Source organism: Lineus longissimus, chromosome 11 (genome assembly GCF_910592395.1).
Source record: "Lineus longissimus chromosome 11, tnLinLong1.2, whole genome shotgun sequence".
Classification (NCBI taxonomy): domain Eukaryota; kingdom Metazoa; phylum Nemertea; class Pilidiophora; order Heteronemertea; family Lineidae; genus Lineus; species Lineus longissimus.
In genome coordinates this window covers 6,415,025-6,536,920 of record NC_088318.1, presented here as the reverse complement: position 1 = coordinate 6,536,920, position 121,896 = coordinate 6,415,025, and the positions used below count along the sequence as shown (strand labels likewise).

The 121,896-nt window shown below is 41.0% G+C and overlaps 2 protein-coding genes across 3 annotated transcripts; both read right to left on the bottom strand.

Annotated features, from left to right (window-relative positions):
* Window positions 1-921: 921 nt before the first annotated feature.
* On the bottom strand, window positions 922-67,502 carry LOC135495485 (uncharacterized). Of its 2 annotated transcripts, none has more exons than XM_064784184.1 (6): window positions 67,302-67,502; window positions 12,453-12,776; window positions 11,011-11,144; window positions 9,711-9,900; window positions 8,701-8,831; window positions 922-4,779 (listed from the first exon to the last, which is right to left on the bottom strand). In XM_064784184.1, exons 1-6 carry the CDS (start codon window positions 67,411-67,413, stop codon window positions 4,663-4,665), a joined length of 1,008 nt encoding a protein of 335 aa, XP_064640254.1. In that variant the 5' UTR covers window positions 67,414-67,502; the 3' UTR covers window positions 922-4,662. The 2 variants fall into 2 exon arrangements, with proteins under 2 accessions (XP_064640254.1, XP_064640255.1); XM_064784185.1 differs by lacking the exon at window positions 67,302-67,502 and adding an exon at window positions 38,181-38,403.
* Window positions 67,503-71,200: 3,698 nt separating this feature from the next.
* On the bottom strand, window positions 71,201-94,104 carry LOC135495487 (hemicentin-1-like). The gene is made up of 6 exons (XM_064784186.1): window positions 93,991-94,104; window positions 81,000-81,323; window positions 79,561-79,694; window positions 78,385-78,586; window positions 77,816-77,949; window positions 71,201-74,607 (listed from the first exon to the last, which is right to left on the bottom strand). The coding sequence occupies exons 1-6, from the start codon at window positions 94,043-94,045 to the stop codon at window positions 74,530-74,532; spliced, it is 927 nt and encodes a 308-aa protein (XP_064640256.1). The 5' UTR covers window positions 94,046-94,104; the 3' UTR covers window positions 71,201-74,529.
* Between the last annotated feature and the right edge of the window lie 27,792 nt (window positions 94,105-121,896).

The window sequence follows — 121,896 nt, the reverse complement described above, 5'->3', positions numbered from 1 at the left end:
CAGACGGACAACTTGCCAGAAGGATTCAGAATAAGCCAGTCGGCTCACGAGACGGTCTATTAGCCGGTCAACTCATTAGACAGATTCACAACTAGCCAGTCAAGTCAAGCGACGGCCTTACAGCGGGTTAACACGTCAGACAGATTCAGAACCAGACAGTTAGCTTAAGAGACAGCCTTGCAATAGATCAACATATCATGCAGATTCGGAACCAGCCAGTCAACTCAATAGACGGCCTTACAGCCTGTCAACACAAAAAGCAGATTCACAACCAGCTAATCAACCGTGGAAACAGCCTTACAGACTGTCAATTCATCAGACATATTTACAACCAGCCAGTCAACTCAAGATACAGCCTTACAGCAAGTCATCTAATCAGACATGTTCACAACCAGACAGTCAACTCAAGATACAGCCTTACCGCCAGTCATCTAATCAGACATGTTCACAACCAGACAGTCAACTCAAGATACAGCTTTACAGCCTGTCAACCCATCAGACTGATTCACAACCAGCCAGTCAACTCGAGAGACAACCTTATACATTGTCAAGTCATCAGACGGATTCACAGCCAGCTAGTCAACTCAAGAGACAGCCATGTAGCCTGTCAATTCATCAGTCAGATTCACAACTAGTCAGTCAACTCGATCAAGAGACAGCCTTACAGACCTGTGAACGCCGCATAGACAGAATCACGAGCAGAAAGTCACATGAAGAGAAAACCTCATACAGCCGACGAACTCATCAGACAAGTTCACAATCAGCCAGTGAACTCAAGAGACAGCCGTCAGCCTTTCAACTCATCAGACAAATTCAAAGCCAGTCGGTCAAATGTGAAAACAAATGACTTTGCATAATATGCAATCTCAAGACATCCTTCATTTCCTCATGAAATTTAAATTCGAATTGATATTAAAGCTTAACACTTGTTTATTACAAAAACTTGGATATCATACATTCTACTAATATCAATAGCCAGGGGCCATTGTGCTCACTGTATGGATATTTGGTGGTCAGGAATTCATGCTGGTAAAGAAACATGCTACATGAATAGTATATTGGTAAGTTGGCGACCACCCCGGTAACGCGACCACCCCGCTAACGCGACCACGATTCTCCGGTCCCGAATGGTTTCCTCTCTAATTACCATTAAGAGTCCCCCGCTAAGACGACCACCCCGGTACCCCGACCGCGACCACTGGCTTGGCCGGTCCCAAACTGAAAATCAGCCCCGCTAACCCGACCACCAGGCCTAATTGCCGTAATCGGTCGCGACCGCGGCATAGTAATTAGCACCTCGCTGCCAAGCTTTGTTGAGACGGGGACAATGGCCATGGGAATACATATGAAAACAAAAAATACAATGTGATTTTGCAGGTATGATCAATTGTATAAGTGTAAATGAATAAATAAACTTTCCTTTTCTAACGTTTTCATGGTTTGTTTTCATTACTAAGCCAGTTCAGTACCAGACATGCGCACTCAGCAGCAGCAAAATCATGTGATTTGCGTGATTTGCATATGAACTTATAATAAACGGCGGGTAGTTTGAAGACCACACTTATGACAATAACAAGCTTGCGAGACGTTTGAATGTTTTATGATATGGACACTTGGTTGATTTACTACAGTATCATTTTTTATTTCTTTAAATATTTTGACTGAAAATAGATTTGAATAAAACTGTAGCATTACTCAACTCATCATTCACGTGGAATCATACGACAAGTTTACTTCAATCGTCACAAACAGTCGGGTACATGGAGGATGATTCACCAAATTGCCCGCAAATGCGTAACGTCGGGCAGATAATGAAACTTTGTGGATAAAATGAGTTACAAAATTACCTTTTCTAACTCATTCTGAGAATGTAACATGTAATTTTATCGACGAACTGTTCTTGCGAGGCATGATAACAAAACTTTGGAGCGTGCATCATCTCAATCAGGCAGCGTTGCTATGGTAGTACAGCGTACACACGCCATGCAGTCGGCAATTTTGGCGGGAAAAATAATCATCTATTTCGTCTGGGGATTCCCAACCTCGCTAACACGACCACCCCGGTAACACGACCACTCCGACCACGGTCCCATGAGTGGTCGTGTTACCGGGGTTCCACTGTATGTATGCTACGTGAAAGCTACCTATCCCAGGCTGTTACTGAAACTAGTTGGATTAGGTAACCTTACTGGAAGTATTGGTTGCCTCACCATAACCGCGAGGGTGGAGCTAAAATGTTGACAAAAACCGAGGCGAAGTGAGACAGATGTTTTAGAATAGCCCATCAAGTCGTGCACCACAACACGACAATTGTCGGAGAGTATCAGTCGCGAATTTCACGTGCCACGTTGTGTTTACTTTGAGTTTAGTGCATTTGCCAGGTTTAGGCATAAACGATACCAATAATTCGTTTTGGAACCAATACTACAGCATCTTAACTAGCACTACATGTAGGTTAAACATTTTGACGATAGGGGGCTTTGGCAAGATAATTCGTCTTCTATTCAATGACTATCACTACTGTTGGCTAGTTGTTGCTTAATTTTTGTCACAAAATACATGCCTCAAATAGTGTAACTCGTTTAGTAGCGATTATTAGGCTAAATAAGGAATTGGGATGGTGTTTTAACGAGGTTCTAAAACCCCTCTAAGACAATGAATGCCTTCCAACATGCCAAACCATGGGAAATTAGATAATCAACTTTGTCTCTTGGACGAAATGCTCTGTATCTCCCTTGTTTTCAAGAGTTTAGAGTTGAATAAGGTATCATTTTGTTTGTCTTGCTATCATCTTTACATTGAACCAATAACATTTAGTTTCTGAGTTCAGGAAAGTTTTACCCACCCTTTTGAAAAAAACTTGAGATTTTTAAATTTCTGAGATTCCAAATTATCAGTCTATATGAATTCTTGGTAATACTTACAACTAGCCTACGGTTATTTTGTGGAACGTATTGTCACTGTATATAATCTATTCATGATACAATGGAGAACTGCAAATTATCATAACTCCCACTAAATAAATGCACCACACAATATACATGTAGATCAAAAATGCTCCAGTTTTCAGAGGAAAAAGAAGATAGACACTTACCAAGAGGCATCGGAGAAAAGGGAGCGAGCGTTTGTAAGGCCAGGGACCATTGTGCTCACCGTATAGATATTTGGTGGTTAAAAATTCATCCTGGTTAAGAAACATGCGACATGTATAGGATATAGGTCAAACCAAAGTCGGTATGACATGTGATGTATCCTTGCTGGGAGAACATACCATAAAAATATCATCCAAAACAAGTTACTAACAAGCTAGATATTGCACTTTTTACCTTTTTTAGTTTTGGCTCCCTGGTGCCCAAGTCGAGAATAAGATCAGACCGAAATTCGGTGTCAGAGGTTTATATATGATAACATAGGGAGTCATGTGTATCAAATTTCAAGTTCATAGCTTGGTATTTGGTCGGCTACAAACGGTTTTTATCATGTTCACCCCGGAGAATCAAAATCCTGAACTCCGAGCAATTCGTACCAAGTCCAGATTCCGAGTCATCGGATATTCCTGAGTTCCGAGTGCCACGATTGGTCGTCTTGGAAAACAGCGCTCAGTTCCTTCAAATACGCGATAAAGTTTTAATTCAACTTTTGCATTCGGATCTTGGGATATTGGGGAACACGATAGTTGCAGTTTCATATTAAAGGTTGCTCTGATAGGCTGCAATAAGGGAAAAGCTTTTGTTTTTCTTGCTTGCTTATTGATCTTTTGCTTTGTCACGCCATCTAAGCAGAGATAAGGTACTTGAAATCAGTCCATAGCAGGCCAAGTATCTCTAGATCCGAATGTACGCATCAGTTAAATACTACTGAATTTAGGTATGCCATGAGAGAGCCATTTTTGCAAGGAATATACCGAGGGACTCGGAACTCAGGAATACGATGACTCGGAATCTGGCCTTGGCACGAATTGCCCGGAATTAGGATTTCGATTCTCCGGGGTGATGTTGAAACAGTCCTTACACATAGCGCCCGAATAGATGGGTCATATGTCAACGTTTTCTTGAGGGGGAAGAAGGTTTGAGACGGATGGCCATCATCGGCCCATCATGCCTATACTGTGTAATTGACCTTCTGAGAGGGTGGTATTTCAATCCTGAAACATGGTACACGAGAAGTTATTGGATCTATGATTGCTATATGAACTCATTGATGACATGTCTGCAATGCTGTGAATTCTATTCAATTTTTTTAAACACGTCAAAGTCGGCAATTGTCAGTCTTCATATTTGAACCTTAATAAGGTTGATTGCATTGACTCGGAATCAGGACTTGGCACGAATTGGCCGGAGTTAGGATTTCGACACAAATGTGAAGTTATTGGATATATGATTGACAAAATAATATTAGGATAAAACAATCATTGATCAATTCATCCATCGTCTGATATTTTCTATGAAAACTTAAGGGACAATAATGTATCACTTGGATATTAGAAGGATCCTACATGCTGCATCCTTGGTTTGTTGTATACATTCAATAGGATAACTATTGTGAAATAAACACTTTTTAAAACTTCCTAATTTCAATTAGTATTTCACAAAGTTGCACAAAACATACAATGATTTATCTGATTTATCTAACAAATATATCAGAATCATGAATTTATTCCCTTCATTCAATAATTATAATTTCCGGGGCGACATCACTGTCATCACTGCGATCTGTTCCTTTGTCTAGTGAATTTTGAGTAGTCCGAGTAGTCCGAGTAGTCGTAGTAGTCGGCGCAACCTGAAAGAGACAAGAGAGGTCAATAAGAAATAAGATAAGAAGATTAAACTGGAAATTGTTACACTGGCTTTTTCATGAGCAACTTCTCAAGTCGACAGGGGGCATTGGAAATAACGTCAATATCCAAGGTGTATCCGGTATGGAAGATGATGTAGACCGTACGGTTGTGTTGCAATAGCTTGGAACGAGTGTAACTCCAGTACAGCACGACTCAAAACGAGTGTGTGCTGTTATACTGAAGACGGTATTCTGCTAGTCAATGTTACACGCCAACTGGTTCTGGTGCGAGGGAAAGCGTATAACGTGTAGAATCTAATAGAGTATTATAAGAAGTTTCTGCCATTCTAGCTACAAATAGTGGCGAGATTATAATCGAGGGGGGGGAACCTGAATACCGACCTCGGTAGGCCGCAATCGGAGCAGACCAGTTCTGCAGAATGATTTCCTTGAACGGGAAAATCTTATTTGTGGTTACTCGCATTATTCATGTGACGTTAATTTTACCTTTGAATGTAAAATAACTGGTGAACTCAATCGTATTGGGACACCGATGGATGCTATACACAGTGATGATTATTTTTGTACAATTCATGGTGAGAAAATAGAACGATTTCATGATGAAACAATGGGTGATATGAATAAAGACTAGCAAATGCTTTTATCTAAAACTCCATGTACATTTACACTAGACCTTTCTGTACAAAATTGAAGTAAAAGCATTTGCTAGACTTTATTCATATCAGCCAATATCTGCTTGTATTTAGTGTCGCGGGAAAGGTGACCTCCTCGAATTGAGTCGAGTTTTCTTTAGTAGCTAGCATATGCTACTTGGATCCGACGGTATCTAAGAGACACCCATACAGTGCTGCAAGTGCAAGTCTGAGTCCTCCAACACATCAGAGAGGGATAGCCTAGGGAGACATTATCCATTCCACGTCGCAACCAGCTGAAGACAATCCATAACGAGACAAGTGTCTGAAGTAACACAATCACGAACAAGGACTACTCCGTCTGCTACACTGCCTTCGGCTTTAGTATCACACTTTTCTCCCTCTACACAAATGTAATAGTACAAGATCCTAGGTGTAAGACATAGTAAGATAAACATCCGTAACTCCACATGGATGCATTTTAGTACAAGAACCTGGGCAACTTCCGCCCACTTCAAACACGTGCGCTGCACTGTCAAAGGCTCGACTACGGTCTTTCTTCTGTGAAATTCGGCTTCGGACTCCCCTGCGAAGACCCCGTTGCGCCCTTTTATTGGGACGGGAAAGGAGCTTGTGAAAATGTGAATCAATCAGCCAATCACAGTGCTCGCCGGTTTCACATATTTGTAAAAAGAGGCAGCGCCTCTATCCTAAGATTACGGAATTATTTAAAATACGATAGGACCACGTTGACCCAGTTTAAATTGAAACGAGATAAATCTACTCCCCGACATTAGTGCTGGCGTTGAAGTTATTCCTGTGAACGAACGGGTTCATGGGAGAGCTGCGGGAAGAGCTGGGTGGAATGAGGAAATAACGGAGTGTAAGCAAAGGGCTATATTTCGGCACAATTTGTGGAAGGATAACGGAAGGCCACGCCAAGGGGTAGTGTAGCGGATATACGCCGTCATACAATGGCACAATATCATTAATAAGAAGAATCAGGATACGTGGCTGCCAATAAAGTAGCCGAGTCTCTGCGTAATAATAATAACACTGATTTTTGGAAAGGGGTAAAAAAAGTCAAAGCGTCAAACAATGTCCTTCCGAATAATATTGATGATAGAAAGGGCAGGGAATCTATAGTTGTGAACTGTTCGGTAATATATTTAAGAGGTCATATAATTCCGTTTCAAACGATGTTAATGAAATGAATGATTTGAAAGGAGATATCAATGTTGACATTGGTAGACACTGTATTGACGGAAAGTGTAGTGAAAGCCATAGTATATATCCGTGCTGGAAGTTGAGAATGGGGTACAGAGGTTAAAACGAGGAAAATATGATAGTAATCCGAATTTAGCGTCTGATCATTTTATAAATGGAGGGCATAATTATAAGGTTAAATGTATACATCTCGCTTTTGTTAAGCTGTATGATGAGTCATGGGTATTATCCGGGTGGCTTTGCTTAATATAGGGTAATACTTATTCTAAAAACAACAGAAAGTCGCCAAATGCATCAGATTACTATCGTGGAATCTCCTTAAAGGCCATAACTCCAGGTTTTTTGCCATTTTCTGCTGTAAGACGATTTCAAAAGTGTACCTAACACTTTATACAATACAGAAAACCAAATGCAATTAGCTCCACCCATTTTGAAGATATAGCCAATTATGTGTTTGACAACTTGATTACCTAATCAGGCTAGCAACTGGCTTGTTAGAGCCAGGCGACGGGTTCAGCAAAAGTTGTAATGTAGATCAGGCTATCTGTACATGTCATGCAATCATAAAAGCAGGAGGGCCTTAATTAATTATGCACACCTGGAAGTAATGTGTTTCATTCACTATGGTGTATTGTGTGGCTCCGAATTGTGTCAAGGATAGCACAAAGAACAATCGAATGACGGATGGGACCCATTTTCATGAATTTCCAAAGCCAGTTGAACGAGAGAGGAGGAAGCTGTGGATTCGGAAGTGCAAACGTTTGGAGTATTGGAAGCCTGGGCCTTCGGCCAAACTTTGCAGTGATCACTTTATCGATACGGATTATCACATGAAGCCGGATATCTGCATCCAACTGAATATTAAATGCCACTTGTTAAAAACAGCTGTTCCATCTGTATTCGATTTGACCAACCCCACTTACATGAGACAGCCTCCATTTTCTGTTGCCTGCACGTTCAGGGCGTTCATCCTCCACTTCCTCATCACTTTCGTCCGAATGATCACTCTCATTATGCTCTAGTGATATTAATGGCTCGAACATGTACGGCTCAACGTTTAAATATCCTTCTTTATCGACCAAAACATCCTCAAATTCACTGCTCTCACTCTCTGAACTGTATGCGAAAGCCATCTTGCTTTGTTCTGACTAGCCTGATCTACGTCATCAAAAAATCCCTAGCGGCCACATGTGAAACTAATCTAAAGTTGTGTGTGGTGGGAAATTCAAATAGTTTAAAATTGAAAATTGAAATAACTAAATAATGACTTTATTATTAGAATTTTTTTAATGTCTGGGATCTTGTTTTTTTAACCCTCAACATATTTCATGAGTATCAAGCATGTTTTCAAACCTAGATATATGGCCTTTAAGTAGCATTTCTGGTAAAGTTATGAAGAATATTCTGTAAATCTGTACAAACTGTTGTATGAAATAAACAAATATATATGAACGAACTATGGCCCCATGGTCTCTGATATTTTGTTTAATGAAATCAACTGAAGATCTACAGATCAACCCTAAATTACAGACCACTTTTTAAGGTTAACTTTAATGACAAACTTTGTTCTTTGGGTGTTCCCACCAATTGCATACGTCACAACAGAATTACTGAGTCTCTATTTGGAACCAACCATGTCAATCGGTCGCCAGTAACATTTCACATTTCTTTTTTTTCATTTTAAACAGGGATCACTCAGGAAAATAAGTTTTCAAGGTGGTTTTTGCCATATTCGCCATTTCCAAAATCGCCTAAATTTCAAAGTGTAGACAAATATGTGCAACGTTTCAGCAAAAATGCATGCACCGTGACTGCACTGCTTGTAGTGCATTGTGCATATAACCATGAATAAGTAACCATTGCCTCACCCACCAGTAAACACGAACGCCGTACCCCTTTAAGAGCCTATTCAATCGATCTTTCCAAATCAGGTATGATTAAGACTCAATGTGGACTCTACCAGGCAGCTACGAAGCAGATTATGCAACGGCAAATGAATAAGAAAATGCCAAGAAGCTGCAACTAAAATCATTGGAAAACTTACATTGTCCTGATATTTTTTCCTGATCAATACTATGCCGATTGTCAGTGGTATGACAAACAAAGCACATATTGCCACTATCATGCCTATCACGGCTGTATGAGTAATTAAAGACTGATGTGGACTGGGGGTTACTGGAAAGAAAAAAAACCTTAAACATATCATTGAAGCTGATAAGCATGCATAAAAAATCCTAGCGGCTATGTGAGAAAACACAATCACCCGTCCGCCATGTTTTGAACGACCGTCAGCCATGATTATGATAAACCAGCCACAGTCCCCAGTGGCGCTACTGTGTTCACTCTTGTGAAAACAAACCCGTAGAAGCGAAAATGAAAGAAGTGGTCTGAACACTGAAAAGAATGATGATAGGGAACCAAGTAGGTATAGGAAAGCTTGTCTCCAGTTTCTGAAACAAGGAAACTAACAGTTTTTAGGCATTCACCATGATTAGTGTTTCCACTAGCCTGACAGAACTGAAATAAGCAATGAGTGAGATCACGAAGCAAATATTACTATTGTCACTATCATGCCTATCATGGTTGGATGAGCAATTATGGGCTGATGTGGACAGGGGTTTACTGGAAAGAAAAAAAGCCTTAAACAATTTAAAACATCAATATCATTGAAGCTGATAAGCATGCTTAAAAATACCAGCTATGTGAAAAAAACACAATCACCCGTCCGCCATGTTTTAAACGACCGTCACCCATGGTTATAATATACCAGCAACAGTCCCAAGTGACGCTACTGTGTTCACTCTTGTGAACCCATACCCGTGGAGCAGCGAAAATGAAAGAAGTGGCCTGAACACTGAAAAGAATGATGATAGGGAACCAAGTAGGTATAGGAAAACTTGTCTCCAGTTACTGAAACTAGGACACTAACAATTTTTAGACATTCACCATGATTAGTGTTTCCACTGGCCTGACAGAACTGAAATAAACAATGAGTGAGATCACGAAAAATAAATAACGCTATATGAAAACGTAAAACAATTGAAAGATGCTTACCATCATTGAAATGTTGTGACATTGTGTTTGAAACGTTTGGCTCTCCATTAACGTTTTCTGCCGTGCACGAAATTTTATATTCCTTGTCATCCTCCTCCATGTCTGTCACTGTACTTTCAGTCCGGTACTGACCCTCCTTCGCGCCTTCGCAGCCCATTTCTGTGACCGTCGCGGTGCCATTAAACGGTTTCTGGAAAATAAGTATGGCAGTGGTAAAGTTGGCTTAGTGGACTACGCGCATCATTCTTGAGATGTAGCTGAAAGTTGTTTGTGAGAAAAAGGGACCGTTTTGGCTGATGAGCAAAAGTCCTAAAGTACATAATGGCACCATACGACCATCACATAACTCAATGATAAAAACATAAATATACATGTAACAGAGTACACTTCTTATAAAAATGACCGAAATATTGCAATATTTTAAGTGGTCTGATTATGCATGTAGTTCAAAAGTGCATCTGGAATCATTATTGCATAACATACAATCAACCCGATTAAGGTTCAAATATGAAGACTGTGTATGAGAAAATAAAAAAACTGCAACAATCTTTTTTCTAATATGTTTCGTGTTCTTGGCACTTTATCAATGAGTGACATAATAAATTGATCAACCTGGTTATATATTGCTGCGAAAAGAGATTGTAGTTTACGCTACGTCCTAAACAAAAGCCTATGAAAATATGAAGACTGACAATTGCCGACTTTGACGTGTTTAAAATATTTGAATAGAATTCATAGCATTGCAGATATGTCATCAATAAGTGCATATAGCATACAAAGGTTTGCCGATGTGACCGATATTAACACTTGTAGTTGTCTGTTTCTACTCATCTATGCAACCTCTGCCTTTTGAAAAATAATCGAGTCATCATGTTTTCATGAGGCCTTCCCAAGCTCGACATCATGATAACGACAGCTAATTCAGAGGCTGTATCGACCTCAGCTAAAAACTGCTGCACCTTTGGTTATTCGAGGAGTTTGACGATAATTTTCCACAGATGAACTCGTGAACGTTACATGTACATTTTTGAGTAAACGTGTTGTCGAAAGGCTGTGATAACCCCTTTTAAAGTGATTGCCCCGTAGTCAAACTTTTTGATCTGCCCTCATTCGTAACAGTGCTCCTGCCCCAGATGCCAGTAAAACTTGTGAATTCCTATCCCAGCCTTATACTATTATCTGAAATGGCTATACATGGTAGGCCAAGTTTCCATTGCCGACTCTCTCTTTTTGTCGTGTATTCATAAAAGCACTTATCAGAAACTTTGAGATTATGAACGTATTATTGCTCTCTACTTACATCATTTACAAACCATGAAATATTGGGTGCCGGATATGCACAATTTGTTGTGCAGGTCAGGTTCTTCGGCAAGTGCTGTTGCGCGTCATCTGTCTTCTCGGTGCAATATTTCAGTGTCACGTTTTTTACCGGAACTGGAAACGGACAATAGATAATCAACCGACAAAGACGAAGCAGAAGCACATTGGTTTACAAGAACACTTCGGGTGAAATGAAGGTAATTTGTGGTACAATTATAGATGTGTGCAGAAATATGTGCACTCCCAATTGCCAGCTGTTTTCTACAATGAACAGGTGATAATTGTACCATGCAGTATGACTGTATTGCTTCAATTCTCCCGAGGGCTAACTAATAATATAGATCAACTTTACAACGAATCGAATTAAAACTGATTAGTATTTATCGTCTACCTATTTCATCAATAAACTACTGTCAGTGTTATTACTGATCTGTTTTATATGCGTATATAAATGTTTTATCATTGTTAAGTGCTTAGAAAATGCATGTACATTATTACAGCACTCTAATCCAAACAAATTATCATTATTATGCCCCCGCCTTCGAGGGGGCATTATGTCGACACTATTACCGTCATCCGTCGTCGTCGTCGTCCGTCCATAAACTTTTCCATTTCCGGGTGAATTTTCACGATATCAAAATATCATGAAAAAACCTATCTTTTTCAATTCTACAGTTATTGATACTCGAATAGAACAGAATCATACTCTTGGCCATTCTTTAACTTTCTGTAAAGCAATATCTCAAAAAATTCTTTCTACTATGATAATATCGCGAATCTCAAAAGTGAAAAAGTGCCCAATTCGTTGGCAACTTGGAAGTTATCAGAAACCTCAAACGTTCCCACCATGTCAAACATCAATAAAAATAGTCATTGTCATTATAAAGGGCATCAAGAGGAACAGAAACTCATAGAAATTTTCGAAAATTGGAATTCTCATAAGTTTGATATTTTGTGATATCAACAAAGTGCACCGATTTTTTTCAAACTTTTTTTTCACAGAAAGTCAGAGACAGAGAATGGACGAGAGTACGATTCTGTTCTATTGCGGGATTAATTACTGCAGGATTTGAAAATATAGTTTTATCGTGGTATTTTGATATTGGGATATTTTGCACACAATGCCACTGATTTTTTGCATGTGGCCAAAGAAAAAATAGATATGGCTTGCAACATTTGAAGTAGTTTTGGTAAGAATAGTAGATTTTATTCAAAATTTTCAAGTGTATGTCAACTTTTTGGGCACGACTCTAGCTATTTAAAGACAGCACTTTTACATCATAACGGTAGATGTGGTTTGTTGTTGGAATAGCAACCATGTTGTCATTATACACAGAGCGTCCTTTTTATTGCATTAATTTTGTTTTATCAGTGTGCTTCTACGCCTTATGTTCGCATATATGTGTCCTATTCATAACTTACCCAAAACATGTAAATCCACAATGTCCATGACGTTGGCACGTAGACATCGATATTCTCCTTTATCGGCCCATTGGGCATCCATTATTGACAAATTATAAAATCTAAAACTGTCCTCAGTATCTGAACATGACATTTTGTATTTATCCTTTGCATAAGACTCACAATTGGTCGTTATTGTTTTGAAATTTGGTGGCGAATGCCAGTTTGCTGGTATATATTCATCAGCGCCATTTTTCAGTCGACACCACAGACTGACGTTATGTCCTTGCTTCACTTCGACTGGTCCTGGCTGTATTGCGATCTGAGAAAGAACACCGGTCGATGCTGAAAAGGAAATGAATCACTATGTTGATCTACAAGGCGACAAGCGGTGGAAATATTTTCACTCGAAATAGGTAGCTTACAAAATCCACAAGGCCCCTAGAAATTGTCCAAAATTGATCTAAGATATGCCCGGTAGCGAATACTGTATGTCCCAAACGACATACCCATTGCAATTGTTATTCGTACTACATGTACTATTATATAGAGGGTGCGCGCGCACGTATAATCGTTCTGTATAATCGACTTAATTCGCGCACTGGGTATGATGTACGGATATATCACCATCATCATCATCATATCATTACCGGTGTCATAACCCTATTGGATTGACGGAGGTATGGAGTCCACCAGAGGCTACGGTCTACCTATGTGGGATCTTTTACTTGCCCTGGCATAGACACTCAGGTTCAAGGGACCACGGCTTAGTCTCATCCGACAAACCCTCGAGTATTTCAAGCGTTGTACATGTACGTGTTGAGAAGGGCCATGAATTTTAGTTGCATGAAACCCACGCCGGTTTATCCAGAAAAAATTATTTTTAGAGCTGCCAAATCCTGTAGGACCCATTTCAGATTTTTTTCACCAGGAACTCCATATTTTTTAGATTTTGAGGGGTGAATTCGGAGTTTTTAGTTTTTTTGACAACAGGTGCAATTCACCTCGCTCCACTGGTAGCCCAGTTCTGGTCATTTCTCGGCATACTTTGCCAAGAACTACTGTACATGGCGAGATTTATTTGTTATATCAGCATTGTCATCATTTACTGCATTTCGTTTCGGCATTGTTAGCCGATGTCAATGGATTTTTTTTCACATAACAAACATGAAGAAATTTCAATAACAAAACCAAAGGTGCATTTGAAAAGTTTCCATGGATTCGCGGCATAGGCGTTCACTAGAAGGGCGTGTGTGTGTGTTCGGTGTGTTGGCCGGGAGGCCAGTTTGCTTGAAATGTTAGTAAGAATTTACCACTTGATCGTCAAGTGGCACCTGTTTTTGTTGCAGTCTTCCCAAAACATGGATACTGTTGCGGCACAAGACATGAATTGACTTGCCCAAGGCCTAATCAAATTATATTTCTATGTGATATATATTGAATCAATGATTATCTGGATTCTTTTGGGATGAGAAAATGTTCATTTACAGTATGTGTAAGGATGTAAACCCCGGGTCCAAGACGGGTGCCAACGCTAAGGAAATCAATATACCATATTTTTCTACCAACAATCAATAATAAATCCAGACTTCTAGGCGTTTCTAAAATTAGGTTCCTGGCAAAGTGTAAATCAATATATATCGTCCGCCTTCTTGGCCATCAACGATCAATGACGGGTCAATATTAATATCTAGCAAAATGTTTATTATTAAATCCATATTTCTCGGTGTATCTAATAATTATTAGGTTCCTGGCAAAATGCAAATCAACATCATCCGATATGTTGATTAATATCTTGAATTATTCTCGGTGTTTCTAATATATAGTTCCCAGCAAAATGTAGAAAATTGCCCAACATATGTAACGGAATTTCACATTAAGGTGCCTTTAAAGAGTTTCCGTGGATTAATCCGACTAGCCGTAGTTCCTTAAAAAAATGTTGGATTTCCTGCCGCCTATTATATCTAGCACTGGGGACTGGGAGATGGAACGAAAAAAATGGAGGGGTAATTGGCAGCTCGAAACCCTACATTTTCTACGTGACGCCACGACGTCGTAAAACGTTCGACCGCCCCTGGGTCGATCTAGACGACCTTATTGCAAGCAAAAGAGAAGAAATCGTGGCATTATATTATGAAACGATAACACTGCTGGTTTTGGCCCATGAACACCCTAGTCCAATGGGTCCTGAGCTTAATATTAGCTTGCAGGAATTGAGTGTGAATGCTGCTTTTAATTAGGAGCCTATTGTTTGTTTGCAGTCAACTAGCAACTTTAGCAAGAGGCTTTAGTTTTATTTCCAGGCTGCTGCAGTCACTACAGTCCCACAAATCGTCGCTGTTTTCACGAAATGACCAATCAAAAAATTTTCAATTTTGGGGGTTTGCCACCAAACCTAATCATATACTCTAATCTCCCACTTACCTGTCCCATTCCTGAACCCGGAAAATCATCAGAAAATCCTAAGTCCAATAAAATGGGGTGGGGTATGGTCGGAAACAGAATGCCCTGGATCAATGTTATAATTGTTCTGTCGACTTCCTTGTCACACCCCAGAGCCTGGCAAAGAATTACACTAGGCCTAATCGGGTGAGGTTACGGATGACCTCAGTGACATAACAATTACGTATTCTCCAAAACAGTATAAGAGAAGTTGGACAGTTCTTGTGTACTCATTGATGTTTTTGTCAGAGGTTCGATTTGTTAATCGACGAGATGCGTTTGTTTTGGATTTTTTGCTTTGCCATTGGATTTTGGGTCGTGAATTCGATGGATAACGGTGACGACGGTGATGGTGGCGGTAATGGTGGGCATGGTGATGGTGGTGACGACGGAGGTAATAATGGTGCGGCTAACGAAGGCCAAGAAAGGAGACATCTTCATGGCTACAGCTTGAATCAGCGTTTGGACTACGTGGATACTTTTAGGCTGCACCATGCGATGGGCATTGCGCATGCCCGGTCTTGTCGTTCTTTTGCCGTACATCACCGCATCCATCCAAGGACATTCTCAAGATGGCTAGACCAGTATGAAGAGATGTCGGAACGCCGCGACAGGTGCACCCAAATTGAGAGGAGACGGCGGAGGATTCGGCAGCATGGCAATGATGAACAAGGTAACTCATTTTTGTCAGGAATTTACGAAAGATGTACAATTTTAAGTGAAGTAGGCCCATAAGATTAAGGCCTGTACTCACTGACGCGTTTTTCCGCCGCATTTTCACCGCCGGGCGGGGAATCCTTTGTTCACCTAATGAATAACAATTGATTTCCGCGCCTCGGTGAAAACGCGGCGCAAAAGCGCGACAGTGAGTTCAGGCTTTCACTGTGAAATGAGGTTTTATCCATAGTTCGACATTATTCAGGGACTCTTCTTAGATTTCAGGCATACTCTACTCTTCTCCCCCTCCGATTCATCCCTTCACCGTCTGCTTGATAGGCCTACCGTTTGTCCTTTTCAGCGTTTTGGGCAGACATGGAAAATCAGCTCAACGACTGGTTTATTCAACGCCGCCAGCATGGAATTCCAGTATCCGGGATCGATCTCCAGTCACAAGCAGCCAGAGAATACAGACAATGGTGGACTAATCTGACGGAGGAACAAAGGCAGCAGACGAGAGCGCAAAGGCCTCGCAATCAGGATTTCCGAGCGTCAGATCACTGGCTGACCCGATTCAAAGAAAGGTAAAAACAACGAAGCCATTTCGTAAATTGGTATCTCACTTGGGTTGGGTTCTCTCACAACTTTTGTTCTGCCATAATGGAATAATGGGCCCAATGACCAAGAAATGGACAGTAATGGGGGAGTAAGCTACGTTTTTCAAAGCTAAAAGTGGTCTCCTTTTCCTTTCAGAAAAAGAATAAGCCATCGAAGAAAGAATAAGGACACGCGAACCCTCCCCGACAACGCTATGGAAATAGCGGCCGTCTATCGTAGGGAAACGTCTCAAATCATCCAAAATGGAAATTTCCATGTGATCATCAACATGGATGAAACATTTGTCAACTTTGACATGGTGCCGAAAACCACAATGGCTACAACAGGATCAAATTCGATCGACATCAGATCCTCAAGAGGGAACGGGAAGATTGGATGCACGGTAACCTTGGCCGTCTCCAGCGATGGACGAAAACTACCAGCTAGGGGCTTGGATGCTGAAGGCGAAGTTATTGCAGAACTGCGAGCCCATGCTCCCCAGAACGTGCGAGTAAGTAAACCTTTTCATTAACTAATCCTGGTTTATTAGCTGTTAGATGACCATATCATCTTCAACTGCCAATGGAGCTAGCTCTATGATCTGCCTGCTCCTCGTGTTTAATGGTCTTTTTACGAATCCTGTTCTATTTTTAGAATCATTGCAGTACGTTGATCTTTGAAACCATTTCCCAAAGCTATCAGCTGGCTGAGCAACAATACAATCGGAGAATGAGTCATACATTTTCATGAATTGCACCGATTTATTCTTTATTTCTAAACGAAACGTTTTAATCTTAGGTTACAGGTACTCCGAATGGCTGGGCAAGACATCAGTCATTGATCGAATGGTTGCAAGCCATTGTTGTGCCATTTATTGCCGGAGCAACCTTTCTCCTCATCTTGGATCGCTACCCTGCCCATAGACATCATCTGTTTACGGAGGCAATTCCGCGGCAAAATGGACAGGATTCGTTCATTCCAGGACGATGCACTTCAATTTTGCAACCTTTGGACTTAACTGTAAATCGCAGTTTTAAATGTCATCTCAGATTGGTGTGGAAAGCCTGGAAGATTGGACATACCCAAGATGATGGACACTGTGATCAGATTTCCCGCCAGGAAGTAGTACGTATGATCAGTCTCGCCTGGGAAAGAGTGGCATTCCAAGTGATAGTCAGTGGGTGGAGACTAAGTGGACTTCTTCCGGACGGGAATGACGACCCAGTGATCCCGCATCCAGCAGATGGGGAACTTGAAGAGGTTAATGATGAGCTTGAGTTTGACCCTGATGACGCTGATGTTGACTTTCATGATGAATAAAACCTTATCAGAATGTTAATCTTCTGTTCAATTTTTTCTTTAATGCCCATTATCAGGCAGTAGATCACCCTGTTCTTTCGTCCCAGTTCCAATCTAGTGACTTTACCCTTCCATGTCAAAGACGAGGCCACTCTTTTTAACTACAGGTGATGAAATCAACAATCAGGCCCGATCACAGTTTAAAGACTCCTTGTGGGTGTTCCTAGACCACTTCACTGCTTAACTGCAGAATAGCCAGGACTCTTCTATAATCACCCTTATTCCATTGGACAATTGATCGGTTGTAGTAGCTCCCATTGTGTAAATACAGTGTGTTAAATGGTGAACGAATCGCCACAGTGATCTTGAGCTGTTACGAAACCGTGACCCTAATTGCCCCGGTCGCCCAGCCGCAGTACACGTAAACGACTACGTGACAAGGCAAGATTGTCGTAAAGCCTAAAGCCCGCACCACACGGTGAAATTTGCGTGATGCAAGTGACACGCGTGCACGTTGCGACAGGCAAATTCTCACTGTGTGGGGTCGTTTTTTGCTGCGTATCTTCCTCGCGTGTCGAGACGCAGCCGATCTAGCATGTTTGATATTTTCTCGACACGCGAGGAAGTTAATCACCGTGTGGGGGCTAGCTGCAGCAATGTTGCGCGAGTTCGACGAATCACAACAAGCAGATCGGTCACATGATTTATAGGTCAGTCACATGATACCAAAATGGCAGCGCCCGGGAACTGTCAAATCCTATGAGAAGTATTATGGACCAAGAAGACCAAATTGCCCTTATTCTCCTGCTGTTACTCCGTCGGAGGCGGCGCCGCGTGGACCGTAGTCTTTGGACAAGGCCATGGATTCAGAAAAGAGAGGATAAGGGGGCCTATGCAAATCTAATTGCTGAATTGCGGGAGGAGGACCCCATGAAGTATCGCCAGTTCCACAGAGCTGCCATTTTGGTATCATGTGACTGACCTATAAATCATGTGACCGATCTGCTTGTTGTGATTCGTCGAACTCGCGCAACATTGCTGCAGGTAGCCCCCACACGGTGATTGACTTCCTCGCGTGTCGAGAAAATATCAAACATGCTAGATCGGCTGCGTCTCGACTCGCGAGGGAAGATACGCAGCAAAAAACAACCCCACACAGTGAGAATTTGCCTGTCGCAACATGCACGCGTGTCACTTGCATCACGCAAATTTTCACCGTGTGGTGCAGGCTTTACAGTGTCCATTGTCATGTCACTACTCCAGGCTGTTCCATAAATTGAGCTCTGCCCCAACCAAAATTAGCAATATTCGGACTTAGTCACTTGCGATAGGGTTTGGAAATGGGACAGGTAAGTGGGAGATTAGAGTACTGTAGGTCAATGGTATTTGCAGACCTGTACAAGTCGTTTAGAACACACAACCAATTGAGTTTTCTCGAATCATAAAAAATGTGATCACTTGAATATGGGCAGAGACATGTATTCACCACGACTGGAAGTCACACAGAACAACGATCCACACTGAATTTACACAGTGTTTAATAGAGTTTAATAGAGCGCTGGCCATATGCTGATTACTCAAAATCAAAAAAGTTTTGTGAAAGTGAAAACAGTGACGAAATGATCGTCCGCGCTGAATTATACAGTGTAGTCATTGGGCAATTGATTGTTTTTGTTTGGAATGGAAATCCTTTGTTTTGACAAATAAATGGGCATAGAAATGCATGGGTCGTTGCTGGTACACATATTTTGTATTGTCAAAGAATTTCTTGATCAAAACACAACATGCACGTATATGAGTTTCCAAGTAGTATTTTATGTGGAAATAAGAACAAATTGCACCATTCTAGATTGAAATTAGAAGATGTTTAATGTATATCTGCTGTTGGTACAAGCTAACATGTGGTAGCCCTATAATATGTACCCCCCCCCCCCCCCCCCACACACACACACACTAACTCGTCTTAGTTCAAGTGGTTAAGTTGTCCTACATTGCAGATTCTTCTGCGTCAAACCTTCAGGCAAAATAAACCTATGGCTATCATTTAACTTAAACTTTTATTATACATGTATAGCCATAATAAAATCATAAATATTGCGATTGCGTGATGAAACACAATGTTTACTCAGTATTCAAGCAGTGAAAACAAAGCATTGCTATCACAGCACTAAGATTATCTACCAATGAAGCAAGCGACCCATTACTGTCACACAGGCCTGGATCAACTGACGCTGAACCCCACTCTGCAAATTAAAAACTATTTAAATGTGAAAGGTTTATTATGGTACAGAGCTAAAAATTACTGCAAGCTGAAAGGTATTCATTGGTATCTATACTTTTCAAGGTCACTTGGCGATTTAAAATATTTTTAAGTGGCTTCTGCTAAGAGTCACTTAAAGTTGATACAATGCGACTTTAATTCATTAAATCCAATTTAATTCGCAAATCATGTTCTGTTTTAAAAATCGCTCTGTAGGCCTAAAGCATGGTAGCAAATGACTAAACACTCACGTATCCAACAAACAGAATTAAATTTCATCGAGAAATGGCGCTGTAATACCTGAAAATTTGTTTTTTCGTATCAATTTGGAGGCACCCAGGACGACATCCACCCTTTCAGCTTAACTGGAAGTATGACAAAATGTTAGCAAAATGTCAGTGAACATCTGATATTTCACGATGGTACTTCAAGCCTTTCCTTTGGTAAAATCCCTCTTGTGGGGCATCCGGAGACTTATGAAGCTGAGCGTTCATTTCCGCAATCCAAAAGGAGTCCTACTAAAAATATAAATTTCACATTAAGGTGCCCTTAAAGAGTTTCTGTGGATTAATCCGCCTTGCCGTAGTTCCTAAAAAATGCTGGATTTCCTGCTGCCTATTATATCTAGCACTGGGGATTTGGAGATGGAACAAAAAATTAACACTAATTTATTGCCAGAATGGTGTTTTTTTGGTAGGGAAATCGGAGTTTTTGACTTTTTTGGTGAAAAATCGGAGCAACTCCGCCAAAATCGGAGGGGTTGGCAGCTCTAAACCCAACACTTCATGACACCACGACAACGTAAAACGTGAGACCGCCCCGGGTCGATTTAGACGGTCTTATTGCAAGCAAAAGAGAAGAAATAGTGGCATTATATTATGAAACGATAACCGTACACTGCTGGTTTTGGCCCATGAACTCCCTGGTCTACTGAGTCCCGAGCTTAATCTTAGCTGGCAGGAGTTGAGTGTGAATGCTGTTTTAATTCGTAGCCAATTGTTTGTTTGCAGTCAACTAGCAACTTTAGCAAGAGGCTTTAGTTTTATTTCCATGCTGCTCAGGTTCGGATTATTGCAGTCACTACAGTCCCACAAATCGTCGCTGTTTTCACGAAATGACCAATCAACAAATTTTCAATTTTGGGGGTTTGCCATCAAACTCAACTCTTTCAGGCCCGGGCCCTTTTTTGGAGCGCAGTCGCCTATTCCCGGGCGATTTGGTAAAAAATGCCAATATTCAAAAGAATTTAAAAAAAATTCTACTCACTCTATTCAAAAAAACTTGACCAGCTATGCAAGCTCTTTCTATTGATGTATAATAAGTCTATATATATTTCAATGTCAGCCTGTATTTTTTTCCCCAGTTTCCTGTGAAATTGTGTAATTTGAATGTTCGCGAAAGATGTAGAAAACTGTTTTTAGCCAATAAAGTCACCAAATTATGAACAAAAATGTATTTTGTAACTCCTCACACAACTCCAAGGGACAGTAAACAATGTCTAAACGTATAAACAAAGTCTTTTTGGGTATTTGACCCAAAATTTCTCTCGTCAAAAAAAATCGGGACCGATTTGAACAGGCCATGTTGGTTTTGCCATGCGTCATTGACGAGAGTGTCCGTGCTTGGGCTTGAAAGAGCTGATCATATAGGTCAATGGTATTTGCATATATACACATCTATCCACGAGGATCGAGCTACACAAATTTGGCACAGAGGTGTGAGGTTGTTAGTATTATGGTATGCATTCCGAAGAATTGTGGCGCAATTCCAGCGTGACGGAATCACGGATTCCAGAAATGTTCAACTTTCAAACAAGCTTAGCAGACAGTTGCTGTTTATATCGATCTACAATTTGGCAATATATATCTAACTTGCAATACAGACGTTCGCAAAAGTTAGTCACGTGAGTCCTAAACATATACAGTTTGCAGTGAAGGGACTTTGAACAGATGTGACGGAATAGCAGGGTGTACACTAGTAAAATATTAGCAACATTTTACCAACATTTTACCAACATTTTACCAACATTTTACCAACATTTTTGCAACAAGCCCTTCAAGGCCCTGTGTACACTAGCAACAAAATTGCAACAAATTTGCAACATTTTTACAACATGTTGGTAAATTCTTGCAAACTTTTTAGCTGGAACAAAGGGAAAATAGGTATTTTGGAGGGGAAATTGATGATTCCAAGGAGAGAAGATGTGTTTTGAGTGCTTCTGCAGCAATTTTAGCTGTCATTGTTGAGATGCGGTTGAGGCGGCGAAATAAACCAAAGAGACCAGGCCCTGGATCAAAATGAGGGTGGATCATGGGGCATATCACTGATTGTTAAATGAGTTACGGCTGACTGCATGACAAGCCATCATACAAAAACTTCCTGCGAATGGATGAAACTGCATTCGAAGAACTTCTTGAAAAGGGTTCATCACCCATTACCATTACCCATTACCATTACCAATCATTACCAATCAAGATCGTTGTAGTATCTGGTCATCCTAAACAGCGTCCACCAGGTTTAAAGTCGGGTATAAAGTCTTCAAAATAAAAGTTAGTAGCCATAAACGTAATAAGTATACCATAAAACACATTTCCTGAAAATTTCATGACACTGGGTGTAAGATAAGGGATATGTTGTCTAAAATCATAGGGCTCCTGTAGTATTGGAAGCCCTATCATTTCCTCCAAGTCAAATCCAACATGGCCGCCGACTGGGTGGTGGATGCTAGTACATTTTAGACAACAACTCGCTAATCTAGCACAAAAATGTCATGAAACTATCAGGAAATGTGGAAAATGTTCTGCTTATTTCGTTTTTGACCAGCATATTTTATTGTGATGACTTGAAATATGCTTTTAAACCTGGTGGACGCTGTTTAGTATTACCCGTAGTATCAAACCTTTGGCGGCAGGCAACCTGTACGAATTCATTAAATTGAAAAAATAAATTGCTGTAGTTCTACGTCAAACCTTCAGGCAAAATAAACATAAGATATAAGAAACAAATGCCGTCTAACATATAGGGCATCATTGTATTCATTTCAATCAAAGAGAAGAGAAATGTTTAAGAAAATCATACAGTATTCTTTATGTCATTGACACAGCAACAATTGGAAATAAGGCTTGAAGCGTTCTTGTTAACATTCTATGTCTGTGAGGAGCTCTACTTCATGTATTCACTTATTCATACATTGTAGCTTATAACTTCATAAATTTGATATCAAGAAAACTAAATGGATGATATTTTAAAACCCTCCACCTTTTCCCAAGTGGTTACTCGTTACACTAGGTGCGGCATTATGACTTGTGTACATATGACTATCATTTAACTCAAACTTTTATTATACGTGTATAGCCAAAATAAAATCATAAAGAATTAAAGTATAGTCATTCATTGTGGCTAAAAAATATAGCAAAAAACTTCTTGTGACTTTAGTTCCGACTATGTACTTGACTATGTGACATCTAAACCGGTGTCGTAACCGAATTGGATTGGCGGAGGTATGGAGTCCACCAGAGGCTACGGTCTACCTATGTGGGATCTTTTACTTGCCCTGGCATAGACACTCAGGTCCAAGGGACCACGGCTTAGTCTCATCCGACAAACCGTTGTACATGTACGTGTTGAGAAGGGCCAGGAATTTTAGTTGCATGAAAGCCACGCCGGTTCATCCAGAAAAAAAATGATTTTTAGAGCTGCCAATCCCTGTAGGACCCATTTCAGATTTTTTTCACCAGAAACTCCATATTTTTCAGATTTTGAGGGGGTGAATTCGGTGCTTTTAGTTTTTTTGACAACAAGTGCAATTCACCTCGCTCCACTGGTAGTCCAGTCCTGGTCATTTCTCAGCATACTTTGCCAAGAACTTCTGTACATGGCGAGATTTCTTTGTTATATCAGCATTGTCATCATTCACTGCATTTCGTTTCGGCATTGTTAGCCGATGTCAATGGATTTTTATCACAGAATAAATATGAAGAAATTTCGATAACAAAACCAAAGGTGCCTATGAAGAGTTAAGAGTGGATTCGCGGCATAGGCGTTCACTGGAAGGGCGTGTGTGTGCTCGGTGTGTTGGCCGGGAGGCCAGCTTGCTTGAAATGTTAGTAAGAATTTACCACTTGATCGTCAAGGGGCACCTGTTTTTGTTGCAGTCTTCCCAAAACATGGATACTGTTGCGGCACAAGACATGAATTGCCTTGCCCAAGGCCTAATCAAATTATATTTCTATGTGATATATATTGAATCAATGATTATCTGGATGCTTTTGGGATGAGAAAATGTTCATTTACAGTATGTGTAAGGATGTAAACCCCGGGTCCAAGACAGGTGCCAACGCTAAGGAAATCAATATATCATACTTTTCTACCAACAATCAATAATAAATCCATACTTCTAGGCGTTTCTAAAATTAGGTTCCTGGCAAAGTGTAAATCAATATATATATCTCCTCCTTCTTGGCCATCAACGATCAATGACGGGTCAATATTAATATCTAGCAAAATGTTTATTATTAAATCCATATTTCTCGGCGTATCTTATAATTATTAGGTTCCTGGCAAAATGCAAATCAACATCATCTGATATGTTGATTAATATCTTGAATTATTCTCGGTATTTCTAACATATGGTTCCTAGCAAAATGTAGAAAATTGCCCAACATATGTAACGGACGTTGAGCGTGGTATTCTGCACAGTTGTGGCGTTCTATATATTTCGATTCATGGGATGCTGAGTATGACAAAATGTTAGCAAAATGTCAGTGAACGTCTGATATTTCACGATGGTAGTTCAAGCCTTTCCTTTGGTAAAAACCTTTCTTGTGGGGCATCCGGAGACTTATGAAGCTGAACTTTCATTTTCTATCCAAAAGGAGCCCTACTTAAAATATAAATTTTACATAAAGGTGCCTTTAAAGAGTTTCCGGGGATTAATCCGACTAGCCGTAGTTCCTAAACAATGTTGGATTTCCTGCTGCCTATTATATCTAGCACTGGGGATTTGGAGATGGAACGAAAAAAATGGAGGGGTAATTGGCAGCTTTCTACGTGACGCCACGACGTCGTAAAACGTTAGACCGCCCCCGGGTCGATCTAGACGCAAGGGCCCAACGCGCCGCGTAGCGGCAAAAAAGCGAAGCTGGCGAAACATTTATAACGGGTCACCGTCACTTATTATTGGACTTATAGCGCATTTACGGGGTTGCAACTATTTTGCTTTATAGTGTCACCAGGAAAGAAAAGCATGCGACCTAACGCCGATCTATTTGTATAAAGTGATAATTGGAAGGTATATAGTAGGAAATATCAATAAAATAATCATTCCATGTCGTCTTTTGAGGGCATTTTTGATTGTAAAAAATATATGTGTACGTCACCGTAGTCTCTGCAATGATAATTTTATCAGAGCAGTCTCGCGCAAGTAGAAGTTCTTTACCTACTAGTTCTTCACTTATTAGTCTCAACGTCTGGCGCAAAGCCAGACGTTTTCCATTACGATTTCACTACGATGTTTCACAATAAGGAGCAGTGCGCGAGATATGCTAATGAGCAGACTTCCCTCGCTTGAGTTTCTGAAGAATGTTCCATATCGCGCTAAGCTCATCACTGCTGATTATGGCAGGCGTGCTGCGGTAGGTATCTGCTCCCCAACTTCCACCCTAATACGGTACAATAAGTTACCATTTGATGAGAATGGGACAATGCCCTCACTGTGTGTGGAGTCATAGGGATAAGAAGACATTATTCACATATTCATTAGTGTTGGTACAAGTGATTTTGCCCAAAAAGCATGCGCATTCAAAAAAACAAAATATGCAAGGTATCACGTACATGACCATGACGACGTGCAGAAAGTGCACTGGCCAGTGCATACCCTATGGCTATGTATAGTAAACATGGTAAACATGAACAACATCATTATTCATCGGCAGTTCATTTTACTCCGAGCTTTTCCTGAAACATATTGCCATGATGATTAGGCCTACCATGTACCATGACCAATAACGGCACTAGATCATGTGGATGTCAACAAGTTCACATGAACCGTATAATCCCGCATAATCCCGCATGGCGCATGTGGGGCATGCGTCTAAACCAAAGCCCCAAAATCACTTGTTTTGGTCTATTTCACTTGTGTTTCCCCCGTCTCCCAGTCCATAATACATTTACAGTTTACAATCCCCGATCATGGCCCAACAAAAGGTCATCGGTTGACTAAAGCCAAGGAACACAACTGTTCAATGGATTTATAGTTGAATGCGATCAAACTACGTCTTTTCAATCGTGGATTGTAAATTTAACCCCATGGGCCTAGGGAAGGCCCTATAACAATACTTTCGACGCAGTTATTATCTCCGCTGCCTCCACCATGTTACACACAGTGCTCACTGCTGATTCTAAAATGCGCCACCTAGTCAATTGCACTATCGTCATCACCTCATCATACTTCATTGACATTACAGGCACACATTGACATAGACCACTGTTGCAATCAACGACACAGTCGCTATCCAAGTAGCATTATAGAGGTAATTATCATTATCATACCTCATTAGCATGTGAACCAATCGCGTCGCGTCCTTTGCGATCACGGCAAAGCCTCGTGGAATAATGTCTTTCAACGTTGAATAATTTTTCATATTCCATGCCTACAACTTCAATTTCTTCATAATCCATGGCTAGAAGTTCAATACTAATATAATATCCAAGATAAAGTTACAAGAAGTAGTCAATAGGGGTCTCTCACCTCTCACTGTATGTCCACACTATTCACGCTTGTACGAGGAATACATTCAATGCTGAATCTAACAACACCCAGTGCCCTTACTCTGTATATTAGTCACTGGAAGATGGCCCATTTCACTCCTTGCTTCTACTTCACCTATAGTCTCATTGCAAACGCCTCAGTTCTATGATATCACATTCACTTTCAGCTGTCATGCAACGCAACAACTGTGCTATCTGCCATCGCACATCAACGAAGAAGTGCAGCCGCCCACATTCCACCTCACGTCTGTCCGACCAGCTGCAATCCTCGAGGACGCCCCACTGTACTACGATTTCACTACGATGTTTGACAAGAAGGAGCAGTGCGCGAGATAGGCTAATGAGCAGACTTCCCTCTCTTGAGTTTCGGAAGAATGTTCCATATCGCGCTAAGCTGACCACTCCTGACCATGACAGGCGTGCATTGGACTGGTACAGGTTGGAACTGAACATTGAATATGCTGGTGGTGACGCTTTCTGATGAGAAGTTGGTCGTGACTGATGCAGTATCCTTGGACTTGTCCACAGCATCGTTCAATCATTGCTCTCTGAGCTGCCTTGATTCTGTACCCAAATACTAAGACCAAATGCCTGTTGACTGTGCTTTAAGAGAGACTGGCGCCATGCCTAGAGATATGACTGACCCCTATTGGCAAATTTGTATGACTTTATCTTGCCTACCTAGCTGCTGCCTATAGTCTCCCTTTAACTGCGGAACACTTCAAAGTCGATAAAATGCCATGTTCCACCTTTTAATGTGTTCAGACTGCCATTTTCAAAATAATCAAGTCAGGACACTGCCTTCTAGTCTCATAATAAATTTAGCTTTCCTCAATATATAATAACATTTCTTCTTCTTCAATGCTTTCATCATTCCAAACTTCTCCTCCTCTGACTTTTACAGGGGTACAGTCATGGCAATCAAAACCCAAATACTGAGACCAAATGCCTGTTGACTGTGCTTTAAGAGAGACTGGCGCCATGCCTAGTCTCTCTTAAAGCACAGTCAACAGACACCAACCCCCTCAGACTCAGAAACCACAAACGCCCAACCCTTCCTGCTACCCTAATACTTCTGGATGGCCTTATTGCAAGCAAGAGAAGAAATCGTGGCATTATATTATGAAACGATAACACTGCTGGTTTTGGCCCATGAACACCATAGTCCACTGAGTCCCGAGCTTAATCTTAGCTGGCAGGAGTTGAGTGTGAATGCTGCTTTAATTTGGAGCCTATTGTTTGTTTGCAGTCAACTAGCAACTTCAGCGAGAGGCTTTAGTTTTATTTCCATGCTGCTCAGGTTCTGATTATTGACGTCACTACAGTCCCACAAAATCGTCGTTGTTTTCATGAAGTGACCAATCAACAAATTTTCAATGTTGAGGTTTTGCCACCAAACCTAATCATATAGGTCAATGGTTCTTCTCTCAAATTTGTAGACCTGTACATGAAGTCGTTTAGAACATACAATCAATTAAGTTTGTCGAATCAACTTTGGACGTGATGGATCACGTCCAAAGTCCGCATGCGAATCGGGGCAAAAATTTGCCTGGTCGAAAATCGCCTCACTCACTCGCCTCGAAATAGCTGCCTGCTTCGGGGGACACCCTAAACTAAGAGCTAAGAGCCAATACTCTATTTAAGAGCCAAGTGCCGCCAGGAAAGCCACGAGCAAAGAGAAAATATAGGAAAATGAATATAATTATTATCTTTGGGAGCCCGAGGCCCACAGGTGCTGATGAATAAAGTTTTTTGTAACCGTTTATGACGTTGTAAGACATCGCCACCTGGACAGGGGTTGTCTGCAGCCTGGATTTTTTATCGTACTATCGTTACGCCGTCTGTACAATACGGTGAACATTGTGACTGCACTTCATACACCCTGTACAGTCACACGTCTGTTACGGAGCAACTCTGAAACAGTTTCATCTCTGAAAGACACCAACGCAACTTTGAAACCGCAACTCTGTAAGAAGATAACTTTGTTGTCGTCCGCGAGATGTCTCAGCCGGTGCATCAAGTAGTGATTAACTAATGAATGCCCAGTCCTCTGGTCTATGTATAGTGTATAGTGTATAGTATAGGCAAAGTTTGAGGAATCTAGCGCTGCTGTTCAAGGAGAATCAACCACACACATAATTAAGCCTTTGTTACACGTTGCATGAGCTACATGTACGAAGTCCGAACTGAACAGCCTTCCAGCCCCTTTCTCCGGAATTTAGTCAATGAAACCCACATCAGGATTTTCCACAGCTGCAATAGAAGGGGGGGGGGCGTTATAGTTATCAGTCATCATTAGTCATCGGGCTCTGTCATCAACTTTTGAAGTTGATGTTGGCTCAATATGTAGGCCATACCGGTAATTAAACAAAATGTACCTCCAAAATGGGGGGGGGGGGTTATCCTGGGACATCCTGGGCATTTTTTGCATCCTAATAGATTGAAAAGAAAACTTAAGTCACTAATCTACCGGCTATATGTATTTCTCACTTACATGCATGCTACATATGACATTATACATAAACTAATTATAAAAAAGTATATTCTCCGATACTGTACAGTCCACGAGAGCCGTCGCCATCACTACAAAAGCATTGGTATATCCTGGCCCAGATAACTTGAAATTTATCCTGTCAGCCTTATCAAGCTCAATGCATGCAGTGTAAATCACTACCTGATCATTTTTTCTCTTTGCTTTTTGGTCTGATAATTGTAAACGACTCTCACATGAACCATTAGTATACAAAGGCCTACTTCTTTCTCCCCATTTAACATTCCGACTCAAAAAGCAAAAGTATAATCCTGTCAAGAATGGGAAAGTACCGTGATTAGAAGTAAGCTATGATTTGTCTTTTAATTATTTGCTTAAATGAGAATTGGTTCGTACCTTCCGAATAACGGACAATTAAGTGAGCAGAAAAACGTAAGTGTAATGAACAAGACGTAGAATCAAAGTAGGCTACATTGTGTATAGAACGGCACGAAGTACAATATATTGTTCGTCACCCTTCAGGATTTTCACAAACTGCGCAGCCGTGCGTACACAGGGAGAATATGATGAAAAATCTATATAAAATATAAAGAAGTGGGAAGCCAATCTATAGAAGTCTGTCAGCCAAACGTTTGGCCAAAGTAGCCTTCCACATGTCAAAGTGTTTGGCTGAGGATACGTCTAAAACAATGAACTCTCCCTCATGTAAGTAGTTGGTGTCGTTGTTGCTGCTCTTTAATAACCAGGTCGAAAGAAGCCGGTCTTTAAATCTCTTGCGATGATCTTCTTGGGTCATACTGTCACAGAATGCATCAAAACTGCCAAAGTCCTCGACTGAAATGAGAAAATGTCCAGGCACTGTGCGAATTGAACGTCCGTTTCTTTCCTCAGATCTTACCCAGAGTCGTGTTTTATTGGAAATGCCCAAGAGGACCTCGCCCTCACCAGTGTTCATTTGTTCACCAATTTGAGCCTGATATTCACTCATGCTTTCATACGCCATTTGCTCCAGAGAATCGTCTGTTTCCCCAAGCAAGGCCTGATCAATGTCCACAGTCATCTCAGTATCAATCTCTAGTGGCAGGGTGTCAGACAAATTCGTTGGGCAGGCATGTGGCTTGCCCAATGAAATCGTACGTGTCAGTCAGGGTCTTCTGTAGATGGTGCGGCTTCATTTTCTGGGGTCAGACTCCTTTTAATAAAACACCCCTTTTAATGAAGAAATGATGAAATGAGACCCGAAGGTCGAAAATTTACCCAATATTTGTTGGTCGCCCCGCCCGCCACTCAGGGTGTGGAAACGACCCTTGCTAACGCGCCTTTTTTACCAACTAGCATGGTGTACCCGACCTCAGAATGCCTATTGAGTGAACCGAGCCCGGGTCGGACAAAAACACATTCAGCCATGCCTTAGTACTAGTAGCCTACATACCGGTACTACCAGTATATGGTATAATGATACTATAGATAGGGATAGTAGCCATTGGAGATGCCTGGTCATAGTTTTCAAAAAAAGGGACCCGCTATCGGTCGATCCACTAGCACTAAAAGGTATATCCTACAAACCTTATCTTCTGGCTCCGAGTCGGGCTCCGAGTCGAAGCTGTCATTACAAATGACATGAATGACGGTCGACAGTAAAAAAAACAGAATGAGTAGTAGCTTAAGCTTCTTCATCTTTGGGCCTCAAAATAACCTTAGAGGAAACTGACCAAATGTGTACATGTATTGAGATAACCTCATTGCTAAATATAGCCCCGGCATTATAGCACCATGATAGCGCTAACTGTGACCACACGTAGCGACTCGCACATGGTTGCAGGGTTGCAGCAAATGGCGTGCCATCTGGTGCCAATATGAGAAATCTAATGTTTCAGAGTTGCGGTTTCAAAGTTGCGTTGGTGTCTTTCAGAGATGAAACTGTTTCAGAGTTGCTCCGTAACACACGTCTTTGTCATTCGGGCCGTCAGAAATGGATCCGGATGGGGATGCCAGCTCCCCAGGAAAATCGCCTGGGGCCTACCGGCGATTTTACGTTGAAAACAAGTAAGTGTTCGATAGCATTAGGTAGGCCTACCGTCATCGGTAAAACATGAAACATTAATCTATCTATCTATATAATAATACTGGAAGGGGGACGAATAAAGTCACACTTAGAGGCGTTGGATTGCCTTGAAATTTTGCATGAATTGTGGTGACACCTTACCCTGATGCAACGTCTTGGTTTTGTTCAAAAATTTACTTCAGTGGAGCAGTAATGAGGGATTTTTAATCGGACACTGTCAATTCTCCTTACCACTTATTGCTGTTAAATTATGCAGGGGCTTAATCAATTATCTGCACTCCCTCTGGGGTGAATAACATTACCTTTTGAACAGCTGGCTGTGGGGGATGATTGGAACAGCCGGTATACCTGCTGACCTGCTGAACCCAGGTTAATGTTATTCTCAATCCACGATTTCGCGGGAAATGAAATTGTAAACAAACGCATGTGTGCAGTTCAAATGTAAACAAAAATGTATTTTTGGTACTTTGGTTGCTGGACTTGGGTTTTCCCGCAGTTAGGAGCTGGGGTCAAATTGATGGTCTATTGTTTATGGGTGCTGTTTTAGTCAGAGCTAGCCCTTGATTATGAAGGAATTTTCAAATGAAGGTTTCCATGGTCTGTTTATGTGCTCACCACAGCTTTCAATACTTGATGTATCTGAAGAGGCACGCTGAACCTGACATGGCCTTATCAAGGAGCTGCTCACGATGCTGAACTTCTAGCTTGCCTGTCGACGAAGTGCCTTGCCCGAGACATTTGGAAGCCGACATGTGAAGGCCTATCTGAGTTCTCCTTCTTCTCCGTATAAAAAGGGGCATATTGCTGACTAAGGAACGAGGCATATTGACATTGCCTCATCATCTCTATCGGACCAATTGATACACTTTTTATGCACACATACAGCACGCCACAGCTAGGTCCGAGTTTGTGGACAAATGGTTTGTTTAATTTGCCTCTTCAATATTGCTCCTTTGATATTGCATTAGATTTTTATTGCAATTCAATCTATTCAAGATATAGCCCATTTGAACCTGCCTGCGCCACGGGTATAATGCTATAATATCATAATACTATAAGGCGGCTCGATAAAGTGCCATTTGGGGGTAGTGTTTCGTCTCGAAATTTTGCACGTTTGCAGGTGATATGTTATCCTGATGCAACGTTATGTTTATTTTCGGAAATTTACTTCAGCGGAGCAGTAATGAGGGATTTTTTAATCGTACACTGTCAATTCTCATTACCACTCACAGAAGCCAAGTCATTGCTGTTTAGTTATGCAGGGGCTTAATCAATTACCTGCACTCCCTGTGGGGTGACTAACATTACCGGTTGAACAGCTGGCTGTTGGGGGATGATTGGAACAGCCTGTACCTGTTGACCTGCTGAACCAAGGTTAATGTTATTTTCAATCCACGATTGCAAGTCACCTGATCTTCGAGAATTACTGCCAAACCATAGATTCGAGATTTCGCGGGGAAATTGTGAACAAACGCATGTGTGCAGTTCAAATATAAACAAAAATGTATTTTTGGTACTTTTGGTTGCTGGACTTGGGTTTTCCAGTAAGGAGCTGGGGTCAAATTGGTGGTCTATTGTTTATGGATGCTGTGGTAGCCAATGCTAGCCCTTGATTATGAAGGGATTTTCAAATGAAGGTTACCATGGTACTTGATGTATCTGAAGAGGCACTCTGAACTTGGCATGGCATTATCAAGGAGCTGCTCACGGTGCTGAACTTCTAGCTTGCCTGTCGACTTAGTGCCTTGCCCGAGATCATGCTACATGTAGGAGGAGCACGCATTTTAAAGTCATAGTAGTGATAGTGAATAATTGGTTCGAGCCATTTGGAGGCCGACATGTGAAGGCCTATCTGGGTTCTCCTTCTCTGTATAAAAAGGCGCATATTGCTGACTAAGGAACGAGGCATATTCACATTGCCTCATCATCTCTATCAGACCAATTGATATACTTTCATGTGCACGCATACAGCACGCCACAGCTAGGTCCGAGTCTGTGGACAAATGGTTGGTTTAATTTGTCTCTTCGATATTGAAACCTTTGATATTGCATTAGATTTTCATTGCAATTCATCTATTCAAGGTATAGCCCATTTGAACCTGCCTGCGCCACGGGTACAATGCTAGTGTACTATATGGATGGTGGTTGCATGATACGGCTCTCGGTCGATCAGATCACCTAGTACAGCACATGATGTACAATGACGATGTACAGCTGGGCCGTGGGGAGGGGGTAGAATTAGACAAGTACGTACGCCTATCTGTCCTGTAAAAAAAGGTGATCGTGGCTCTTGGCTTTTGGCTCTTAGTTTAGGGTATCCCCTGCTTCGGTGATTCTATCATGATCAGGCAAAAATTCAGACTGAATGAAAATCACAGGCAAACATCTATCATTATCAATAATCGCGCCTAATTCGCTCACCGGCCATCGGAACGGAGCGAATATTACATGTGTTGCAGTATGCGAATTCCGACATCAGCTGATAGCAGACCAAACAAAAACACAAATTGGAATTCCCGGTCAACCTGACTCCAGTAATCAAACACATCTATCAACGAGGATCGAGCTACACAAATTTGGCACAGAGGTGTGAGGTTGTTAGTATTATGGTATGCATTCCGAAGAATTGTGGCGGAATGTACCGAATCATACAGCTAATCATAGTTAGGCTTTATGTTTCCGAGTCTCAGCCAACTAATCAAGATCGTTGTAGTATCTGGTCATCCTAAACAGCGTCTATCAGCGTCCACCAGGTTTAAAGTCGGGTATGAAGTCTTCAAAATAAAAGTTAGTAGCCATAAACGTAATAAGTACACCATAAAACACATTTCCTGAAAATTTCATGACATTTGGGTGTAAGATAAGGGAGATGTTGTCTAAAATCATAGGGCTCCTTGGAAGCCCTATCATTTCATCCAAGTCAAATCCAACATGGCCGCCGACTGGGTGGTGGATGCTGCTACATTTTAGACAACAACTCGCTAATCTAGCACAAAAATGTCATGAAACTACTAAGTATCAGGAAATGTGGAAAATGTTCTGCTTATTTCGTTTTTGACCAGCATATTTTATTTTGATGACTTGAAATATGCTTTTAAACCTGGTGGACGCTGTTTAGTATTACCCGTAGTATCAAACCTTTGGCGGCAGGCAACCTGTACGAATTCATTAAATTGAAAAAATAAATTGCTGTAGTTCTACGTCAAACCTTCAGGCAAAATAAACATATGACTATCATTTAACTCAAACTTTTATTATACGTGTATAGCCAAAATAAAATCATAAAGAATTAAAGTATAGTCATTCATTGTGGCTTAAAAATATAGCAAAAAACTTCTTGTGACTTTAGTTCCGACTAACTAGTCAAAACAATTGTACTCTAGCTATGATGATTATGGCCATAAGAATATGAAAATGTGTATACAGCATTTATCAGACTTTATCACAGACATACATGTGCTTGACTATGTGACATCTATAAAGGCAAATACAGGCCTGCGTACTGGAAGGAAACTTTGTTCTACTGACACGCAAAGCCCTTGATAGATCGACAGCATTTATCAGACTTTATCACTGACTTACATGTACTTACATGTAGGCCTAATTTGGATTTCGTTACCTTGTGATCCATCCACCCGATTGCGATTGCGTGACGAAACACAATGTTTACTCAGTATTCAAGCAGTAAAAACAAAGCATTGCTATCACAGCACTAAGATTATCCACCAGTGAAGCAAGCGACCCATTAGTGTCACACAGGCCTGGATCTGGGGCTCAACCGAAGCTGATCCCCACTCTGCAAATTGAAAACTAGTCAAATGTGAAAAGTTTATTATGGTACAGAGATAAAAAATACCGCAAGCTGAAAGGTATTCATTCTATACTTTTAAATTCAGGTCGCTTGGCGATTTAAATATTTTTAAGTGGCTTCTGCTTAATATCATTTAAAGTTGATATAATGCGACTTTAATTCTTTAAATCCAATTTAATTCTCAAATCATGTTTTGTTTTAAAAATCGCCATGTAGGCCTAAAAGCATGGTAGCAAATGATTAACACTGACGTATCCATCAAACAGAATTAAATTTAATCGAGAAATGGCGCTGTAATACCTGAAAATTTGTTTTTTCGTATCAATTTTGAAGTTTATATACAGGGAAATTTTGGTGGTAATATCATTGAGAATGGTCTAAACATCATAATGAGTTTACAGACTGATGAGGAATGCCTATATGCCACTTGATATGTCTTTGAATATCACAGCATAACCTGAAAGGCCAAAAATTATAAGCCACAAACACTTTGTGATACTTTCAATTACCTTTCGTGGCATAATAATATGTTCACGAGCAAACTAGTATAAACCTATACCCGCGAAAGACGTAAAACTTTCCTGCACAGGGATATTTTTCAGTTCTATGGCATTGTTTCCTCATAATCGGCTTTTATAGATGATTATACTACGTCAACCTTGTCTGTGTGTTTGCCCACCTCTGCTTGTTGCAAGTCAAGCTGAATCACAGTGAAAATGTAAAAGCCTACGCAACCACTTAATTTTGTAACGACATATAGGCCTATATTGTTGGTTGGGACGACCCATTGCCTGATGATCATGCAGAACACTGGTAACGGATATTCACCGATTTGAGGAAACTGGAAACTGTCAAATTCCCGAGAAGCGTGAAGCCAACGACAGCAAACGGAGTAGCAGAATTACGTGTTTTTGCAGATGCGAGCTTCAAGGCATACGGAGCAGTTGGATATATGCGTTGGAGCACAGACGACGGCCCTAGAGTTCGACTATTTACTGCGAAAGGGAGACTAGCCCCACTCCAACAGACTACAATCCCAAGACTTGAACTGATGGCAGCACTTGTAGCATCTAGACTAGCAAAAACAATTGTAACTGAACTCAAGGACAAACCGACCGTGACACTATGGACTGATTCGCAGATTGTTTTACACTGGTTGCAGTCAGAATCCTCAAAATGTACAAAGTATTCAAAACAATTGCAGTTAGAAGTGTGTAAATCATTACCCACCGGCCTGTGTAACAACCAGCTGCATCACCAAAAACATCACGAGTCCTGTATCCATGAGTATTGGTTCAGAAAAATGAGACAAAGACGAACGGCGAATTAATGGCGGGCGTTTTGGCTTCCAATGGCGCGCGTTTTAACGACGCAAAAATTATAATAGCAAAAATGCAGTTTGTTTCATATGAGTTGTCTGTTTCAGTCATGAAGTACACACATTTGATTGTTCGTATGGAAAAGCTGATTTAATTCAATAAAATATTCCATGTTGGAAAAAAAACGACCAACTTCTGGTATAAACGTTGTCCGCCTGCTCCCACCCGATGGCCAGTGTGTAGCGTAACCACTATTGGCCAGTTCCGGGCCATTCTCTGTAATGTATTCAAGAAAGTGTTTATATCGTAGTTATGGCGACGCGTTTCGTCCGTAGGTCTCGTTGTTGATTAAGGAGTTTTCCCCGAATGTACGCGATGATGAAGTGCCCATTAACAGGACGTGACACATATTTTAAGGTAGGTATATACTCCTAAAATATGGATTTTTTCAAAAAATATTTTTTTTGAGATTTTTGTATAAAATGATTTCTTTAATACATATGAATAATGTTTTGTGAGATTTTTCCTCCAAAACAAATTTTAAGTGGGTTAATGAGCCTAATTAAGAAGAAAAAAATTAATTGCTTAAACTCCCTAGCAACCACTTTCAGCCTTGGATACAGCCAGTTCTATCCAATCAAATTTAAAAACAATTGTGCCAATGATGAAGGGGATTTTTATGATGCTGGTGGACATTGATATCATTCTCAACTGTTTTAATAGCTGAAATGTTGTATTTGGAGTATAAGTAGGTCTGAAACACATTTTCTCACATTTTTTGGTGGTTCGATTGCGAACCACCATCTGTGCTTGGTTATTCGTTTTTACTCCTCTATAGTCCCATGTATGCATCTGTGTGAACAAATTAGTTCACATGTTTGTAACGTCCAAAAAGACGATGCTATTCTGCCTAGATCCCTCAGATTAATCTCAGCTTGATTCGCCCACTTGAATTTACTAATAGCCGCTATAACCTGCTGAATAAATAATTTTTTAACACCCATTTTGTTCCAAACATCGCCGTTAGCTCTGTTCACAATATTGCCAATTGGGCCGGACAATCACGGAAAAAAGCAAACATTTTACATTTCTTCCTGTATAATTCTTACAGTAACCATTCTCCCGTGAAAGAAAGTTACACAAAAATTCAAAAAAAATCGAGGGTCAACCATTCAACTTTTGAGATATATTGAATTTTGCACAAATCAGCGAAACACGCACCACTTGGCACTGGACGGCATTTCAACACGGGCCCGACGCACACCTCAAGTTCACTGTACACAAACGTCGGCAACAGCAGTAAAATGCGTAGTTTCTTGTTATCAGCCTATTGAGCAGCGCTCCAGGTTTCAGAAACTCCAAATAACGGAAACTCCAAATGTCTTTGTCAAAACAATTGATAAATCAACATTGGCATACACTGAGGACCAAGAAATCAACGATTTTTTAGGAACTATCGCACTGGGGACATTGTGCATGCATACATTGAAACTCCCTTATGAGACCTTAGGCGTGTTCTAGTGATAATGACAAATTAAACTGTTATGTAGTCCTACATCTAAGTTATCAATTAGCAAAAATTTCTCGACACTATCAGTCCATGTTTGCGTCGGGAACTACAATTTGAAAATCGTTAAATGACATCCACTGTTCAGTTACTGGTTAACGCAATGCGTTGAATAGCTGTTAACGAATCTAAATGCTGCAAATCCCATTCAACGGGAGAGAAATAGCGTTGAACGGGAATAGGGTAATTGTGACCGCCATACTAGAGCAAACAACGACGCCCGACATCGCTGACCCTAATGCTTTGATAAAGTCAAAGAGATCTCCATATCGATAAAATGTTCTGAAAGTTATCTAACTAGGCCAGTAACATAAATCAATCGAACATGAAGCTCAGTCTTCTGTATATACAGGAGTCGCATGAAAACAAGCTCCGCTATCACCATTCACTTTCCCAAATAGAGCTCTCACTTTGCCTATTCTCATTTTTCTCAATACCTGGTCGAGATGGTAACCGGAAAAACGCCGACTTACCGACTAACCACCACATTTACCATATCCCATTCGCTCCTCACAGTGCCCAGCGCCATAGAGTCCATCCTCTTGCCAACAGGGCCTACAACACGACTTTTCCTTAAGCAGGAGGGAGTAAGTATGTATCAAGTGAAATGGCTTGATATTGTCATGATGCATAGAGTCTGACAGCAGCACGATTTGGTGAAATCCGAAAAAACTAATAAAACGAGGGAGGTTTACTCATTTGCATGATGGGCGTTATCAAATGTAGGCCTAGGCCTACATCCGGGTTGGAGCGTATTACATGTATAGGTCTATATATACTTCACTTTATTTCGGTCGGTTCTAAACGCGGCATTGGCACTGACATTGGCATTGGCATTGGCAGTGGTAATCTGCCAAATGAGTACCAAATATGGAAGTTGAATACGATTGCAATAGGGGGCGTGTTTTGAGATTTTTCTGCCAGTTGGCTAACAACCGGGCTCAGGTGCCTACATATAAATGTAAGTGTCGAAAATCGTCGGAAATCCACTCAATATTAAAATTTGTGATATTTCTCCTATCTAAAGAATATTCATGAGCTATGGCCACTAATGAATGGTTTTATATAGGTCTCATTTTGGGAATTTTGCAGATTGCCAATGTCAATGCCAATGCCAATGCCAATGCCAATGCCAATACAGCGTTAAGAACCGACCCACTTTATTCGAAGTTGTACGTTTTTGATAAGAGAATATTAAGTTTACACATGAAAAACTTTCAAACAATCAACTATGGCTGGCGCGAGTGGACAAAATTCAGAATTATGCCACGGCATAAATAGAAATTGTGGTGCACCATGACCATAAATCAACCAATCAAAACATCGGATCTCGTGAATTATGCCGCGGTAGAATTCAAAATTATGCCACAGCATACATAAAAAACAAAAAAAAAGAGGAATTGTGGTGTGGCATAATTAGACCAATCAGAAGGTGGCAATCGTTTTATCTATGGTGCGGTATAAATCGCCCTTCCGTCCACAATTCCTGTTTATGCCGCGGCATAATTCGCGATATCCGATCGAGGCTTTGATTGGTCGATTTAATGGTGCACCACAATTCTGATGTAGGCCTATGCCGTGGCATAATTTTGAATTCTGTCCAATCGCGCCAGCCATAGACGATTGCCACCTTCTGATTGGTCTGATTATGCCACACCATAATTCCTATTTATGCCGTGGCATAATTCTGAATTCTGCGAGATCCGATGTTTTGATTGGTTGATTTATGGTGCATCACAATTCCTATTCATGCCGTGGCATAATTCTGAATTATGCGAGATCCGATGTTTTGATTGGTTGATTTATGGTGCACCACAATTCATAGTTATGCCGTGGCATAATTCTGAATTTCGTCCACTCGCGCCAGCCATAAATCAACAGCATTATAACAGGTTTTGCTGTGGTTATTTTAGACCGATATAATAATGGAATGAGCGGACAGCAACACTTATTAGGATCTAACAACGATAAAACCAACGGACTCGTGTCTTCAGATGTTTAGTTCAATGTTCTAAAGACAGGTGTCGCCTCTGTGTAATCAGTGTAACATTGTAGTGATGTCCTAAGTAATAAAGTCATCTGTTGCTACCCGCTCGTTCCATCATCGCTACGTAACCAACAAACAGAATTAAATTTCATCGAGAAATGGCGTTGTAATACCTGAAAATTTGTTTTTTCGTATCAATTTTGAAGTTTATATATAGGGAATTTTTTGTGGTAATATCATTGAGAATGGTCTAAACATCATAATGAAAGTACTGATGAGGAATGCCTATATGCCACTTGATATGTCTTTGATTATCACAGCATAACCTGAAAGGCCAAAAATTATGAGCCAGCAGTGAAACACTTTGTGATACTTTCAATAACATTTCGTGGCATAATATTTTCACGAGCATACTAGTATAAACCTATACCCGCGAAAGACGTAAACATTTCCAGCACACGGATTTTTTTCAGTTCTACGGCATTGTTTCGTCATAATCGGCTTTTATAGATGATTATACTACGTAAACTTTGTCTGCGTGTTTGTCCATCTCTGCTTGTTGCAAGTCAAGCTGAATCACAGTAAAAATGTAATTGCCTACGCAGCCTCTTAATTTTGTAATGACATATATATTGTAGCAAGGAGTGTGTAAATTATTACCCACCGGTCTGTGTAACAACCAGCTGCACCACCAAAAACGTCACGACTCTTGTCTCCATGAGTGAAATCGGTTCACAAAAAACGAGACGAAGATGAACGGGAAATGGCGCGCGTTTTGGCTTCCAAGGTCATTTGTGGGAAATCAGAATCTTCGGCTAGGAATAAGTTTTAGTGTTTTAACGACGCAACAACAGTTTGTTTCATATAAGTTGTCTGTTTTAGTCATAAATGACACATTTGATTGTTAGTATGGACAAGCAGATTTAATTCAATAAAATATTCCATGTTGGAAAATCAACGACCAACTTCTGTTATAAACGTTGTCCATATGCTCCCGCCCGCGAGTTTTTTTCACAGGTAGGTTCGTACCATATTGTACATTGACAGCCAATCAGAGCTCAGTAACTTCGCCTGACGAAACGCAGTTAGTCAGTAAACAAGATAAGCGATGCACATTGACAAATGGTGCGAGTTCGAATCTCGGAAGGACCCAAAAAATTATGCACTTTTTGTTTTTATTGTTTTTTTTCATTTACTTAATTATTTTAATAATAAATTTCTGGCTGTCAATGTACACAATTGTACGAACCTACCTGTAAAAAAAACTCGCCCGATGGCCAGTGTGTAGCGTAACCACTATTGCTCACTTCCACTATTGCCACTCTCTGTAATGTATTCAAGAAGTGGTTATCGCGTAGTTATCGCTACGCGTTTTGTCCGTAGGTCTCGTTGTTAATTAGGGAGTTTTTCTCGAATAATGTACGCGATGATGACGTGCCCCATTATCAACAGGACGTGACATCTATTTTAAAATGCGTTTCGAAAGTGATTGCATGAGGACAACTCATTTGCGTCGTGTATCACTGGAAACGCCTTATTCTGCAGGATGTTAAATCCCGCGTTTTATATCTTTAAATAACTCAGAGGCGTCGCATTTGCTCCTAGCTCTGTTCACCATCCCAAATGGCAATATTGCCAATTGGGCCGGACAATCACGGAAAAAAGCAAACAGTTTACATTTCTTCCTGGATAATTCTTACAGTAACCATTCTCCCGTGAAAGTAAGTTACACAAAAATTCAAAAAAATCGAGGGTCAACTATTGCGCTTTTGAGATATATTGAATTTGCACAAATCAGCGAAAAACGCACCACTGGCACTGGACGGCATTTCAACACGGGGCCGACGCACACCCCGAGTTCACTGTACACAAACGTCGGTGACAGCAGTAAAATGCGTAGTTTCTTGTTATCAGCCTATTGAGCAGCGCTCCAGGTTTCAGAAACTCCAAATAACATGTCTTTGTCAAAACAATCGCTAAATCAACACTGGCATACACTGAGGACCAAGAAATCAACGATTTTTTAGGAACTATCGTACTGGGGGACATTGCGCAAGAATACATTCAAACTCCCTTATCATACCTTAGGCGTGTTCTAGTGATAATGACAAATTAAACTGTTATGTAGTCCTACATATGAGTTATCAATTAGCAAATTTCTCGACACTATCAGCCCATAATTGCGTCGGCAACCACATTTCGCGGAAAACACCTTAGAGATTTTTGGCGAGTTCAAAATCCACGCCCGTGTTCGTATCCCTATCGAATTTAATGACATTTTCCCATCCTGTACAATGTTGAAAGGTGAAATGAATATGCATCTTCCAAATAACTTCTCAATCAAGTAGGCCTATGTATCATTTACATGGTAATCAGCTTATCACGCATCGGGAAAAACACCATATGTAAGAAACGATCGGATACGCAATACGGGCATGAATTTCGAACATGCGGAAAGTCCCTATACTATGGCGTACCAAAAAGGTCACAATAAAAACATATTCCCGTTCACCGTTATTGCTTTCCCGTTTTAAATAGATATTCCGTTAATATCTATTTAACGCTTATTTGACCTCTATATTGACCATCTGACAGCCGAGAGGAAGCTCCCGACCGACTATTAATGATTTAGGGTTCAAGTTATATTTGAATAGCCTTTAACAAGGATTATGTAGCGTTGTGGTACAATTTGAAAACCGTTTAATGACATCCACTGTTCAGTTACTGGTTAACGCAATGCGTTAAATATATAGCTTTTAACGAATCTAAATGCTGCAATTCCCGTTCAACGGGAAAGAAATAGCGTTGAATGGGAATAGGGTAATTGTGACCGCCATACTAGAACTATACACAGAGCAAACAACGACGCTCGACATCGCTGACCCTAATGCTTTGATAAAGTCAACGAGATGTCCATATCGATAAAATGTTCTGAAAGTTATCTAACCAATACGGTGGCCCATAGAGGACATGCGTTTTGTGTTTATTTTCAATATATTAGAATATTTTTCTCTTTACAATGCGATTTTTTTCTCTCGAATTACAACGCCGTCGGATTTATTTCTCACCGCCGAAAAAATAATTCCCACCGCCGGGTTAAAAATAATAATTCCCACCACCACGGTGGAAAATAATATCCACCGCGGTGGAAAATAATATCCAACGCGGTGGAAAATGATATCCACCGCGGTGGGAAATGATATCCACCCCGGTGGGAAATGATATCCACCGCGGTGGGAAATGATATCCACCGCGGTGGAAATGATACCCACCGCGGTGGGAAATGATACCCACCGCGGTGAAAATAATATCCACCGCGGTGGAAAATAATATCCACCCCGGTGGGAAATAATATCCACCGCGGTGGAAATAATACCCACCGCGGTGGGAAATGATACCCACCGCGGTGAAAATAATATCCACCACGGTGGAAAATAATATCCACCGCGGTGAGAAATGTGGACATTCTAGTAGTATAGGATACATCGAACACACAGCATGGATGCCCCCGGCCAGCTACTAGGCTAGGCTATGTCCTGAAGTGAAATGAAACGAAATGAAACGAAACGAAACGAAACGACACGACACGACACGACACGACACGACACGACACGACACGACACGACATGAAATTTATTGGCCAAAACACAATCTTTGCATATAAGGCACGAAACACAAATACAAATGTACATTACTATCAAAATATCAAAACAATAAATTTACAATATAACCACAATCCCACGTTGCTATCGTTACAGCACAGCTAATCAGAGGTCTAAAAGCGCTCTAGTTTTTTGAAGAAAACAGAGACATATGCGTTGTGAAGACACAGTGACAGTAAACACACAAATAATGCAGCAACTGCATGTACATGTAATTTCAAACCAACCAAAAAATTGTAGTAAGTGCTATGATTATTTACAGGACTAGAAATATTTAGGAACGTATTCAACATTTACGTTCCTAATTTTGAAAGCTTTGGTTATAAAATGTCCCAATGATGATACGACATGAAAATCTGTAGATGACATTGTTTTTATGAATTTTAAGTCATTGGGAAGATTGCAGTTAGGCAAGTTGAGTCGGGACCGTTGATAGTTGAAAAGATTACATTCAAACAGGAATTAATGAATCTCTGTTTCAACTTTATTGCAGTGGGGGCACAATCTTTCTGCAACCGGGGTGCCCGTGTGCCAGACTCAATTTTTAATTTGTGATTACTTATCCTAAATCTAGTTAATTGAATTCGATCAATGGTCGGTAGCATCATTGATAGATAACTTTCATATGTGAAAGATGATTTGAATTGTCTGTAAAGATGGAGTTTGTTTTTCTGTGCAGGGTTCCTACGTACATCATTATACAATATGGAATGCAATTCATGTTGGTACATATCCTTTAACCTCATATTAAACAGAGAAATATCAACATTTGACCCCTTGAAGTGGAGGAGTGACTGCCAAATGTTCCCAAGGCCAGAAAGATTTAAAGACTTTTTCAGAGAGCCAATCCATGAAGATTTAGGATACCGTTTGACATTATCTAACTGAGATTTGAAGGCGAGTTTTAGGAGAAGATTATTGTTATTAAAGTCAGTTACATGTTCACAAAAACGTAAAATTCTAGTAAGAATAACAACCTTCAAAGGATATCTCCCGAGTTCCCCAAGCACAGCAGCATTGGGAGCGTATTTAGAGACACCTAAAACCTCTTTGCAACATTTTAATTGCAGAGAATCAATACTGTTATTTGATTTTAACGACTCAAAACCCCATATCTCGCATCCATAAGATAATACTGGGAGAACCATTGCATCAAATAGCTTCATGGATAAATGCACATCTTGCGAGAGTGATACAGGTAGATCATGCTTCAATTTGAAAACTGCCTTCCTGGCTTTATGACATATATCCGTTGCAGAGAATGAACATTTGCCAGAGGCATGAAATTTAATACCGAGGTAAGTGTAACTGTCTGCTACCTCAATCTTTGAATTATTATATAGATACGTGTTTACCGCGTCACACCTTAAACGTGGACTTTTAAACTCAACTACCTTTGTTTTGGATCTGTTCACTGTCGGATTCGACATACCGCAGTACTGTTGAAGGCTGGCTAAAGTTTTATTCAAACCTTCAGCAGAGGAGGACAGTAAAACCAATTCATCAGCATATAGTAAACAACATAATTTATAATAATCAAGTTCAACACAATCATCACTATTTGATAACAAATGGCTTGGCAGATCTGACAAAAATAAATTAAAAAGAGTTGGACTCAACGAACAACCTTGCCGGACACCTCTAGACGTTCCAATTTTGGGAAGGAGACCGTCCGCCAGTTTAATTTGTGTCGAGCTATTTGCAAACATCGACTGAATAATATTGTACATTCCCTGTAACATTGCACTTTTGGAGCTTGTAGAGCAGACCAGGTCTCCAAACTGAGTCAAAAGCTTTGGAAAAGTCAACAAAACATGAGAAGAGACCTGTTTTTTCTTTAAATTTGTATTTGTCTTGAAGAGACGTTGTCCGAAGGCGTTGTCCGAGGTGCGAACATTTTTCCGAAACCCACCTTGCTCTGGCGGGATATGACCATTTGCATTTAAAAAACATGTCAGCCGAGTGTTGACTCATTTAGTGAATAATTTACCAAGACAACTCGAGAGGCTAATACCCCTATAATTATTCGGGTCTTTTTGGTACCTTTTTTATGTAAAACAGTCATATAGTCATTCGCCCAACTGGAGGGAAAATTTCCGGACTCAAGAATGGTATTGAACAGCTTACTGAGCGGTTTGACTAACTTTGATTTTCCACACTTGAGCATCTCATTGAGAATATTGTCTGGACCACCAGCCTTACCATTTTTTAGTTGTTTCAACTCCAGAAGTATTTCATCTGAAGTTATTGGATCATCAAGTGGTCCTGGACCACTATTGCTCCTTTCAAGAGCTTCAAGTTGAGCAACAATATTTTTCTGGAAGGGTTTTAGTTCCAGTTCCACCGTGGGATCAGAGAGTATACCTTTAAAGTGGGTAAACCATGTATCTGGAGAAACATCATCGAAACGCCATTGTAATTATGGCATGTTATCGGACCAAGGTAGTCACCAAGAGTTCTGCCATTCAGTATTCTAAGATTACTGCCAATGCACAGGTTCTGCAGATCTTTGAAATAAGCATTTGTCTTACAATCTAATGACATTCTCCGTGAAGCATTATCGTCCTCATACACATTACATGGTAAGAATTTGCCACAGTCATTGGAGATAAAATCATCATGCCTTCCAATTCGGGCATTAAAATTACCAGTAACCATTACGTAACCTTGCTTAGAGTATTCAACAACATCGTTTTCAAGATCTGGAAAATGAAGTTGACCACCAACACCTTTTAATCTCAGAGAATTATTTGGAGCAATGTACACCACACCGACAAATAGGTCTTGTTCTAATTGGAGTAGACCTTTGTCTATCTTGAAAAACAAGAAATCCTCATTTGATGATTCTAATTTACATACATAGTTGCTTCTTCACCAAGAGCGACACCACCACCGTTATGACCAGATGAAGAGCTTTGGCGACAGTTGTAATAGTGAACGAAATCGTTCGGAATATATAGGTTATTTACAGAGTCATATGTACACCAAGTCTCGGTGTGACAAATAATATCAGAACAAGTGAGATCAGAGACAAAATCGCTATCATAAAGTTTGGTATCTAAACCGCCCTGAATATTCCAGGTGGATAGATCTAAAGACGCCATAGTAACAAGCCAAATAAGCTGGACCCAAAATGGAGGGTCAGGAGAACAGAAACAGAAGTAAAAAGTTTAAAATAAAATGCATATTATAACGTAAAGTGGTGGGAAGACGCAAGGAGTTTGCTTCCCCATCCACCATACCAATCATGTAATAACAAATCAAGCAAAAAGAAAGTTATATACAGTTATTTACACGCTAAAGCATGTAACAAGCTCCACCAGCATTCACTTGCTCTCAGTTGAGCCAATTTTGTAAGTTCGCAATTCATTGCACGTGTCATACCACTTGTGCTGTGAAGATGCCGGCTCTTTGTAATGATAGGACCTGCTTTGATTTAGTAGCTTGTGGCAGTAGACCTGAATTATACAATGTCAATGACCTACCTCTTCAATTGTCTTCATCCTTGCGATGTCAATAACGAATTAGCTCCCGCTCCGATCTATACTCTCCTTGACCTGATACTAGTCCAGCCACAATCGTGGTTGTAAACATTTCTCACCGCGGTGGATATTATTTTCCACCGCGGTGGTGGGAATTATTATTTTTAACCCGGCGGTGGGAATTATTTTTTCGGCGGTGAGAAATACCGACGACGGTTGTAATTCGGGAGAAAAAAATCGCATTGTAAAAAGAAAAATATTCTAATATATTGAAAATAAACGCATGTCCTCTATGGGCCACCGTAGTCTTCTGTATATACAAGAGTCATGGAAACAAGCTCCGCTATCACAATTCACTTTCCAAAATATAGCTCTCACTTTGCCTATTCTCATTTTTCTCTATACCTGGTCGAGATGGTAACCGGAAAAATACCTGGTCGAGATGGTAACCGGAAAAACGCCGAGTTACCGACTGACTGTTACGCTCCAACTCTATAATAGTGCCAACTCTGATGGACATGATTCCAACTTAAATATGCCAACTCCAATGGAGATAGATAAGTATTCAGCCGCAAGATGTCTCTACCGGGTGAACGGTTTGTTCCAACTCTAATATGCCAACTATACGAGAGTTTGCAATCAGTCTGAATGATTTAAAAACGCCTAAGTAAAGCAGGATGATCGTTCGTCTTCTTATCCGCAAGGACGCAAAGATCTCCCATGGTCCATTCAGCTGACTTCCTGAACATCCTGAAGATATTGGGCACAAAAAGAGCAACAATTTGATTGTAGCCATTGGTATTTTGGTGTTTAATGAATGCGGGTTGTAAAATGACGACACAGGCATTTGACATGCCTCTACGTCGGCTGTGTGATTTTCATGTTGATTTTTCATGTTGATTTTTTCAGTGTAGAAAAAGTTCATGGTGTCCTCCAAAGATTGTTTGACCGCCCTGCATCAGGACTTGTCCCTGCTTATTCATGTCTATTGACATTTGCTCATCATCTTTAGACATAGGTTATTGTGACAGATATTAGTAAGGATAAAACAATCGTAGATGAAGGATATCTCAGTTGACAATTGGCATTGAGATCCAAAGATCTTAGGTCCAGCTACCCGTGACTAGTCAGATGATCGAGTCGTGGGGACACCCATCACCACTAATATTACCAAATGAGGCAGGTTTTGCATTTCTAAACCTTTTAGACAAAAAGAGGCCTAACTTTGGACAGAAATAAGTAATTAAGGTCTAATTGCACTTTAATTTGGCAAGCTAGCTTGTGAAAAAGACACGACATCCTTTTGTGTCTCAAGGAGTTGGCTAACAAATTAGACCCTTATTAGTCTTTTTCGAACAAAGCTATTGCCTAAAGTGTCTAGAAATGCAAAATTCGCCTCTTTTGGTGCTTTGACTGACGTAAAATGAATCTGTACAAATACATTAAAAAGCAAGAAAACCAAGTATAAAAACATTAAGATCAAGATCACTTACTATGTATTTTCTAATAGATACAGATAGTACAATTACTGACTACGATATATTTTTCTCAGAAAAATATCTGGAAGATAGCCTTTGAACGAAATTAAAGGTTCTCATCCAAATTATCATAAAGTGTATAATCATGGTTCATGTCATATTCAAGTATATGTTTAGTTGACTATTTACTAAACAAAACTAGACCTTTGTTCACGGTAAAGTAAAGTGAAGCTACACATGTTACGGTTGTTATTAACTATATCAGATAGGAGCACTTCCACTCATCAAATTCTCTAGCTGATGTTGAGTTCATTAGGAAAAAAAATCACCGTCTTCCGGAAAAGCTGTTGAAGGTCGAAATTTGGCAAGCCAAATTTTAAGAAGCTTGTCTTTGAAGCGTTTTCGAGAATCCTCTGCTGTCATTTTCCCCTGGAATGCGTCAAAATCGTCCATCAGTTCTTCATTCAAAACGTAATGCCCATTCACCTTTTCCAGTGTGATTCCTCTCGTCTGTGCATCTCTGGCCCACAGCACGCTCGCATTCGTTATGCCAAAGAGCCAGTGATTTTCTGGGACAGCATCCCATTCCGTTAAATGTTCACCCCTTTCCGCTCTTACAGCCTGTCTTATTTCATCATCATCCAAAGGCCATTCAGCATCCAGAGGTAAAGTATATGATGGGTCATCGGGTCCTTCATGGGGTTTTCCCATCGACACTGTTTGGGACTGCAAGTCTACGGAACCACGCACATCATCTGAGGTATTCTCGGTACTCTCAAGAACACTTTCGTTTGTAAATGCATCATTTGGGTCCAAGTGTGCAGCACCGATACTGGGACTGTCTGCGTGATGCTGGGCTTCTTCAAGGCTCGTGCAGTTCAAAGGGGTGTCCTAGTAGGAGTCTTGGGCACTGAGTGGTTTCAGCAGAAGTGTGGATGGTAACAGGACGATCAGATACGCTCGAAATTACCACAATTTGCATTTTCAACATCTCTGAAGCAGCGCGCAGAACTAAGTGGTCTCCCCATGTACCTTGGCGGCTCATTCGACTCAGGTACTCCTCCCAACTGTTGTCACCACTCACAAACGAGAATAATTCGGTGCCATCTGACATCCTTGGGTTGCGTCGTAAAAACTCTACGATGTTTAGTCTTAGCGTTCTCGGGTTAAAATCGTTTATGCCGACGCGTTCCAACTGGTCGACGAGAGTTGCGAACATGCGGTTCCCATCGCCTTCAATTTTTCGTCTAACCTGGAGACCATGGTTGGTGATGGTTGCGAAGAATCGCTCTTGCATGCTATTTCTTGACTGGTGTTCCAATCTTGAGCATTCAATTGCTTGGTTGAGTTCAATGAATTCCAACATTGCCTCCACAGATGAGAAAGACGCTGTATTCGTTAAATACTCCTCGAATAGATATTCCTCTGTTGTCTTTGCAGTTCTCGGTCGGCGTTTCGCTTCTTCTTTACGCGTCATAGACGTGATATCGCTCACCGAAAACCATCCTTCATTTTCGGCATCATCTAAGATGTATTTTACCCTGTAACAGTACTTTTGTTTCCGAGCCTTTGTAACGACCCCCTCGACTGCTTTTGGTGCCTTCACCTTCTTTCCACTTTTCCGCTGTTCTGTACCTTGAATCCGCACCAACACTTTATCCCCAACTGCGTATACACTTGGAGGTGATTTGCCTAGCTTTTTGTTAACCATCTTCTGTGCGTATTTCTTCGAAGTCTTTCTGACCTCTTCTCTAATTTCATCGGCAGCTGCTTTGAAAGCTTGAACATCATCCAGGGTTGCACTGTTCTCTTTTGTATCCACCTGAAAAAGACGTAGAAACATTGAGAGTATGAGGCAAACAACGGGAGAGATTTTACTTTCCATGTGGGTCATTCCATGCCAAAACAACACCCCCCCCCCCCCTTCCAATTTGGCTCATCTTCAGCACACATAGGGCCCATCGAAGAAAATATCACATGAGGACGAGGAATATTCGAACCTACCACCTTCGTTTTTTTCGGAGCATTAAGTCGTGATTTCTCGCTCAGGTGTTCAACTATCTTGGAAGCTCAACACAGAAATTTAAGCCAGAATCTCTTTACTGATTTGTCACATGAAAAAGGAGCAAGCAAAAATAAACCCGCTGGACGAAGGATGACTGCATCCCGCATCTAGGAATTATCTATAAAGGATAATCACCCCCATTTATTTTTCGTCCTCCTCCTCATGTTCGTCTTCGTCATCGGTTGTTGTTCCATCGTCTTTCTTATTCTTTTCTTTACTGCCAGGCAACCAAGGCACTCGGGCGAAGAACGACTCAAAAGGACAATATTTATCTGAAAAAAGGTACACATGAAAAGTCGTCGGTCAATTTTCCATTGCTTTGTGGAACATGTACCTGACTTCTGTCTTCCCCAAAATATTTTCTGTCCCTCTGATCACAGACGAAAACTTTCATGTCCTACTAGGAATTCCTAGGGGTATTAATTCAGAGGGGGGTATCAGGAGGGGGCAAAATTTGATGGCGATCTCCTGGAGATCTCCAAGTACTGTAGTCTCCTCGGATCATAAAAACCTTTAGGTGTGTACTTACTCTTAAAAGCTTCGTGCGGAGAGTTGTTATACAGTCTTGCGTAGGACGGCAATCCTTCAACCCAATAATGAGCCTTGCCCGTTTGCACAAATTGTGAAATGTCAAACGCGAGTTTCTCTTTTCACGTTCTTTGTACCCTTTCAACCTGAAAACAAAGAACAGGATTATTATTGTCCGTTAAGATTTATTCACAAGCACGAATTTCATATCTGCGGGACCTATAATTTCATGGAGGAGTTCATGGGTTGCAGTAACAACAGGCGATAAATGTAAAGTGACGATTTGGATATAAATTTATTCACTGACAGTCGGACCTACCAGTGGAACTAGATATGTCTCCAAGACCCGGAGTTAAATTCATTTTCCCGGGGGGGGGGTCCTTGCTCAGATTCATTGAAACAAATTCTAATCTATCCTACTGAACTTGCATTTTTTAAACATTTAAGCGCATTGAAACTAACCTTTCCTTGGGTCTGGGGATGATACGGCCGACCCTTGATGATTTTTACGTTTAACCTCTCTGCTGGTCTGCTAACCATCTTCTTGAGTTCTCCGCCGTTATCGCAATGGATTATTTTGGGTCAGCCGTGTTCAATCTTTTCAGCCACCCTAGGCGACCCTTTGTCGCAAAGTGGCCTCAGCCAAAGATATCTTGAGAAGATGTCGAGCACTGAAAGAACGTAACAGTACTTCATGTCCTCTATTTCTACGGGCATGTTTGAGAAGTTCACAAGGTCCATTTGGATCCGGGCCATCACTGATTTTGCCAGAACAGGCCGAAGCTTTGTTGGAAAAGAGAGGTTTTCGGTTTTCTGATATCCTCGGAAATATCCTATGTCCACCGACTTCCACAATTCTTTCCTCGTCGTTCCCATTTAGCGGATTGGTTTTTCTCATGATTCGGTACCTGCCAGAAATCTTCTTCTGGTCTGCTTTCATTTCCGCAGGCGTTGAAAGTTCGCGCCATCGTACGTCTCCCGACAGAAAACGATACAACTCCTTATAAACGTCATCATCGATCGGGTAAACCGACGATTTTTTTCAGGTGAATTTCAGCCCTCCCCCTTCCAGGCCGAGTTCTTTGATAGAATTTTTGAAAATACATGTAGGCCTATGTACCCTTTCCCGTGACAAGTGTTTGAAGATGTCTATCTTTTTTTCCAGGAGGCCGAACGTCCATTTATTAACATCAACCTCTAGCAGTAGTCCTAGGCCGGGGCTTGGACTGCTCCAACACTGCCTATCCAGCCTAGCATGGGATAGAGCATTTACCTTCGGCCCTATCTGCTATGAAAAAGCGTGTATTTTGTGCCACCTTGCACGAGCACAGACCCAAGCATATCAATGTGGCCATTGAGGGTATCATCAGCAACTCAGTTGTGTACGAACTTCTTAGAACAGACGCATGAGATTAATCAGTGAACCAATGCATGTACGTACCGTATCGGAACCGGCCAACCCCAATTCACAATGACAAAAGATAACCGAAGAAAGTATAAGGAATGATCGCAATATCTTGACTCGCACGTGTATCGAAACTGTATACACAGTTCCGCTTTCAAAGTTGGCATATTAGAGTTGGAACAAACCGTTCACCGGGTAGAGACATCTTATCTATCGCCATCAGAGCTGGCATATTGAAGTTGGAATCATGTCCATCAGAGTTGGCACTATTATAGAGTTGGAGCGTAACACTGACCACCACATTTACCGTATCCCATTCGCTCCTCGCAGTGCCCAGCGCCATTGAGTTCATCCTCTTGCCAACAGGGCCTACAACAGGACTTCTCCTTGAGCATGAGGGAGTATAAAGTATGTATCAAGTGAAATGGCCCAATATTGTCATGATGCATAGAGTCTGGCAGCAGCACGATTTGGTGAAATCCGAAAAAACTAATAAAACGGGAGACGTTTACTCATTTGCATGATGGGCGTTATCAAATGTAGGCCTAGGCCTACATCCGGGTTGGAGCGTATTACATGTATAGGTATATATATACTTCACTTTATTTCGGTCGGTTCTAAACGCGGCATTGGCACTGATATTGGCATTGGAATGGCGATGGTAATCTGCCGAATGAGTACCAAATATGGAAGTTGGATGCGCTGCAGACCACATGGGCAACATTCTTCGTAAGGCTAATTACAGGGTAGCCCAAAATAATTTAAAGGCGACTTGGCGGGCCTCTCCATTATGTTTTCCTCCATGTCCTCGGCCATGCATTTTGCAGATTGCCAATGTCAATGCCAATGCCAATGCCAATGTCAATGCCAATGCCAATGTCAATGTCAATGTCAATGCCAATGTCAATGTCAATGCCAATGCCAATGCCAATGTCAATGCCAATGCCAATGTCAATGCCAATGTCAATGTCAATGTCAATGCCAATGTCAATGTCAATGCCAAGGTCAATGTCAATGTCAATACCAATGTCAATGTCAATGCCAATGTCAATGTCAATGCCAATGCCAATGCCAATGTCAATGCCAATGCAAGTGCCAATGCCAATGTCAATGCCAATGCAGCGTTAAGGACCGATCCACTTTATTTGAAGTAGTACGTTTTTGATAAGAGAATAAGTTTACACATGAAAAACTTGATAATCAACTGTGGCTGGCGCGAGTGGACAAAATTCAGAATTATGCTACGGCATCAATAGGAAGTGTGGTGCATCATAAATCAACCAATCAAAACATCGGATCGCGTGAATTATGCCACGGTAGAATTCAAAATTATGCCACGGCATACATAGGAATTGTGGTGTGGCATAGTTAGATCAGAAGGTGGCAATCGTTTTATTTATGGTGCGGTATGAATCGCACTTCCGTCCACAGTTCCTATTTATGCCGCGGCATAATTCACGAGATCCGAGGTTTTGATTGGTCGATTTAATGGTGCACCACAATTCCTATTTATGCCGTGGCATAATTCTGAATTCTGTCCACTCGCGCCAGCCATAAATCAACAGCATTATAACAGGTTTTGCTGTGGGTATTTTAGACCGATAATGGAACGAGCGGATAGCAACACTTGATAGGATCTAACAACGATAAAACCAACGGACCGTGTCTTCAGATGTTTAATTCAATGTTCTAAAGACAGGTGTCGCCTCTGTGTAATCAGTGTAACATTGTAGTGATGTCCGGAGTAATAAAGTCATCTGTTGCTACCCGCTCGTTCCATCATCGTTACAGTATAAAAGAACCACAGCAAAACCTTCATAATCAACATTTGAATATGACCTGATCGCATATGAAATAAACGACAGTGATTTTGCTATCAATTGTGAGCACTGCTATTTGCACACACAAAGAGAGAGATAAGACGAATCGAGACTGACTGCAGTTGCGCCGCGGATTGGGGACAAGATGAAATAATCACAACCAGACCGAATCGGGCTTGGTAGCCCCGATTTGTGTTTCCAGCACGGTGACATACACCACGGTGAGAAAAATGAGACGGCTTAGAGTAACGGGAGCAAGTTCGCAGCCGACATCAAACGTTCAATCACACAACCCGCCACAGCATGATCTTCCGCTTATCCACAGCTGAGCGTCTTGTGTTACAACTTGTTATGGACCTTGGTATTTCCTAAATCGGGATCTCCCGGTATCTCTCGGTGGACACTGGCGAAACGTAGTATTCCAGTGACTGATTTATGACTTATTGAAATATCACCAAGGGTCATTGTACCTAACTGTGGTGGGTGTAACAGGGAAAAATGTCACGCAGACCCATGATCATTGTGCTCAACTACGACCAATGTAATAGGAACAAATGTATCCCAGTAGGGCCATTTGTGCCGAATTGTGGCCAGTGTAGCCTAACAGGGAGAAATGCCTCCAAGACTAGGAAAAAATGTCTCACAGGGTTGTTGTGACGGCCACTGTCTGAAGCAACATTTACAAATGTCTCTGTGGGTAATTAGTACATTCGAAATGATAATACCTCGAGACCTTATGGGTTAATTGTGGCGAGTGTAATAGTAAGAAATGTCACCAAGGGTCACTATACCTAATTGTGGCGGGTATAACAGGGGAAAATGTCTCCCAGGATCAGTGTGCTAAACTATGGCCAGTTTAATAGGAATACGTCTCCCAGGGTAATTGCGCCCAACTGTGGCCAGTGTGACAGGAAATGTACCTCAGGGTACCAAGTGGCCGGTGTAACAGGAAAAACTGCGGCGGGTGTAACAGGGAGAAATCTCCCTCAGGGTCATTGTGCTTTAAAATCGTGGCCTGTGTAATAGGAACAAATGTCTCCCAGGATTGTTGTGCCGGAGAGGGGGGCCGGTGTGAACAGTAACAATTGTCATGAGTACATTCGAAATAATGCTCCCTCGAGTTGTTATCGGTTAACAGTGGCGGGTGTAACAGTAACAAATGTCACCAAGGGTCATTGTACCTAATTGTGGTGGGTGTAACAGGGAAAATGTCACGCAGACCAACTATCATTGTGCTCAACTACGGCCAATGTAATAGGAACAAATGTCTCCAGGGTAATTGCAACCAACTGTGGCCGGTGTGACAGGAAGAAATGTACCTCAGGGTCATAGTGTCAATGTGGCCGGTGTAACAGGAGCAAATGTCTCCTAGGGTTATTGTGCCCAAATGAGCCCGACGTAATGGGATCAACTGATGTTCCTCAGGGTTATTGTGCTAAACTGTGGTAGGCGTATATAAACAGGGAGTCCTTAGGGTAATTGTGCTCAACTGTGGCCAGTGGAACAAATGTCTCTCAGGGTCATTGGGCCAGACTGTGGGCGGTGTAACAGGATCAAATGTCCCTCAGGGTTATTGTATCAATGTGGCCTGTGCAGCAGGAACAATTGCCTCCAAGGGTCATTGCAACTAACTGGCGTTTGTATTAAACATTTATTCATATCTTCAAAAAGTACCAATAGTTGATAACACCCAGAAAGAGAAAAGACAACAGAATCGCAGCAGATGCTATATTTCTTTTGTTTCAGAAATAACACTACACGATCCTTTACATACAAATATATTGCACGGTTTCAGAGTGACAGCAAGACTTAAAGGGACAACTTGGGCGTGGTAGTTACCTGGCCAGGAGGATGATGACCCTGCTTGACACCATGCGCCGCCACCAGTAGTATCACGGTTGCCGCGTGTTCAAATAATAACTTTTGACGGTGTTGCAAGGCAGTTTTGGACATGGCCAGTGATATCAGGCCGGCCTATGGTTACACCCCGTCCTAGTGCATTGTTTATTGCAGTTCAATAACTTTTCAATTATCCTGTTTGGAGAAGTCACGGTCCTGCAAGAAGCCATTTTTGTATGAAAAAAACAACATATCTCCTGCCTAAGTTGTCCCTTTAAATGCTTAAAAAGCAAATGAACACCGAGCACGGTCATAACCTTGAATTGGATGGCTGACCACCGCAAACATCACACATCCTGAAGGTGAGCTTAGACCCAGATACACAATCCACGTTAGCAGTACCGGCATCGACCGGTGTGCGAGGGGAGGACGGAGCAGGATACGACTGACTTTGGATTTTCGAGGATGCAGTACCGGTGACTTTGGGGTTAAATCCAATGTTAACATTGTAATTGAACTGAAGGGTAACGCGGGAACTAACGATGGTATTCTAATGCTGATTGAGCAACTTGGCCTGACACTCCACTCCAGGAAAAATGGGACTGCATGCAAAACAATTAGCCTAAGATGGCTGGGGAAATTGGTCATGGTTTTTCTGAATCTGGCTAACTAAGTATCATATTTTGGACGCTGAAGTATAGAATATGTAAAGAGCAAGCTCTAGTGAACTCGCACAACTGTATGTCCTAGCAGACGATTTTTGAATACATGATGTCCCACACCCGCACTTCAGTGGCGCCGGTGTGAATAAATCTACTTGTGTGAATGGTCAATGGCTCATGACGTCATGAAATAATTGCGTCACGAGGAAGGAAACAATGGGATTCACGTCCGACGTCGTAACTGTGGGTGCGGCGCGTCATGAATGCAGGATCGGCCAACGCGCGGCCCATATGGAATGCGACAAAACTGTACCGGAACCAGAATTGTCATGGGTCTGCACAAATTTTTTCAGATTCGATGGACATGATGTATATAATATGTAAAGTCAAGGACTTAGTGACCCCCCTTTAGGTCGGGGGAGCTCCCCCGAACCCCCCTACGAGCATATGTTAAGTGCAAGCTCTAACAACTACAGCTGTTAATATGTAAAGAGCAATCTCTAGTGAACTCACACAACTGTTTGACATGGGGGAGCCCCCCCAAACCCCCGTCCTTCTGACATATATAGCCAGTACATTGGGGGATGAGTCCCCCAAACCCCCTCCCCCGTTCTCTGAAAGTGACAGGTTTTAGTCAGTACATTGGGGGGAAGGCCCCCCCACCCCCCCCCCCCCCCCCCCCACCCCCTCCATTGGACTCTAAAAATAGAATTCCTTGGAGACGCTGAACAATAAGGCCCCATAAAGAAATAGTCCCCGCCCCGGTAGCTGTCTCATATCTGCTGGAAGAAGCAGCTATTTGTGGTGAAATAATAATTGAATGCATGTCATGACACCCAGGAGCTTTTTCTCATTTCTGAAACAGTTGCATGGTTGGAATGAATTTCCAAATCAGTCTGTCAAATCTCTATCCAAATGGAACATTATGACCACTCTATATTTGTGCAGTAGTGTTAAAACTGACTTTTTTGAAGTAAAGTACCTAATTCGAGAAGAAGAGGACGTTTACTTCGTCTGCAATGAAATGTCACAACTGTCTCCGCCGACGTTGTTGTCCTGTATGTTCTAGCAGACGATTTTTAGATACATGATGTCCCACACCCGCACTTCAGGACAGTGGCGCCGGTGTGAATAAATCTACTTGCGTGAATGGTCAATGGCTCATGACGTCATGAAATAATTGCGTCACGAGGAAGGAAACAATGGGAATCATGGTAACTGTGGTTGCGGTGCGTCGTGAAAGCAGGATCGGCAAGCGCGGCCCGTATGGAATGCGACAAACTGTACCGGAACCAGAATCGTCATGGGTCTGCACAAATTTTTTCAGATTCGATGGACATGATGGATATATGAATTTTGTTTACACTTTATACACATACGTAACCATTACACTCACTACGTTGTGTGAGTTAATATGTAAAGAGCAATCTCTAGTGAACTCACACAACTGTTTGACATGGGGAGCCCCCAAACCCCCGTCCTTCTGACATATATAGCCAGTACATTGAGGGATGAGTCCCCCAAACCCCCTCCCCGTTCTCTGAAAGTGACAGGTTTTAGTCAGTACATTGGGGGGAAGGCCCCCCCCCCCCATTGGACTCTAAAAATAGAATTCCTTGGAGACGCTGAACAATAAGGCCCCATAAAGAAATAGTCCCCGCCCCGGTAGCTGTCTCATATCTGCTGAAAGAAGCAGCTCTTTGTGGTGAAATAATAATTGAATGCATGTCATGACACCCAGGAGCTTTTTCTCATTTCTGAAACAGTTGCATGGTTGGATTGGAATGAATTGCCAAATCAGTCCGTCAAATCTCCATGCAATGAAAATTGAAATGTCACAACTGTCTCCACCGACGTTGTCCTGTATGTCCTAGCAGACGATTTTTAAATAAATGATGTGATTGATATACTTGTAGATTGGAATGAATTATTTCTTCAATGATATGAAAGTTGGAAACCCTCGAGTACGAAAATGCAGAGGCAAGACACATCATGCATGTCATGACACCCTGGAGCTTTTTCTCATTTCTGAAACAGTTGCATGGTTGGAATGAATTTCCAAATCAGTCTGTCAAATCTCTATCCAAATGGAACTTTAAGACCACTCTATATTTGTGAAGTAGTGTTAAAACTGACTTTTTGAAGTAAAGTACGTAAATCGAGAAGAAAAGGACGTTTACTTCGTCTGCAATGAAATGTCATAACTGTCTCCGCCGACGTTGTTGTCCTGTATGTTCTAGCAGACGATTTTTAGATACACTTCAGGACAGTGGCGCCGGTGTGAATAAATCTACTTGCGTGAATGGTCAATGGCTCATGACGTCATGAAATAATTGCGTCAACAACGGGAATCATGGTAACTGTGGTTGCGGTGCGTCGTGAAAGCAGGATCGGCAAGCGCGGCCCGTATGGAATGCAACAAACTGTACCGGAACCGGAACTGTCATGGGTCTGCAGAAATTTTTTCAGATTCGATGGACATGATGGATATATGAATTTTGTTTACACTTTATATACATACGTAACCATTACACTCACTACGTTGTGTGAGTTACAATGGGGGGGGGGGGGCCACCCCCCAAACCCCCCTCCGTCGACATAGGTTTTTACCAGTGCGTTGGGGGGAAGCTCCCCCAACCCCCCCCCCCCCCGGTGGACAGTCAACTAGCCCTTCTGTGTCATACTGCTGGGGGGGGGGTGCGATGGATGTCATGATATTATCCAGTGCAATGGGGAGCCCCCCAAATCCCCCCGGTGAACAGTGAACTAGCCCTTCCAATTCCATGTCATTTACCGCTGGGGGGGGGTGGATGTTATCTGTACTGCGCGAGTTTTGATTGAATTCCGCAAATAAACAGCACTTTTGTACAGGATTTAAGCTGTTAAGGCGGACATGCAAATGAAATTCTTTGATCTGTCCTGAAGTATGTGTTGGGGGGATAAATCCCCCGAACCCCCCTAAAATTGCTGGTATTATTAGGCCACGGTCGAGGTGGAAATGGTTCCGCTGGTGTATATATTGAAGAAAAAAAAGTCAATAACAATAACTTTTTCTCGCTAATTTGCACGCGCAGTGGGCAGTCAAGTGCATGTTAGATGGCACGAAAAGCGTATTTGCATTATTTGGATCATATTGTATTGTTGATTTAGTGTGATTTCGAGAAAACACTGAAGAAACACGTCTTGGCAACAGTTACCTGTACCAGGCGAGCGCACGCGTGTGTGGAATAAACTATATGTCACGTGACCTCGGCAAAATTGAAATAAAACGTCGGCATTTTTGTGAGTAATGCGTGATTTAGGCGGCAGTTTTTCTAATTAGAATACAAATAAATGTTTCCTGATTTTTTTAGGCATGTGTCGGGAGGAAAGGCCCCCCGAAACCCCTAAAATTGAAATTAATTCTTGAAAATTGAAAATCAGCCAATGGGCGCGCGACCCACCGACCCACTGGAGTGACGCACAGACACATGAAACAACCCCGCATATTTATCAGCGCCATTTTTGACCAAAAAAATTTGTTTCAAGCTATACATTGAATTTCTAATGGAAATGCACTAATTCCTTCACGCATGTATCTTAAGAGTACATGTTTGTATCATATTTTGGACGCTGAATTTAGTTTACACTTTACATACAGTGTATACATACGTTACCATTACACTCACTACGTTGTGTGAGTGAATATTTTCTCAAATAGTTCGTTTTCTCTGTGCAATCACCCAAAATCAGAATGTCATTTATTCAGCAATTTTTTGGTTGAAAAATCACTTTCACAAAATAGTTCCATGAGCAGTGTCATTGCCTGAGGAAAATGGCACTTGACTTATTAGTTAGATGGCAAATAAGTAGCATATTTTGAAATTAACACAGAGGAGCTTACATGTATTAAAAATAAACATAAATATGTATACAAACAAAGAGGTAAAGTAAACGGGTAATAAATATACATACAAACAATAAAGTAGTACATATATACAGGTAATAAATATGCATACAATAATAAAGGAGTAGGTATACATGTGTGAGGGCACTAACATTGGAATAACGCTAAAAGCAGTAGTTGGTTTTAGGGTTGGCCGTTAGGCGCCGCAGGCTCATGTGCGCGTGTTAGTTGCGGGCGCACTAGCTGCCCTGAGACTGTATTTTAATTGTAAATAAATGCACGTGTATAAACATAGACATGACATGTCAGCCGGCTTTTTCAAACGAGGGAGATTGAACATGAAAACAAGACAAAACATAGCATAAAATTTGCATCAATCGCTATTAAACCTTGACCAGAGCCTATATCATCGCAATGTCTTGGGCTAGCTAGTAGAAATCCGAGAATGTCTGATTTAACGAGCAGAAAATGTTAGAATCACGGTGCTGCCCTGATCACGCCCACTCCTGACTTTTCTGTGTATTGTGAATTGTGTGTGTTCCAACACTAACCCTGACCCTGATAACCCCACCAGTTGCTCAAAAACTGCATTGATGGTTCGGTAAAGGTAGGAAATATAATAATATTACATGAAACATGGCTTTATATTGAAATAAAAGTTTGTTCATATGATTTAAAGTCACTTGAGCTAAGGACACTTTCACTTTGTCACATCCTTCCTCCTTGTCTGTTTTAACACTTTCTCTAATTTCATTTGTGATTTATCCCAAGGTCTATTGTTTTTCTGTTACAAAGGAAATATGTAGTGTTCCTTTATGCATGTAAAACTGGTTTGAATGCAAAAACCACACTTGAGTTATTTTTTAACAAAAACAAATGATGTGGAAGACAAAATTGTGACTGTCCTTCAGAAAATGGCATTTTCAACTCGTTCGGCACCACCAACAACCGAGAAAAATGTAAAAGACCGTTGGTCTTGAATTTGATCAGTGCAGAATTGGGAATATATCAGGAAATTGTCCCAGTGGATGAGGTGATTTTAGGCAATTCTTAGGCGTATTGCATTAGGTCTTATTTTGGCCCTTTTTGACCGATCTGTTTCGCTGATAATGCGAATCTTGGACTTTCTTTTATTCTATTTACCAGGTTTAAATTTCGCGCACTTCGCACTTCGGGTTTGGCGGCACTTTTTACGTCACGAGCTAATTTTACCTTTTAGGCTTCTTTTACGCCCTTTTTGTCATTCACAATTTTTACTGCACTTGGTCTGGAAGTACATATAGTAAGGGCAGGTTCTTTGTCCCGGATAACCACACATTTCGGTTTCGGTAGTTTCGGATTTGTAAGTATTTATTTTTATGCATTTCATTTAGTTCCACGTTGTATTACTGTCTTGTAGGTTCCTTCTTTACATCTATTCTTAAAATACCAAAAATTATTCTTTTTCACTTTTGTATGTCACTGTTTGTAATTCATGTCTATTTTACTGTCCGGTGCTAAATGTAGTCCATATGTTTCAGGTTTCAAATAAAACTATAAATTGAACATCCGAGTATCCGAGTCTTCACGATCTAACCCTTATATTTTCTGTAATTCACACTGAACATCTTAGTTTTAGTGCGTTTCATCATTAGTAATCCCCTCATACCAAAAACAGATTAAAAAAACTATAATTCATAATTTTAGGTTTTTCGGTTAACTTTAACTGAAAATCCTCATAGACCCCAACCCTTTTAGTACCTGATTTGTCAGTCGAATATGGCAAATATACTTTTTTTTGGTGGAAATGATCTGGAACAATCATTTATTCATATAAAACTGGTATATATGTCCATCGCACGGTAAATTTGTTTTTTAATTGAAATTTTTTGAAAATAGCCCCAAAAAGTACCCCGCCCAATATTGAAAGGGTCCATTTGAACCCTCCAAACGTAGTCGATTTGCACCGAATGCTAAATAATGTTGAGATCTATGCCCTTCCAACAAAATATGATGAAATGGAAACATTCGTAATGATTTTAGCTGTAATTTCAGCCATTATCTAAAGAGCCCCTTCCGCCGCCTCTTTTCTGTTATATTCCTGATGGAGACAAGTCTTCAGTGTGCTGACCCAATCAATCAACAAGATAGTCTCATAGAGATGATATTTATAGAGACAAGTATTCAGTGTGCCCTCCCAATAAGTCAACAAAATGTCGCATGGAGGTGTCACTTATGGACACATGACTGTCTTGTCTCAATCAGACAAAAAGATTGTCATAAAGAGATTCCCTTTTGGAGGCAAGTCTTCGATGTGCTGTCCCAATCAGCAAGGTGTCCTCATATAGATGTCACTTATGGAAACATAGTCTTGTCTCAATCAGAATACAAGATGGTATCAACAAGATGTCCCTTTTGGAGGCAAGTTTTCAGTGTGCTCTCGAAGGGGTGCCACTAGAGACAGGTCTTCAATGTGCTGTCACAATCAGCCAACAAGGTGTCCTTATACATATGTCACTCATGAAGACATGTCTTGTCTCAACCAAACAACTAGATGGTATCAAAGACATGTCCCTTTTTGAGGCAAGTCTTTAGTGTGCTGTCGAAGGGATGCCGCTTATAGAGATAGGTCTTCAATGTGCTGTCACAATCAGCCAACAAGGTGTCCTCATACATATCTCACTTATGAAGACATGTCTTGTCTCAATCAGACAACTAGATGGTCTCAAAGACATGTCCCTTTTTGAGGCAAGTCTTCAGTGTGTTCTCGAATGGATGTCTTTTATGGAGACAAGTCTTCAATGTGCTGTCACAATCAGCCAACAAGGTGTCCTCATACATATGTCACTTATGGAGACATGTCTTGTCTCAATCAGACAACTAGATGGTCTCAAAGACGTATCCCTTTTTGAGGCAAGTCTTTAGTGAGCTGTCGAAGGGATTCCACTTATAGAGACAGTATTCAGTGTGCCCTCCCAATAAGTCAACAAAATGTCGCATGGAGGTGTCACTTATGGACACATGACTGTCTTGTCTCAATCAGACAAAAAGATTGTCATAAAGAGATTCCCTTTTGGAGGCAAGTCTTCGATGTGCTGTCCCAATCAGCAAGGTGTCCTCATATAGATGTCACTTATGGAAACATAGTCTTGTCTCAATCAGAATACAAGATGGTATCAACAAGATGTCCCTTTTGGAGGCAAGTTTTCAGTGTGCTCTCGAAGGGATGCCACTAGAGACAGGTCTTCAATGTGCTGTCACAATCAGCCAACAAGGTGTCCTCATACATATGTCACTTATGGAGACATGTCTTGTCTCAATCAGACAACTAGATGGTCTCAAAGACGTGTCCCTTTTTGAGGCAAGTCTTTAGTGTGCTGTCGAAGGGATGCCACTTAAATAGAGACAGGTCTTCAATCTGCTGTCACAATCAGCCAACAAGGTGTCCTCATACATATGTCACTTATGAAGACATGTCTTGTCCAATCAGACAACAAGATGGTCTCATAGAGATGTCCTTTATGGACGCATATATTCAGTGTGCGTGCTGCACCGAACAGACAACAAGGTGGTCTCATTGAGATGTCACTTATGGAGACTATGGTGTGCTGTCTTGATCAGACAAAAAGGAGGTCTCAAATGGATGTCCCTTATTGAGACATGTATTCGGTGTGGTCTCAGGTATGTAGGCACGTCTTCAGTGTGGTGTCCCAATCGGTCAACAATATTTTCTCGTAGAGTCTAGAGCGTTCCTTATGGAGGGAAGTCTTCGGTGTGCAGTCCTAATCAGACAACAAGATGTTTTCAAAGAGATATTGCTTATGGAGCCATGTCTTGGTGTGCAGTCTTTAACAGACAACAAGGTGGTCTCACAGAGATGTCACTGTGATACAAAGAAGAGTTGCAGAAATGAACTTTAGCCTAGTGAAAAAGATAAAAGACAAGGCGATAGATTTCAGGTCATTTCATTATTATTATCTGCTCTGCTCATTGCCCACACCAAACCATTATTCAAGACTTTAAAAGCATTAGAAGTAACAGATATACACACTCTACTACAAATGAAGTTTCTACACAAATTTTTCAATAATTGCGATCCGGGTTTCATGCATCAAAACAAATGACCAAATACATCCTCACAATACTAGAAACGGGCAGAAATCAATAGTCCCACGATCCCGACTTAACATTAGGAAAAAATACCATTTTTGTCACTATCTTCAATTTCCTTTCTGCCTTTAACTAGGTATCAGGATAAAATTCACACTCACAGTCTTCATGACTTCAATATGTATAAAAATCATTTACTGGGATTACACAGTTCTCGCTGTGTAATTCCACACTTTTAAATAATGTGTTCACACCTGAACTTTCAATATTCACCACACATTTAATTTTGCCAAACATGATTATCATTTGTACATATGTGGCTGGGGCACTTGAGATACATTATCACGGTGGCAATTGCAGGACAAGGGCTTTTAAAATTATGTCAGTCATTTCAAACAACTTGATCTGTCTACTACTCTCATATTTGATAAGGTCAAATAAGCTCAAAAGGCCCAAAAACGGTTGTTGTCAGACAAAAATATTACCGGTACAAGTACTTGCTGGAAATTCTTGCAGCCAATTAGTTCACTGTCACGCTGATTTCAACTTAACTCAATGAATATTATCTTGGGACTTGAAGAAATGTGTAATTACCCTACAACTTGGGCACTGTCACGTTTCCCAGGAAAGTCAAGTTTTTCAGATAAATGCCAGAAAAAGCCATTATCTCTCGTCAAAGGGCTCCAGTTGAGATGAGGCACGAGCGAAGAATGTAAATGTACTTATGGACGCCATTTTTCAAAAATTTCCCAGATTACTCAAACAAATTATTACAGAAGATGATTAACGAGTGTCGTTTAAATGAATACGCTCATGGCTTGATTACACGACACATCTCTTTGTATGAAGCAATTAAGCCGACAGCACATAAGATCAAGTCATTGATGAGTTGTGGAATTTGTGTTTGTTTGGTGTGACGTTAATTGTAAACGTGCTAATTACCAATTGCAATGGATATGCGCGGTCTCAAATCTATAATCTCTTTATGGTTATTAGTAAGCTTAGATCTATATAGGGCCTAGCTGGATGCAATGCCTGTGGAAGCATAACAACAATGACATGGAATTTTTGCTGGAATCGCGGCAGAATATTTTCGTGAGCATTACCTACTCTAGAAATTCGCGAAAATATCCTGGACGCGAAATTTTTGGGCAGTGTAGAGTGGCCAGTATTTACAGCTTAAGTGACCTCAATAGAATTAATCTTTTACCTGGAAGTGTTTCTTTAACGATGCCAAGATAAGATAAGATAAGATAAGATAAACTTTATTTTTCATCGGTACGGGAATACATAAAAAACGTGAGCTGTGGTGGGCTCTTCAACCGATATCTAACATGATTAAAATAACAAAAGAATAAATAATACAGAGTTATCACAAGATTAATTTACAAATAGTAAAACAATAGCCCTACAGGGTTATGTCTCTAAAAGGCAATAGTACAAACACAGTTTAAAAAGCGCACATAGCACATTTACATTTATCACCCTTCCAAGTTAATATAAGTTTACGAAAAATGGTAAAATTATTGGCCTCACGGATATGGTTTGGCAGGTCATTCCAAATCCGTGAGGCTTCATATATAAAACTATTTTTACCATATGATATACTGTTAAAATGATTGATCTGCACATTATTGCTACGAAGGTTGTGCGAGATTTCTTTTTCTTTTATGAGGTACAACAAGTAGGAGGGTCTTTGTTTTTCTAGGATTTTGTACACTTCTTCAGCAATAGTTCTCCGTCTGCGTAGATGTAGGGAGACCGAAGCGTCCTCTGCGAGAAGTGACTCGTATGAGCTAGTATGATCTTTATACACAAGTTTAAGGGCCCTATAATTTAATCTTTCCAGTTTTTTTGTGTTAGATACACTACAAAAATGCCAGATGCCTGTGGAGACAATCTCCGAGTCACCCCCCACCCTCCCTCCCCGCCGTACAATGCCTACGCCTATGGCTGGCGCGAGTGGACAAAATTCAGAATTATGCCGCGGCATAATTCACAAGATCCGATGTTTTGATTGGTCGATTTATAGTACACCATTCCGATTTACTTCCGTCCTCCATAAATGACACTTCCGTCCACAATTCCTATTTATGCCGCGGCACAACTCACGAGATCCGAGGTTTTGATTGGTCGATTTATGGTGCACCACAATTCCGATTTATTCCGTGGCATAATTGTGAATTCTGTCCACTCGTGCCAGCCATATACGCCAGGCACCTTTGGGTACCCTTATTGAAGACGTCATTCAGAAGGGTTTGGTTAACTTCAGGACTTGTCACATCCCCCCAAAATATACACCTGCCCTCGTGAAATAACCACTTGATGTTATTCAAATACATGTATGTTTAAGTTACATCAAGACTAGTCACACCATACCAGATACTGGGTGATATGAATAAAGACTAGCAAATGCTTTTACTTCAATTTTGTACAGAAAGGCCTAGTGTAAATGTACATGGCGTTTTAGATAAAAGCATTTGCTGGTCTTAGTTTGCTCAAGACTTGTCACGTCTAACCAGAATACCAACTATCATGGTTGGTGTAATTGTAATACCATATTTGAATACTTGTCAATGTCTCCATGATTAGTGTTTCCACTGGGCTGACAGAACTGAAATAAACAATGAGTGAGATCACAAAAAAGAAACAACGCTATTTGATAACGTAAAACAATTGTAAGATACTTACAATTATTGAAATATTGTGGGCAATTGACAGGCATTGCCTTTGAAACCTCTTGCTCTCCAATAACGCTTTCTGCCGTACGCGAATTGTTATATTCCTTTCCCTCCTCATCCATGTCTGTCACTGTGCTTTTAGTCCGTTTCTGGCCCTCCTTCGCCCCTGAGCAGCCCAACTCTGTGATCGTCGCGTTGTCATTAAAAGGGTTCCTTGAAAAAGAAGTATGGCAGATACGCATTCGGCGCGGTTCTGCATAGGGAAAGGAGAAGAGAGCAGTTTTGTTATCCCTCCCCTAACACTTGAATTCATCATCAAAATGACCGTTGCACACAGACCAAGCTATCAAGTGCAATAGGTTTTTTTCGTAATCATTGTAAGAACCAGACTAATGAGAGATGGCTTTCCACCGAACGACACTACGAGAATGTCGCAACCGGAGCAGAGAGGACATAGTCCGTGAGACAATCAACAACCAGACTAAAGGGGGCATGGCAGTTACAACCCTTGGAGACGATTAGGCTACATAATGTCATGGCTATACACCTTTCCAGAAATGGGGCGCTGAGTGTCCGAAATATTGATGCCATAAGGGGAAACTAGGCCTTATGGTGGAGGGACAAAGGAGATAGTCCTGGTTGACCAACACACTTGAATGCCTTTAATGACGGACAAGGGGGGAAAAGTTAGCTCCAATGGAAGACACCAATTTCGGAAAGCATGTATAGGAGACATTCATTGCTGCCTCTTAGTAAGATAGAGCTAGACTGTACTGCCACAAACAGCAGACCAAAGGCGGTATGACTGTTCGTTCGTGAGACATGGTGAGACTGTCACAACCAGACCTGGCAAATTGCCTGCATGGCCATGGCTATGACATCTATATAGAGACACGCCGAGCGACTTTAGATGTCGGGCTTACCAACTGTGTTCTATACACAGATCGATGTTACCTGGGATGCAACAAAGATGTCCTATGTATTTATGAAACCAGAGTCGTTCAAATAACAAAAACAAATAAATTGAAAAACATTGTTACGCGCTGGGATGTTACTTTTATAGGACGCTGTCTTTTTGACTTGCCAAACGACTCATCAAAAATGTACGGCACAATGGCGTTGAACCATTTGTGTAAAGAAAGCGGTTCATTTCGTTGTATCTGAAAAAGAACAAGGTCAAGTCCAATTACTGTATGGCCGGGTAAGAGCCGTCCTATCAGAATGTGACCATTGTATCGCCAGTAATGACGACATCTGTGAGGCTGACACGATGTGATAATCTTTATGTGGTATTCAGGAGTGAGAAATTGAACGCCAACGCAGTATCAAATTGGTCAAGCGCGGTGCAAGTTGGGAACCAATTTGACGAATTATGTCTTCTGGTGTTGGATTTCTATTCACGAGTTTGCGCTGACGACGTATACGGCTGACTCCGATCCGAAGGGGTATACATACTTTTTGCGTTTGACCATTGACCTCCGATTAGGGGTGCCATTCACTGCCGCAACCCCGTGAACAAGACCTATCCACAGATATAAAAACCGCCACACATTGGTAAATCGAGATCGCCTCTTTGAGTTGTCTCGACTCAAACGGATTCAAGTCATTCCGATTATTCAATGCAGTTACATTTCTGTTGTCAACAATTCTTTAATCTATTCAGTATTCAATAGTGAAAATAAAGACGTTGTGTGTGTACATTAGCGAAAAGTCTATTGAAATGAAAATTGAGACAAATATTTGCGTCGCCATTATATTACGAACGCAAGCAATGATATCGATTGCCCTGTCTCATTCACAGGTTAAGTATCCGGCTATTGTGAAATCCATTTTTGTGGGCTGTTACAGTAGCTAGGCCGACTGATCGTCTTGCCAGGAAGCTTAACTTTGAAGGGACAACTTGGGCGTGGATTCACCTAGCCAGGAGCTTGACGGCATGCGCCGCCATCCTTGTCGTATCAAACTAATGCTGACCTCTCATAAGGATTTTCGCCAGTGTTGCGAGGCAGTTTTGGACATGACTACTGTGAATTTCCAGCAGGCCTAAGGTTACATCCCGTTCTTTTGCATTGTTTATTGCAGTTTAATGATTTTTCAATGATCCTGTTTGGAGAAGGTGCGGTCCTGCTGGAAGCTGTTTTTGTGTGGAAAACCAACATATCTTGGGCCCAAGTTGGAAGTTTAATATTAAATTTCCTGCAGATCTCGTCGTGAAAAGATTCCTGGACCAATTCATCCCAAACAATCTCTTATTGACCAAATCAGTATTTTGTGAAGTCCCAACCAGTCTGCAGGTGTGAACGTGGATAAGCGCGTCCCGGCCCTCGGAGCTTCCTTAATACCCATCCTGACATAACCTATGATTTTCAATATTCTCCACCTCTCGATATTTGTACACGAGATAGGAGTATCAAAAACATGTATCTCAGGATGCCTTGAGACCATGCCAGGGACCTTCATCCTCCATCCTAAAGAATCTGGAGTATGCGGAGCCCATCATCAAGATACTGACTACGTTGCATCTCATGTCACGTTATTAGTATATCATAGACTGGCGGAACATGAAGCTTGTTGTTTCAGCAGAGACTTTCACAACATGAGAGTAGAGGACATGTTCCACTCGTCGAAGCGCTGATCACAATCAAAGACAATGTCACAACCTTAACCCTTAAATGTCCCATGAAACCCAATATCTGCGACATTGGACATACCCCCATTAATTCCAATTTCTAACAATACGCGGCAGCACCATGCAATCCAGTTGGTCTGATGTTGGAGATTATGGCCTTTTAAGAAAGATTGAACCCCAGGGACAGAGATACTCTCCCTACCAGCGCGAGTGTCTGTTTATCAATCATCAATTACACAGTCATCTCTCATACCTGAATGAGTGGTGTTCACCCGCTCAACACATCAGACAGACTCACAACCACCCAGTCAACTGAAGGGACATCCTTACCGCCGGTGAACTCATCAGACGGATTCACAGCCAGTCAACTGAAGAGACAGCCTTTCCGCCTATTTAACTCATCAGACAGATTCAAAACCAGTCAGTTAGCGGAAGAGCCAGCCTGATAGCCTGTCCACAGTCAGAAAATATCACAACCAGCTAGTCAACTGAAGAGACAGCCTTTCAGACGGACAACTTGCCAGAAAGATTCAGAATAAGCCAGTCGGCTCACGAGACGGTCTTTTTGCCGGTCAACTCATTAGACATATTCACAACTAGCCAGTCAAGTCAAGCGACGGCCTTACAGCGGGTCAACACGTCAGACAGATTCGGAACCAGTTAGTCAACTCAATAGACGGCCGTACAGCCTGTCAACACAACGAGCAGATTCACAACCAGCCAATCAACCATGGAAACAGCCTTACAGACTGTCAATTCATCAGACATGTTCACAACCACACAGTCAACACAAGAGACAGCCTTACAGCCGGTCATCCCATCAGATATATTTACATACAGCCAGTCAATTCAAGAGACAGCTTTACAGCCTGTCAACCCATCAGACGGATTCACAACCAGCCAGTCAACTCGAGAGACAACCTTACACCTTGTCAAGTCATCAGACGGATTCACAGCCAGCTAGTCAACTCTAGAGACAGCCATGTAGCCTGTCAAATCATCAGTCAGATTCACAACTACTCAGCCAACTCGATCAGGAGACAGCCTTACAGACCTGTCAACGCCGCACAGACAGAATCACCAGCAGCAAGTCACATGAAGAGAAAGCCTTAACAGCCGACGAACTCATCCGACAAGTTCACAATCAGCCAGTGAACTCAAGAGACAGCCGTCAGCCTTTCAACACATCAGACAAATTCAAAGCCAGTCGGTCAAATGTGAAAACAAATGACTTCGTATAATATGCAATTTCTAGACATCCTTCATTTCCTCATGAAATTCAAATTCGAATTGCTATTAAATTTAAAAACTTGTTTATGACAACAATCCTGGATATCATACATTCTATAGTATATACGAACAAACATGATACAATGAAAAAAATACAATTCACAAAACTTCAACTGAATAAAATAAATGCTGACCAAGAGATATCAGGGAAAAGGCAAGATTGAGTCTTTTTATGGTCATCTATTAAGAAAAGCGTGCATCTTATGCATGCAACGGGCAAAAGATGGCAAAGATTGCTGCCAAAGACATTGATGGCGTACAAGTTCACATAGAGGTTTAGGCATAAACGATACCAATAATTCGTTTTGGAACCAATACTACAGCATCTTAACTAGCACTACATGAAGGTTAAACATTTTGACGATAGGGGGCTTTGGCAAGATAATTCGTCTTCTATTCAATGACTATCACTACTGTTGGCTAGTTGTTGCTTAATATTTTTGTCACAAAATACATGCCTCAAATAGTGTTACTCGTTTAGTAGCGATTATTAGGCTAAATAAGGAATTGGGATGGTGTTTTAACGAGGTTCTAAGACCCATCTAAGACAACGAATGCCTTCCAACATGCCAAACCATTGGAAATTAGTTAATCAACTTTGTCTCTTGGACAAAATGCTCTGTATCTCCCTTGTTTTCAAGAGTTCAGAGTTGAATAAGGTATCATTTTGTTTGTCTTGCTATCATCTTTACATTGAATCAATAACATTTAGTTTCTGAGTTCAGGAAAGTTTTACCCACCCTTTTGAAAAAAACTTGAGATTTTTAAATTTCTGAGATTCCAAATTATCAGTCTATATGAATTCTTGGTAATACTAACAACTAGCCTACGGTTATTTTGTGGAACGTATTGACACTGTATATAATCTATTCATGATACAATGGAGAACTGCAAATTATCATAACTACCACTAAATAAATGCACCACACGATATACATGTAGATCAAAAATGCTCCGGTTTTCAGAAGAAAAAGAAGACAGACACTTACCAAGAGGCATCGGAGAAAAGGCAGGAGTGAGCGTTTGTAAAGTCATCTAAGATGAAAAGGCCAGGGACTATTGTGCTCACCGTATAGATATTTGGTGGTTAAAAAGAAACATGCGACATGTATAGGATATAGGTCAAACCAAAGTCGGTATGACATGTGATGTATCCTTGCTTGGAGTACCTACCATAAAAATATCATCGAAAACAAGTCACTAACAAGCTAGATATTGCACTTTTTACCTTTTTTAGTTTTGGCTTCCTGGTGCCCAAGTCGAGAATAAGATCAGACCGGAATTCGGTGTCCGAGGTTATATGACGTAGGGAGTCATTTGTTCCAAATTTCAAGTTCATAGCTTTAGCGGTTAAGAAACGTGCCATAGTTACACTCAAACGGCCAATTTACGCCATTTGACCTCTGTGACCTTGAAAATAAGGTCGAATCAAAAACCGTAGGATATGTGATGTATCCTTGCTTGGAGTACCTACCATAAAAATATGATCGAAAACAAGTCACTAATAAGCTAGATATTGCACTTTGCACTGGTATTTAGTCCTGAAAATACCCCAACATTGGACACAAATGAGAAGTTATTGGATCTATGATTGCTATATGTACTTATTGATGAGGCTTACTGGACTTTGCGCAATATTTCGCCAAAAAAGTATTCTACGCAACGGTCCCTAGGTGACGTTTCCTATTCAGGTCTCACTAGCCAGTGCAATGGCCGGGCCTACCTGGCTCCACAAATGGCGCGACGTCATTTCATGCATACCCCTGTTCAAGTGGCTGTCGACCTTGCAGTATATCACTCTCACACATAAACCTATACATTTCTGAATAGCTTGTCGCTTCTAGAATACATCTGGCCAGCTTTCATTGTTATCAAGTAATTCAGTCATGAGAACATGGGGGCAGCACAATACATGAGACACCCTGTACATCGATGAAAATTTTGAAAATTTCACCTTGCCGCCTTATAACTTGACAATTAACATGGATGGTGAAATAATATTTTTATAAACTTCTACTTATCACCTTGAGAAAGCCAAATAATAACAATTTTAAATTTTGGTACCAAAATAGGGTGTCGTTGCGGCTTTTCTTTGAGCATTTTGACCGCGAAGTCTCACCTTGAGAACATGTGCACTCTGACAGGAACCAGTTCATGTCAACATCCGATTGAGCTATAAAAAGCATGCGAGGCCTGGTCACTGCGGACGTGCATAGAAGAAGCTGATAATTTCCTCAAATAATCGTCAGAGCTACCTCTTCACAAAATACCCAGGACACCGACATTTGAACATGCAGCAATAGCGATATGATAGGCATATCTGTATCCATGGTAATCGCCTGAGATTGAAGAACTTTTTTTGACCTGATCACCACTGGCTAGTGAGACCTCATAATACACAGCCTGTCCGTCCTAGATCGTGGTTACATGGGGAGTAATCGTTGTAAAATGAGCCAAACGCAAAGACAGTTAACCAGGGTACCACTATGTTACGATGCGAACAAGCCGTGTAAGTCATTATCACCATTTTTTTCATTGAACATTTGCGGGTACATCGTCACAGGGAACAGCATTGAACGGTAAACAGGTTCACATCATATTCAGACAACGGCTTGTAACGGCCATACAGGAAACGATTCGTATCAAAAACCGACGATCACTATTCGCTAGGCTGAGAGTATACGTTACGCGCATACATTACATTCAGACATTTGAGCTTCCAAGCTTTGAGAAATAACAGGTCATGTGCGAATTTGGCATGTAATTTTGGTAATTTACGTGAGTACATTTTCAACCCCGGAAAGTGTGAAGTGAAGTTATGCTTTTATTTAGTAAAAATCGGTAGGCATGCCCAACAAGACATGTGTCTCAGCTGCCTGGGTGGGTGTGGGTCATCACTCATCCATACTGGTGACTGACACCATGTATCGAACTTGACGTACCGGGGTAAAACATAATGGTCGCTCCCCCATTTCGCTCGTTTCGTTTCGTTGCGCAAAGTCCAGTTAGCTATTGATGACATGTCTGCAATGCTGTGAATTCTATTAAATTTTTTTAAACACGTCAAAGTCGGCAATTGTCAGTCTTCATATTTGAACCTTAATCAGGTTGATTGCATTGACTCGGAATCTGGACTTGGCACGAATTGTCCGGAGTTAGAATTTCAACACAAATGAGAAGTTATTGGATCTATGATTGACAAAATAATATCAAGATAGAACTATCATTGATCAATTCATCCATCGTCTGATATCGTCCTAATTTCACAAAGATGCACATATCTCATAAGAAATATATCAGAATCATGAATTCCCCTCATTCAAGAATTATCATTTCCGCGGGGCATCAAAGGCATTTCTTTGTGGTTCTGGTGGATTTCGGGTTGTCGGGGTTGTCGCTGAAAGAGACAAGGGAGGTCAATGAGAAATAAGATGAGAAGATTAAACTGGAACTAAATTGTTACATAGGCCTCAATCGGAGCACACCAGAGCTCTGCAGAATTTCCTTGAATGGGAAAATCTTATTGGTGGTTTTTACTCGCATAAATTTTACCCTTGAAAGTAAAATAGCTGGTGACTACTTTATTATTTCACTTTATCTGAAGGTCCGTTTTTAAGATTGTAAATTACAATGTACTTCACAAGGGATATAATACATCGGATAACTACACATGGGTTTAGAAGTAAATGCAAGAGTGGATCATAATAGGATGAGATATGACAATGAGGCCAAAAAATAATTAGCCTGGGGCAGAGCTAAATCAGATGATATATTGAACTACGGGCAAAATCTTATCGAGAAACTAAATCGTATTGGGACAACGATGGATGCTATACACAGTGATGATTTTTTTTGTACAACTTATGGTGAGCAAATAGGACGATTTCATGATGAAATCATATCAGCTTGTATTAGTGCTGGCGTTGAAGCACTCCCTGTGAACGAACGGGTTCATGGGAGAGCTGCAGGAAGAGCTGGGTGGAATGAGGAAGTAACGGAGTGTAACCAAAGGGCTATTTTTCGGCACAATTTGTGGAAGTATAACGGAAGGCCTCGCCCAGGGGTAGTGTTGCGGACATACGCCGTCACAGTAGCTGCGCGTACACCACCTGAAAATGGACCACACATCTTGGTTCGCGAACCAATGCCGCACCATCGAAAATCCACCAAGCGCGTACACCACCGCTGCAGCTAGTAATAAAATCCGGCAACAGATGTCGCGCAAACAATAAATTGCTCTCTTTGTAATCGCGCCGCCATCTCTTCACTTTGGCCTGCACTTGCTCCTTATCAACGTGCACCCCTATGGCTGTGAGTTCTTTTGCAATTTTTAAATATGACCTTTGTATCCTTAACTGTGCCTTCAAAAAGCGCCTGAATATCTTCCCTTTCCCAAATCGTCCAAAGCGCGAGTGACTCCGCCGCTGGCCACGAATGATATTCAATCTTGTTGGCACTTTTGGGATCCATTTTCGATTGTTTACGAACGCGGTTGAATGTCAAAATTTCTTTCAAGATTTCCGCGCCAACTTTAGTTTGTTTACATTTTCTGAGCATGCGCAGAAAGCGCCATTTCGAAAGCGCCGCCTGTCGCCGAACCAACTAACTAGCTAATTGCCGATCAAGCTTGATGGGACAAATTCGCCCGGCAATTTGTACCGGCAATGGATTGCCGAACAAATTTGTCGCAGCAATGTGGTGGTGTACGTGCAATTGGTCCGCCAATATTTCGTGGTTGCGCGTACACCACGAAATATTAAAGGTACTGTGACGGCGTATATCCGCAACACTACCCCTGGGCGTGGCCTTCCGTTATACTTCCACAAATTGTGCCGAAAAATAGCCCTTTGGTAGTGTTGGGGACATACGCCGTCACAGTATCATTTAGCTGCTTAAAGAAATAAGAACAATCCGGATAGGGCTGCCTATAAAGAAGCTGATTCTCTGCGTAATAATAATAACACTGAATTTTGGAAAGGGGTAAAAAAAATTCAAAGAGTCAGACAATGTCCTTCCGAACAATGTTGATGAAAAAAAGGGCAGGGAAGCTAGTTGTGAACTGTTTGGTAATACATTTAAGAGGTTATATAATTCCGTTTCATTCGATGTTAATGAAATGAATGATTTTGAAAGGAAATTTCATCTTTACACTGCTAAACACTGTATAGACGGAAAGTGTAGTGAAAGCCATAGTATGTATATAACAGTGCTGGAAGTTGTGAGTGGGGTTCAGCGGTTAAAACGGGGAAAATATGATAGTAATCCGAAGTTAGCGTCTGATCATTTTATAAATGGAGGACATGCAAGGTTAAATATATACACCTCGCTTTTGCTAAGCTCTATGATGAGTCATGGGTATTGTCCGGCTGGCTTTAGGCTAATACATATTTCTAAAAACAACAGAAAGTCGCCGAATGCATCAGATAACTATCGTTGAATCTCCTTGAGTAGCATTATTGGTAAAGTTATGGAGAATATTCAATAAATCTGCAAAAAAACCAAATATATATGAACGAACTATGGTCCCATGGTCTCTGATATTTTGTTTAATGAAATCAACTGACTGAGATCTACAGATCAACCCTAAATTACAGACCACTTTTTAAGGTTAACTTTAATAACCAACTTTGTTCTTTGGGTGTTCCCACCAATTGCATACGTCACAAGAGAATTACTGAATGTCTATTTGGAACCAACCATGTCAATTGGTCGCCTGTAACATTTCACATCTCTTTTTTTCATTTCCAACAGGGATCAATCAGGAAAATAAGTTTTCCAGGTGGTTTATGCCATTTATCGCCATTTCCACATTCGCCTAGATTTCAAAGTGTAGACAGATATGTGCAAAGTTTCAGCAAAAATGCATCCACAGTGACTGCACTGAATGTAGTGCATTGTGCATCTAACCATGAAAAAGTATTCTAAAATACCTTGGTACCGTAAAGTCAACTTTTAAATGGAAAATGCATAAGCCTCGTTCTGAGAGCGGAGTGTTTTGGACACGCAACCAAGATGCTCTACCAAAGTTCCCTCGGGTTGCACTAAAATGTGGAACCATGCACACGTCACGTCAATGGAATTTCAGCTCACTTCAGAAGTTTGAGGCTCTCAAAACACTGCTTCAAACACAAATCAGTCAAGGAAGCATCAACCACCCTAAGTTTTTTAAATGAGCACTACACATATTTGCCGAGAAAAACGCTCCAAATAGCCCATTTGCGCGGATTTTAGCATCACTTGAGCGAGCCGATGCGGACTTCCTATGCGCGCTGTACAAAATGTACATGTCTCAATTTCTGTAACGTTGCCGTAACATAATGTAAACAATGGCGCTACCGGCGCTCCGGCCGGGCCGGCGATGGATGGAATTTGCCAAATTCGCACATATTCAAGTTATTTTCGTGGCCTATCTTTTTAAGTTTGAGGTATTTTAGAATAGAAATTGAACCCTCGGCTTCGGACCTTGGTTGAGTTACCAAGACACTCTCGGGTGGAGCTAAAATTTCAATATGGACTCTACTAGGCAGCTACTAAGCAGATTATGCAACGGTAAATGAATAAAAAAACTGCCAAGAAGCTGCAACAAAAATCATCGGAAAACTTACCCTGTTTTTTTGTTTTCCCCGCCATTTAAAAAAGACGATTAGTGCTATGAAAAACAAAGCACATAATACTACTGTCGCTATCATGCCTATCACGGTTGGATTAGCAATTATGGGCTGATTTGGACAGGGGGTTACTGGAAAGAAAACAAGTCATAAACAATTTAAGACATCAATATCATTGAAGCTGATAAGCATGCATAAAATTCCTAGCGGCTATGTGAGAAAAACACAATCACCCGTCCGCCATGTTTTAAACGACCGTCACCCATGGTTATAATATACCAGCCACAGTCCCAAGTGGCGCTACTGTGTTCACTCTTGTGAAGCCATACCCGTGGAGCAGCGAAAATGAAAGAAGTGGTCTGAACACTGAAAAGAATGATGATAGGGAACCAACTAGGTATAGGAAAACTTGTCTCCAGTTACTGAAACTAGGACACTAACAATTTTTAGACATTCACCATGATTAGTGTTTCCACTGGCCTGACAGAACTGAAATAAACAATGAGTGAGATCACGAAAAATAAATAACGCTATATGATAACGTAAAACAATTGAAAGATGCTTACCATCATTGAAACATTGTGGGCAATTGACGGGCATTGTTTTTGAAACGTTTGGCTCTCCATTAACGTTTTCTGCCGTGCACGAAATGTTATATTCCTTGTCATCCTCCTCCATGGGTGTCACTGTACTTTCAGTCCGGTACTGACCCTCCTTCGCGCCTTCGCAGCCCATTTCTGTGACCGTCGCGGTGCCATTAAACGGTTTCTGGAAAATAAGTATGGCAGTGGTAAAGTTGGCTTAGTGGACTACGCGCATCATTCTTGAGATGTAGCTGAAAGTTGTTTGTGAGAAAAAGGGACCGTTTTGGCTGATGAGCAAAAGTCCTAAAGTACATAATGGCACCATACGACCATCACATAACTCAATGATAAAAACATAAATATACATGTAGCAGAGTACACTTCTTATAAAAATGACCGAAATATTGCAATATTTTAAGTGTCTGATTATGCATGTAGTTCAAAAGTGCATCTGGAATCATTATTGCATAACATACAATCAACCCGATTAAGGTTCAAATATGAAGACTGTGTATGAGAAAATAAAACAACTGCAACAATCTTTTTTCTCATACGTTTCGTGTTCTTGGCACTTTCTCAATGAGTGACATAATAAATTGATCAACCTGGTTATATATTTTGCTGCGAACAGAGATTGTAGTTTACCCTACGTCCTAACAAACGCCTATGAAAATATGAAGACTGACAATTTACTTTGACGTGTTTGAAATATTTGAATAGAATTCACAGCATTGCAGATATGTCATCAATAAGTGCAAATAGCATACAAAGGTTTGCCGATGTGGCCGATATTAACACTTGTAGTTGCCTGTTTCTACTCACCTATGCAACCTCTGCCTTTTGAAAAATAATCGAGTCATCATGTTTTCATGAGGCCTTTCCAAGCTCGACATCATGATAACGACAGCGAATTCAGAGGCTGTATCGACCTCAGCTAAAATCTGCTGCACCATTCGTTATTCGAGGAGTTTGACGATAATTTTCCACAGATGAACTCGTGAAAGTTACATGTACATTTTTGAGTAAAGGGGTTGTCGAAAGGCTGTGATAACCCCTTTTGAAGTGATTGCCATGTTGTCAAACTTTTTGATCTGCTCTCATTCGTAACAGCACTCAAGCCTGAGCTTTGAGATTATGAACGTATTGCTCTCTACTTACATCATTTACAAACCATGAAATATTGGGAGCCGGATATGCACAATTTGTTGTGCAGGTCAGTTTCTTTTGCAAGTGCTGTGGCGCATCAACTGTCATCTCGACGATTTCTTTTAGTCTCACTTCTGTTACCGGAACTGGAAACGGACAATAGATAATCAACCGACAAAGACGAAACAGAAGCACATTGGTTTACAAGAACACCCCGGGTGAAATGAAGGTAATTTGTGGTACAATTATAGATGTGTGCAGAAATATGTGCACTCCCAATTGCCAGCTGTTTTCTACAATGGACAGGTGATAATTGTACAATGCAGTATGACTGTATTGTTTCAATTCTCCCGAGGGCTAACTAATAATTTAGATCGACTTTGAAAGGAATCGAATTAAAACTGATTAGCATTTATCGTGTACCTGTTTTATCAATAAACTATTGTCAGTGTTATTACTGATCTGTTTTATATGCGTATATAAATGTTTTATCATTGTTTAGTGCTTAGAAAATGCATGTACATTATTTTAGCACTCTAATCCAAACAAATCATCATTATTATGCCCCCGCTTTCGAGGGGGCATTATGTCGACACTATGTCCGTCATCCGTCGTCGTCGTCGTCCGTCCATAAACTTTTCAATTTCCGTGCGAGTTTTCACGATATCAAAATATCATGAAAAACCTATCTTTTTCAAACCTGTAGTTATTGATACTCGAATAGAACAGAATCATACTCTTGGCCATTCTTTAACTTTCTGTAAAAAAATTCTCAAAAAATTATTTCTACTATGATAATATCGCGAATCTCAAAAGTGAAAAAGTGCCCAATTCGTCGGCAACTTGGAAGTTATCCGAAACCTCAAAAGTTCCCACTATGTCAAACATCAATAAAAATAGTCATTGTCATTATAAAGGGCATCAAGAGGAACAGAAACTCATAGAAATTTTCGAAAATTGGAATTCTCATAAGTTTGATATTTTGTGATATCAACAAAGTGCACCGATTTTTTTCAAACTTTTTTTTCACAGAAAGTCAGAGACAGAGAATAGACCAGAGTACGATTCTGTTCTATTGCGGGATTAATTACTGCAGGATTTGAAAAGATAGTTTTATCGTGGTATTTTGATATTGGGATATTTTGCACACAATGCCACTGATTTTTTGCATGTGGCCAAAGAAAAAATAGATACGGCTTGCAACATTTGAAGTAGTTTTGGTAAGAATTGCAGATTTTATTCAAAATTATCAAGTGTATGTCAACTTTTGGGCACGACTCTAGCTATTTAAAGACAGCGCTTTTACATCATAACGGTAGATGTGGTTTGTTGTTGGAATAGCAACCATGTTGTCATTATACACAGAGCGTCCTTTTTATTGCATTAATTTTGTTTAATTAAAGTGCTCTTACGCCTTATGTTCGCATATATGTGGCCTGTTCATAACTTACCCAAAACATGTAAATCCACAATGTCCATGACGTTGGCACGTAGACATCGATATTCTCCTTTATCGGCCCATTGGGCATCCATGATTGACAAATTATGAAATCTAAGACTGTCCTCAGTATCTGAACATGACATTTTGTATTTATCCTTTGCATAAGACTCACAATTGGTCGTTATTGTTTTGAAATGTGGTGGCGAATGCCAGTTTACTGGTATATCTTTATCAGTGCCATTTTTCAGTCGACACCACAGACTGACGTTATGTCCTTGCTTCACTTCGACTGGTCCTGGCTGTATTGCGATCTGAGAAAGAACACCGGTCGATGCTGAAAAGAAAATGAATCACTATGTTGATCTACAAGGCGACAAGCGATGGAAATATTTTCACTCGAAATAGGTAGCTTACAAAATCTACAAGGCTCCTAGAAATTGTCCAAAATTGATCTAAGATATGCCCGGTAGCGAATACTGTATGTCCCAAACGACATACCCATCGCAATTGTTATTCGTACTACATGTACTATTATATAGAGGGTGTGCGCGCACGGATAATCGTTCTGTATAATCGACCTAATTCGCGCGCTGGGTATGGTATACGGATATATCATCATCATCATCATCATCATTACCGGTGTCGTAACCCTATTGGATTGGCGGAGGTATGAAGTCCACCAGAGGCTACTGTCTACCTATGTGGGATCTTTTACTAGCCCTGGCATAGACACTCGGGTCCAAGGGACCACGGCTTAGTCCCATCCGACAAACCCTCGAGTATTTAATGCGCTGTACATGTACGTGTTAAGAAGGGCCAGGAATTTTATTCGCTTGAAAGCCACGCTGGTTCATCAAGAAAAAATAATTTTTAGAGCTGCCAACCCCGGTAGGACCCATTTCAGATTTTTTCACCAGAAACTCCATATTTTTCAGATTTTGAGGGGGATCCCGGGAGAATTCGGCGTTTTTAGTTTTTCTTGACAACAAGTGCAATTCACCTCGCTCCACTGGTAGTCCAGTTCTGGCCATTTCTCAGCATACTTTGCCAAGAACTTCGGCACATAGCAAGATTTCTTTGTTGTCCAGCATTGTCATCATTCACTGCATTTCGTTTCGGCATTGTTAACCGATGTCAATGGATTTTTATCACAGAACAAACATGAAGAAATTTCAATAACAATACCGTTGCAGTCTTCCCAAAACATGGACACTGTTGCGGCACAAGACATGAATTGCCTTTCCAAAGATATGTGATATATTGAATGAATGATTATCCGGATGCTTTTGGGATGAGAAAATGTTCATTAACAGTATGTAATGGACGTTGAGGGTGGTATTCTGCGCAGTTGTGGCTTTCTATATATTTCGGTTTATGGGATGCTGAGTATGACAAAATGTTAGCAAAATGTGAGTGAACATCTGATATTTCACGATGGTAGTTCAAGCCTTTCCTTTTGTAAAAATCTTTCTTGTTGGGCATTAAGAGTCTTATGAAGCTGAACCTTCATTTTCTATCCAAAAGGACCCCTACTGAAAATATAAATTTCGCATTAAGGTGCTTTCCGTGGATTAATCCGACTAGCCGTAGTTCCTAAAAAATGCTGGATTTCCTGCTGCCTATTATATCTAGCACTGGGGAATTGAAGATGGAACAAAAAAATTAACCCTTATTTATTGCAAGAATTTTTTTTGGGCAGGGAAATCGGAGTTTTTGACTTTTTTGGTGAAAAATCGGAGGGGTTGGCAGCTCTAAACCCTACATTTTCTACATGACACCACGACGTCGTAAAACGTCAGACCGCCCCGGGTCGATATAGACGACCATATTGCAAGCAAAAGAGAAGAAATAGTGGCATTATATTATGAAACGATAACACTGCTGGTTTTGGCCCATGAACTCCCTGGTCTACTGAGTCCCGAGCATAATCTTAGCTGGCAGGAGTTGAGTGTGAATGCTGCTTTAATTTGGAGCCTATTGTTTGTTTGCAGTCAACTAGCAACTTCAGCAGGGAGTACCTAATCTGAGAGCCACGAGCCGAAGAGCCCAAGAGCCCAAGAGCCCAAGAGCCACGAGCCACCCAAGTAAAACCTAATGTGAGAGCCATGAGTTGTAAAAATGCTACGAGCACCGTCTGGAAAACCGTAATTGAGCCTTTTTTGAGTAGACTGGTTCCTACACCGAAATTTTGTTGAGTGTGTAAGGTGATGTTGTCCCAATGAAGCGGAGTCCCTCTACCAAAATGTTTGGTGTGTAAGGGGATGTAGTCCCTATGAAGCAGAGTCACTCTACCAAAATCTTTGCCTTTGATGTGTGAGAAGGATTAGAGAAAAATATTAGTAAGATTCGGCGGGACTCGAGCCAACACCAATGTCACCATGGACAGCTGGAACTCCAGTGCCCTGGCCTGCAGTTTTACTTGCGGTGTACTTGATTTTTAACCGGGGTAACCTCGGAGGGTCTGGGGTAGACAGGCATCTCTCCATTTTTCGTCCATTTCACCTCCAGCCAATTCAGTTGTGAGGAGAGGAATCTTATCAGGGCTGGGAATAGAGTGATGAGAACCGAAAGGGATTCAGGAAATCAAGACTTCCTATGCAAAGTGTATGGGTGGGAGAGGAGACCAGTCATAATTTCACATCTATTAATTGGTGGTGAAGAGCGATGACATATTACGTTGTGACTCGTGGCTCTTGGCTCTTGGGCTCTTGGGCTCTTGGCTCTCAGATTAGGCACTCCCACTTTAGCAAGATACTTTAGTTTTATTTCCATGCTGCTCAGGTTCTGATTATTGCAGTCACTACAGTCGCACAAATCGTCGCTGTTTTCATGAAGTGACCAATCAACAAATTTTCAATGTTGAGGTTTTGCCACCAAACCTAATCATATAGGTCAATGGTTCTTCTCTCAAATTTGTAGACCTGTATATGAAGTCGTTTAGAACATACAATCAATTAAGTTTGTCGAATGAACTTTGGACGTGATTGATCACGTCCAAAGTCCGCATGCGAATCGGGGCAAAAGATTGCCTGGTCGAATATCGCCTCAATCACTCGCCTCCAAATAGCTGCCTGCTTCGGGGGACACCCTAAACTAAGAGCCAAGAGCCAATACTCTATTTAAGAGCCAAGTGCCGCCAGGAAAGCCACGAGCAAAGGGAAAATATAGGAAAATGAATATAATTATTATCTTTGGGAGGCCGAGGCCCACAGGTGCTAATGAATAAAGTTTTTTTGTAACCGTTTATGACGTTGTAAGACATCGCCACCTGGACAGGGGTTGTAGATTCTGCTCATCAAAGGAATGAAAGTACGATAGAATCTCAACTGATCAGATTCTTTATTCCAGCCAAAACATGAGGCTGAGCCTCGGTTTGGACTGGAGTAACATCATTTACATACAATGTATATAGTATACTACAGTAAGTGTAGGTGGAGACACTGTTGTGAAGTCGTGGTAGCACCTAGCCTGCTTTACATCCTCCCCTCTTTAGAAGAACACATTGTTACTGATTAAAGTCCAATACCTGCTCAATGCTGTAGAGTCTAACTAATGAACTGTAAACTAAAAGATTATGCAAACTATTATAAACACACTTGACTGCAGATGCTTATTTCAGTAAGATCAACCTATTAATCCAAAATGTCCAAAGCATTGTCTTAAACCGCAGAAGTAAACAACTCTAACATAATTCAACACTAATTGTCTGAACAGTCTAACTATCCCTATATAGCGGGAGAATACCAAATGTCATTTTTGCCAATGATATCAGCAAAACCAACACCTAGGGTCGGATTAACCCTTCAAGTCATAATCAGTTAGCCTTGCCGGTGGCACAACAGACCTACCACTTCTGGTGGTATACGGAGTGTTATTAGTGTTATTAACCCCTGCTGCGGGCGCAGTTGCGGATTCAGGAGTTGGATTGGGTGCCTGCGGTGTGATTGGCGAGTGTCCTGAGTTCGTCTGGTTCACTGGTGGAGATTGCGGAGATAGCACTGGCGCAGATGGTGATGATTGTGTGCCAGTGGGAATATTGTCATTGGGCACTTTTAAAAGGTGTCTCCGATTCCTTCGATATTCAAATCCGCCAGGTGTTGCTTGGGCGTAGTAGGATCTGGGTTGGTCCGCCCTCCTGGTGATAACGGCTTCCTTGTCATAGCCCTTGCTGGTCTGTATGCGGACGCTGTCCCCTGGTGCTAGTGGTGTTAGTGGCCTTGATGACTTGTCCGCTGATTTCTTCTGAGTCTGCCGAAGTTCAGACAAACGGTTCTGAACAATCTTCGTGTCTAATGCTTGTGGTTCCAGCAGGGCCTCAGCTATGGGTAATGTTGACCGTGTGCGCCTGGACAGATTTCGCTGTGCCTGAGAGCCCAGTACCGAGTCTCTGGGAGTATTCCTCCAATTGAGCAAGTTCATGTAAAAGTCTGTACCATCCCTGTATGATTTCTCTAGGAGACGCTTTGCTGATTGTACAGCTTTCTCAGCTAAACCATTGCTAGATGGAAGTATGGGCTGCTCGTAGTATGTTTGAAGTTCCAAGCGCTAGCGAAGTCCTTGAATTCTTTGGACCTGTACTGCGGTCCCGGATCAGATACTACCAGGTCTGGTATACCAAACCTGGCAAAGTGAGATTTTAGCTTTCTCACAATTGTCTTCGTCAATGTATCGGTGAGTGTGTTTACCTCGAACCATCCTGAGTACGAGTCAACTGTCACGAGACATGAGTGGGCTTGCCATTCAAACATATCTGTGCCGATTATGGCCAAAGGTCGGCTAGGTACAGGTATAGCATCAGCGGTTCCCTCTGTTGGTGCATCTTCTGACTGAGACACACACTACATGCTTTGACCATTGTTTCAATGACCACCATGAGCTTGCTTCATGTAGTCCTGTTGAAGTTTGGTGGGAACGACTATTTTCTGTCCTTTGAACACGATACCTTCATCGATGATCATTTCATCGCGAAACGGGAAATACGACCTGATCTGAGGAGCAAGTTCCCTTTCATATGGCTTGGCCATCCCGCCATGATAACGTTGCTTAACTGCTGGAGGATGCTGTCATCTGCCGTAGCTCGTTTCAATTCCTCCAGCTTGTTATCGCTAATTGGGAGAACGGTGAGCACATCCAAGTCACTCAATTGCTCCTCAATGTTGGCGTCCGACTGATTTAGCGGTAGATAAGCGCGGGAAAGGGTGTCGGCGATGTACAGTTCCTTTCCTTTCTTGTATACGAGTTCAAACTGATAACGTTGCAGTCTTAACAGTAGCCGTTGCAATCTTGCCGGTGCTGCAGCGAGCGGTTTTTTCACAATGGCGACCAGCGGCATGTGGTCGGTCTCAATAGTTACATCTTTCTTTTCGTAGATATAATTGTGAAACTTTGAACAGGCGAAAACAACGGCCAACAACTCCTTTTCAATTTGCGCATAACGTGTCTCTGCGTCGGACATTGCTCTCGATGCAAAAGCCACAGGTTTTCCGTTTTGCAAACAAGCGGCTCCAATGCCACTTTTCGATGAGTCACAGGTCAGAGTTACCTCATCTTTGACATTGTAAAATGTCAACGCGGTTGCCTCAGCAATACACTGTTTGATCACCTGAAATGCAGTCTCTTGCTGGTGATCCCAGTGCCAATGTCTGTCTTTACGTAAGAGTTGAGCGATGCGGCTTTCTCACTAAGGTTGGGTATAAACTTTGTGAGATATTTCACCATTCCTAAGAATCTTAACAACGCGGTGGTGTCCTCTGGTTGCGGCATTTCTGTGATCACTTTCATTTTCTCGGGATCAGGTTTCAGCCCCTGATCTGACATCACATGCCCGATGTACGGTACTTCCGGTTTCTTATAGCGTAGCTTCCGGAGAGTTGCTTTCACGTTTAACTCAACCAAACGTTCACAAACTGATTCAAGGTTTGTGTCATGGTCCTGAGAGTCATCGCCAGGTACAAACATGTCATCCATGATTGACTCCACCGGATATCCCGTTAAGAGCTGATCGATTGTTTGTTGCCAAACCTCTGCTGCAGAGCAGATTCCCATAGGCAAACGGAGATAGCGAATTCTCCCGAACGGTGTCCCAAATGTTGTGAGATAGGACGATTCTTCATCGATCGGAATATGGTAGAAAGCCTGGCTCACATCTATAACTGTGAACAGCTTAGCATTAGGCATGTCTGCCACCACCTGGTCGATTGTTTTCATCAGATACCGCGGGCGCTTGATCGCTTTGTTCAAATCACCCGGGTCAATGCAGATACGAATGTCACCAGTACTCTTCTTAGTTGTGACAACCAATGGCCGAAACCCAGTCCGTAGGTTCCGTCACATGAGCTAAGATACCTTCATCAACCATTTCAAATAGCCTGTCGTAGACTTTGTCCTTAATGGCGACGGGCACACTACAGGGGGAACGTTAGGGTCCACAACTATCTTGTGTGGCTCGATAGGTAGTTTCCCTAGCTTACTGTCAAATAACTGAGGACACTTTTTCATGATACCCGGCAGCTCTGGCTGCTTTTGCTTGTCTAGTTCCAATACTTCAGAACTCAAAGTTACTAGCCCTAACCGAAGACTGTCTTTCAGTCCTAACAAGATCTTTACGTCCTGATCCACGATGTGAAACTCGATGTTGTACATCAAGTTACGATGTACACATGGCAGTGTTGCCATGCCGACGGACGATATCGCGTGTCCGCCAAACCCAATGAGCTTGACGGTTCTCGAAGTGACCAACTTTCCTTTGAGGCACCTTAGCTTTGTCAGGCTCATGACGTTACACTTTGCCCCAGTGTCAACTTTCATCTTGGTTTTAATGTTATTAACCTTTATGACAATGTGAATGTCGTCTTTTTGTCTACTGGGGTGGTCTACTGATTCAATGAAAAAGTGGTCCTCGAACTGTTCATCCGATACCTCCAGCTGACTCACATGTTTCCTGGGGTTGCCACGCGGGTTGTGGTTTCCCTCACGCGACGACCTACAAACTGCAGCAAAGTGATTCCACTTTGAACATTTAGCACATTGCTTTCCATGTGCTGGGCACGATTTTTCCTTCCCTGTGTGGGTGTATCCACAATTAGTGCATTTCGGGTCATGTCCTTGAGAGTCTTTCTTTCTGAAGTCAAACTGTTTCTTCCCAGTGTGACTGGGCGGCTTAAAAGGGCGTTTCCCTTTTTTCACGAAGTGAATTTGTTCCACCTTCTTTGCTGTATTTCCTTGAATGTCTTTCGCGTCCTGCTCAGATATTTCGTGTATCTGACATAGCTGTACAGCCTTTTCCAATGTCAACTCACGCTCCCTTAGGAGAATCTTACGAACGTTATCTTTTGTGATGCCGGTTACTAACCGATCACGTAGCAGTTGGTCTTTGAGGTCACCATAGTCACATGCGTTCGCCTTATTTCTAAGGTCTGATAGAAATGTCTGGAATGATTCCCCAGGCTGTTGGGACCTCGAATTAAATTTGTGTCTCTCCATGATCACATTTGTCCTAGGATTAGAATGTTCCTTGAATTTGGCTTTCAGAATTGCAGGGTCCTCCCTGGATTCCGCTGCAAGCTCCGGCTGTCCGCCAACAGGGTTAGGACGAGCGGGCAGGTACGTGAATGCACGTGCTCTTTCTATAGCTTCTGGGCCTGCCAAGTTCAAGAGAATGGCAGCTTTGGTGGCTGCATTCTTAGTTGAGTAGCCGGCCGCAATGAAAATGTCATACTCTTGTTCGAATATGCGCCAGTTTTCAGCGCAGTTTCCCTCGAAACTCAAGGGAGATGGCTTCCTCAAACCGAAATCGGCGGCCATTGTTTATGTGCAAATTTCTTTGTTTTCAACACGAATGTTGGTCACTGTTTCTGAGCCAAATTTCTCTGTCAATCTGGGTGGAATGTCACTTTTTTAGGGTCAAACCTGTTCTCTGTGAATTCCGCTTCTAATATTCATGGGCCTTCACTTCTGACACCATGTAGATTCTGCTCATCAAAGGAATGAAAGTACGATAGAATCTCAACTGATCACATTCTTTATTCCAGCCAAGACATGAGGCTGAGCCTCGGTTTGGAGTAACATCATTTACAGACAATGTATATAGTGTACTACAGTAAGTGTAGGTGGAGACACTGTTGTGAAGTCGTGGTAGCACCTAGCCTGCTTTACAGGGGTTGTCTGCAGCCTGGATTTTTTATCGTACTATCGTTACGCCGTCCGTACAATACGGTGAACATTGTTCCAGGAAAATCGCCTGGGGCCTACCGGCGATTTTACGTTGAAAACAAGTAAGTGTTCGATAGCATTAGGTAGGCCTACCGTCATCGGTAAAGCATGAAACATTAATCTATATCATAATACTATAAGGCGGCTCGATAAAGTGCCATTTGGGGGTAGTGTTTCGTCTCGAAATTTTGCACGTTTGCAGGTGACATGTTATCCTGATGCAACGTTATGTTTATTTTCGGAAATTTACTTCAGCGGAGCAGTAATGAGGGATTTTTTAATCGTACACTGTCAATTCTCATTACCACTCACAGAAGCCAAGTCATTGCTGTTTAGTTATGCAGGGGCTTAATCAATTACCTACACTCCCTGTTGGATGACTAACATTACCGGTTGAACAGCTGGCTGTAGGGGGATGATTGGAACAGCCTGTACCTGTTGACCTGCTGAACCAAGGTTAATGTTATTTTCAATCCACGATTGCAAGTCACCTGATCTTCGAGAATTACTGCCAAACCATAGGCCGACTTCGATTGCTTACTCGAGTTCTCCCCGAGTGACTCGGGGAGCAATCGAACATAGAATTTTGCTCGGGTGACTACCCGAGTGACGTCATATTTGACCTACTTAGTTCCTCGAGGACTACCCTGGACCGCACAGGAGTGGGTTTTGAATTACCCGCAGAACACGTGATTAACCATGGCTGCCAGCAACTTGTAAGCACGTTTTCTGATGAAAAAAAAGCCTGTTTTTGGCCGTATTTCTTCTGTTCGTTACCAAATATCCCTAAATGAAGTAGAACTAGAACAATAGAACAATTGAAAAGTCACGCAGGCCGAACATGGGCACAACATCTTCGCAGAATCCTTGGATCTTTGGGACTTTAGACCTTCGCATGCATAATGTCAGAGCAGCAGCGATCATGAACGATGTTTTGCCAAGAAATTGACCGTCTGGGGGCTGGAGTAACTCGTCAAATTGGAAAAAACTTATCACAAACTCACGATTTAAGTTCGGCGCCGCCATGATTATTCGCTACTCCATTCTCGCGGGCCGTTCGATTGTTCCCCTCACTCGACATGCGCAGAGCACGCATTACCTCATCGGTGACGTCACGCTCGGGCACTCGCACTCTACCCTAGAGTAAGCAATCGAAGTCGGCCATAGATTCGAGATTTCGCGGGGAAATTGTAAACAAACGCATGTGTGCAGTTCAAATGTAAACAAAAATGTATTTTTGGTACTTTTGTTTGCTGAACTTGGGTTTTCCAGTAAGGAGCTGGGGTCAAATTGGTGGTCTATTGTTTATGGATGCTGTGGTAGCCAATGCTAGCCCTTGATTATGAAGGGATTTTCAAATGAAGGTTACCATGGTACTTGATGTATCTGAAGAGGCACTCTGAACTTGGCATGGCATTATCAAGGAGCTGCTCACGGTGCTGAACTTCTAGCTTGCCTGTCGACTAAGTGCCTTGCCCGAGATCATGCTACATGTAGGAGGAGCACGCATTTTAAAGTCATAGTAGTGATAGTGAATAATTGGTTCGAGCCATTTGGAGGCCGACATGTGAAGGCCTATCTGGTTCTCCTTCTCTGTATAAAAAGGCGCATATTGCTGACTAAGGAACGAGGCATATTCACATTGCCTCATCATCTCTATCAGACCAATTGATATACTTTCATGTGGACGCATACAGCACGCCACAGCTAGGTCCGAGTCTGTGGACAAATGGTTGGTTTAATTTGTCTCTTCGATATTGAAACCTTTGATATTGCATTAGATTTTCATTGCAATTCATCTATTCAAGGTATAGCCCATTTGAACCTGCCTGCGCCACGGGTACAATGCTAGTATACTATATGGATGGTGGTTGCATGATACGGCTCTCGGTCGATCAGATCACCTAGTACAGCACATGATGTACAATGACGATGTACAGCTGGGCCGTGGGGAGGGGGTAGAATTAGACAAGTACGTACGCCTATCTGTCCTGTAAAAAAAGGTGATCGTGGCTCTTGGCTCTTGGCTCTTAGTTTAGGGTATCCCCTGCTTCGGTGATTCTATCATGATCAGGCAAAAATTCAGACTGAATGAAAATCACAGGCAAACATCTATCATTATCAATAATCGCGCCTAATTCGCTCACCGGCCATCGGAACGGAGCGAATATTACATGTGTTGCAGTATGCGAATTCCGACATCAGCTGATAGCAGACCAAACAAAAACACAAATTGGAATTCCCGGTCAACCTGACTCCAGTAATCAAACACATCTATCAACGAGGATCGAGCTACACAAATTTGGCACAGAGGTGTGAGGTTGTTAGTATTATGGTATGCATTCCGAAGAATTGTGGCGGAATGTACCGAATCATACAGCTAATCATAGTTAGGCTTTATGTTTCCGAGTCTCAGCCAACCAATCAAGATCGTTGTAGTATCTGGTCATCCTAAACAGCGTCCATCAGCGTCCACCAGGTTTAAAGTCGGGTATGAAGTCTTCAAAATAAAAGTTAGTAGCCATAAACGTAATAAGTACACCATAAAACACATTTCCTGAAAATTTCATGACATTTGGGTGTAAGATAAGGGAGATGTTGTCTAAAATCATAGGGCTCCTTGGAAGCCCTATCATTTCATCCAAGTCAAATCCAACATGGCCGCCGACTGGGTGGTGGATGCTGCTACATTTTAGACAACAACTCGCTAATCTAGCACAAAAATGTCATGAAACTACTAAGTATCAGGAAATGTGGAAAATGTTCTGCTTATTTCGTTTTTGACCAGCATATTTTATTTTGATGACTTGAAATATGCTTTTAAACCTGGTGGACGCTGTTTAGTATTACCCGTAGTATCAAACCTTTGGCGGCAGGCAACCTGTACGAATTCATTAAATTGAAAAAATAAATTGCTGTAGTTCTACGTCAAACCTTCAGGCAAAATAAACATATGACTATCATTTAACTCAAACTTTTATTATACGTGTATAGCCAAAATAAAATCATAAAGAATTAAAGTATAGTCATTCATTGTGGCTTAAAAATATAGCAAAAAACTTCTTGTGACTTTAGTTCCGACTAACTAGTCAAAACAATTGTACTCTAGCTATGATGATTATGGTCATAAGAATATGAAAATGTGTATACAGCATTTATCAGACTTTATCACAGACATACATGTACTTGACTATGTGACATCTATAAAGGCAAATACAGGCCTGCGTACTGGAAGGAAACTTTGCTCTACTGACACGCAAAGCCCATTGATAGATCGACAGCATTTATCAGACTTTATCACTGACTTACATGTACTTACATGTAGGCCTAATTTGGATTTCGTTACCTTGTGATCCATCCACCGGATTGCGATTGCGTGACGAAACACAATGTTTACTCAGTATTCAAGCAGTAAAAACAAAGCATTGCTATCACAGCACTAAGATTATCTACCAATGAAGCAAGCGACCCATTAGTGTCACACAGGCCTGGATCTGGGGCTCAACCGAAGCTGATCCCCACTCTGCAAATTGAAAACTAGTCAAATGTGAAAAGTTTATTATGGTACAGAGATAAAAAATACCGCAAGCTGAAAGGTATTCATTCTATACTTTTAAATTCAGGTCGCTTGGCGATTTAAATATTTTTAAGTGGCTTCTGCTTAATATCATTTAAAGTTGATAAAATGCAACTTTAATTCTTTAAATTCAATATAATTCTCAAATCATGTTTTGTTTTAAAAATCGCCATGTAGGCCTAAAAGCATGGTAGCAAATGATTAACACTGACGTATCCAACAAACAGAATTAAATTTAATCGAGAAATGGCGCTGTAATACCTGAAAATTTGTTTTTTCGTATCAATTTTGAAGTTTATATACAGGGAAATTTTGGTGGTAATATCATTGAGAATGGTCTAAACATCATAATGAGTATACAGACTGATGAGGAATGCCTATATGCCACTTGATATGTCTTTGAATATCACAGCATAACCTGAAAGGCCAAAAATTATAAGCCAGCAGTAAAACACTTTGTGATACTTTCAATTACCTTTCGTGGCATAATAATATGTTCACGAGCAAACTAGTATAAACCTATACCCGCGAAAGACGTAAAACTTACCTGCACAGGGATATTTTTCAGTTCTATGGCATTGTTTCCTCATAATCGGCTTTTATAGATGCTTATACTACGTCAACCTTGTCTGTGTGTTTGTCCACCTCTGCTTGTTGCAAGTCAAGCTGAATCACAGTGAAAATGTAAAAGCCTACGCAACCTCTTAATTTTGTAACGACATATAGGCCTATAATAGTAATAGCCTATATTGTTGGTTGGGACGACCCCATTGCCTGATGATCATGCAGAACACTGGCAACGGATATTCACCGATTTGAAGAAACTGGAAACTGTCTAATTCCCGAGAAGCGTGAAGCCAACGACAGCAAACGGAGTAGCAGAATTACGTGTTTTTGCAGATGCGAGCTTCAAGGCATACGGAGCAGTTGGATATATGCGTTGGAACACAGACGACGGCCCTAGAGTTCGACTATTTACTGCAAAAGGGAGACTAGCCCCACTCCAACAGACTACAATCCCAAGACTTGAACTGATGGCAGCACTTGTAGCATCTAGACTAGCAAAAACAATTGTAACTGAACTCAAGGACAAACCGACCGTGACACTATGGACTGATTCGCAGATTGTTTTACACTGGTTGCAGTCAGAATCCTCAAAATGTACAAAGTATTCAAAACAATTGTAGTTAGAAGTGTGTAAATCATTACCCACCGGCCTGTGTAACAACCAGCTGCATCACCAAAAACATCACGAGTCCTGTCTCCATGAGTATTGGTTCAGAAAAAGGAGACAAAGACGAACGGCGAATTAATGGCGGGCGTTTTGGCTTCCAATGGCGCGCGTTTTAACGACGCAAAAATTCTAATAGCAAAAATGCAGTTTGTTTCATATGAGTTGTCTGTTTCAGTCATAAAGTACACACATTTGATTGTTCGTATGGAAAAGCAGATTTAATTCAATAAAATATTCCATGTTGGAAAAAAAACGACCAACTTCTGGTATAAACGTTGTCCGTATGCTTACGCCCGATGGCCAGTGTGTAGCGTAACCACTATTGGCCAGTTCCGGGCCATTCTCTGTAATGTATTCAAGAAAGTGTTTATATTGTAGTTATGGCGACGCGTTTCGTTCGTAGGTCTCGTTGTTAATTAAGGAGTTTTCCCCGAATGTACGCGATGATGAAGTGCCCATTAACAGGACGTGACACATATTTTAAGGTAGGTATATACTCCTAAAATATGGATTTTTTCAAAAAATATTTTTTTTGAGATTTTTGTATAAAAATGATTTCTTTAATACATATGAATAATGTTTTGTGGGTTTTTTCCTCCAAAACAAATTTTAAGTGGGTTAATGAGCCTAATTAAGAAGAAAAAAATTAATTGCTTAAACTCCCTAGCAACCACTTTCAGCCTTGGATACAGCCAGTTCTATCCAATCAAATTTAAAAACAATTGTGCCAATGATGAAGGGGATTTTTATGATGCTGGTGGACATTGATATCATTCTCAACTGTTTTAATAGCTGAAATGTTGTATTTGGAGTATAAGTAGGTCTGAAACACATTTTCTCACATTTTTTGGTGGTTCGATTGCGAACCACCATCTGTGCTTGGTTATTCGTTTTTACTCCTCTATAGTCCCATGTATGCATCTGTGTGAACAAATTAGTTCACATGTTTGTAACGTCCAAAAAGACGATGCTATTCTGCCTAGATCCCTCAGATTAATCTCAGCTTGATTCGCCCACTTGAATTTACTAATAGCCGCTATAACCTGCTGAATAAATAATTTTTTAACACCCATTTTGTTCCATACATCGCCGTTAGCTCTGTTCACAATATTGCCAATTGGGCCGGACAATCACGGAAAAAAGCAAACATTTTACATTTCTTCCTGTATAATTCTTACAGTAACCATTCTCCCGTGAAAGAAAGTTACACAAAAATTCAAAAAAATCGAGGGTCAACCATTCAACTTTTGAGATATATTGAATTTTGCACAAATCAGCGAAACACGCACCACTTGGCACTGGACGGCATTTCAACACGGACCCGACGCACACCTCAAGTTCACTGTACACAAACGTCGGCAACAGCAGTAAAATGCGTAGTTTCTTGTTATCAGCCTATTGAGCAGCGCTCCAGGTTTCAGAAACTCCAAATAACAGAAACTCCAAATGCCTTTGTCAAAACAATTGATAAATCAACATTGGCATACACTGAGGACCAAGAAATCAACGATTTTTTAGGAACTATCGCACTGGGGACATTGTGCATGCATACATTGAAACTCCCTTATGAGACCTTAGGCGTGTTCTAGTGATAATGACAAATTAAACTGTTATGTAGTCCTACATCTAAGTTATCAATTAGCAAAAATTTCTCGACACTATCAGTCCATGTTTGCGTCGGGAACTACAATTTGAAAATCGTTAAATGACATCCACTGTTCAGTTACTGGTTAACGCAATGCGTTGAATAGCTGTTAACGAATCTAAATGCTGCAAATCCCATTCAACGGGAGAGAAATAGCGTTGAATGGGAATAGGGTAATTGTGACCGCCATACTAGAGCAAACAACGACGCCCGACATCGCTGACCCCAATCAATGCTTTGATAAAGTCAACGAGATCTCCATAGCGATAAAATGTTATGAAAGTTATCTAACCAGGTCAGTAACATAAATCACTCGAACATGAAGCTCAGTCTCCTGTTTCAACGTAGAATCCTCTATACAATCGTGGTGTATGTACGATTGGCATCTGGCCTTTATAACGCCTGTATTCTACGAAGCGCTAACAGTCAATCATTAAGCCCGTTACTGAACCAGGTTGTTGATGATGCACGATTGGCATCTAGCCTTTATATTGGGTGTGTTCTAAGAATCAGTAACAGCCAATCATTCAGCCCGTTACTAAAGGAGGATGGATTTGCCGCACCTGCAGCCTGCTTCGTCCCCCCCCCCCCACCCCCCCCCCCCCCCCCTCCTCACTACAACCAACGTACCCTTGTTTTACTGTAGAGAAGGTTTTTATAGGCCTATTTTCGGCCTCGGCAAAACCCGTCAAAATTGTTCACGCGCACGTAACGTGCCCCAGCCAGCACGTGCCGGACTTGTGTAATGCTAATTGTATAGACCTATGAAGATATTAGCCGGGGATATTTAGTCACTGTAGAACCGAAAATTTGCCGGCTGATGGACATATTTCGCGCCATAATATTTTCGCGAGTCAAGAATTGTTTTTGCCTCAGAGGTGCATGTACAACTGGTGAATAGGTACTGAAGAGTGCGTGTCTATAAAGCATACTCAAATCCACTGTCAACTGGGCCCAGGTCTCTCTATATGAAGCAATTAAGCCGACAGCACAAAAGATCAAGTCATTGATGAGTTGTGGAATTTGTGTTTGTTTGGTGTGACGTTAATTGTATACGTGCTAATTTCCAATTGCAATGGATATGCGCGGTCTCAAATCTATAATCTCTTTATGGTTATTAGTAAGCTTAGATCTATATAGGGCCTAGCTGGATGCAATGCCTGTGGAAGCATAACAACAATGACATGGAATTCTTGCTGGAAAGCTAGTGATTTTCGCGGCAGAATATTTTCGTGAGCATTACCTACTCTAGAAATTCGTGAAAATATCCTGGACGCGAAATTTTTGGGCAGTGTAGAGTGGCCAGTATTTACAGCTTAAGTGACCTCAATAGAATTAATCTTTTACCTGGAAGTGTTTCTTTAACGATGCCTGTGGAGACAATCTCCGAGTCACCCCCCACCCTCCCTCCCCGCCGTACAATGCCTACGCCTATGGCTGGCGCGAGTGGACAAAATTCAGAATTATGCCGCGGCATAATTCACGAGATCCGATGTTTTGATTGGTCGATTTATAGTACACCATTCCGATTTACTTCCGTCCTCCATAAATGACACTTCCGTCCACAATTCCTATTTATGCCGCGGCACAACTCACGAGATCCGAGGTTTTGATTGGTCGATTTATGGTGCACCACAATTCCGATTTATTCCGTGGCATAATTGTGAATTCTGTCCACTCGTGCCAGCCATATACGCCAGGCACCTTTGGGTACCCTTATTGAAGACGTCATTCAGAAGGGTTTGGTTAACTTCAGGACTTGTCACATCCCCCCCAAAATATACACCTGCCCTCGTGAAATAACCACTTGATGTTATTCAAATGTGTTTAAGTTACATCAAGACTAGTCACACCATACCAGATAATGGGTGATATGAATAAAGACTAGCAAATGCTTTTACTTCAATTTTGTACAGAAAGGCCCAGTGTAAATGTACATGGAGTTTTAGATAAAAGCATTTGCTAGTCTTTATTCGTATCACCCACTATCTGCCCCTTACCGAAATACCGTCTTCGTAGTCGTACAGTTTGCTCAAGACTTGTCACGTCCAACCAGAATACCAACAATCCTGGTTGGTGTAATTGTAATATCATATTTGAATACATGCACTTGTCAATGTCTCCATGATTAGTGTTTCCACTGGGCTGACAGAACTGAAATAAACAATGAGTGAGATCACAAAAAAGAAACAATGCTATTTGATAACGTAAAACAATTGTAAGATACTTACAATTATTGAAATATTGTGGGCAATTGACAGGCATTGCCTTTGAAACGTCTTACTCTCCAATAACGATTTCTGCCGTACACGAATTGTTATATTCCTTTTCCTCCTCATCCATGTCTGTCACTGTGCTTTTAGTCTGTTTCTGGCCCTCCTTCGCCCCTGAGCAGCCCAACTCTGTGATCGTCGCGTTGTCATTAAAAGGGTTCCTTGAAAAAGAAGTATGGCAGATACGCATTCGGCGCGGTTCTGCACTAGGGAAAGGAGAAGAGAGCCGTTCTGTTATCCCTCCCCTAACGCTTGAATTCATCATCAAAATGACCGTTGCACACAGACCAAGCTATCAAGTGCAATAGTTTTTTTTCGTAATCATTGTAAGAACCAGACTAATGAGAGATGGCTTTCCACCGAACGACACTACGAGATTGTCGCAACCGGAGCAGAGAGGACATAGTCCGTGAGACAATCAACAACCAGACTAAAGGGGGCATGGCAGTTACAACCCTTGGAGACGATTAGGCTACATAATGTCATGGCTATACACCTTTCCAGAAATGGGGCGCTGAGTGTCCGAAATATTGATGTCATAAGGGGAAACTAGGCCTTATGGTGGAGGGACAAAGGAGATAGTCCTGGTTGACCAACACACTTGAATGCCTTTAATGCCGGACAAGGGGGGGAAAGTTAGTTCCAATGGAAGACACCAATTTCGGAAAGCATGTATAGGAGACATTCATTGCTGCCTCTTAGTAAGATAGAGCTAGACTGTACTGCCACAAACAGCAGACCAAAGGCGGTATGACTGTTCGTTCGTGAGACATGGTGAGACTGTCACAACCAGACCTTGCAAATTGCCTGCATGGCCATGGCTACGACATCTATATAGAGACACGTCGAGCAACTTAAGATGTCGGGCTTACCAACTGTGTTCTATACACAGATCGATGTTACCTGGGATGCAACAAAGATGTCCTATATATATTATGAGGGAGACATCCATCATAATAGGTTTTATGCTAAGATGCTCCAGTTTGGCTAGTAGGCCTATCGATCATTTGGGGTCACGTCTGTCATGACTCATACTATCCTACTTAGGGGACATCACCGCGCGTGTCTACCTCATTCGAGAGAAGTAGTTCAAGATTCATGATCACGTTGTCTACAAAATTTCATCTTTAACTTTTATGAAACCAGAGTCGTTCAAATAACAAAAAACAAATAAATTGAAAAACACGAAAACGAATTGTTACGCGCTGGGATGTTACTTTTATAGGACGCTGTCTTTTTTGACTTGCCAAACGACTCATCAAAAAGGTAAGGCACAATGGAGTTGGACCATTTGTGTAAAGAAAGCGGTACATTTCGTTGTATCTGAAAAAGAATGAAACGGCCAGGGGCCATTGTGCTCACCGTATAGATATTTGGTGCTTTGTAATTCATCCAGATTAAGACACATTGTACATGTATAGTATATAGGTCAAACCAAAGTCGGTATGACATGTGATGTATCGTTGCTTGGAGTAAGTACCATAAGAATATCATCAAAAACAAGTCAATAATAAACGAGATATTGCACTTTTTACCTATTTTAGTTTTGGCCTCCTGGTGGCCGAGTTGAGTACCAGATCAGATCGAAATTCGGTGTCCGAGGTAACATGACGTAGGGAGTCATGTGTATCAAATTTCAAGTTCAAAGCTTTAGTGGTTAAGAAACGTGCCATAGTTACAATCAAACGACAAATTTACGCCATTTGACCTCTGTGACCTTGAAAAGCAGGTCAGATCAAAAACTCATATGATATGTGATGTATCCTTGCTGGGAGAACCTACCATAAAAATGTTATTGAAAACGAATCACTAAAAATAAGCAAGATATTGCACTTCTTACTTTTTCCATTATGGCCCCCTGGTGGCCGAATAAAGAATCAGATCGAGCCAAAATTTGGCATCAGAGGTTATCTGATGTAGGGGGTTATATGCACCAAGTTTCAAGTTCATAGCTTTACTGGTTAAGAAACGTGCCATAGTTTACACTCTAACGGCCAATTTACGCCATATGACCTCTGTGACCTTGAAAAGTAGGTCAAATTGAAAACCCGTAAGATATGTGATGTATTCTTCCTAAGGGTACCTACCATAAAAATTTTATCGAAAACAAGTCACTTATAAGCGAGATATCACACTTTTTAGATTTCCACTTTTGGCCCCCTGGTGGCAAAGTTGAGAATCAGATCAAACTGAAATTCAGCACCAGAGGCTATGTGATATAGGGGGTTATATGTACCAAGTTTCAAGTTCATAGCTTTAGTGGTTAAGAAACGTGCCATAGTTTACACTCTAACGGCCAATTTACGCCATATGACCTCTGTGACCTTGAAAAGTAGGTCAAATTAAAAACCCGTAAGATATGTGATGTATTCTTCCTAAGGGTACCTACCATAAAAATTTTATCGAAAACAAGTCACTTATAAGCGAGATATCACACTTTTTAGATTTCCACTTTTGGCCCCCTGGTGGCAAAGTTGAGAATCAGATCAAACTGAAATTCAGCACCAGAGGCTATGTGATATAGGGGGTTATATGTACCAAGTTTCAAGTTCATAGCTTTAGTGGTTAAGAAACGTGCCATAGTTTACACTCTAACGGCCAATTTACGCCATATGACCTCTGTGACCTTGAAAAGTAGGTCAAATTAAAAACCCGTATGATATAAGATGTATATTTGCTATGAGTACCTACAACAAAAGTTTCATCGAAAACAAGTCGCTAATAAGCGAGATATCACACTTTTTAGATATCCACATTTGGCCCCCTGGTGGCCAAGTAGAGAATCAGATCGGACAGAAATTTAGTGTCACGGGTCATCTGACCTAGGGGGTCATGTGTACAAAGTTTTAAGTTCATAGGCCTAGCGGTTAAGAAACGTGCCACTGTTTTTGAACTAGGATACGACGGACGACGACGACGACGACGACGACGACGACGACGACGACGACGACGACGGACGACGACGGACGACGGACACTGCGGTATTGTATAGACTCCCCTACGGTGAGCCAACAAGGTCAAGTCCAATTACTGTATGGCCGGGTAAGAGCCGTTCTAACAGATTGTGACCATTGTGTCGCCAGTTGACGACAATTGTGAGGCTGACACGATGTGATAATCATTATGTGGTATTCAAGAGTGAGAAATTGAACGCCAACGCAGTATCAAATTGGTCTAGCGCGGTGCATATTACATACAAATTTGAGGAATTATGTCATATGGTATGGGGTTTGATTTCTATTCACGAGTTTGCGCTGACGACGTATACGGCTGACTCCGAAGGGGTGTACATACTTATGGCGTTTGCGGAGACAGCATAGGTGCGTCAACTTGAAAAAGGGTAAACTCACCATTGACCTCCGATTAGGGGTGCCATCCACTGCCGCGACCACGAGAACAAGACCTATCCACGGATATAAAAACCGCCACACATTGGTAAATCCAGATCGCATCTTTGAGTTGTCTCGACTCAAACGGATTCAGGTTATTCCGATAATTCAATGCAGTTCCATTTCTGTTGTCAACAATTGTCCTGTCTCATTCACAGGTTAAGTATCCGGCTATTGTGAAATCCATTTTTGTGGGCTGTTACAGTACTGATTGTCTCGCCAGGAAGCTTAACCTTGAAGGGACAACTTGGGCGTGGATTCACCTAGCCAGGAGCTTTACACCATGCGCCGCCATCCTTGTCGTATCAAACTAATGCTGACCTTTTTTAATGATCCTGTTTGGAGAAGTTGCGGTCCTGCTGGAAGCTGTTTTTGTGTGGAAAACCAACATATCTTGTGCCCAAGTTGGAAATTCAAATTTAATTTTAAATTTCCTGCAGATCTCGTGAAAATATTCCTGGACCAATTCATCCCAAACGATCTCTTATTGACCAAATCAGTATTTTGTGAAGTCCCAACCAGACTGCAGGTGTGAACGTGGATAAGCGCGTCCGGCCCTCGGAGGTTCCTTAATATACCCATCCTGACATAACCTGTGATATTCAATATACTCCACCTTTCGATATTTGTACACGAGGTAGGAGTATCAAAAACATGTATCTCAGGATGCCTTGAGACCATGCCAGGGACCTTCATCCTCCATCCTAAATAATCGGGAGTATGCAGAGCCCATCATCATGATACTGACTACGTTGCATCTTATGTCACGTTATCAGTATATCATGGACTGGCGGAACATGAAGCTTGTTGTTTCAGCAGAGACTTTCACAACATGAGAGTAGAGGACATGTTCCACTCGTCGAAGCGCTGATCACAATCGAAGACAGTGTCAAAACCTTAACCCTTAAATGTCCCATGAAACCCCATATCTGCGACATTGGACATACCCCCATTAACGCCAATTTCTAACAATACGCGGCAGCACCATGCAATCCAGTTTGTCTGATGTTGGAGATTATGGCCCAGGGACCACGTGCTCACCTCGGATAATGTATGCATGTCATTTGCAGTGGATATGGGGAGAACAATTTCTGGCCAGTTTCACCAGTTTTGATTCTATTGCATATTATTATTCTACTCGGCTGAATGGCACAAAAGAAAATTACCGGTACCATCTAAGTATGACATTTTGGTTACAAAGTTGACTGAATTTCAGGGTTATTAGAGAGTGTACATGTCACATGGAAATTGGTTGACATCTGTTGAACAGTTTAGGAGTAAAAGGACAGTGGATTTTCAAAATGGCGGCCTGGCGGCCATATTTGTCATGGGATTAGACTGAAAATTTGGGATATTGATAAGAGTACATATATGCATTATCACATGAGTTTGGTTGCAATCCGATAATAAGTTTCGGAGTAATAGGACTTTGTATACTTTTCAAGATGGCCGCATGGCGGCCACATTGGTCGATGGATTTGACTAAAAATCAGGGATGTTGTAGAAAGAACATTGATATACAATCACATGAAATTTGGCTGCAATCCGACTTTGTTTAATTTAATAACTTAATTTTCAAGATGGCCGCCTGGCGGTACAAATTTTTTGGGTAGAATATAGACGGTCCCTAGATACAGAACCTTCCAGCTAAAATAGAAACGAAACCAGCTACCTATCTGTGATTTAGTTAACTTTGACCTATGTGACCTTGAAAAGAAGGTCAAATCAAAAATCCGGGTGATATGTCATTTAACCTTATTCGATACACCCATCATAAAAATTTCGTCACTCTACGTACTAGCTATTAGCGGTATCCAGTAAAAAAGGTACAGGTAAAAAAGGTACAGGTAAAAAAGGTACGGTAAAAAAGGTACAGGAAAAAAAGGTACAAGTAAAAAAGGTATCGGTAAAAAAGGTACAGGAAAAAAAGGTATCGGTAAAAAAGGTACAGGAAAAAAGGTATCGGTAAAAAAGTACAAGAAAAATGGGGACTAGGTAAAAAAGGTACAGACACTTTTTAAAAAGTTATTGTGTGAAATTCGTTGATTCTCACATTCTAGTTATTTCACTAAAGATGTTCATTTCGGTATTTATAGCTAGTATAATAGTATCAGCTATTGTGAATTACTGGCTGGGCGCGGATACCGCAGGTGATGCACACTTGAGACTCGAGGGTTGTGAAGGGTTTTATTTGAAAAGTGACTTGTTAACTGATGACATCTTCCCTCTGATGACAGCAGTCGGCCGTAGGCGTCTCCCAATGACATCCATGTTATTTGTCCATGGTACATTATGAGATAGAAGGTGCGGCTTCTAAAGGCCTCCTCCAGAATAGGCCTACTTATTGGTCTAACTGGCCTAGCCAGTTAAATTGACCTAAAGGTTATGTATATATAGAAACCAGTAATTACATTGTAAGGAAATGGGATTTATTTAACTTGATTGAAGGTTTTTAGAATGGATGTTTATTGCTAATTGATTTGTTTGTTAGTCTGGGGTCTCTACTCATTGGCGAGAAGACATTCTAAGCGAGATTCGTGGGACTCAAGGCAGAGGCAAAGCAATCTGGGGGGGGGGGGGGGGGGGGGGTAGTGGCTAATGCCTCCAGCCGTCCCGAAAAACATAATTTTAATGTGCCTTTCCTATTGTCCGGTTGTCCTAAACACGAGTATATGATCGTCCTATGTACCTTCCTGATTACCTGGGTGCCATGCCCAACACGGACTTCGACTGGTGATAAGAACAAAGTAACATTTATATAGCAAGATAAAGTTTATTGTACCATACTGAGTAAAATTCAATGAGGTGCAATATGAGTAAGAATATTGACATCAAATCATTTAATTAAGATGCACACTATAGAAACAGAATGCTGACAGTGACTCAGAGGGACCAACAGTCATGAAGAAAGTACAACACTGTTCAGTAGATCAACCAGCAACCGTGCCATGAGGTATACATTATACCACCACTTTTGTCCAAATATCAAATCTGAAATAAAATTATTTAAATACATTCTGAAAACTTTGAAAGGGCAAATAAAGAGTTTGAATGTTTTCTAATCACCTTTTGACACAACCGTTAAATTGTCTTGTTGTAACATTTGGTTACTTTTTTAGGTATTGATTCTCTTCTGCATTTCTTCGACAAATAGCCGATGCAGAACACCAGGCTGAAATGAATTCAATTAAATCCGACGGAGTGTCCTATAGTCTGACAGGAAGAGCACAATTACAACGTATTACCAGAGTCTCTCTAGTCTTCGGTATTACAGTCCAATAAAGTCTGACCAAAATTCTAATCATTCACAAAAGTTCAAAGGTTGGCAATCCTGATGCAGTGTCCCACCCCACGCAGAAATTGTCCAATGTCTTTATCATTATCATTAACATCAGCTGGTTCTACAGGCATATTCCTGTTTTTGGCTCACCGTAGGGGAGTCTATGTAATACCGCAGTGTCCGTCGTCCGTCGTCGTCCGTCGTCGTCCGTCGTCGTATCCTATTTCAGAAACAGTGGCACGTTTCTTAACCCCTAAAGCTATGAACTTTAAACTTTGAGCAAATGACCCCCTAGGTCAGATGACCTTTGTTACTGAATTTCGGTCCGATCTGATTCTTCACCTGGCCACCAGGGGGCTAAAACCAAAAACTTAAAAAGTGCGATAAATCGTTTATTACTGATTTGTTTTTGCTAACATTTTTATGGTGCGTACCCCTAGCAAGGATACATCACATATCCTACGGGTTTTTGATTTGACTTACTGGTCAAGGTCACAGAGGTCAAACTCTACAATTTCACCGATAGTGGCACGTTTTGTCTTTATTCGTCCTATAGTCCTTAAATTGGGTATGTAGACACCTGTTACGTAGCTCTACATGTTGACAAAAAATCAGGTCAATGTGGCGTAGTTTTCAAGGTCACAGAGGTCAAATGGTGTGAATTGGCCGTTTGTGTGTAAATATGGCACGTTTCTTAACCACTAAAGCTATGAACTTTAAACTTGGTACACATGACCCCCTAGGTCAGATGACCAGTGACACTGATTTTTGGTCTAGTCTGATTCTTAACTTGGCCACCAGGGGCCAAAACCAAAAATTTGAATAGTGCCATATCTCGCTTATTACTGATTAGTTTTTGGTAAAAATTTCATGGTAGATACTCTTAGCAAGGATACATCACATATGATACGGGTTTTTGATTTGCATACTTGTCAAGGTCACAGAGGTCAAATGGTGTAAATTGGCCATTTGAGCGTAACTGTGGAACGTTTGTTAACCCCTAAGGCTATGAACTTGAGACTTTGTATAAAGGACCCCCTAGGTCAGCTGACCTGTGACCCTGAATTTCAATCCGGTCTGATTCTCGACTTGGCCACCAGGGGCCAAAAGTGAAAACCTAGAAAGTGTGATATCTCGCTTATTAGTGATTCGCTTTCAATAACATTTTTATGGTAGGTTCTCCCAGCAAGGATACATCACATATCATATGAGTTTTGATCTGACCTGCTTTTCAAGGTCACAGAGGTCAAATGGCGTAAATTGGTCGTTTGATTGTTACTATGGCACGTTTCTTAACCACTAAAGCTATAAACTTGAAATTTGTACACGACTCCCTACGCCATGTAACCTCAGACACCGAATTTCGATCTGATTCGGTACTCAACTTGGCCACCAGGAGGCCAAAACTAAAATAGGTAAAAAGTGCAATATCTCGTTTATTAGTGACTTTTTTTGATGATATTCTTATGGTACTTACTCCAAGCAACGATACATCACATGTCATACCGACTTTGGTTTGACCTATATACTATACATGTACAATGTTTCTTAACCTGGATGAATTCCAAAGCACCAAATATCTATACGGTGAGCACAATGGCCCTTGGCCGTTTCATTTTCGTTTCGAATTGTCCGTTTACATACATCTGGTGCAGGGATGAATCCTTGGGCATTGTTCGGGACTGTAGCAGTAACACGAGCGAGGATCTGACTTGGTTTACTATCCAGTGATTCGGCAGCGAATCGTTTCATCGAAGCCCTCGCCTTCGTAACATCAACATTGCGTTGCTCTGGATCATGATTGTGTTCGGAGAGAGGAGCTGGATTTTCAATGTTCAGCGTGGTTCGTAATCTACCCTTGCAGCCAGTGTTGTGACAACTACATCGCCAGTAAGTGTGATCAGCAGTAGACCGGTGTCGATTGAACATGTAACCGTTGAGACATATCTTCTGACCCCCTTTATTATTTGTAATAACCTCCATCGTGGCTGGTGACTGAATGGGTACTGATGGCCAATGTCCTCTTTGATTACTCATTTACAGATAGAAGCCCTTAGTTTCATAGTTACAAAAGTGCGAAAGAAACCCTGAATGTATTCAAAACCGTTGGTATCAGTAAAATAAATATTCCAGGTGGTATCAGCTTTAATTAATACCAGACCTGGAACAATCCACCTTGGACAAGGAATTTTCTGATTGATTGTTAATTGGATTAATTACAGTAGTCATAATTATGCTTTGGCAATTAGAAGTTAATCAACTTTACTCTAGCAAGGAAGTAATTAGTTTGGATACACAAAAAACAAATAACCAACACATAACATGGTTTCCATTTGACTGACTGATTGAAAACATATCTAAACTTTGCCTATCTCAGTATAAGTTACCTCCACCACACAACATCTACATAATAATCATAATAACCCCAAAATTTTACTTCATTTACAATAAACAAGACGTGCAATTTATAACATTTGACAGCAAAGACACCATACCTGTACCTTTTTTACCTAGTCCCCATTTTTCTTGTACCTTTTTTACCTATACCTTTTTTTCCTGTACCTTTTTTACCGATACCTTTTTTACTTGTACATTTTTTACCGATACCTTTTTTACTTGTACCTTTTTTCCTTTACCTTTTTTACCGTACCTTTTTTACCTGTACCTTTTTTACCTGTACCTTTTTTACCTGTACCTTTTTTACCTACATTCGCTATTAGCTACGTACTAGCTAGTACTACGTATTAGCTTCAAAAAGGCAAAAAACTATTTCCAAGATGGTTGCCTGGAGGCCAGAAAGTAGGTCATATCGAAGCTACCAACACACCAAGTTTTAGCCATCTAGCCCTAGCGGTGATGACACGTGCTCCGGTAACGGCCGACGACGACGGACGCCACGGTATTGTATAAGCTCCCCGAGGTGAGCTAAAAAGTGAGTCGACTGAAGACAGTATTCTAGTCAATGTTTTCATGCCAACTTGTTCTGGTGCGAGGGAAAATCTATGAGTGTAGGATTTAATAGAGTATTACAAGATGTTTCTGCCATTCTAGCTACCGACCTCGGAAGGCCGCAATTGGAGCACACCAGAGCTCTGTAGAATTTTCTTTTACGGGAAAATCTAATTGGTGGTTTATACTCGCATAAATTTTACTCTTGAAAGTAAAATAACTGGTGAACGGTCCCTACTTTCTTATTTCATTTTATCTGAAGGTCTGTTTTAAAAATAAGAAGTATTGCAATGTACTTCACAAGGGATATTATACATCGGGTCACTCAAGCCTACACATGGGTTTTGAAGTAAATGCAAGTGTGACAATATTAGCAATTACTTACTATATATCTGTAATTATTATTTCTGTGTTTCTCTCTAGCCCTGGTGAACCCAGACACCCAGGATCGTTAACCATTATAAGTTTTAACACCTTCCTTCTTAATTGCCCCTTTCCATTGTTTTATAATCTCTATCTTTTAAGCTGTTTGACCCCTTTTATGATCTTCCTGATTAGCCGCTGCTTACTAGGCCCCTGCCCTTGGCCCTGTCTGATAATCTTGTATTGATGCTGCTGTGTACTGATTGGTTGTTTCCTTAATTACTGAGTGCTAGTTGGCTCAGAGCCTGATACTTGGGCTAGGCTATTTACCCATTAGGGGTGTGTGTTATTAGGTATAAAGATGATGTTCAGATGTTTTTAGTAAGTCCTGGTAGATCCAGAAAGCCAGCCTTCACCCTCTGTAGCTAAACAAGACATTTCTCTTGAAAAGCGCCAGAGCATTTTAATTGACTCACCCTTGATATTATGGCATGGTAAGATTCTTTTATATCAACTCTTGTTGATACTTTATTGTGCGCCTTATTTTTGTAATAGTTTAGTGATGGTTGTAGATAAGAGGTTAGAGTGACGTGGATAATAAATAATGTATATACATATCTTAGTTGGTTTAGCCTGTGGGTTCGAGTTCAGAGTTGCAAGAAGTTTATACGGTGACAAAATATAATAAGCCATTTTACCGCTACTCAAGAGTGGATCACGATAGGATGAGATATGACGATGAGGCCAAAAAACGCTTGGCCTGGGTCAAAGCTTAATCAGATCATATATTGAACTATGGGCAAAATCTTATCGAGAAACTAAATCGTATTTGGACACCGATGGGTGCCATACACAGTGATGATTATTTTTGTACAACTTATGGTGAGCAAATAGGACGATTTCATGATGAAATCATATCAGCTTGTATTAGTGTTGGCGTTGAAGTAATCTCTGTGAACGAACGGGTTCAAGGGAGAGCTGCGGGAAGAGCTGGGTGGAATGAGGAAGTAACGGAGTGTAAGCAAAGGGCTATTCTTCGGCACAATTTGCGGAAGGATAACGGAAGGCCACGCCAAGGGGTAGTGTAGCGGATATACGCCGTCATACAATGGCACAATATCATTAATAAGAAGAATCAGGATACGTGGCTGCCAATAAAGTAGCTGAGTCTCTGCGTGATGATAATAACACTGAATTTTAAAAAAGGGGGAAAAAAGTCAAAGAATCAGACAATGTCCTTCCAAATAATATTGATGATAAAATGGGCAGGGAAGCTATAGTTGTGAACTGTTCGGTTTTAAATTTAAGAGGTTATATGATTCCGTTAATGAATAATTTGGAAGGAGATATCAATGTTGACATTGGTAGACACTGTATAGACGGAAAGTGTAGTGAAAGCCATAGTATATATCCGCGCTGGAAGTTGAGAGTGGGGTACAGAGGTTAAAACGAGGAAAATATGATAGTAATTCGAATTTAGCGTCTGATCATGGAGGGCATAATTATAAGGTTAAATGTATACATCTCGCTTTTGTTTAGCTGTATGATGAGTCATGGGCATTATCTGGGTGGCTTTGCTTAATCTAGGGTAATACCTATTTATAAAAACAACAGAAAGTCCCTAAATGCATCAGATAACTATCGTGGAATCTCCTTAAGTAGCATTTCTGGTAAAGTTATGGAGAATATTCAGTAAATTCGTAAAATAAACAGATATATATGAGCGAATTATGGCCCCATGGTCTCTGATATTTTGTCTAATGAAATCAACTGAAGATCTACAGATCAACCCTAAATTACAGACCACTTTTAAGGTTAACTTTAATAACCAACTTTGTTCTTTGGGTGTTCCCACCAATTGCATACGTCACAACAGAATTACTGAATGTCTATTTGGAACCAACCATGTCAATTGGTCGCCAGTAACACTCCACATTTCGTTTTTTTCATTTCCAACAGGGATCGATCAGGAAAATAAGTTTTCCAGGTGGTTTGTGAAAATGCCAAGAAGCTGCAACTAAAATCATCGGAAAACTTACTCTGTCCTGATATTTTTTTCCTGATGAATGCTATGCCGATTATCAGTGCTATGACAAACAAAGCACATATTGCCACTATCATGCCTATCATGGTTCTAGGTAATAAAGGTACAGGAAATAAAAGTACTGGAAATAATGGTACCGGAAAAAAGGTACTGGAAATAAAGGTACACAAATGGCATAAATAGGTAAAAAAGGTACACAATTTTTTTAGAATTTTTTTAGAATCTCATGTTCTTCAACTGGTTCAGATTCGGTCTATGCCTTCTTTTCTTGCCCATTTTCCTTCTTCTGTGACTAAGGTGGTGCCTTAAAATAGTTTAATACATTGCGGACAATTTTGTTATGGAAGAAGTTGGGGGAGCTGACCTTTTTTAACTACATTCATGTTCTTTTAAATTTTAAAATACTCGTGTCATATTCTTATCAGGGGCGGATCCAGAATCTTGGGAATGGGGCTGGGGTGGGGTGGGGGGGGGGGGGCGCATCTGGCATCCTACCTTGCATTTCACATTAAGATTTTCGCCAATTTCCCTATATAGCTTGTGTTTGGTCTTAAATCTAATAATTTGTCTGTTAAGACCTAATTGGCCAGGCAAATTCTTAATTGGGTCCAGTTCTATGATGAATGTTAATTGATTCATTTCCTGTACCTTTTTTTCCTGTACCTTTATTACCGTATACCGCCTATCATATTACTCAATGATGAAAATTAATATACATGTAACAGAGCACACTTCTGAAATTGACCGAAATATTGCATTATTTTTCAGTGCCTGATTATACTTGTAGTTCAAAAGTGAATCTGGAATCATTATTGCATAACATGCAATTAAACAGACTAAGGTTCAAATATGAAGACTGACAATTGCCGACTTAAACGTGTTTGAAAAATTTGAATAGAATATTCATAGCAATGCAGACGTGTCATCAATAAATGCATATAGCATACAAATGTTTGCCGGCCTGACCCGGATATTAACACTTGTAGATGCCTGTTTCTACTCCTGGCTTTTGAATAATACAATAGATAATCAGCCGAGAATGACGAAGCAGAAGTGTGCAAAAATATGTGCACTCCCGATTGCCAGCGGTTTTCTACAATCGATAGGTGATAATTGTATCACGTAGAGATACAATTGCGTATATAAATGTTTTATCATTGTTAGGTGCTTAGAAAATGCATGTACATTATTTTAGCACTCTAATCCAAACAAATTATCATTATTATGCCCCCGCCTTCGAGGGGGCATTATGTCGACACTATGGCCGTCATCCGTCGTCGTCGTCGTCCGTCCATAAACTTTTCCATTTCCGTGCGAATTTTCACGACATCAAAATATCATGAAAAAACCTATCTTTTTCAATCCTGTAGTTATTGATACTCGAATAGAACAGAATCATACTCTTGGCCATTCTTTAACTTTCTGTAAAACAATATCTCAAAAAATTCTTTCTACTATGATAATATCGCGAATCTCAAAAGTGAAAAAGTGCCCAATTCGTTGGCAACTTTGAAGTTATCCGAAACCTCAAAAGTTCCCACCATGTCAAACATCAATAAAAGTAGTCATTGCCATTATAAAGGGCATCAAGAGGAACAGAAACTCATAAAAATTTTCGAAAATTTCATATGTTTGATATTTTGTGATATCAACAAAGTGAACAGATTTTTTTTCAAACTTTTTTTTCACAAAAAGTCAGAAAGTTTTGGTAAGAATAGTAGATTTTATTCAAAATTTTCAAGTGTATGTCAACTTTTTGGCACGACTCTAGCTATTTAAAGACAGCGCTTTTACATCATAACGGTAGATGTGGTTTGTTGTTGGAATAGCAACCATGTTTTCATTACACACAGAGCATCCTTTTTATTGCATTAATTTTGTTTAATTAAAGTGCTCTTACGCCTTATGTTCGCATATATATGTGTCCTATTCATAACTTACCCAAAACATGTAAATCCACAATGGCCATGAGGTTGGCACGTAGACATCGATATATTCCTTTATCGGCCCATTGGGCATCCATTATTGACAAATTATAAAATGCAAAAGGGTCCTGACTATCTGAAGATGACATATAGGATTTATCCTTTACATAAGACACACAATCAGCCGTTATCGTTCTGAAATTTGGTGGCGAATGCCAGTTTACTGGAATATCTTTATCAGGGTCATAGTTCAGTCGACACCACAGACTGACGTTATGTCCTTGCTTCACTTTGACTGGTCCTGGCTGTATTGCGATCCGAGAAAGAACACCGGTCGATGCTGAAAAGAAAATGAATCACTATGTTGATCTACAAGGCGACAAGCCGTAGAAATATTTTCTCTCGAAATAGGCAGCTTACAAAAACCACAAAGCCCCTAGAAATTGTCCAAAATTGATCTAAGATATGTCCTGTAGCGAATATGTCCCAAACGACATACCCATTGCAAACGTTATTCGTACTACATATACTATTATATAGAGGGTGCGCGCGCACGGATAATCGTTCTGTAAAATCGACTTAGTTCGCGCGCGGTGGGTATGATGTACGGATATATCATCATCATCATCATCATCATCATCATCATCATCATCATCATCATCATCATCATCATCACCATATCATTACCGGTGTCGTAACCATGTTGGATTGACGGAGGTATAAAGTCCACCAGAGGCTACTGTCTACCTATGTGGGATTTTGTACTTGCCCTGGCATAGACACTCAGGGCCAAGGGACCACGGCTTAGTCTCATCCGACAAACCCTCGAGTATTTCATTCGTTGTACATATACGTGTTGAGAAGGGCCAGGAATTTTAGTTCCTTGAAAGCCACGCCGGTTCATCCAGAAAAAATAACTTTTAGAGCTGCCAACCCCAGTAGGACCCATTTCAGATTTTTTTTCACCAGAAACTCCATATTTTTCAGATTTTGATGAGGTGAATTCGGAGTTTTTAGTTTTTCTTGGCAAAAAGTGCAATTTTACGGTGGCTGGGAAAGGACATCGAATTTTTTTTTTTCAGGGCGGGACGACTTATTAAGTCGGGGGGACGACTTACGACAAAACATTTTTGTTTCATTTTCATAATCTCGGGCAGACGACTTAATAAGTCGGGGGGGGGCGACTTATTATGTTAGGGGAACGACTTATTATCTCAGGGGACGACTTACTAAGTCGGGGGACGACTTACAACAAAAAACGAAGAAAAAAAAGTTTTCAAGAACTTTTTTTTCTTGCATTTTGCCGTCTTTTTTATTATCTCGGGGGTACGGCTTACGAAACAAGTCTGGGCTTATTTAACTTTACAAAACGATTTTGGCGTAAGCACCTTACAAGATAAAACGACATTGTAAGAAACGTCCTCGTCCCTAAGATCCGTAAGCCAGGAAAAAAGAAGCTGGGTGCTGTTTGAAGACTCGGATACTCGGATGTTCAATATATAGTTTTATTTGAAACCTGAAACATATGGACTACATTTAGCACCGGACAGTAAATTAGACATGAATTACAAACAGTGACATACAAAAGTGAAAAAGAATATGTTTTGGTATTTTAAGAATACATGTATATGTAAAGAAGGAACCTACAAGACAGTAATACAACGTGGAACTAAATGAAATGCATAAAATTAAATACTTACAAATCCGAAACTACCGAAACCGAAATGTGTGGTTATCCGGGACAAAGAACCTGCCCTTACTATATGTACTTCCAGACCAAGTGCAGGAAAATTGTGAATGACCAAAGGGCGTAAAAGAAGCCTAAAAGGTAAAATTAGCTCGTGACGTAAAAAGTGCCGCCAAAACCGAAGTGCGAAGTGCGCGAAATTTAAAACTGGTAAATAGAATAAAAGAAAGTCCAAGATTCGCATTATCAGCGAAACACTGTTTGTCTAGTGTAATGGCATCCAGGGTGCTTATTGTCCAGTCGATCTCAAACCTGGGTACCATTTGTCGGCACCCAGGACGACATCCACCCTTTCAGCTTCATTGGAAGTATGACAAAATGTTAGCAAAATGTCAGTGAACATCTGATATTTCACGATGGTACTTCAAGCCTTTCCTTTGGTAAAATCCCTCTTGTGGGGCACCCGGAGACTTATGAAGCTGAGCTTTCATTTTCTATCCAAAAGGAGCCCTACTAAAAATATAAATTTCACATTAAGGTGCCCTTAAAGAGTTTCCGTGGATTAATCCGCCTTGCCGTAGTTCCTCAAAAATGCTGGATTTCCTGCTGCCTATTATATCTAGCCCTGGGGATTTGGAGATGGAAGAAAAAAATTAACACTAATTTATTGCCAGAATGGTGGTTTTTTGGTAGGGAAATCGGAGTTTTTGACTTTTTTGGTGAAAAATCGGAGCAACTCCGCCAAAATCGGAGTGGTTGGCAGCTCTAAACCCTACACTTCATGACACCACGACGTCGTAAAACGTGAGACCGCCCCAAGTCGATTTAGACGGTCTTATTTCAAGCAAAAGAGAAGAAATAGTGGCATTATATTATGAAACGATAACACTGCTGGTTTTGACCCATGAACACCCTAGAGTCCCGAGCTTAATCTTAGCTGGCAGGAGTTGAGTGTGTTCTACGTCAAACCTTCAGGCAAAATAAACATATGACTATCATTTAGCTCAAACTTTTATTATACGTGTATAGCCAAAATAAAATCATAAAGACTTAAAGTATATCATTCATTGTGGCTAAAAAATATAGCAAAAAACTTCTTGTGACTTTAGTTCCGACTAACTAGTCAAAAACAATTGTATTTTAGCTATGATGATTGTGGTCATAAGAATATGAAAATGTGTATACAGCATTTATCAGACTTTATCACAGACATACATGTACTTGACTATGTGACATCTATAAAGGCAAATACAGGCCTGTATACTGGAAGGAAACTTTGCTCTACTGACACGCAAAGCCCCTTGATAGATCGATAGCATTTATCAGACTTTATTAATGACTTACATGTACTTACATGTAGGCCTAATTTGGATTTCGTTACCTTGTGATCCATCCACCCGATTGCGATTGCGTGACGAAACACAATGTTTACTCAGTATTCAAGCAGTAAAAACAAAGCATTGCTATCACAGCACTAAGATTATCTACCAATGAAGCAAGCGACCCATTACTGTCACACAGGCCTGGATCTGGGGCTCAACCGAAGCTGATCCCCACTCTGAAAATTGAAAACTAGTCAAATGTGAAAAGTTTATTATGGTACAGAGATAAAAAAATACCGCAAGCTGAAAGGTATTCATTCTATACTTTTAAATTCAGGTCGCTTGGCGATTTAAATATTTTTAAGTGGCTTCTGCTTAATATCATTTAAAGTTGATAAAATGCGACTTTAATTCATTAAATCCAATTTAATTCGTAAATCATGTTTTGTTTTGAAAATCGCCCTGTAGGCCTAAAAGCATGGTAGCAAATGATAACACTGACGTATCCAACAAACAGAATTAAATTTTATAGAGAAATGGCGCTGTAATACCTGAAAATTTGTTTTTTCGTATCTCAATTTTGAAGTTTATATACAGGGAATGTTTTGTGGTAATATCACTGAGAATGGTCTAAACATCGTAATCGGTAGGCCTATACAGACTGATGAGGAATGAGTACATGCCACTTGATATGTATTTGAATATCACAGCATAACCTGAAAGGCCAAAAATTATAAGCCAGCAGTAAAACACTTTGTGATACTTTCAATTACATTTCGTGGCATAATATTTTCACGAGCATACTAGTATAAACCTATACCTGCGAAAGACGTAAACATTTCCTGCACACGGATTTTTTTCAGTTGTACGGCATTGTTTCGTCATAATCGGCTTTTACAAATGATTATAAACCTTTCCAGAAATGGGGCGCTGAGTCAATCTTGACACTAGAGGCGCTGATTTCATTCCATACAACGCCTCTAGAACTGGTAAATTGCCACCATCTTGAAAAGCAGTACCGCGGATGTGGAAATGTAAAGAATTTTTACAATTGCAAAGAGGCTATCGCATCACCACTACGCCCGAGAACACGATGGCTGCACTACGCTGCATTGATAGTTCGCAATAAATTCACGTAAAAACACTCCAGAACATCTCGGGTTTTATTTACAAAGATCATATTTTGTTATTTATTTATAAAACAAACCATTTTATGAAAGAAGGTGGCACTTACTAGGCCTGGATAAGACTTAGGAGTTTGAAGTGGTGATGACGCAGTGTTGAAAACACCTGAATCTCAGGATACCGATATCCAAGATGGCAGAATTTTACCAATTCCAGTGTCTGAAATTGAATTTTAATTTCGGCACTGTGCGAGTTTGGCGCTGAGTGTCCGAAATAGTGATGTCATAAGGGGAAACTAGGCCTTATGGTGGAGGGACAAAGGAGATAGTCATGGTTGACCAACACACTTGAATGCCTTTAATGACGGACAAGAGGGAAAAGGTTAGTTTCAATGCAAGCCACCAATTTCGGGAAGCATGTATACTACGTCAACTTTGTCTGTGTGTTTTTCCATCTCTGCTTGTTGCAAGTCAAGCTAAATCGCAGTGAAAATGAAATTGCCTACGCAACCTCTTAATTTTGTAATGACATATATATTGTAGCAAGGAGTGTGTAAATTATTACCCACCGGTCTGTGTAACAACCAGCTGCATCACCAAAAACGTCATGCCTCTTGTCTCCATGAGTGAAATTGGTTCAGAAAAAACGAGACAAAGATGAACGGGGAATGGCGCGCGTTTTGGCTTCCAAGGCAATTTGCGGGAAATCAGAATCTTCGGCTAGGAATAAGTTTTAGTGTTTTAACGACGCAAAAAAATTCAGCAAACAGTTTGTTTCATATAAGTTGTCTGTTTCAGTCATAAATGACACATATGATTGTTAGTATGGACAAGCAGATTTAATTCAATAAAATATTCCATGTTGGAAAATCAATGACCAACTTCTGTTATGTACGTGTACGTTGTCCATATGCTCCCGCCCGATGGCCAGTGTGTAGCGTAACCACTATTGCCCACTTCCGGGCCACTCTCTGTAATGTATTCAAGAAAGTGGTTATCGCGTAGTTATCGCAACGCGTTTTGTCCGTAGGTCTCGTTGTTAATTAGGGAGTTTTTCCCGAATGTTGATGATGACGTGCCCCATTATCAACAGGACGTGACATCTATTTTAAAACGCGTTTCGAAGGTGATTGCATGAGGACAACTCATTTGCGTCGTGTATCACTGGAAACGCCTGATTCTGCAGGATGTTAAATCTTTAAATAACTCATAAGCGTCGCATTTGCTCCTAGCTCTGTTCACCAGATCCCAAATGGCAATATTGCCAATTGGGCCGGACAATCACGGAAAAAAGCAAACATTTTACATTTCTTCCTGGATAATTCTTACAGAAACCATTCTCCCGTGAAAGAAAGTTACACAAAAATTCAAAAAAATCGAGGGTCAACTGTTGCGCTTTGAGATATATTGAATTTGCACAAATCAGTGAAAAACGCACCAACTGGCACTGGACGGCATTTCAACACGGGGCCGCGACGCACACCCCGAGTTCACTGTACACAAACGTCGGCAAATGCGTAGTTTCTTGTTATCAGCCTATTGAGCAGCGCTCCAGGTTTCAGAAACTCCCAATAACATGTCTTTGTCAAAACAATCGCTAAATCAACACTGGCATACACTGAGGACCAAGAAATCAAAGATTTTTTAGGAACTATCGTACTGGGGGACATTGCGCAAGAATACATTCAAACTCCCTTATCATACCTTAGACGCGTTCTAGTGATAATGACAAATTAAACTGTCATGTAGTCCTACATATGAATTATCAATTAGCAAATTTCTCGACACTATCAGCCCATAATTGCGTCGGCAACCACATTTCGCGGAAAACACCTTAGGGATTTTCGGCGAGTTCAAAATCCACGCCCGTGTACGTATCCCTATCGAATTTAATGACATTTTCCCATCCTGTACAATGTTGAAAGGTGAAATGAATATGCATATTCCAAATAACTTCTCAATCAAGTAGGCCTATGTATCATTTACATGTAAATCAGCTTCGCATATCACGCATCGGGAAAAACACCATATGTAAGAAACGATCGGATACGCAATACGGGCATGAATTTTGAACATGCAGAAAGTCCCTATACCATGGCGTACCAAAAAGGTCACAATAAAAACCTATTCCCGTTCACCGTTATTTCTTTCCAATTTTAAATAGATATTCCGTTAATATCTATTTAACGCTTATTTGACCTCTATATATTGACCATCTTACAGCCGAGAGGAATCTCCCGACCGACTATTAATGATTTTGGGTTCAAGTTCTATTTGAAAAGCCTTTAACAAGGATTATGTAGCGTTGTGGTACAATTTGAAAACCGTTTAATGACATCCACTGTTCAGTTACTGGTAAACGCAATGCGTTAAATAGCTTTTAACGAATCTAAATGCTGCAATTCCCGTTCAACGGGAAAGAAATAGCGTTGAATGGGAATAGGGTAATTGTGACCGCCATACTATAACTATACACAGAGCAAACAACGACGCTCGACATCGCTGACCCTAATACTTTGATAAAGTCAACGAGATGTCCATATTGACAAAATGTTCTGAAAGTTATCTAACTTATCTAACTTATTTAAGTGGCTGTGGTATGTGTTATCCAGGTCTCTGGACTGGTGCGAAAGTGAAACTTTGAGAGAGCGTGTGCTCTCCGTCACTATTTTATGGTATACACTCAATTGATCTGAGTCGGGGCAATTTTCGGAAACTGGAAAAGTTGCAGGGTTCCCTGATCAAACGATGCTTTGGTTTATCGAAATGTTGTCATCATAGCCCTCTATTAGAGGCATTAGATATTGACAACCCGCGGAAAGTAATCGAACAGAAGCAAATTGGACTTTTAAGAAGGATTCTCTCCATCGATTGTAAAGCACGAGACGTCGTCATTGGCACGAGAAAAATTAAGGGTACCCTGTGTAACCAAGTGTTTAGTTCGTCGGGCCTCTCTACCGCCAATGTCCTGTTTGTAAATCCAAGGCCCAGACGTAGGCCTAGACGTATCACCAGGGAGGAGAATGGAATTGTCGCTTCGGTAAAAACCGGCCCTTATGTGCCAATCTAAACCGGAAAAACCATAAACTATTGAAGCTTTTACTTTCACCCTTTTGATCGCTTTTTTTTATTCGTTCTCTGTGTATGATTTTTATTGCATATTTGTGTTGTCTGCTCCTTATTTGGAGGTTTTTTACAATAAATTATTATGATTATTATTAACCAGGCCAGTAACATAAATCAATCGAACATGAAAACATGCTCCGCTATCACCATTCACTTTCCAAAATATAGCTCTCAGTTTGCCTATTCTCATTTTTCTCTACACCTGGTCGAGATGGTAACCGGAAAAATACCTGGGCGAGATGGTAACCGGAAAAACGCCGACTTACCGACTGACCACCATGCACATTTACCGTATCCCATTCGCTCCTCACCGTGCCAAGCGCCATTGAGTTCATCCTCTTGCAAACAGGGCCTACAACAGGACTTCTCCTTGAGTATGTATCAAGTGAAATGGCTTGATATTGTCATGATGCATTGAATCTGACAGCAGCACGATTTGGTGAAATCCGAAAAAACTAATAAAACGGTGGAGGTTTACTCATTTTCGTGATGTGCGTCATCAAATGTAGGCCTAGGCCTACATCCGGGTTGGAGCGTATCACATGTATAGGCCTATATATACTTCACTTCGGTCGGTTCTAAACGCGGCATTGGCACTGACATTGGCATTGGCATTGGCAATGGTAATCTGCCAAATGAGTACCAAATATGGAAGTTGGATAGGCCTACGCTGCAGACCACATGGACAACATCCTTCGTAAGGCTTATTACAGGGTAGCCTAAAATAATTTAAAGGCGACTTGCCGGGCCTCTCCATTAGAGACAATACCACCAATGAATATTCATAGGTTGGAGGGTCGAGGCCTATTAATTAGACGCGAGTATGTTTTTAACTCTCAAGTAAATATTTGGAGAGGTATCGAAAAAATATTTGCTGTGGCAAGTCTACAGATAAAAAGAAATTGTTTGATGAAAAAATTAATTTTGAATTTTGATAATTTGGCAATAGTGGCGTGTTTTGAAATTTTTCTGCCAGTTGGCTTACAACCGGACCCAGGTGCCTACTTATAAATGTAAATGTCGAAAATCGTCGGAAAACCACTCGATATTAACATTTGTGATATGTCTCCTATCTAAAGAATATTCATGAGCTATGGCCACTAATGAATGGTTTTATAAAGGTCTCATTTTGGGAACTTTGCAGATTGCCAATGCCTGTGCCAATGTCAATGCCAATGTCAATGCCAATGCCAGTGCCAATGCTAATGTCAATGTCAATGCCAATGTCAATGTCAATGCTAATGCCAATGCGGCGTTAAGAACCGACCCTCTTTATTGGAAGTAGTACGTTTTTGATAAGAGAATAAGTTTACACATGAAAAACTTTTAAACAAACTTTCAAACTATGGCTGGCGCGAGTGAACCAAATTCAGAATTATGCAACGGCATAAATAGGAATTGTGGTGCACCATAAATCAACCAATCAAAACATCGGATCTCGTGAATTATGCCGCGGTAGAATTCAAAATTAGACCAATCAGAAGGTGGCAAATGTTTAGTTCAATGTTCTAAAGACAGGTGTCGCCTCTGTGTAATCAGTGTAACATTGTAGTGATGTCCTAAGTAATAAAGTCATCTGTTGCTATCCGCTCGTTCCATCATCGTTACAGTCTAAAAGAACCACATCAAAACCTTCATAATCAACATTTCAATATGACCTGATCGCATATGAAATAGATGATGATAATGCTATCAATTGTGAGTACTGCTATATACATACACAAAGAGAGAGGATTGGGGACAAGATGAAACAATCACAACCAGACTGAATCGGGGTTGGTTGCCCCGCTGTGTGTTTCCAGCACGGTGCTGTCACACGGGGTGAGAAAACTGAGACAGCTTAAGAGTATCTTCCGCTTATCCACAGCTGAGCGTCTTGTGTTACAACTTGTTACGGACCTTGTTAATTCCATCATCGGGATCTCCTGGTATCTCTCGGTGGACACTGGCGAAACGTAAACTTAAGTTGTGTATTCCAGTGACTGATTTATGACTAATTGAAATATGACCAAGGGTCACTGTGCCTAAATGTGTCGGGTGTAATAGGGAAAATGTCAATCCAATAGGGTTACATTCATGCAGTTTATTTCACGGTTTCAAATGGGGTTAAGCAAGGTGGGATCCTATCCCCTTTTCTTTTTTCGACTTATATCGATGTTTTACTCCTGAAACTAAAGGGCTCAGGGGTCGGATGCCATATAGGAACTAACTTTGTTGGTGCGTTTGGCTACGCCGACGATATCATTATTTTATGCCCATCAAAATTATCGTTGAATATACAGCTGCAGATAGCGGGAGAGTTTTCAGTCGAATATATGATAACATTTAATCCCACCAAATGCAAACTTTTGTTTTTCCAATCTGATCACGGCAGAGTCGACTACTGGGATATTTTTGTTCTCTTTCAGGGGGTCCGTGTTCAGGCCGACAGCACGGCGGTTCACTTGGGTATTGTTATAGGCCCAAAGAAAGGAGACTCAAATATTATTAACACCGTGTCAGATTTTAACAGACGGGTGAATTTGTTACTTTCTAAATTCCACTACTGTAAGGTCGATACAAAGGTTAAACTACTTTAATACCTTGCGAATAAGAACCAGCGGCCATTTTTGTCTGGGCAGATCCACCAATGTCATAATGCATACGACAGCCGCCCTTGCCATTCATATGCATATAGGCGAGACCAGGCCTAGCACCAGTTATTGCGTGACACAATTCTGTGGTTTCTTCTGTGATGCAATGAGACATGTTAGTTACT

Bases quoted from the DNA above. Each gene is read 5' to 3' on its own strand.
- LOC135495485 (XM_064784184.1), bottom strand. From the start codon at position 67,413: ATGGATGAGGAGGGAAAGGAATATAACAATTCGCGTACGGCAGAAAGC. The intron at 11,145-12,452 runs GTAAGTTATGAA...GTCCGTTTCCAG, and splicing joins TGTGGATTTACATGTTTTGG to TTCCGGTAAAAAACGTGACA. The intron at 8,832-9,710 runs GTAAGCATCTTT...TTTTCTTTCCAG, and splicing joins GTCACAACATTTCAATGATG to TAACCCCCAGTCCACATCAG.
- LOC135495487 (XM_064784186.1), bottom strand. From the start codon at position 94,045: ATGGAGACAGGACTCGTGATGTTTTTGGTGATGCAGCTGGTTGTTACA. The intron at 78,587-79,560 runs GTAAGTAGAGAG...CTTATTTTCCAG, and splicing joins TTTCATGGTTTGTAAATGAT to AAACCGTTTAATGGCACCGC. The intron at 77,950-78,384 runs GTAAGCATCTTT...TTTTCTTTCCAG, and splicing joins CCCACAATGTTTCAATGATG to TAACCCCCTGTCCAAATCAG.